The following is a 139,497-nucleotide window of genomic DNA, read 5'->3' on the forward strand; positions in this document are numbered from 1 at the left end:
GCCTGCCACGTGGCAAGACCGCGTCACTCCGAAAGGAGCCACGTTGGCGATCCGCGTGGGTGCGATCCGACGGCCCAGATCAATCGCGCGATCGGACGGCCCAGATTCAATCGCACGGACGGCCCAGATTCAATCAAAAACGAACGGTCCAGATTAAAACGAAATGAACGGCTGTGATCAAAAGGCAAGGGGTTATAAATAGAACTTCCACACCAGACCAAAAACCCTAGCCGCCAGCCGCTCGCCGGAGAAGACGAACCAGAGGCCGACCGCCGCCACCCGCCGCCACTCGCCGCCGCACCGGGGAAATTTCCGACCGCCGATCGAGGTAAATTTCATACCCCCGACTCGTTTTTCCCCACTGATTCCTCCTATGGCCAAATCGAAGCCGAAATCCCGGCCAAACGGCCGGAATACGCGGCCGAAGCCCAGCGGCGCCGCCGCGCCCCCTCTCGGTTTTTGCCTCCGACGAGGCCCTTCCCGGCCTCCGTTCGATGCAATTTTTATATCACCGTGATCACCATTCTTTTCTCTACAGGTTGACCGAAGCCAAATCACCAAAACACGAACCTCACCGGAGGGTCGCCGTACCCGAGAGCGCCGCCGCCGGTAAGCTCCGCTTTTCCGTGATTTTTTGGCCCCCCGAGGGCCCTAGGGTTGTTTTCTGACAAGGACCAATGCGAGTGTGGCTGAATTCGGCCGAAAACGGCCGAAAACAGCCAACCCGAGGCGACTCGCCGCCGCCAGCGGCGGCGCCGTCGCCGGAGCACGGCGGAGCCGCCGTGCCGGAGTTGCGATTTGGTCCGAAAGGGGCCCTGGGCCTAATTTGGATTTTTTTTGGAACACGTGCAGGTACTGTTAGTGTGTTTCAGTTCCCCGGGAAAAATTCAGGGAAAATTAGGGACGGCCTGCAGGCGCACTGTGAATCGTATTCGGATCCCGAAAACAAGTAAGGACCCCTCACCCTATTTCCTATCACGGTATTAAAGTTCAAAATGATAAAACGGTATTTCTTGAATTAACGCATGTGTGAAATTGCTTAAGGTTGCTAATGGAGCCCGAGTCTAGTGTGATTAATGATTTACTGTTGTTTGGCATGTTTTACACTGTTTTACAGCTTTAAATGCATTATGGGGGTTGATGTGTTCATTTTATAATTTCGAATGCATATATTACTGTTTTATTAATTATGGGTTGAATGACTGAAGAACTGATACTGTATGTTGTCTGTTCGGCATGAATTACGATTTGCTTGTTTAAATGTGAATTGATGATGCTTATTGAGGAAAAAGGGAAATGAAACATTGTATAGACTGATAATTGTATGATGGGGTCAGCCTGACTAGATATCCTGGGAGATGGTGGACGGACCGGGTCCGTAGGGAACCCTACCGGGATTGTGGTCTCACATGCCGGACGGGGCATGGAGATCTTATGGTTTTGGCGCCCATACCGGACGGGGTATGGGGACGGCCCGTTTCACCCTCATACCGGACGGGTTATGGGGACGGCCCTGGAAACTGATTATGAATGTTAAAGGTTAACGGGTAGCGGGACCCCTAGGGACCCCCATGGATACTAGTAGGCTGGTAAATGAGAAAATGATATGTTGTATAATGATTGAATTATAAAAGGCGTGATAAGTGCTATGTTTTACAGCTTATATTATTCCATGATTGTGATAATGTTATTATTTTTCTTATATTGTTTTCATAAATTCCACCGAGGTAAGTGGATGGTAAAGGTTTTCATGTTAATAAACGAGTTTATTGTAAATTATGCTCCATTGGTCTTTTTGTGGTTTTCTACCCACCTTTATCTCCGTGACGGTGAGATATCGTGATGTTCTTACTGGGCTAGTGTAGCTCACTCCTTAATTAACCATTTCAGATCAGGAAGACATGGTTCCCGAGCCCGTTCCGCAGGAGGACGACGAAGGGGATGCCTAGAGACTCTGTAGTCATACGCATAGTTTATTTTCGAGTTTTCTTTCTTAGTTAGTTTAACCTTTTATATTTTAAGTACGTTTTTTTTTGGGTTTTTTCGTGTAAGGGATGTTAACTGAAATTTTGATCTTGCTTCCGCATTCGATATATTTAAATACTCATTTCTTTTTTAATATTTTCCGGGGCCGTTACACTTTCACATGCAGATTTTCATCAACAAATAACTAACAAACACATACTAATATCTCATAGTACATTCACAGATCAATTAAACTACATTCATGTTAACAATATATAACCAAAATAATCAGATAAGTCAATAAGACCATTGAAACAATAAATTAAAAACATGTAACGCCCAAACAATTTGGGCATTTTTGTTATTATTTTATTAATTTTATTTATTTAGTTTAATTTAAAAAAAATAGAGCGCCACGTCAGCAGCCACGTCAGTGACCCAGTCAGCAGCCCTGGCCAACCAGGACCTGCCGCGTGGCAAGACCACGTCGACCAAGGAACGGGCCACGTGGGCGATCCGCGTGCGTGCAATCGGACGGCCCATATGCGTCCCCGCGCGCACGGACGGCCCAGATCAAGCGTGCGCACGGACGGCCCAGATGCAATCGCACGGACGGCCCAGATGCACGCGCACGGACAGCCCAGATTCAATAAAAAACGGACGGTCCAGATTTAATCAAAATGGACGGCTGAGATCAAAAGGTAAAAGGGTATAAATAGAACCCCACACCTGACCACAAAAACCCTAGCCACCTGCCCTCGCCGGAGAAGACGAACCAGACGCTGGAGGAGCCGGCCGTCGCCACCCGCTGCCGCACCGGGGAGTTTTTCGACCGCCGATCGAGGTAAATTTCATACTCCTGGCTTGTTTTTCCACGCTGAGTTCCCCTATGGCCAAATCGGGGCCAAAATCTCGGCCAAACGGTCGGAAAACACGGCCGAAACCCAGCGGCGCCGCCGTGCCCCTCCTCGATTTTTGCCTCCGATGAGGCCCTTCCCGGCCTCCGTTTGATGCAATTTTTATATAACCGTGATCACCATTCTTTTCTCTACAGGTTGATCAGAGCCAAATCACCAAAACACGAACCTCGCCGGAGAGCCGCCGCACCCGAGAGCACCGCCGCCGGTAAGCTTTGATTTTTCGTAATTTTTTGGCCCCTCGAGGGCCCTAGGGTTGTTTTATCACAGGGACCGATGTAAGTGTGTCCAAATTCGGCCGGAAACGGCCGAAAACGGCCAACCCGAAGCAAATCGACGCCGCAAGCGGCGGCGTTGTCGCCGGAGCACAGCGAAGCCGCTATGCCGGAATTGCGATATTGGCCGAAAGGGACCCTGAGTCTAATTTGGGATTTTTTGGAACATGTGCAGGTACCAGTAGTGCATTTCAGTTCCCCAGGAAAAATTCAGGGAAAATTAGGGATAGCCTGTAGGCGCACTGTGAAGCCGTGTTCGGACCCCGAAACAAATAAGGACCCCTCACCCTATTTCCTATCACGGTATTAAAGTTCAATAATGATAAAACGGTATTTCTTAAATCAACGAATGTGTGAAATTGCTTAAGGTCGCTAATGGAGCCCGAGTCTAGTGTGTTTGTCGGTTAACTGTTATTTGGCCTATTTTACAGTTTTAAATGCAGTATGAGGTTTGATGTTTTCATTTCATAGTTTCATGTGCATATTTTACTGTTTTATTGATTATAGGTTGAATGACTGAAAACCCGATGTTATGTGTTGTCTTGTTAGCGTGAACTATCGGTTTGCATGTTTGTATGTGATTGAGAACCCGATGTTGTATGTTGTCTTGTTTGGCGTGAATTACTGGTTTGCTTGTCTGTGTGTGAATTGATGATGCTGACTGAGGAAAAGGGGAATGAAAGGTTATGTAAATTGATAATTGTATAATGTGGTCAGCCTGACTAGATATCCTGGGAGATGGTAGACGGACCGGGTCGGTAGGGAACCCTACCGGGATTGTGGTCTCTCATACCGGACGGGGTATGGAGACCTTATGTGTTTTGGCACCCATACTGGACGGGGTATGGGGACGGCCCGTTTCACCCTCATACCGGACGGGGTATTGAGGTTTATAGTTTTGGCGCCCATACCGGACGGGGTATGGGGACGGCCCTGAAATCTGATTACAAGTATTAAGGGTTAACGAGTAGCGGGACCCTTATGGATCCCCATGGATACTAGTAGGCTGGTAAATAAGGAAAACTATGTTGTGTAATGATTGAATTGCAAAAGGCGTGATAAGTACTATGTTATACAGTTCATATGATTTCATGATGATGATAATGTTATTGCTTTCGTATATTGTTTTATGAATTTCACCGAGGTAAGTGGATGGTAAAGGTTTTATTATTGATAAAAGGATTTGTTGTAAATTATGCTCCATTGGTCTTTTTGTGTTTTTCTACCCACCTTTACCTCCGTGACGGTGAGATATCGTGATGTCTTTACTGGGCTAGTGTAGTTCATTCCTTATTTAATCATTTCAGCTCAGTCTCTTGTATTTCTCAATATAGCTTGGGTCTATCATGTGTGGAACTGGGTCCCATGGAAGAGGGACTGGATTATGCTGGGGAGGGGTTGGGCGGCCCTGTGGCGACACCTGGTTGTATGGTGGGGACACCAGGTTGTATTGTGGCGGTGTCGGATGATATGGGAGAGGAGCATGGTTGTATCGGGGTGGCACCGGATCTTCTTGTTGCAGGGGTGGCTCAAACTGTGGCAGGGATGGAGGGTCAAACAGCTCTCTCATTTCTTCTGGATCTGTTGGGCGGAGATAAGTCTTTCTAGCATCTCAAAGAGTCGATCAACATCCTCTCGAAATGACTCATCGCAGGCTGCTCAATTTAGTAGGGGTCTTCCTCTCCTCATATCTTTGTACCTGCATTTTATAAGAGAGGGTTTATTGTCGGGTTGTATTCTAGTATTTTTACATCTTTGTGTAAGGAATGGTTTCGAGAAGTGCGACTCTGATACCAATTGTAAAAACTCAAAACTTAAAGGGAACGAATTTATATTTATAATAGGGAAGCAAATAATAAAGTTAGGTTTACATTCCTTACAAATTGAATTAAAATGCCTAATAGGGATATGAGAATATCCTTTCTACAGAGATTCATAAAAAAAAGTAAATATATTATTGAAAATAAATAAATAAATATTCTAAGGGGTTAACCTCCACTAGTAGTTGAAGGGAGTCCAGAAGGTAAACTACTCACAACTTTTTTTATGATCGGAATTTGGAACTTAGTTTTCTTGATCTGAAATAGTTAATAGATGGGTGAGCTACACTAGCCCAATAAGAATATCACACTAATAACTGATACGAAAAATCAAAGATTGATAAAAATGACAAAACAACTAATAGAGCTCTTAATTTAAATAAATTCATTTAATATTAAAATATTTATTCCATACTTACCATTACGATTTTTCCAAAATCAACCTATGGAGACAAATCCCTATATAACATTTCAGTTTCATGTACAAATGAACAAGATCAACAATTCTCTTTTTAACCTGCTTACTGGAATCCCTGAGAGTCCATATGGATATTCCTCTATTTATGAATCCAATATCTAGATTTGTCAATTAACCCGGTCGTCCCCATAACCTATCCGGTAATGGATGCCAAACACACCATTACCTCGATACCCTGTCCGATACGAGAATGAACCATATCTCTCAAATTCTTCTAGTATGGGACTTTTTAGCTCCATCCAGCTAAGGTAATGTCCACAATAGGGTTTCGTATATACCAGGTTTGTCCATCCATTTCTAAGGTACCCAATAAGCCTTTCATACATATATCTATATCATCAATTAATCATCAATTTCATAATAACATTTCATATTCATACTAACTGGGCTTTACTTGCAGTTTCTGGCTCACCCGTCGTCCCTTTTGCTCTGATATGGCCACAGGGAGACTCAGAATTGAATTCCGAGCATGAAGAAAAAAATTTACCTTTTTCAGTGATGGCTTCGGTGCGGCTGTGGCAGTGTCCCTCCGGCTGCTAGTCTTCCCTCCGACTGGCTCCTTCTTATTCTCCTCCAGCTGGGTGTCGGCTAGGATTTAGGGCCGATTAAAGAGAGGTTTAAATACCTCTATTCCCTCTGATCGTGGCCGTCTATCTGCGTCGATGTGGAGCAAGGAGAGTCGTTTGATGATTTCCTATTTAAGCTGATTACGTGGATGAATATGGACCATCCACTGCGATTAATCTCATCCATCTGATCACGTCTAAAGAGGGAATGCAGCTGGACCGTTCACGCACGCAAGATGAGATCTGAACCGTTGGATCGCCAGGCACGCGAATCGCTTACGTGGGCTCCTGCGTGGCACAGATGTCAGTGTGGTTGCCACGCGGCGTGCTCTGGTTCGCCGTGGATACTGACCGGGCCGTCCCATGTGGCTAAACTTTTTTTTTTTGCATTTTTTTTTTCAAAAAAATCAACTTAATTCAAAATTTCACATATTTTTCTCAAAATTGTTTTAAATTTTGTCTCTAATTCTTTTTTTTTTCAAAAAATTAATAAAATTTTTTAATTACTTATATTTTTATAAATGAAAATTTTTTATCCTCAGTCAATTTCTGAGCCTGGGTATTACACAAAGCCTCTTTTGTTTAGATGCTTGGATATGTATGTTAAGTCAAAAGCTCCAAGAAAAAACTCGTAAGCCCAGCTTTGAATTCATTCACTTGGAAATCAATGCTTTCACAAGCATGTAAAAGTTTACATAATAACTTTATTCTATGTGTATTAATTCTATCTATGATATATTTATACAAAGTATATGACCCATTATGTCTATATATTTTTTTAAATTCATACATGCATCAATTACATGCAGGAGCATACTTTGACTCGATTAGAAATAGTTTGTGCGAAAATAACATTATTATATTGTCAACTGTTTGCCTGTAGCTCCTAAAATCCTTAATATTATTGGTTAATCTCATTTATATAGTAATTAGCTAGGTCAGAAATAAATGAACAATTGTCTTTAGCAATTATCTCACATGGGTAAAGTATTGTACTCAAGATTTTTATAGAATATAATTTATAATTACACTTACTAAGTGAATTAATTATTATAATTACTTATTATTTTTTAACTGAATATTATATAATTTTTTTATAAAAATTATGAATTGCTGATTATGTATATTAGTTATATATTTATTTTTATTTAAAATATTGTGGGTAATCAAATGCGTTTCTCCTATTCAATTAATGGGCCTCCCTCCATGATGGCCCTTACGAACATGGACATACACATAGCCCAGACAAACTATATATTAATTTAGAAAATAAAGTATTAATAAATATATTTTTTCTTAATTATTCTATGATAACTCTAATCATTTTAATTTAAAATATACAATACAATTAAATAAAATAAATTTTTTCCAATAAAATTAGAAAAAGAAATTATTAATTAAAATATTAAAACGATATAATATTCAATCATTATTCATCATGAAAATAAAGGAAAATAATAAAATAATATAACAAATTATTTTTTATTTAATAGTAAATCTATTCACTAATTATTATTTTACTTGATTGTTAACTTAAGGAAATCCCGATCTTCTTCTGTCACCACTCTGCCACTTTTCTTTTCCAATGGCGGAAATCTGTACCCGCTCTTCCTCCAAATCAATCCCTACCACCTGTCAATCTATCTCTCCCCAGTGTCTTCACTAGCTTCCAAAACCCCTCTTCACATGTCTCTGTCTTTAGCGAATAGATTAACCATTTTCGACCTCGCTGGTTACAGTGAGTCATGGCACCAAACTACTCACGGGTTCATATTTGCTTCGTCTTTATCTCTTTATACACTTTCAACCTTTATAATATATATATATATATACATGTAGTCTATTAAGGTTTTACAGAAGCTTCTCTGTACTTCTCCCATGTCTGCTTCTTCCATGGGGTCAATCAGCATTCTCGCCTTCCTCCTCCTTGCAGCTCTCGCTGAGCACAAGATGGCTCAGTCTGAAAAGCGGCCGGAATCCTCCCGGATCACGGTGGTCGGCGTTGTCTATTGCGATACTTGCTCCAGCAACAGCTTTTCCAGACACAGTTACTTCTTGCCAGGTATTAATTACAAATTCTACACCATTGTAAAGCTTTTTTAATTCGTAAGAAAAGTCAGGGTCCATAGATATATGTATATATGTATCTCTGCATTTCTTGAACTGGAATTACGTCTCGGTTGTTGCTTTTCACTTTGTTGTCGGGATTGAGATTCAGATTGAAAATACATTATAAGTTTTATAAATTTCCCATTAGAGAGTCAGATTTATCCATCTTGTGTAGTAAATTCTATATTTCACTTTCCTACATCTATCGCCTTGCTTAATTTTTCATAAGCACAATATGTTCCCATACATGATATATGGAATCATTGAATTTACAGTTTTACTTCAAAATATTATAATAACCAAACTTAAATTGATAAAGGGAGGACCCTTATTGTCAATTGAATTAGGCCTGAATTACAGAGTCGATTTTGTTTCTTTGTTTCTCTTTCTTTTAAGTTGAAAGCCATTTGTTTGCCTATGGATTTTACTGATCAGGCGCAGAAGTTAACATTCGATGCAAATTCAAAGCTCATTCCCCAAAAACGGCGGAGGAGATAAACTTCTCGGTGAATAGAACAACTGGTAAGAATGGAGTATACAAGATGGAGATACCAAATGTTGATGGGGTTAATTGTTTGGATGGTTTGGCAATTGCATCATCGTGCCAGGCAAGCCTAATCGGGAGTTCAAATTCTGAATGCAATGTCTTTGGTTTGCATACCACGACTGAAGAAATATCAATCAAGTCGAAGCAAGACAATTTATGCATTTACAACATGAATGCACTCAATTTCAGACCATCTAAGCGGAATGCTACTTTGTGTGGCAACAAAAAGCGCCAGGAAATGTTGGAGCCTGCAATATCATCCTTAAACTCTTCTAAATGCTTTTGGCCTCTTTTCCCCCCATATGGATTTCCTTTCCCACCTCTTTCTTCCTTCAATTTTCCTCCATTGCCGCCTTTCCCTCGGTTTCCATTCCCTTCATTTCCATTTCCGAATTCACCCTCTCCGCCTTTCCCTTCTTTGCCCTTCCCTTTCCCTCCCCTCCCTCCTTTTCCTTCTGCCCCACCTCTGTTTCCTCCTCCTCCTCCACCCGCATTTAACCTAGGAGACCCGAGGACTTGGATTCCGAATTTTCCCTCATTTTCTCCCCCTCCTCCTCCGGCTTTTAATCTTGGTGACCCGAAAACATGGATACCACATCTTCCTCCTTCCCCTCCTAACATCCTTCACAACAAGAAACCATAGTATTTTGTTTAATATGTTGTATTATATAGATATACATACATTATTTACAGATTTCTATATACATACATTATTTACAGATTTCTTTCTATGTGTGGTGTAAGTCATAGAATTCATGTACTGGTGTACAAAGTGGGCACTTGGCATAAGTAATATTCAGTTGTTATTGAAGCTGTTACGGAGTTCAAATAAGTCTGGTTACTCAAAAGTAAGATGCTGATAGTTGTTCTATATATGTTTCATGTGTCAGGTGTTGATAGTTTTAGATCACTTTTACAGTGAATCATTCAAAGTAAAAGGCTTATCAAGATACACAAGTACAAGAGTTTTTTCAAGAATTTCTCTTCTCTGTTTCTTCTCTGTTCTGTTTTCTTCTGTTCCTGTTGAATCAACTTACTAAATTATGCAAGTTCTCCCCCATAAGCTATAAAACTATCAACCATTAACATTCTGAAATCCGAAATCTCCTTTTAGTGGAGACTATTTTTTTTTCAATTTTTATTTTGTTTATTCATACATGTTTATAAATAAAATAATCATCCAAGCACGTCACTTTTACCACTTACCTCTTCCTCTTATTGTTTGCTAGAGAGATCCCGGATCTGTAATCTCTTGTAACAGTTCAGGCAAAGGATTCTCATCAAACCACATTACTAATCATTAATCACATATCAAGGAACCAGCAGATTCAGCATTCTTCGATACTTCTGTGTCCACGTATAAAAAAACCAAGCAATCCAAAAAATCGAGGAAAGAAATTAGAGAATATAAAACTTATGTCGTTTGATCCAATTTGTGTTACTGGTAAAGATAAAAACACAGTAGCATGAGAATTGCAAAATGAGAATATTGGCAGAAATTAAGAAAATTTATGTCATTTGATCCAATTTGTATTACTGGTAAACTTCCATATTTAGAGTCTACTCTCTCTGCTCTAATTCTTCGCTCTCATCTCTGCAATTATGCTAAATCTCTACTCTTACAAACTATTCCAAGTAAATACATGAGCAGATTATCCTGACAAGAGTGTTAAAAGTCAAACAGGGTTTTCTCTGTTTTTGCAAATTCAGGAAACTAGAACTGTTTCCGAAGTTTCAGCCAGTTGACACTCATCTTGAACTGTTTATACCTTACAGAAGCTTCTACCTTTTCTGTAATACTCTGTTTTTGAGTGATCTCTATAGGCTGTTCTGTTTTGCTACCGAGTTTTGTATTTTTGGTTTTTGCCCAAACAATAAATTTATTCCCAGGAAATTATCAATTTTTGATCAATTATCCAAAAAATTTATATTGACGGGAAATGAACAAATATAGTATTTTCCAATATACTTGGTCATTTATTTAATGTGTTGCTAGGCTAGTTGATTGGTCACTAGCATATAATAATTGATTCTCTCTCGGATATTGGCTATATTAAACACCTGAAATTACAGAACAAATCAATTGAAACACAATGAACCAAAGTACGTGGAAAATGGATATAAGTCTATACAAAAGCTTACTATATAAGCCTATATGCTTCTGTCTTGGAAAAAAGAAAAATTATAAAGAGAACAATGTTAAGCACCTGCTGATGGAGCTTTTCTCCTCCCTTGGTTCTCTCTGTATCCTCTGCTCTTAACAAGTTTCTTCCTGATGGATTGCAGCTGAACTTCAACATCACAAATGCTCGGTCGTTCATTTGGAAATTCTGCAGAACACACAACTCCAACTTGGAATACAGAAACCAAGCATTGTTTTATTTCATCATTGATCCACATCTTGCTTTCACCAGCTACTTCCTGCAGCAGCATTGGATCGATAATCTCTGATAAATTTTCAGCCAAAGCAGGTGTAACAAAATTGTGAAGATTGAAACCATCTTTAAAGATTTCATTGGTAGGCCTTTTCCCAGTAAAGATTTCCAATATGAGGATGCCAAAACTATACACATCTCCAGATGTTGATGGTTTGATTCCCATAGCATACTCTTCAAGAAAAATATCAAATTAATAGTATATTTGAATTCAAATATTTTTTTGTTTCTAGTACATGTATATATAATTTCAGTGCAGAAAAATAAAATTTCAAATCATCAATCTAAATATCATATATGGTACCTGGAGCAGTGTAGCCCGTGGTTCCTAGTATTCCTGTGTAGCTTGCAGAATTAGAAGAAATGTTTTGTGATGTTTCTTGCGGAAGAAATCTTGCTAACCCGAAATCACCTACATGTCCAATCATTTCGTCATCTAATAGAACATTGCTTGGCTTAATATCAGAATGAACAATTGGAGGCTGGCAATGGAAATGGAGGTAGGCGAGTGCAGATGCAACATCAATGGCAATGTTTAGTCTTTGAAGAATGTGCAAATGTCGCGGTGCTTCGCTTGCTTCATTGACGGGGTGTAGCCACTCGTCGAGATTCCCATTAACCATTAAGTCATAAACAAGAGCCTTGAAGTCATTGCCTTGAAAATCAATACTAACACAAGCACTTATGATCTTAACAAGATTTCGATGTCTGATATTTCTCAAGGCTTCACATTCTGCTAAGAAACTCCGAGTTGCTCCTTGATGTTGAAGGTTAAATACCTTCACGGCGACAACCGTCTGTTGCTCATAATCAAGAATTCCTTTATACACAGAACCATATCTACCCTTTCCAATTAGATTGTCTGAGGAAAATCCACTAGTGGCCTTGAGTAGATTATCGTAGGAAACTTGTAACATTGAAACCAACAATGGTGGTGTAGAAGAGGCCTTGAGTTTTCTCTTCCATAAGTAATAAACAATTATCAAAGACAGCACCACGATGAGTAAAAGTACTGAAAGTATTACGGAGACTAATATTAGCTTCAAGGAGGAACCGCCATTTTTCTTGTCGCCTTTGGCTGAACAAGGAGGTAAGTGTAATTCAAAAATGCCACCACAGAGGTTAGTATTTCCAACAAGCGAAACAGCACTTGCATTCTTGAATATTCCTTCAGTTGGTACCTCACCTTCGAAATTGTTAAATGATAGATTCAGACTTTGTAGCTTAATGGTTCTCAAAAATTCTGGAATTTTTCCTGATAAATTGTTGAGGGAAAAACCTAATTTTCTTATTCCTTTCAAAGAATCCAAAGCCTTAGGGATATTCCCTTGCAAAAAGTTATCATCCAGATATAAACTTTCCAAGCTTGTGCAACTACCAAGAGTTGCAGGAATTTCACCAGTTAACTTGTTATGTGAAAGATCAAGAATCCCAAGATGGACGAGTTCTCCAACTTCTGCAGGAACTGAACCAACTAACTGATTATTTGATAAGTCCAAAGCCCATGACAGAGAGGAAATACCCATTACTTCTATTGGGATTTTGCCACTTAATTTATTGTTGCTAAACTGTATGAGAAACAGTCTTTGGCATTTTTCGAGAGTTGATGGGATGATTCCCAGCAAATTATTGAATGACAAGTCAAGTATTTGTAAAGTAGTAATGTTCCCTATAGATGATGGGATACTTCCTGAGAATTCATTCCCATAGATATCCAAAAATCCGAGACTTTGTAGCTTACCTATTGAACTTGGTATAGAACCAGACAGTCGGTTTTGTTTCATTGATAATCGAGTTAGTCCAATGAGATTTTCAATTTCACTTGGAATGCTTCCACGTATTTGGTTATCTCCCAAACCAAGTTCTGAGAGCTTATTAGAGAAATTTCCTATAATACGAGGCAATATACCTCCCAAATTGTTGCTTTCAAAACTAAGACCTCTTAAACTGCTACAATTAACTATAGAGTAGAGAAATTGCAAATCATCATCTTCGCCATTTCCTAGGTTGTTGGCTTCCCAATTGAGGTATTGCAAATCATTGAAGCCTGTGAAATTTGGCGCTCGCCCAGAAAACTGATTAACTGCTGCTTCAAGAAAAATAAGTTTTGAAGCATTAGAGAGAGAATCTGGAATTGTCCCATTGAATTGGTTATCACTAATTCCAAACAATTCAAGATTTGGGAGTGTGAAACCCAAGTCAGAAGGAAGAGTTCCATGAAGTTGGTTTTCCGCTACTTCAAAATATGTGAGCAAAGACAAATTGTACATGGAAGGTGGAATTCTTCCTGTTAGGCTATTATCACCAAACATGAAAATAGTTAACATCTTCAAATCCCCAAAGCTCTCCGGAATACTTCCACGGAAATTATTTTCTGCTCCAGCTATTTTTGTAAGCAATGAAAGATTTCCAAATGAGGGTGGGATTAAACCTTCTAAATTGTTCCTTGCGCAAAAAAAGTTTTGTAGCTTGGACAATAAGCTAAGCTGTGGAGGGAGTTCCCCACTTAAGTTATTAAAAGCTAAACCAAGAAGAAAAAGATTAGAGCAACGTGATATGTTGATTGGTATTTCACCGCTAAAGCTATTGTTATCAAGGCGAAGTATCTCTAGCCGGCGCAATAGACCCATCTCACGTGGAATAACATGGTTAAAAGTATTGTTTCCAAGGTCAAGTGACCTTAAAAAGCTCAAGTTCCCAATATAAGGACTTAGCTCACCTACCAATTTGGATGATCTTAGATTCAGTGCTGTCACTCTTTGATGCTTATGGCCACAAGAAACGCCATACCATTCGCAGAATTGTATAGACTCATTCCACGAACTCAATACACCGAGAGGATCATGAACTTTAGCCTTAAAGTGCAATAAGGAAAGTTTATCCGTATTATTTCCTTGATGTATTGAAGAACCGAGCGAGACTTGGAATACTTGCATATAAATCAACCAAAACATCCACAAACTCATGCTTTCAACTTTTAATTTTGACCTGCACGTTTTCTGAGTTAAAAATATGCATGTTAGCTTCTGCTCTGCTCTATGGTCTATGTATTCAATATTACAAGAAAATTTCTTCCAAAAATTACAGTAGTTTCATAATTAACCAACATTATCAAAATATTCTGCATAAATAAGGAGAAGAGAAACTCCACACCTGGGAGAGATTCAAGGCAAAGACTCAATTGCTTAATTGGAATAGAATAACAAATGGTAACAGGTTTAATTTATTGAGACTTAAAATTGACTTCTGACAATCATCTACTGGACTATTCAGACCACAATGTTGCAAATGAAAAAAAGACAATCTTGGATGGGAAAAGACACCCTCCAACTGTATACAGCCTAGATTTTTATATTAAAAAGTTTTAGATGCTACCAGTGGAAATTGCCAAATTTCAGGAGACCAAGTAAATGTTGACTGCTAAGTTGTTGAATTTAACTTTTCTGAGGTTATCTGCAACAATTTTTCTCCAATGTTACAAGAAAATTTCTTCTCAAATTTACAGTGATTTCATAATTAAACCAACACTATCCAAATTACTCTGCATAAATCGGGAGAAGAGGAACTCCATAACTGGGAGAGATTCAAGGCAGAGTTGTATTTGCTTAATTGGACAAGATTAACAAATTGGTAAGAAGTTAAATTTAATTAAACTTAAAGTTGAGTTCTGTCAATCATCTACTGGACTATTCCTACCACATTATTGAAAAAAGACAAGCCTGGATGAGAGAAGACAAACTCTCTAACTGTGTACAGCCTAGATTTTTTTACATTACAAAGAACATAGATGGAGATGTGAAATGCTACTAGTTGAAATTGCCAAACTTCAAGAGACCAAGTAAATGTTGACTTGTAAGTTGTTCAATTTAACTTTTCTGAGGTCACCTGCAAGGAAATTTCTCCAAAATTTCCTAATCAAAGTGTAGATAAACCACTGATAATGAGATGAGAAAAGTAATTTTAGTATATTAATGTAAAAGTCCGAAACTTTAAAAAAAAAATAAAATCATAAATTAAATGCAAAAGCGAATTAATAAAATTTAAGGTTTACATTTTTTACATAATAATTTAAAATATTTAATAGAGATACGAGAATGTTCATTCTAAAAGAACAAAAGAAAATTAAAAAAATAAACAAAAGACAATATACTGAGCATTTTACAACGACCTTCACTAATTTTTGAAAGAAATGTGGGTAGTAAACTATGCACAATTCTCTTATTGATCGGGATTTGGGTCATGATCCTCTTGATTTGAAATAATTAATGAAATAGTAAACTACACTAACCCAATAAGAATATCACACTACTCACGGATATAGAAACTGAAGGTTGATAGAAATCATAAAAACAATCAATGGAGCTCTTAATTTAAGTAAATTCATTTATTATAAGGAAAACCATTTATTACATATATTTACTGTTGCGAGATTTTTTAAATTGACTTATAAAGACAATAACTCAAATAACATTCTAATATCATATTCAAGTGAGTAAAAATAATAACTTTCCCTTTTTATTTGCCTACTAGTATCCCTGGGGATCCATAGGGATATCTTATTACGCGTGAACCAATATCCAACTTTGTTAACTAATCGGTCGTCCCCATATCCCGTCCGTATGAGCACAAAAAATATTATCTTTCAATACTCCGTCCGATATAAGGGTGAATCGGGCTGTCCCATACCCCGTCCGGTATGAGTGCTAAAAATATCATTTCTCGATACCCCGTCCGGTATGAGATAATATTCACGGTAAGGTTCCCTATATATCCGGTCCGTTCACCATCTCCCAATATATTCAGTAAGACTATCATTCATTAATTTACATGACCAAATAATTTTTCGTTTGCATATTAATTTTCAATTTCATAAATTAACCGTAAATCATGTAAGACAATCAATATACATCAAGGAAGCACAACTGAATTATTTAACCATTCTAGTATATTCTCATGTATTTGAAGCTGTAAAAGGAAACAATTAGTTACACAGAACAAACAAATAAATAACTAACCAGTTCCGCCTTTATTAGTAACCTGTAATTATTCTCAAAGTTTTCTAAATTATACAAATACCATATTATCGATTATTAAGCTTCAATTCCATAACAGATAATAAGATGATGAATTTTTACCTGAATCGGTGTCCGAAATACCAAACTTTCTACTGCGCGTACTAATGGTCCCCAGATTTTTTGAATTTTTCTGTAAAGATTAAAACACACTTTACGTCCCTAAAAATACCCTACAAATCAAAAATCGATGAAAAAAAAACTCTTTCTGGCTAATTTTGGGGTTCCGGCACGGCAGCACCACCATGCTCCGACGACGACACTGCTGCCTGCGGCGGTGGTTTGCCTCGACCTGACCGTTTTCGCCCTATTCTAGCCGGGTTCGGCCGATTTTATACATATCCCTGCAAAAAACACGTTAGAGGGACTCGGTTGGCCGAAAAAAATAAAAAAACGAAAACTTATCGGTGGTGGAATTTTACGATGCGGCGGCTCCGCTAGCTCACTTTCGCAGTTGAGTGTTTTTCTTCAGTCAACCTGTAGAAAACAGAATGATGAACATAACGGTGAAAAAATTGCACGAAACAGGAAATGGGAAGGGGCTTATTGGATGCGGTTGCGGGTTTTGCCCACGGCGGCGCCGTTGGACTTTACCCGCGATTTTCAGCTCACCCGCCGTTTCTTTGCTCCGATTTGGTTATAGGGGTGCTTAGAATCAAATTCGGAGCGGATAGGAGAATTTTTACCATTTTTGACGATCGGAGATGGCTCCAGCGCGGCAGCGGTTGACGGTCGGCTCCCTTCTCTGGCGATTGGTTCTTCTTTTCCGACGGGAGGCTGGCGGCTAGGGTTTGGATTCAGTATGATGCGAAATATTTATACCTGTCTCGTGTTAATTTGGTCCATTCATCGTATTTGATCTCGACCGTCCGATCGCATTTATCACGACCGTCCGATCGCGCCTGAGGAGGGAACGGATTCCGACTGTCCACGCGCGCGAGAATGTTTCTCGGTCGTCCGATTGGGGGGTACACGGATCACCAGCATGGCCTCCCGCGTGGCACCGAGTCAGCGTGCCTTGCTACGCAGCGTGTTCCGGTTCATCAAGACTGCTGACTAGGCGGTCATACGTGGCAAAATTTTTCTTAATTGTATTTTGATCCATAGTTTCTGATTTTTTTTTCAAAAACACCTTACGAATCCAAATTTTCATCCATTTTTCCTAAAATTGTTTTCAATCTCAATGTCAACCTATTTTTTCCATAATTTTACATTAAATTAAAATTTATTAATTTCAATAAATTTTTATATATTTTTTTTAATATTAAAATTAATGCCGAACTAAATTTTGAGTTCGGATATTACAATTAAAACTGGTTCAAAAGTGCACTTATAACTAAAGAAATCCTAGATCACCTTTGGTGGAGAAATATTTTCTTTTTCAATTTTTATTTTCCACATGTTTTTGCATAAAATATTGTTATATGGATACATGTTTTAGCAAATAAAGGGGAAAGCATGAGATGACTTTTGCTACTAAAATGTTAAAAGATTACTTGCACATAATTACATATTGATTCACATACCCTCCCAAGTTTCTATCTCTCAAACTTCATCATTTCTTAGAAATTTGTCTGTAATCAAATGTAGCCGAGCTTGAGCTTCGCGAATTCTTATTCATTTTCTTGGAAAATTTTCAGAACAAGCAGTTCCAACTTCAAACAGAGAAACCAAGAGCTGGTAAGTTCCATCCCTGCACATGTTGCTTCTGCCACTGATCTCTTCCTCTTATATTTTCTGTAGAAATGCCGGATCTGTAAAATCTTGTAACAATTCAGGGAAAGCAATCTCAACAAATTTGAGAAGATTAAAACTTTATTGGAGAATTTCATTTGCAGGTGTGCTCTAATATGAGGACACAGAAACCATATACATCTGCAAAATGTCCACACTTTACCATACGTAGCATACTTTAGAAGATAATATCAGATTAAGCTACTAATGTAACGGCCCCGTAAATATTAAAATGAAATGAGTATTTAAATATATCAAATGCGGAAGCGAGATCAAAATTTCAGTTAACATCCCTTACACGAAAAACCAGAAACGTACTTAAAATATAAAAGATTAAACTAACTAAGAGAGAAACTCGAAAATAAAACTATGAGTATGACTACAGAGTCTCTAGGTATCCCCTTCGTCGTCCTCCTGCGGAACGGGCTCGGGAACCATGTCTTCCTGATCTGAAATGGTTAAATAAGGAGTGAGCTACACTAGCCCAGTAAGAACATCACGATATCTCACCGTCACGGAGGTAAAGGTGGGTAGAAAAACACAAAAAGACCAATGGAGCATAATTTACAATAAACTCGTTTATTAACATGAAAACCTTTACCATCCACTTACCTTGGTGAAATTTATGAAAACAATATGAGAAAAACAATAACATCATCATAATCATTGAATAATCTAAGCTGTAAAACATAACACTTATCACACCTCTTGTAATTCAATCATTGTACAACATATCCTTTTTTCTCATTTACCAGCCTACTAGTATCCGTGGGGGTCCATAGGGGTTCCGCTACCCGTTAACCTTTAACATTCATAATCAGTTTCCAGGGCCGTCCCCATACCCCGTCCGGTATGGGTGCCAAAACCATGAACCTCAATACCCCGTCCGGTATGAGGGTGAAACGGGCCGTCCCCATACCCCGTCCGGTATGGGCGCCAAAACCATAAACCTCAATACCCCGTCCGGTATGAGGGTGAAACGGGCCGTCCCCATACCCCGTCCGGTATGGGCGCCAAAACCATAAGATCTCCATACCCCGTCCGGCATGTGAGACCACAATCCCGGTAGGGTTCCCTACGGACCCGGTCCGTCCACCATCTCCCAGGATATCTAGTCAGGCTGACCCCCATAATACAATTATCAGTCTATACAATCTTTCATTTTCCTTTTCCTCAATCAACATCATCAATTCACATTTAAACAAGCAAATCGTAATTCATACCAACAGACAACATACAATATCAGTTTTTTCAGTCATTCAACCCATAATTAATAAAAACGTAGTACATGCACACAAATCTGTAAAATGAACACATCAAACCTCACTTTGCATTTAAAGCTGTAAACAGGCCAAATAACAGTACATCATCAATCACACTAGACTCAGGCTCCATTAGCAACCTTAAGCAATTTCACACATGCGTTAATTCAAGAAATACCGTTTTATCATTTTGAACTTTAATACCGTGATAGGAAATAGGGTGAGGGGTCCTTACTTGTTTTCGAGATCCGAATACGATTCACAGTGCGCCTGCAGGCCGTCCCTAATTTTCCCTGAATTTTTCCCGGGGAACTGAAACACACTAACAGTACCTGCACGTGTTCCAAAAAAAATCCAAATTAGGCCCAGGGCCCCTTTCGGACCAAATCGCAACTCCGGCACGGCGGCTCCGCCGTGCTCCGGCGACGGCGCCGCCGCTGGTGGCGGCGAGTCGCCTCGGGTTGACTGTTTTCGGCCGTTTTCGGCCGAATTCGGCCACACTCGCATTGGTCCTTGTCAGAAAACAACCCTAGGGCCCTCGGGGGGCCAAAAAATCACGGAAAAACGGAGCTTACCGGCGGCGGCGCTCTCGGGTGCAGCGGCTCTCCGGCGAGGTTCGTGTTTTGGTGATTCGGCTCCGATCAACCTGTAGAGAAAAGAATGGTGATCACGGTGATATAAAAATTGCATCGAACGGAGGCCGGGAGGGGCCTCGTCGGAGGCAAAAACCGAGAGGGGGCGCGGCGGCGCCGCTGGGCTTCGGCCGCGTATTCCGGCCGTTTGGCCGGGATTTCGGCCTCGATTTGGCCACAGGAGGAATCAGCGGGGAAAAACGAGTCGGGGGTATGAAATTTACCTCAATCGGCGGTCGGAAATTTCCCCGGTGCGGCGGCGAGTGGCGGCGGGTGGCGGCGGTCGGCCTCTGGTTCGTCTTCTCCGGCGAGCGGCTGGCGGCTAGGGTTTTTGGTCTGGTGTGGAGGTTCTATTTATAACCCCTTGCCTTTTGATCACAGCCGTTCATTTCGTTTTAATCTGGGCCGTTCGTTTTTGATTGAATCTGGGCCGTCCGATCGCGTGATTGATCTGGGCCGTCGGATCGCACCCACGCGGATCGCCAACGTGGCTCCCTTCGGAGTGACGCGATCTTGCCACGTGGCAGGCCCTGGTTGGCCGGGACTGCTGACGTGGCTGCTGACGTGGCCCCCCCCCCCCTTTTTTTTTTTTTTTTTTTTTTTTTTTTTTTTTCCTCCTCCTTTCCGGGTGCTACAACTAAAAACTTCAGGAATATTTAATTGAGAGAAAAAAATCAAAATTAAATCTTTTATATGAATTGTTCTTTATAATTTGAAAGTCAAGTAGAAAAAAGACAAGGAAGCGAAACTCAAGTCACTATTACGGTGGCGAAAATGTAAAAACGATACTTTTTAAAAGTCAAGTCAATATAAATTTTGAATTAATAGTAATACTTATTTTTTAAAACATTCAAATGTAATTTAATTATTTTAATTCTTTTTTGTTTAAAAATAAAGAGAAACTAAACATTTAAAATAAATAAAAAATATTTGAAAATTAAATTATCACAAAAAAATGTTAAAACTAAATTATAATAAATGTCAAATTTTAAAAAATAATTTGATAATTTACCTTTTCCCTTTCATGATTTATCTAGAAAGAAAAACATTTAAGCATTTAAACATTGTTTCGTTGTAAAAGCTTATATCATTCATGATTTGTGTTGAAGCTCAGCTGCAATCCATCAGAAGAAAATTGTTTAAAAGCAGACAATTCAGAGAGAACCAGAGGAGGAACCCTCAATACACAGATAGTAAATGTTCTCTTTCAGATCAAAATTTCAGGTTATCATGTAAGTTAAATAATTATTATGTACTCCAGGAGCATAAATGAGTTCGTAACGCAGAAAAAGCTGAAAGCAGAGTTATCTCACCGATGAAATCGGAAGTCGGCAAGAACTGAATATAGAAAATAAAAATTGAGAGAAAAAAAAAATTCCTCTACCAAAGGTGATTTAGGATTTCAGAATGTTAATGCTCGATAAAACTAATTTATTACACTATCTTTTATCTTTTTCCGTTTTGTCTAGCTCTAAGTGCATTTTTCAACCAGTTTTAGCATACTAAAATTAATTTGTCTTCTCACATCCAAGATTCTATTTTCATTTGGAAATGTGGTGAGAATAGCCAATAGATGACCAGAAGTCTAATTAAATTAAACCTGTTACCATTTGTTCTCTTCTCTTTAATTAAGCAGAGTAATTTAGATAATGTTGGTTAATTATGAAATCACTGTAAATACATTGATCATAGTCAGGAGGAGAGTTCCATGAAGTTGGTTATCTGCTACTTCAAAATATCCGAGCAAAGACAATTTGTACATGCATTACCCAATATAAGGACTCAACAAATTGTTTCTGATACTTGTCCCTCCCTCTCTACCTTCGTCTTCAAAAAGTGTCGGATCTGTAACAGAAACAATTTGTTGAGTGATGAAATGAAGTCATGCTTGGTTTCTGTATTTGAAGTAGGAATTTCTTGTTCTTTAGGGTTGCCAAAAGAAAGAATGAGCATTGGTGCTGTCCAAGCACAGCTGCTTTCAATCAGAAATAAACTGCTCAAGAGCAGACAAGACACAGAGAGAGGCATGGTAGGAGGAATCAGGCATTGTTGGAGAATTAAAATTTTCTGAATGCCTTAAAGGGTAGTTGTAAGCCAAATGATATGAAGCATCCAAATGGAGTTTCATGATAGATTAGGAAGTCAGAAAGTAATAAATTATTCTAACCTAATAATTCTACGAGTAGATTACAATGTCCTCTCTTCCAAATTTTAACAGTTTGCTCTTAGCTTAGTGCTTGTTGGCTGCATTTTATGTTTCTGCTGTAGCTACAAAAAGGCAGAAATTTAGCCAAATGTTTTAAAAAAAACAAATAAGTGCTTTTTTAAGTGAATATTAAAGATGCTTTTGGCTTTCTTATAAATGAAAGAAAAATGAATTTCCATAACATTAGTTTTTAAGTAGAAAACTGTATATTGTTTGGTAAATTTTTGCTATAAAGACTAATTTCAATGTAGAGTGTGATGTGGTATTTTATTACTTATGTTATAAAATTTAATAATAACTTACAAAATGATAAAAAAAATTTCGTAATAATGAAAATTAATAACTATAGATATTTAGATAATATTATTTATTCTAAAAATATTATAATGATTTAAATTATTTTAAAATATTTATTTTAGTTTAATTATTTTATTTATCTGATTCAATATAAATATTAATTTTGAAAAATTATTTAAATTTAAAATACATATTACCTAAATAATTTACAACAAATACCAAATATTTAATAGTGAATTAATATCATATTTCTTTTTTTTAAATATTTAATTACTAAATTAATAAAATATTTACTCACTCTAATAGCTTATATGCTTCTTTACAGGTCCTGCTCTCGTAATGAGATTCGTCCAAAGAATGTTTTATAAGTCCAGAGTTCATTTAGACATTTTATCAAGCAGTTAACCCGCAATAAACACCAATAGCCTTAGAACTAGAAAACATAAAATCAGAACACAAAACATTCAATGCATTCCTCAATTGCCTAATAATTCAACTTCACATCCATCCTTAATTGCAAATACAGATAATGAGTAAAAGAGACAAGAAGCAGATTTTACCTCCTTTAAACCCCTTTCACCCTCAAAGCTCCATCATCATGACCGATAGAGAATCAGAGAGAAGAAGCTGCTTCCCTGTCGGCAAAACCCGGAACCCTCCTCTTCCTACGAGTTTCCTCTCATTTTCTCTGTTTTCTTCCATTTTTACAGCTCTCTTCTCTTCCACTCAATTCCCTGGATCACACACCTCTCCGTCTCTCGCCTCCGATCACTCTGCCACCCCTCTCCCTTTTTTCTTACTTCTTGCCAGAAACAGAGAAGACCAACTCTCTCTCGCTCTTAAACGGCGCCGTTTTGAATAAGAGAAGTGAGCTTTAGTTCTGGGCTTCACTTGATTTGGTTAATTGGGTTGGGCTTTAATTTTTAAATTAAAAAAGTGCCTAATTGGGTAATGCATGGATGATTTGTGTCATAAATAATATTTGATCAAAACAAAGAAATATAATACCATATTTTATATTAAAAATTAACATGTATTAATTATTAATTAAATATATGGTATGGTTTGTGTAAACTTAGAATATACCCATTAACAGACCCTTAATTAAAAATCAAAAAACAATAAACTTACGAGCATTGCAAGTTTGATTCAAATTTCAAAACCCCAGTGAACTTAAGATCCTTAAGCACGAAGAACAGAAGATGAAAAGACATAGCAATAATTATTATTACTAAAAAGAGGAAAATTATATATATGTATAAATAAATTATTTAATTTGGGGGTCACATGAAAAAAAAGACTATTAAAAAGTGAAAAGCTGTTCATGTTTTATCTCTCTCACAGTATTCATGGGGGAAACAGCATTATTAGTATATGAGGTGGGTGATGGATGTGTTATTGGCATATCATGACCCCATGAAAATTCCACTACAAAAATGACCCACCTCCAATTTTGTATTTAAATTTAATCTACACATAAATAATTACTTAATTAGATAAAGAATTTAAGATGGATGCACAAATTTACGACCCTTTTGTTAATTAATTCCATTTTGTTTTTCAGATTTCACTATGTATATATATATATATATATATATATATATATAGAGTTGCCTTCATTTGAAGCATATATATTACCAATATTATCATAACGTGTGTGTGTGTGTGTGTATATATATTATTATTATTATTGCCTTCATTTGAAGTATATAATCCTACATCAACCATACTATTATTGATTGGTAATGAGTACCTTTATTTTAATTTATGGGCACCAACCAAAACATTATTAAAATGAGGTTTTGTCTTCTTCTTAAGTTACTAATTATTTCTCTTAATACATTTTTTAATAACATTAATTATTACCTAATTTTATTTATTTTAATATATTAAAGAAAAATCTAAACACTTTGTCCAAAATAAAAAGAATAAAATAAAGGGCATGACATAAGCCAAATAAGTATCAAGTAATATTCCATCTAGATATTACAATTCAATTAGTCAATATAATATTTAAAAATTATATTGAGTAATATTAAAAAATGAAAATATAATAATTTGGAAATTTCGGAAAATACACCCATTTTTTAATTAAAAAATTTGAAGGCATTTTAATACTTGAAAATAGAGAATTCTCAACTAATCAACATTAAGACTATGAAGTTTGTTGCCTTTGAAAAAATTGTGATAAAACCCAAATGTAGAAACTTGATTAATTTATATAATTAAGACACGAAAATATGACTTAGAAAAGAAAAGAGAAATCTATATATACACACACACACACATCTATATATATATATATATATTTATATATTATTTGAAGATAAAGAAAGTAAAGAAAAGAAAGGTAGATATTGAATTGAAATGGTCCCTTAAACGAATACTTGACTTTTGAACCAAAAAAAAAAAAAAAGGACAAACTTTTTTTAAAAAAAAAATAAAAAATAAAAAACAAGAAAAGGACCCAAAAATTACTCAAGCAATCAAAACTCTCCACGTGTACAGTCATGATGGACCCACGTTTATCTGTCCCCACCCGACCCAAAACCCACCCTAAACCCAGATCTCACTTTTTTGAAGTTGGTAAGAAGAAGCACCACACCAGACCATACCCGTTAGCTTCAAATTTACAGTAGACAGGAAAAACAGAGGACAGAAGGAAGAGCATGCAAACCTTACCTGTTTTCCACTTTTTTACTTTTCAATTCTACGCAATTCGCATGGTCAAACTCTCTCCTCCGCACTTTCTCGCTCTTCTTCTTCTTCTTCTTATTCTTCTGCTCTCCCCGAGTTTGAATTATTTTTCTCATGGCGGTAACGGATGTTGAAGCTGTGCTGGAACTCTTGAGGATCAACGGGCTGAAAGAGGCCGAGTCTGCTCTTAGAGAGGACATCAGCGAGAGGAGCCGACTGGGTTCGTTCGATTATGAGATGTTCTTCTTCCCCATGCCGCCTCCGGTGAGGATTCCGGCGAGTATCCGGCGGCTGGAAGTCGATAATGGTGGTAATCGTGGAGAATCTGGATCGAGTGGCGATGGGTCGTGTTCAGATGATGAGTTTGTTAGCTTGGTTTCCTCTACTAGTGGTGCTTGTTCTTCGGGTAGAGTCCTTTTTCTTGGTCTTTTTGCTGATTTTTTTATAGGTCTTGATTATTATTTTATATAATTGAGTACAGTTTCCTGTTCTCCCCTTTGTTGCTGCTATATCTCCAATAGTTAAACAATTGATTTTTTTTCTTATAAGAGCTCTATTATGTTTAAATGGGTGTATGTGCGTGAATATATATATATATATGTATGTATTGTCAGTGATGTTCATATTGATTACTGGACTGATTGTCATATGATTCCAAAAGTTCAAATATTGATTTTTGTTGTTGAACAAGCTGCGTTACTGCCTTGTATTTTCGCAACCACTGGGTGAAAACCAGTAAGGTTACTCTATGTTGTTAATGGCTGGACTGGAGGGACTTCTTTTTTTTTCTTTGTTTCAGGTTATGAAGATAGGTTTTTGTACCTTCATCACAGCCCAGTAACTGGAAATTTAGCATCCCTTGACCTTTAAGATTGCTTGGCTGATATTACAAAGACAGTGCAGTACATAGATATTCACAAATTACCAATGAACTCTTTCTAATTATTTGTTGGAGTTTTTTTTTCCCTGCTTTCTGTCATCATCCTTCTTTATTGCTTTCAGTTTGTAGGTGAAATTTCTTTTTCGTATGCAGAGTTCACGAATCCATATGGTCATCATTCTACAGCTCAGGCAGATTCTGATGGGTCATCATCCGATAGATTATCTCAATTTGGTACAGCTCGTGATTATCCCGAGATAAATGGTTCTTACTGGTACGATGAAAAAGATGAAGACTACTTTATGACTCCTGTCTTCACGGGTCCTGATTTCTTTGGCTGTCCGAGTGAAGATAAGTTCATCATGACTTCAGACTCAGAGAAGCAATTTGAAAATATACCAGTTTTATATGATAAATATGAAGGATATCAAACAGAAGCTGGCAGCGATTACCTGGACAAGCCATGTCTTTTCAATATGCTCCCTATGGATAATGATAATGCTGAAGACTGTTATCATTTTGATAAGCCTAACAAAGTTGAAGGAATCATGGAGGGGAAACTGAGTTGTTACAGTTGTTCAGCCCCACTTTGTAAATGCCATGCTGGATCAGGAGGGTTTTATGCCGGGGATTTTGTGGATTATGGAAGCTCAAAAGAAACCAAGTATAGTCATTTTTACATGAAGGATGTGGATGATATTGGAAGCAAATATATTGGAGTGTCTAAAGGTGCTTCTGACATGTCTTTTAAGGTTTCCGAGGACAAAGTTGATCCAAATAGAACTGATGCATATGACGATGGAGATGGTGAAGTACTTGAAGAATTAAATGAGCCTAAGGCTGCTGCAAATGAAGATGGTAACAATGATGATGATCTTCTATATGACACTAATGAGGATGAATATGAAGTATTCAATCTACGAATCATCCACAGAAAAAACAGGTTTGTCTGCGTACATAATCTTCCTGCTAAACACTGTTCTGTTATGGTTCCAATTTTGGCAGGTAAAAAATTTTGAGTAAGCTGGTTTAAATTTTGTGGGGGTCAATATGATTTGATCAAATTGATGCATGTCTTGAAATGTTTAGCAGCAGTGAGTTGTTCTCCCTTGTTAGCTTATGTAACTTTTCTACTATTACTTAATTGTTAACGGCTAAGTTACATTTTTTGAAATTTATCTCCTTTAAAGGATCTAGACTTCGTTGTTTTGTCATTGAATTACTTGTTTCTGCACTCTTTTGCTGGAGATAGTAAGTTGGTGAATTGTGTTTTGCAATTAGTGTTTATATGATGTGCTATCTGCAGGACAGGGTTTGAAGAGAACAAGGATCTACCTATTGTCCTGAACACAGTGATTGGAGGCAGATATTATGTCACTGAATACCTTGGTTCTGCTGCTTTTAGTAAGGTTGTTCAGGCACATGATCTTCACATGGGAATAGATGTTTGCCTGAAGATCATTAAAAACGATAAAGATTTCTTTGACCAGAGTCTGGATGAAATTAAACTTTTGAAGCTTGTGAACAAGCATGACCCTGGTGACGAACGCCATATTTTGCGACTGTATGACTACTTCTACCATCAGGTAGCTTTCTACAAATTAATATAGTGAGCTTCTTTCAATCTTCTATTATGTATATAACATACTTCTTAGATTGAATTGCTTAGAACATATTCAAACTTTATATGGAAGATTTGCTTCTTGAATTGATTTCATTATTCTTATTTGACTCAATTATTTTGAGAAAAGAGGGAGAAGTGAGGGAGAAGAAACCAGCCTTTTCTTCCTTGGTTATTTGCTGTTTTTACAAGATTCAAAATTCTTTTGTAGTTTAAGATTTTTCTTAAGGATAGAGAAGAAAATTGCATAGGGATCGACCCGCTGGCATTCTGATACTTTTTATTAGCTCCCTTCTCTCCTGCATCATACGTTCTTCATGTTGGTATCTGTGCTTAACTTTCTGTTATTTGCCACATGCATCTACAACTTTTCCTTTCCCTTCTAAGTTCATGTTACTGGAGAGATGCTGTAAGAAGCTTCAATGTCTGCATTTTCATCACCCTATGTCCTTAAACTCTTGCATTTTTCTTCTTAGAAGTTAGAATTATTCAGTGGCATAATAAGCATCCCTTACGATATTCAAAATTTTCATCTCACTTTCTGATAATTGTTACTCAGTATACTTGACTAAATTGATAATACAAAATGCTTTTAAGATTAGAATTCAGAATGGTCTAATTTTCCTATTAACGTTGAAAAACGTGAATAATGATTGTATAAGATGTTAGTCTCTCGATATGACAATGGAAAATGACTGAATGGAGTGCTTTAAAAACCTTACAGGAACACCTCTTCATTGTTTGTGAACTCCTTCGCGCAAACTTGTACGAATTTCAGAAATTCAATCAGGAATCTGGTGGGGAACCATATTTTAACCCGAGCAGATTGCAGGTTTGTCCAATTTTGCTTCTAGCTTGATTGTGCTCTTCTGTCCAATTATTTCTTTCAGTAACAAGGACAGTAGTTTTGCCACCTATTGTCTTGCAACCTTGTGATTTTTAACTGTGGCTTGGTTATTTTGTTTCTTATGGGGATAACATCCTGATTTTCCTACTTTATTTTTTCATTTAAATTGTAAAACCATCAAATGAAAATTTCTCATATTATCTATTTTCCTTGTAAAAGGACCAAAGTAAGAAAACCAACATAAGACAAAATAATGTGTCTTTCTACTGGTTTTTCGAGCAGGTGATAGCGCGTCAGTGTTTAGAAGCATTGGAGTATTTGCACCACATGGGAATTATCCACTGTGATCTTAAGCCTGAGAATGTTCTGATTAAGAGTTACCGGAGGTGTGAGATAAAGATCATTGATCTTGGTAGCAGTTGTTTCCGTAATGACAACTTGTGCTTATATGTACAATCTCGTTCCTATAGAGCCCCTGAAGTAATTCTAGGCCTCCCATATGATGAGAAGATTGACTTGTGGTCTCTCGGGTGTATTTTGGCTGAGCTGTGCTCTGGAGAAGTATGTCTTAGTTTGCATCGTTTCACTCATTCACTTGAACTAGTGTGATGATCTTTTATCATTTATGGTTGATTTCGTGAAATAATTAATTATTGTCAATTATTCAAAATCCTAAACTTATAAGAAAATATGCAATCTATTATTTATACTTTTGAATGTCCCCACACACAAAAGTTCATTGGCTAAAGACAAAATCAAGCACATACTCTTCATATCTTGTGCTGAAATTTCACCAACAAAAAATGGGATAGTCCGAATCTGATAAAGTGCAAAATAATTGTTAATTATCTAAATGTTTGAGTTTATGGGAAATAACTGAATCTATTTTTTATGCCTTAGCAGATTTCGATCAAAGTCTGAATCTGTTTGTAGCCTTTACTGCAAAATGTGTTTGTTTCGCATGCTGTATTTGAAGAATCCTTCATTATGAGGTAACTTCCATTTGCAACTTATTCCGAGCTCTTTGTCTTCATCAGGTATTGTTTCCTAATGATGCTGTAGTAATGATCCTTGCTCGAATGATTGGAATGCTGCGTCCTATTGATATGGAAATGTTGGTAATGGGGCAGGAAACACACAAGTACTTCACAAAAGAATACGATCTCTACCATATAAATGAGGTTTGTTTCGGTTGTATCTTATAAAGATTAAGTTCAAAAACAGAAATTAGAGTGTTCTACGCAGCTTCTATTTTCCAGTTTGTTCTAAATAGAATACTGGAATAAGAAAGTTCCAATCATAAATTTTACTTGTTTAACTTCAGAATTGAATATGAAATCCATGTTCAAAAGTTTGTTTGCCTTGTGATAAATTGACCTCTTTTTTTTTTTTTTTTTTCCAGGAGACTGATCAACTAGAGTACATAATTCCCGAGAAGTCCTCGTTGGAGCATCACCTGCAAGTTTCTGATGCCGGGTTCATTGACTTTGTCAAAAATCTGCTTGAGATCAATCCCCAGAGACGCCCAACAGCAAGGGAGGCGCTGGAGGACCCATGGCTCACCTCTTCCTACTAATAAAATCTTGTTCTACCAATGAGCAGCCAGAGGAGTCACCATTCTGGTGCAGTTGTGCAAACGAGTACGTACTCTCCTCCTCTCTAATCCACGACTGAATTGAATTTTTGATTTCAATCTTGTTCTGACATATATGCAACTACACCAGCTTTTTCCCACAGCAAAAGACGTACACATTTATTCTGTACATATATATATAATACATATATGGGTGATATTTTTTTCCCGCATCCCTTTTGCTGGATGTTGTAAAGAGTGATTGTTGATTGAACATACCAGAAAGATGCAATAAGAATTGATGGATTCATTGATTTGGTTATTGGAGCCAGTTATGTGAAAAGCTAGTTTTTGTACAGTGCAGATTTTCTTTTGCATTGATCAGTTAATTACATTCTCAAATGCATTCTACTGCTGATCATACCGTAACAATTAGAAGCTGCAATTAGTCTTAGAAAATTAATTAATAATTTTGAAAAAATAATTAGTCTTTGGTTTAATAATTAATACATCTTTGTGTTTATAAAAAAATTCTAAGTTGTGCGTTACTGTACTTTATATTTATTGCAAAAGATTATATTATAATATATATATATATATGTATATGTATGTATATATATAGATTGTTAATAATTATTTTAAAGAAAAAATGAAAAATTTATTGGGTTTGACTGTCTTTTCAAATATCAGTCTCCGGTCTTGAGAGTTGGTGAGTATTCACAAGAAAAGTCTTAATTGAACCGCCACGGCACCTAATTAGGGTAAAACCATGGTCGTATGATTTTGACATTAATTTGATTTTTCTTTACTTCATATTGATGACCCAATTAAATTCTACATTTAATACATTGTTGCTATATATTCAAACAATAATTTACAACCCATTCTCTCCAATATTATTATATACCTATTTATTTTATTTTTATATAAAAATATAAATTTAAGTTAAATTATGGATTATAATTAAAAATAACAACAAACGCATAAAGATTACGATATTAATTAGATATACGAATGTTCATTTTGTTTATAAATATTATTTATAAATTCGTTAAAATTTAATTAAAATTAATTATTACAATTGAATTACTATATTAATAAATTAAATTTTTTGTTTAATTAAATTAAATATTAAAATTAATTAATATATATTTATAAAATAATAATTTTATATTATTAAAAAATATAATAAATTTATTTAAAATTAATCTAATTTATTTATTATAATATTATTAATATATTAACGAATTAAATAATCAATTCAACTTAACAAATTATCCGAGAATGATCCATAAGAAGATGATGATAATAATAATAATTCTTAAATTGAGGACCTTGTTCCATTTTGTTGTTCTTCATGTAGCGGTTCAATCAAATTTAAGTGCGAGTACTCCAAGAAAAATTGAGGGATAGACATCGACTTAGTAGCTGGTTGCCTTGTCAGCAACTCAAGTCCAATTACTCCACTCTACACTTGGTCCCACTCTGACGTGGCAAGAAAATGAACCCTTAATCACCGTACACCTGAGTTACACCATATACTTTCTCCAATCTTTCACGTATCCATGTCAATAATTACCATCCAGGACACGAGAACCCCAAACTGTCTCTTTTCATTGGCTGATTACTCAAACACCTCCTTCCACTCTCCTATCCAACGCGTGCAACCAATTGCCCAACTCGGTTCGCGAACTCGGATTAACACGAGTGAGCCCTACCTCATCATCTCTCACACAGCCTCCCACGCGTAAACGAGCGCGTGCGATTGGCTCACCTCCTCCCTCACTTTCACTTTCGCTCTACACTTCGTCGAATCACCAACTAGTGATCGGAAGAAAATAAGAATAAATAAATAAATAATAATAATAAAACGTGTAGACATCGAAGGAGACGGAGGAGAGAATGCATTTTCGATTTTGATTGGTTCGTCGAGGGTTTAATAACGAACTGGTTCCTGGGTGGATACGTTAAGTATCGTTCGCACCAGTTTGGGAAGGAGCATTTTATCGCTGAGTTTGGGGGTGGTGAGCGATGGCTGAGTTGACTCAGGCCGAGGTGGTGTACTCGCCGCGGTCCGTGCAAGTGTGGAGAACGTTGTTGAACTGGTTAGCTTTTTTCTTCCAGATCTTCGTGCAGATCCTGAGAGCCGTGGGTCACCATCCTCTGCTCTCTTCTTCTTCGTCGTCGTCTCCTTCTTCTTCTGATGGGTTCAAGCCCTTGCCCATGGTGGAGTTGTCGGAGGCGGAGTCTCCGGCTACCCTTGATATCACCGATGGAAGATGCTCTGACGTCGGCGACGAAGACCGCATCGAGAAACTCACGGTACTCATATCCTTCTCTCTGCTTCCTTTTCAAATAAACGAAAAACCAAAAACGAAAAGGATATCTCTCGGATTATGGATTGGTGTTTGATGATTTGATCGAGTTTTAGTGAAGCAGAACAGTTAGGGATTTCGGATTCGGTACCTGGGTTTTTCTTGTTCTGTGAATTATTCCATTAAATTGGTTCCTTTCATGTACTTGATTGGATTAGAGAAGTGAATTTTGTAGGTTTTCTAGAGGTGAGTTAAGATTTAGGTTAAAACGGTTTAAGATTTGAAGACACATATTTACAACTGTTTAATCAAGTTTTCTGATAGGAGTAGTTGTACTTCTACAGTTCTACTACTTGTGAATCAGTTGGGAAATGTGCTGAGTTGTGAGAGGTGGTTTGAGAAGATGAAATTTAGAGGTGGAAATGAAAGAGGATTTTCGGGAAGCAGTAGTAAAGATAGTCCCAGAATTCAAAATTGCTAATTAGTCTTCTTTGTTTGGCAACCCTAAAGAGTTTTGCCTTTTGCCTTAGCTTTTTGCTGCTTTGGTTTAGGGTTTTCTCTTGAAATAATCTTCCTCTTTTTGTTTCTAGTACAATTGCTTGTGAATATACTGAGTTTGAGTCACACACTTGCAGGTAGTTCTTGATTTGGATGAAACCCTAGTATGTGCTTATGAGACATCTAGTCTGCCTGCTACTCTCCGAAATCAAGCTACCGAAGCTGGACTTAAGTGGTTCGAGTTAGAATGTGTATCCTCAGACAAGGTTTCTTGTTAACATGGCTGATTTTCTATTTGCTTGGTTTTCCAACATTTATGTGCGAGGTAGTAACTTGATTTTTCACATGTTGGCGTTCAAAGGAATTTGAGGGAAAACCTAAGATCAATTATGTTACGGTGTTTGAGCGCCCAGGACTCCAAGAATTTTTACAACAGCTTAGTGAATTTGCAGATCTTGTACTGTTTACAGCTGGTCTTGAAGGTTTGCTGATTTGCCATTTTGTTATTTCTTCTTATATTGATTATTTTTCTTCGATTCATTGAAAGGTTCTTTGTATTTCGCAGGGTATGCTAGACCTCTTGTTGACAGAATAGATGCTGAGAACCGGTTTATTCTTCGACTTTACCGGCCTTCAACGATAAGCACGTATGTTTTTGTCTTTATTAGTTCTTCCTCTGTGGCCTTGTTAAACAAGAAAATTATTTTTCTTGCAATTGTTTCAGCATTTAGTTAGAAATGGAAGCAAATGCATTCTTCTTGAGAATAAAACAACAAAGAAAGAAAGCTGGCAACTTAAATTGAAACTGGCGATCGTTTGAGTTTCACTTTAAATTTTTTGAGTGTCTCATGTATCAGTTGCATGGCTTCTTCTTGAGCATTTTGGTATTAATTTGGTTATATATGTTTGGTAAGCATGCAAAAGTCCTATTTGGTTTAAAATTTCTAATTTATTATTCAGTTCCTATTTAGTCTTGACTTGTCACACAAATATAACTTTTCTTTAATTGTAGTTTCAACTTTAGGAATTTGTTCGCTTTGGCTCAATTGTTATGTCAATAGATAACAAATGTATGGTCTAAAAAAATTGAGCTTGTATGAAGTTTTATGTGGAATTGAAACAATAAAATTTAAAATTCTATCAGAATTTTGAGATTTTGAATACATTACTTTAGTTTCAACGGAATTCTATATTAAATTTTTTTTTTATCATCTCTTAATAGAATTTACATTTTTCCTAATGTATTGCATACAATTTGTCGATTTTTTCTAAACATAGCCTTAGAATTTTTGTAGGATTCATGTGTAAATTCATACTTATTTCAATTAGAAGATGATGAAAGTCAGTCGAAAGTGATAAAAGATAATCGTGGAATTTCATATGAAAGTAGAACAATGGTTCCGCATTCTATCAATTTTGATGAATTTCTGCTACATTATTTTAATTTGTACGAAATTTTATATGAGGGTAATTATTTTATCATCCTAGTAGAATTAACATCAGTTTCTAGTTGAACTAAGAGTGGATTTGGATTTGCAAATAAAGTATATAGATTTCTTGATCTATTCCAAACATAGTCTTACTCTCCCTACTATTTCTTTTAGCCTTAGAGAATTTGGTCTCTAAATTTTTTACTCTTGCGGATTGAATACTAGTTTGGAAATTTTGATTCATTTCTTTGTAATTTTCATTTTAGGAAATTATTTATCATCTCTATAAAGGTGAACAATGTAAAAGCATTATGATGATTGTTCATTCTTGTTAGTGTTTCATTCTCTACATGTATTAAATTCAAAACTTCCATTTCATTCTTGTTGGTGTTTCATTCTCTACGTGTATTAAATTCCGAACTTCCATTTTAGCTATCCCTTTCCTTAAAAGTGTTAATTTTGTTATATACGTTTGGTAAGCATGTTGATGTTTGTGTACTGAAACCTCTCATTGTTTCATGGAAACAGGGAGTATCGTGAGCATGTGAAGGATATTTCCTGCTTGTCGAAGAATCTGGGTCGAACAGTTATTGTTGATAACAATCCCTTCAGTTTCTTACTGCAGCCATTAAATGGAATTCCGTGCGTTCCATTTTCTGCTGGGCAGCCACATGACACCCAGGTACCGGCCTTTACTTCCTCAAGGTTTAAAGGGTATTTGGCTCACTTTATAAGCTCTTTAATATGGCAGAAGTATATACAATTTCTTCTAAAAGAGCTGTTAGGATGTTTGGAAATTGTAAGCTGATTAAGTTATAAATTCTTTTGTTTCTCAAACCCATAAAGAAAAATTCAGAACATTGTTAGAGAGCTTAGGCCAAAATCATAGCTAAATCAACAGTGGCTTATTGGTGATCAAATACCTATTCATCGGTTTGATTTTGATTGTTTACTTACCACTGCTTTATCTTCTTCCTACGTCTTGATAAGCTTCTGGACGTCCTGCTTCCGCTCCTTAAGCATCTTTCTCAGCAGAACGACGTGAGACCTGTGTTGTATGAAAGATTCCGCATGCCCGAATGGTTTCAGAAGCAGGGAATACCTGCTTCTAGCTGGACATCATAGGATGATGAAGATCATTCTGTCAAGGTTGGTGTTTTCTGTACAATCCCCAACAATTCTTTTCTTATTCGAAGGCAGCATTGTGTTGTGGTGGAACTGGCAGCTCTTGGTACAGCATCTGATTATGTGCTGATGGCGGCAACGGAAGCCATTTGAGAGCTGAAAGTTTTTACAGGGAAGAAGCATCTAGCTCTCGAAGCTGTCAGCGAAATAGATATACCGCTAGTTTATGTAGATTTTGTTTGAAGCTAGTGATTCTTGTGAAACTCTGTTCATATGGATGCAAGCCTTGTCAGATTTTACTCTCTTATTTGTTATCAGAATTTTGTAAAATTTGTTAATGATCAATAATTATTTGTAGTTCAGACATCCTTTGTCTTGTTGCCTCTTTTAAATATAAAGATTAGGGTTTTAATGTTTTAGGGTTTTCATGAAAAGTTAGCAAGGCTAATTACTTGCCATCTGAATTAAGCTCTGTGGACGGAGCAGCCATGGAATATACCCCAAATCTCTCCTTGTTTCATAGCATACTTTTATCATAGGTCAGACAGGTTGTAAATAAATAATTTTTTATTTAGTAGAATTTAAAATTTTAATTTATTAACGATTTTATTATATTTTTTAATAAAAAAAATATTTTATAATAATTAAAATTTTTTTAAAATTAAAATGATTATAATACACTAAAAGTATACCCTTATATATATATATATATATATATATATACACTAAAAATAAAAATAAAAAATCATTTCCCCTTTAGCGTTGGGTAAAGTGGAGTTGTGAAAATTAATGGAGTATCACGTTTGCATTAAAAGACGATGTAAATTATAGGCTTTAATACTATATTGAAATGCTTAATTGTAATTAATTACTCCAAATACTTTAATTAATAAAAAAAATATCACCTTATTATATATATATATATATGGATTAATTTAGTCTTGTATGAAATTAAAATTTGAACCACAATTGACTTTGGAATAAATAAATAACAATTGGAACATTATAAAAAAACTTAATAAGTAATTAATATTTCCCTACTTAAACTTATAATCCTCCAAATCCATTCAATCCCTGACAATAAAGATTTGGTACAATCTCACATGGTTGAACAAATCAAATAAAGAAATATGCAACTTAATTAGCTTACAAAGTTGTGTATATGTATATGTGTGGGTGTGTGTATACGTACGAGATTTGTTTAATTTTTGTGTCAAACCCCTGATTATATGAAGTTGAAACAAGCTGACCAAGTATTTAATTTCCTAAAAGAATATTAAATAATTAAATTTTATTACCAATGTTGTAATTTGCACAAATACTAATTATGATTGTGTTAGAATAATCCCATTAATAAAGAAAAAAAGTATTATTATTTTTCAAATAAATTAGTAAATTAATTATAAAATTTGATATTTATAATATTATTTATTTATTTTAAAACACTAACTTTTATTTTATTTTATTTTATTTTATTTTTTATAGAAAAAAAATTGTATTTAAATAAAACATTACAAAAGAGTAATTTATATCAATATATTAAGACTTAGTTTTTGTTACGTGTATTTATACTTTTAAAAATATATTCATTAGTTAAAAAATCTTACAGACATTTAACTTTTTTTTAAAAAAAAAAATTCAGAAATGATAAAATATTAATTGTTAAACTAATATTATATATTATGAAACTTGCAAGCATATATCTCAGTACTCTTTATCCATTAATACTAAACAAATATGTCGTGCCTCGAAATCATACATATACACATATACATATATATATATATATTATATATATTATATTATATGTAACAAAAAATATAGTTAGTTATTAGTTTGTCTTACCATTTTCTTAGCAAAATTTACGTGTTTCTTTCCACCTTTACATTGCTTTTGAGCTGTTGATGACCTTCCGGCTATCTACTTGTTAAATTAATAATATAAAATCATCTTTTAATTACCTTAACATGCCTGTCTCTACTTTCTAAGCATATTCTTTCCACAATTACTTTATTATAATATATATATAATATTAAAACACATTTAATTCATTAAACTAATCTCTGTCTTCCAACTAATTTTGGGTTAAATTTCTTATAATATTTTATCATTAACCTTTTTTATTAATTAATTAATTAATAAAACTGTGTTGGCCTCACCCTTTTTCACTTGTCTTTTTTCTTCTTCTTAATTTGATGTTTTACATACATACATACATATACACACACACACACACACACACACACACACTTGTATAATGATTTGAAAAATGGCCTTTTTAGTTTGGTTGGAAGGATGAATTAATCCAAATCAAACAAAATGTTTCTGTTTTACAAGGAAATTAAATTATTCGACCTACACAACCCTACCTAGCTAATTTAATATTTGAAGGCTAAATGTTATATATTAATTTTATTTTTATTTATTAATTATCTTACAAACGTACGTTATATTGCTCCATATATTATTATGTTATGTATGTTAATTATAATTAATCCTCTTAATTAATCATGATGAGGTTGTTAATTAATTTTTGTTTTTTTTTTAATAAAAAAAAAAAAGATTCTTGAATTGATTCTGTGGTTAATTGATTCTGAAAATCTTTGCCATCTATTTTCTGTGGGTGAAAATCGTTTTGAACCAGTCTTCGCCTTTTCATCTGGTCAAAAGTTTACCGGATAGATGACGTCACCAGCTTTGAACCCACATGTACATATATATGTATATTTATAGGTCTTATTTGGGAAAACAAAAATCAGTCTTTTAAAACGAGTTGACTGGGAAAATCCACCTGGAAATATCGACAATGATTGGAGCGTGCATGCTCCGACACCTGCTGATACAAACCCATAACTTCGGAGTTCTTTGTTTATATATATATATGTATGTATGTATGTATGTTACAACATTAATAATCTAAAGTAATTTATAAATTAGACGAAAACAAAACCATTAAGTTCATATATATATATATATATATATATACACTAAAATTTAGATTTATAATATGAAAAAAAATAGAATTATGAATATGCTCAAACTCTAATCATTGTATAAGTCACCCAACGATGCATATAAAAATGTTAGAGCTTATAGAAGGAAACTCTCGCAAACATATCACCTCCTCAACCCTTATAACCATTCTATTAAATTTGTTTTCATTCCGTCACCTCCATATACGCACTATTGTTTTATTCTTTTATATATAATATATTTCGAGAAATGGGTTATGTAACGGCCCCGAAAATTTAAAATGAAATATGTGTATTAAAAATGTCAAATGCGAAAGCCAAGTCAAAATTTCGATTAACATTCCTTACACTAAAACCAAAAACGTGCTCAAAATATAAAATATCAAACTAACTAAAAGAGAAACTCGAAAGTAAAAGCTATGAATATGACTATGGAGTCTTTAGGCGTCCCCTTCGTCGTCTTCCTGCGGAACGGGATCGGGAACAATGTCTTCCTGATCTGAAATGATTAAATAAGGAATGAGCTACACTAGCCCAGTAAAGACATCACGATATCTCACCGTCACGGAGGTAAAAGTGGGTAGAAAACACAAAAAAACTAATGGAGCATAATTTACAACAAATCCTTTTATCAATAATAAAACCTTTACCATCCACTTACCTCGGTGAAATTCATAAAACAATATGCGAAAACAATAACATTATCATCATCATGAAATCATATAAACTGTATAACATAATACTTATCACGCATTTTGTAATTCAATCATTACACAACATATTTTTCCTCTTCTACTAGCCTACTAGTATCCGCGGGGATCCATAGGGGTCCTGCTACCCGTGAACCTTTAACATTTACAATCTGATTCCAGGGTCGTCCCCATACCCCGTCCGGTATGGGCGCCAAAACTATAAACCTCAATACTCCGTCCGGTATAAGGGTGAAACGGGCCGTCCCCATACCCCGTCCGGTATGGGCGCTAAAACACATAAGGTCTCCATACCCCGTCCGGTATGAGAGACCACAATCTCGGTAGGGTTCCCTACGGACCGGTCCGTCCACCATCTCCCAGGATATCTAGTCAGGCTGATCACATTATACAATTATCAATTTACATAACCTTTCATTCCCCTTTTCCTCAGTCAACATCATCAATTCACACACAAACAAGCAAAACAGTAATTTATGCCAAACAAGACAACATACAGCATCGGTTACTCAGTCATTCAACCCATAATCAATAAAACAGTAAAATATGCACATGAAACTATGAAAGGAAAACATCAGACCTCATACTGCATTTAAAACTGTAAAATATGCCAAATAACAGTTAACCGATAAACACACTAGACTCGGGCTCCATTAGCGACCTTAAGCAATTTCACACATTCGTTGATTCAAGAAATACCGTTTTATCATTATTGAACTTTAATACCGTGATAGGAAATAGGGTGAGGGGTCCTTACTCGTTTCGGGGTCCGAACACGGCTTCATAGTGCGCCTACAGGCTGTCCCTAATTTTTCCTGAATTTTTTCCGGGGAACTGAAACGCACTACTGGTACCGGCGGCGGTGCTCTCGAGTGCGGCGGCTCTCCGGCGAGGTTCGTGTTTTGGTGATTCGGCTTCGATCAACCTCGATCGGCGGTCGGAAAACTCCCCGGTGCGGCGGCGGGTGGCGGCGGCCGGCTCCTCCGGCGTCTGAAGCGTCTTCTCCGGGGAGGGCAGGCGGCTAGGGTTTTTGTGGTCAGGTGTGGGGGTTCTATTTATACCCTTTTGCCTTTTGATCTCGGCCGTCCATTTTGATTAAATCTGGGCCGTCCGTACGCGTGGGGAAGCATCTGGGCCGTCCAATCCGCGCGCACGCGGATCGCCCACGTGGCCCGTTCCCTCGACGTGGTCTTGCCACGCGGCAGGACCTGGTTGGCCAGGGCTGCTGATTGGACCGCTGACGTGGCTGCTGACATGACGCTCTTTTTTTTTTATAAATTAAACTAAATAAAATTAATACTAACAAAAAAATGCCCAAATTATTTGGGCGTTACAGGTTACCTATTAATAAAATAAAAAATAGATTTCTTCGTATATATGTATGGAAATTTATGCGTGGAGAATTATCGGAAAAAAAAATGAATATACTCTCAAAATAATTCTCTCTTTATCTTTCTAATTTCCCCTTTTCTGCTTTCTCCTAAATTTTTGATATGATATCAAAGTAATAATAGTTCAATAATTTTTTTCGATCACATCTATCTAAGCAGTTCCTGCTATATCGGAGTAAATAAGAATTCAAAGAGCTTTTTTTTTTCGTGATTCAATTGTTTAATTTCAGTAATTATCATACGTGAACAAAATTGATAAAACAAACATATTATGTGGTAAAAACAAACTGAGATTCATCGGTTATAAGATCATTAAACCCAGATATCAAAGTTATCTATTGATGAAACACTAACTTCAATGTAATGATATTGCCATTATGCGGTTGTAAAATGTACTTTTTATAGACACTAACTGCATTATGCTTTTTGCAGACATTGATTGTCCGCAATGCATGGAGCTAGAACATTATTATGTACAACAAAATGTTCCTATAATCTATAAGAAAACATAGGAGATAACTAATTTAATGTAAAATCAAGATTTTGTAAGCATTTATTTCTTTAAGTTGAAAGTTTTATTTGATGATTTTTTGAATTACGAGTATGTTCTTTATTGTACTTGTGACAATTTAAAAATCGTAGTTAAATATCAATAAAAGAATTGAATGATAAAATTCTTGCGAGCCTCAACGATACATAGAAGAGATTTAAAGACATAAATTTTAATTATAAAACTGTTCCGTAGAATTAATAAGGTTTATTCCATTATACAGTATGAGGAAAAATGTAACGGACCTGAAAAATCATAATCTATTTTATTTCGCTTCCGCATTTAGAATAAATATATATATATATATATTTCCTTTTAATTTCCGGGACCGTTACAAAAAACATAGGGAAATATCCTTTAATACTCTTATCAATGAAGCTTTTGCATTATTAATAAAAGAATCAAACAAGTAGTCAAATCACAGTTGGATCAAATTTAAACTATAATAAGTATTCTTGTTAGTCTTGTAAAATCTCTTGACATTCTTTTGAACAATGTTTTAAGACTGACCCAAATTGTAACGGCCCCGAAAATTTAAATGAAATGTATGTATTAAAAATCTCAAATGCGGAAGCGTAATAAAAATTTTGATTAACATCCCTTACACAATAACCAAAACGTACTAAAAACATGAAGGAACAAACTAACTAAAAGAGATACTCGAAATAAGAACTATAAATATAACTATGAAGTCTTTAGGCGTCCCCTTTGCCGTCTTCTTGCGGAATGGGCTTGGGAACAACGTCTTCCTGATCTGAAATGGTTAAATAAGGAATGAGCTACACCAGCCCAGTAAAGACATCAGACTATCTCACTACCACGGAAGTAAAGGTGGGTAGAAAACAAAAATGACCAATGGAGCATAATTTATAACAAACTCGTTCATTAACATAAAAACCTTTACTGTCCACTTACCTCGGTGAAATCCATGAAAACAACATATGAAAGCGATAACATTATCATCATCATGAAATCATATAGACTTTATAACATAACACTTACCACGCCTTTGCATTTCAATCATTAAACAACATATTTTCTTCTTTTACCAGCCTACTAGTATCCATGGGGATCCATAGGGGGTCCCCGCTACCCGTGAACCATTAACATTAATAACCTGATTCCATACCCCGTCCGGTATGGGCGCCAAAATCATAAACCTCCATACCCCGTCCGGTATGAGGGTGAAACGGGTCATCCCCATACTCAGTCCGGTATGGGTACCAAAACACATAAGGTCTCCATACCCCGTCCGGTATGAGAGACACGTTCCCGGTAGGGTTCCTTACGGACCCTTCATTTTGGTGCTTCCTAAATGCATGACAAACTTCGAGCTATGGGACTCCGTCATGATGTCTCTTTTTAACTCACTGTCATCTGGGACACACACCCTGTCTTGGAAACGAAGTAATCCATCGGCAGAGATTCGGAATTCTGAGCTCACTCCCTATTCTGCATCCTTCTTGTGGGTTACCAGGGCGGGGTCGACTGACTGGGCTTCCCTTATTCTCTGGATCAACTCGGGCTGGACTGTTAGGCGGGCCAAACATGTGACTCTCTTCAGATCCTGTAGTCGAACCTGTTGCGTGGCCCCAATTGGTCTACATTCTGAAACCATCAAATAGGCTAAGATACCTGCACTTTTCATGCTGAGAGCATTTACTACCACGTTGCCCTTACCCGGATGGTATAAGATATCACAATCATAGTTCTTAAGGAGTTCCATCCACCTTCTCTGACGCATGTTAAGATCCTTCTGAGTGAATATGTGTTTCAAACTCTTATGATCGGTATAGATCTGAAAGGTCTCTCTGTACAAATAATGGCGCCAAGTTTCTAAGGTGTGTATGATTGCGGCAAGCTCTAAGTCATGGGTGGGATAGTTTTTCTCATGATTCTTTAACTGTCTGGACCCATATGCTATAACCTTTCAATGCTGCATCAGAACACAACTCAGGCCTAGATAGGAGGCATCACTATAAACTGTATATCCTCCCGATCCACTCGGTAAAGCCAGCACGGGTGCAGTAGTCAGTCGCTTCTTCAATTCTAAAAAACTTCTTTCGCAGTCTTCATTCCACTCAAACTTGGCATTCTTCTTTGTGAGTCGGGTTAGAGGAGCTGCTAGACTGGAAAATCCTTCAACGAACCTGCGGTAATAACTTGTCATTCCCAGGAAGCTACAGATTTCCTTAACTGATGTCAGCTTCTCCCAGCCAAGTACTGCTTCAACCTTTTCGGGATTCACTGATATCCTTTCTTTCGATATGATGTGTCCTAGGAAGGCAGTCTGCTCAAGCCAGAACCCACACTTACTCAACTTGGCATATAACTTCTTGTTTCTGAGGACCAGCAAAACTTGGACAAGATGGTGAGCATGTTCTTCTCTGCTTTTCGAGTAGACTAAGATGTCATCAATGAATATGATAACGAATTGATCCAAGAATTCTCTAAAGACCCTGTTCATCATATCCATAAAGATTGTCGGGGTATTGGTTAGCCCAAATGGCATGACCAGAAACTCATAGTGTCCGTACCTGGTTCGGAAGGCCGTCTTGGGGATGTCTTATGTTCTTATCTTCACATGATGGTAACCTGATCGCAGGTCTATTTTAGAAAAGACCTGTGCACCCTGCAACTGGTCGAAGAGGTTATCAATCCGGAGAAGGAGATACTTGTTCTTGATCGTAACGTTGTTCAATCCTCTATAATCAATGCACAGTCTCAACGTTCCATCTCCCTTCCTTGCAAAAGTGACTCCAGCACCCCAAGGGGACACACTGTGTCTAATAAACCCACTGTTTTGCAATTCAGTGATTTATTTCCTCAACTCTTTCATCTCAATGCGGCTCATGAGGTAAGGAGCAACCGAAATGGGCTGGGTACCTGGCTGTAGGTCTATAGTGAACTCGACTTCTCTGTCCACTAGCAGACGGACAGTTCATCTGAAAACACATCTAGGAAGTCTCGGACTACCGAAATCTCTTGAATATAAATTTCCTTCTTGGGCTTGCCTAGTTAGAGAAAACAGCAAGATTAAGGCACTAGAAGTTAAGAAAACTTGCCATCAAGGAATAAGTACTGAATAATTTTATTAATTTGTAAATGGCTCCTCGTTAGGAGGATTAAATACAACTTTCTTGTTAAAGCAATCTATGGTGGCGTGATACGCCGCTAGCCAATCTATTCCTAAGATTACATCAAAATCCCCCGTGTCTAACCCTATCAGGTCTACACTCAGTTTTCTATTTGTTATCTCCACGGCACAAGCCCTGTAGATAACTTCCTCTAGTAGTGTTTCACCCCCGGCAGTGGACACAAACAATAATGAATCAAGTTTATCAGGTGATACATTAATTTTGGAAGCAAAAGCATGTGAAACAAAAGAGTGCGATGCATAAGTGTCAAATAAAACATGAGCAGTATGGTCACAGATAGTATACATACCCTGTACCACATCCGGGTCGGTGTCGGCATCCTGCTGGGTAAAGTTGTAAGCTCTGCCCTGGATAGGAGGCCTTCTTTGATTCTGGTTCCTCGGACATTCTCTTGCATAATGCTGGGCACTGCCACATATGCGACAAGTGTTGTTGAGGCGGTAGCAGGGTCGGTCCCCGTGATCTCTACTGCAGTGCTGACAGATCTTCCCACGTGCTGCCCCTGGAGCCTGAGGAGGGGCCTGGATGGCTGGTCTGGGCCTTTTATTTGGTTGGGCAGGCGCAGTAGGTGCTGGCCTGCGGAATGGAGCTGAGGGTCGAGAACTCCCTCCTGGCTGAGGATGGGTGTTGAAGCTCCTTTCTACAATCTGTGCCTTTGCTAGGACTGCTGAATATGTCTTGAGCTCCAATACTAACAAGTGTTGCCTGATCTCCGGGCGGAGACCCCACTGGAATCTCCTGGTCTTTCGGCCCTCATCCATCAGTGTCTCCGGGGAGTATCGGCCCAGCTCTAGGAACTTACGAGCATATTGCGATACTGTCATGTTTCACTGCACCAATTGAACAAACTCCATTTCCTTTAGGTGTCGGATGTGTTCAGGGAGATACTCCGCATGGAAGGCCGCTAAGAACTGCTCCCAAGCGACTGGTGTAGGCAGAGTGGTTTGCTTGAGCTCCCACCAACGTCCTGCTTCCCCTACCAACATGTAGGAAGCAAGGGCAGCTCTCTGCTCAGGAACTACTCCCAAGGTCCTGAAAGCTCTCTCAGTCTCCGCCAGCCAGTACTGGGCCTCTTCAAAATAGGATCCCCCTGCAAAGGTGGAGGGGTTCAGTCTCCTGTACCTCTCTATATAGCCCGGGTCGATTAAGGAATGAGCGGGGTCCCGTGGAAGAGAGACTAGACCTGGCTAGGGATAGACTGGGGGGTCCTGTGATGGCACCTGCTGATACGGTGGGGGCACTAGGCTGTACTGTGGCGGTGCCGGGTAGTACCGTGGCTGGGGCACCAGGTTGTACTGTGGCAGTGGTGCCGGGTGGTACTGTGGAGGAGCAAGCTCGTGCCGGGGTGGCTCGGGATCAGCCTGCTGTAGCAGAAGCTCAACCTGCGGTAGTGGAGGAGGGTCAGGTAACTCCCTTCTCTCCTCTCGCCCTTGCTGGGCAGCTATAAACCCTTCCATCATCTCAAATAATCTGTCTACATCCTCCCGAAGCGGATTATCCCAGGCCGTTCGGTTTAGTGGGGGTCTTCCTCTCCTCATTTCTTTGCACCTACATTTCATAAGGAATGGTTGAGTAACGACTTATCGGTGTGTATTTCTCTAAGCATTATTGTATAAGGGATGGGTCCGAGGAACGCGGCTCTGATACCAACTGTAACAGCCCCGGAAATTTAAATGAAATGTATGTATTAAAAATCTCAAATGCAGAAGCGTAATACAAACTTTGATTAACATCCCTTACACAATAACCAAAATGTACTCAAAACATGAAGGAACAAACTAACTAAAAGAGATACTCGAAATAAAAACTATAAATATAACTATGAAGTCTTTAGGCGTCTCATTCGCCGTCTTCCTGCGGAACGGGCTCGGGAACAACGTCTTCCTGATCTGAAATGGTTAAATAAAGAATGAGCTACACCAGCCCAGTAAAGACATCATACTATCTCACCGTTATGGACGTAAAGGTGGGTAGAAAACAAAAATGACCAATGGAGCATAATTTATAACAAACTCGTTTATTAACGTAAAAACTTTTACTGTCCATTTACCTCGGTGAGATCCATGAAAACAATATATGAAAGCAATAACATTATCATCATCATGAAATTTTATAGACTTTATAACATAACACTTACCACGCCTTTGCATTTTAATCATTAAACAACATATTTTCTTCTTTTACCAACCTACTAGTATCCATGGGGATCCATAGGGGGTCCTCGCTACCCGTGAACTATTAACATTAATAACTTAATTCCAGGGCCGTCCCCATACCCCGTCCGGTATGGGCGCCAAAACCATAAACCTCCATACCCAGTTCGGTATGGGCACCAAAACACATAAGGTCTCCATACCCCGTCCGGTATGAGAGACACGTTCCCGGTAGAGTTCCCTACGGACCCGGTCCATCCACCATCTCCCAAGATATCTAGTCAGACTGTCCACATTTTTCACTTATCAATTCACATAACCTTTTTGCCTTTTTCCTTAATCTCAATCATCCAATCATACACAACATGTAAACCAGTAATTGACACCAAATAAGATAACACAGTATCGGGTTCACCATAATACAAACTATAATAAAAGAAATCATGATTCATGCATACGAGACCATAACATAATTACATCAAACATCATACTGCATTTAATACTGAAAATTAGATCAAATAACAACAGACCAACACTGTATCAGACTCGGGCTCCATTGGCAATCTCAATCAATTATACATCTACAAAGTCTCAAAATACTGTTTAATTATTTATTAAGCTTTAATACCGTGATAGGAAATAGGGTGAGGGGTCCTTACTTGTTTCGGGGTCTGAAATCGACTCTATAGTGCGCCTACGAGCTGTCCCTAATTTCTTTGAATTTTTTTCGGAAAACTGAAACGCACTACCGGTACCTGCACGTGTCCTAAAAAAAAATTCCAAATCAGACCTAGGGCCCCTTTCGGCCAATATCAGAATTTCGGCACAGCGGCTCCGCTATGCTCCGGCGACGGTGCCACCGCCTGCGGCGGCGATCTACCTTGGGTTGGCCATTTTCGGCTGAATTCGGCCAAACTTGCATCGGTCCCTGCGATAAAACAACCCTAGGGCCCTCGGTGGGCAAAAAAATCAAGAAAAATCGAGACTTACCGGTGGCGGTGCTCTCGGGTGCGGCAGCTCCTCCAGTGTGAGTCGCGTTTTGATGTTTAGCTCCGATCAACCTGTAGAGAAAAGAACAGTGATCACAGTGGTATAAAATTTGCATCGAACGGAGGCCGGGAAGGGTCTCATCGGAGGCAAAAACATAGGGGAGTTGCGACGGCGGTGCCGGACTTCGGCGGAGTTTTTCAGCCGTTTGACCGGTAGTTTGGCTCCGGTTTGGCTATAGGCAGATTCAGCATCGAAAAATGAGCCAGAGAGAGAAAATTTACCTTGATTGGCGGTCGAAAACTTCTCCGGTGCGGCGGCAGGTGGCGACAGTCGGCTCCTTCGGCGTCTGGTTCTTCTTCTCCAGCGAGGCACTGGCGGCTAGGGTTTTGTGATCAGGTGTGGGTTGGGTTATTTATACCCTTTGCCTTTTAGTCTCAACCGTCCATCAAGATTAAATCTTGACTGCCCGATTGTGATTTAATTAGGATTAAATCTAGACCGTCCATCGCGATGCGATTTGGGCCGTCCGTGCGCACATTTGATCTGGGCTGTCCGATCGCACGCATGCGGATTACCCACGTGGCCCGTCCCGTGTCAGCGTTTTCTTGCCACACGGCGTGTCCTTGTTGGTCGGGGCTGCTGACGTGGCACAACTTTTCTAAATTGTGTTTTGACTTCCGGTTTTCGATTTTCTTTTCAAAAACAACTCCATAATCCAAATTTTCACCTTTTTTTTTCAAAATCACTTTCAATTAAATTCAAATAATATTTTTACCCAATTTTATCATTATTATTATTTTTATTTTTATTAAATTAAATTAAATTAAATTAAATTCTAAAAAATTCAAATACAAAAAAGAAAAATAAATAAAAATAAAAATAATATATTCAAAAAATATATATATATTTGGGTGTTACACAAATAAATCAGTTTGCTTTTAGTGTCACAGTGTTGAAACTTGCTATAAATTGTATTGATACCCAAAATGATATAAATTATATGCTAAGTGGATCAACAGTGTAAATAAGATATAAAAAAAAAAAAAAAAGTAGTTATGCAACTTTCTTCATATACATATGTAAAACACTACTACGTATGAAGAATTATCGAGAAAACATAAGTACACTCGAAAAATTTTCTCCATCTTTTTGAGTTCCCATTTTTTGCTTTCTTCAATTATCTTTATTTATTTTTTGATATATTATGAATAGAATAACATAATATAATACTTAATTATGCAAAAAATATAAAATAATTTTATTACATATTAAAAATTATTAGTTTAGTTTTAGAATCCAAAAAATTAAACCAATATTAAAATACTAAATTCGATTCCAAATAAAATTGAAGTGGGGACTAAATGATTAATTTGAATGATTTTTTTTTTAGTTTCCACCAAATAATAACATACACTAATTCTAACAATAATTACGTAAACAACATAATTTCATCTTTGTAAGTGTCCAAATAATTCAACATGCATGCCAAATCTTTTTGAATCTTGGATACATACCCAAATATTGGAAAAAGAAAAAGTCAAATTAAAACTGTTAAATATACATATATATATATATATATAACATGGGCTATGATCATCAACTTAATTTTCCTTTAAGATAACATCATTTTGTATTGTCAAGTAAATTTTTAAGTTGGCTTCATCAATATATATATATATATATATATACAGTAGCCAAACTTAAAATTTACTTCGTATATGTCACATAGAAACCGGCAAGACATGGTTTTTGGAAATTTTGCAGCCAATTTTGGTGAAGGTCTTTTCTAACTCAAACGTGTTTGACCCAAATTGAAACCAACCAAAAATGAAGTTAAGCCCCCACTAGACATCACTTTCTCGCATTTTCTCTTTCTTTCTGTCTTTGTTTCTCCCCAACCAAACAGTCCCACAAGAAACAATTCATTTTTCTCTGACCCAGTTCTGCACTAACTTATTACATCTAATTATAAAATACATATGTATATATATATCGTTACACTTCAATATTCAAATTTTGATGCAAATGACGAAGCATACTCATAGCGTATGAGTTATACTTTTATAAATTTGAATATATATAAATACTATACGAAGAAAACATATGTATAATGAGGAGTCTTTTTGGTCAACAATGGCCACCTGTATCATAAGTACTGTAGGTGTCGACGTGTTCCTCTTCTCTGACTTTGCACGTGCTTTCATTCTCTAGGCGCGAAATTCATTACTTTCCTTTTTTATATTCTACACGTGGCGGTCCATTCGGGCGAGTAGACTACTTCTGTAATCACCTGATTTCTTTCCCACAAAAATTCTCCAGTCTCCGGTCTCTCCTCAACAAACCTCAATAACTTGTTTGGTTATCCAAATTAAAATAATAATTAATAATTTTTGTGATAATATGAAATTTAATAATTTAAATTTGAATTTGAATTTTATTTCTCATCTTATCTAAAAAAATAAAAATATATAAAATATTAAATCAACCTAGTTAACATTTGTTTTAATTAAGTAAATAATTAATGTCCTTGTCTTAAGCTTAATTTAAGTATGAGCATGGTAAAATGATCCATTACTAGGAATTTAATTATTATAATTATTTAATAATCAATAAAATGTTAGCAAATTATATTTCGTTATATATATCTATGTATGTCATAAGATTATTTTAATTTATAAATTAATTAATTTTTTTTAAAAAATAGAATATATAACATTTAGAGTACATTATATTATTTATTTACAAGACATACAAACAAAAACTATAAAATTTTGCACTATTTAGAAACATTGACATGCAAGTTCCTATATAGAAAAGATATACAAACTTAAAGAAGTAATTGTGATTTTTTCAAAAAGAATAAAGGGTATTTCAATCTTTGTATTAGTTATTTATCTCATAACATATATTGTCATAACAATAATCTTAACGTATATAATATTAATGACTAAACACCATGACCTTTGCAATTTAGGTATATTAGTGTTAATGATGATCAACATGATTTGATTATTAATATCTTTAATAAGAACATAATGATCTTAGTATTAGTACCTTACATCTATTTTGATTATAGTTACTTGTTAACGTCACATTTACTATGTCGTTCCATGTAAAAATTTTACGTGCGTAACACTTTACTCATGTCTTACTATATATAGTTTCTTTTTTGGATGTACTATTTATAATATATTACGTAAATAAAATTATTTATAATATTCTAAAAACGTTGAAACTTTAATTTTATTATAACGTGCGTAACTTTTATTTTTTAATGCATTCATGTATGTGTTTCGTGGTCTTTTAAATTAATAAAAAAAAATTTATTAAAAATAATGAAAATTAAAAATGAATACAAATCATATACTCATCATATAATAAACTAGTTGTAAATTATATTTTCACTTGTATAAAAAGAATAAGTCCCGTACTATTGAAATAAAATAAACCACTTAATGATGGACTATTAAACATTTATATAAAAATATAAATATTGTTTTGAAATATCATGCACATTACCTACCAAAATAATTTATTATTTTTTAAAAGTGTCTTACTTTATTATACATTAATTTATATATGGCCTTACTTTTTTTTAATTAGTGAACAATTTTTCTAAAATAGTAAAGCAAGATTCAAAATAAACAGGACATCAAATATTGGTTTATTAGTTACTATGCATATATATATATATATATTATATTGTAAATTATTATAGGATAAAACATCAATTCTAGGCACTAATTACAAATTGATTCATAATAATTTTTAAGGGCTAACTTGGTAATTTATCTCTATTACATTCTGAAAATGCAACAAAAACTCTAATATTTTCCTAATAAATTGTTTTGTTGGTTATTGTGCATTTACAAGAAAATATATTCTTATATTGTTATCGTACCAAATATTTTGAAAATTTATATTTTGTTATACATTGATACATATATATATATATATATGTTACATGGTGTTTTAACTAATGAACACATTTTTAAAAAGAAATAATAAAATTTAAAATGGTACGCAACATCAAACAAAGTAATTTGTAGTGTTATGTATTAACGTATACGTATATCATGGTGTTTTTTAATTACCGAAAAAAGTTTTCTGAAAATATTAAGAATGAGCAGCAAATATTTTTGAAAGACAATTAATTATTTTGTCGGCTACTATACACTTACATACATAATTAAATATCTATGCTATATTTTTAATTTTATAATATGTTTAAAATTTTAAAGTTATTGTCAATTTTTAGTTAGTTGTTTTAAAAAATTATCTTCTTTCATTTATTATTTGAAAAATTATTTTATCAAAAAGATATTTAAAATGTGCGGCAATTGGTATATCCCAAAACGGAGAATTAAATAAATTAAAATTTATCATTAAACTTAAAAATTAAATTAATGTTCTCTTCCATTTTTGTTAACTTTTTATGCCAAACGCGGCCTAATAATTTTGAACGTTCCTTAAATTGAATTCTAAACACCTCTCTCTCTCTCTCTCTCTCTCTGTTGAAAGCTTGAAACTTTCGCCAATGAAGCAAACCAACCAAGAAACCATTACGACCGCCGTCGAGCTCCGCTTTTTTTGATGACGAAACCGCCAATATTCTCCGTCTCCATCGCAGTTTCCGTCTTATTCGCGGTTATCTTTAAGTTCATTTCAGTATTGCCGGCCCATGCTTTGGGTTCCGGCTCTACCGTCGCCGTCAGCTATGGCTCCGGCACCGTCTGCGCCATCGTGGCCGAAGAATCCACCCAGCGCATCGCCTGCCAGGACTTACGTGGTACGATCAGATTCGTTGAACCCAACGTCTCCTTTTCCTCCATCGCCGCCGGTAATAACGTCCTCTGCGGTCTCCGCTCTGGAGGTTTTAGTCTGCTTTGTTGGGATGACATCCGAAATTCCAATTTTACCCCCAAGAGATTATACAACAACGAAACCGTTTTGCTAGAGAACCTCTCCGTCGGCGATGACCAGATTTGCGCCACCGTGATCGGCACCGGCGATGTCAGGTGCTGGAGAGGTGATAACGTCACCCATCAGCCACCGGTCGCGACATTCTCGTCGATATCATCTGGTTTCGGTTTTTCCTGTGGGATTTTATTGGGAGGTAACCGAATTCAGTGCTGGGGTAGTAACCCGGTGGCGGGTCGGATCCAATCCGAATTTGGTAACATGACGATGGCGACAATTGTTGCTGGTGGGTCACATGTTTGTGGGCTGAATTCAACTGGGTATCTTGTTTGTAAAGGGAATAATGAATCTGGGCAACTGAACATTCCGTCGAGCTCGGCTATGGAGTTTGATGGATTGGCTCTAAGTGCTAATGCTACCTGCGCGATACGTAGATGGAACCAGTCAGTGATTTGTTGGGGAGCGGATACAATCCTTGTCGGCCGTGAAAGAACAGAGGAGGTTCATTTTGAATCAATCGTTTCTGGTTCGAATTTCACTTGTGGGTTGACGACAGCAAATCTGTCGATAATTTGTTGGGGTTCATGGACGACAAATGGGTCAATTTCAGGGACAGGGCTTCTTCTTCCTAAGATTCTACCAGGCCCATGTGTACAATCTTCCTGTAATTGTGGTGTATATCCTGATTCTGAAACCCTTTGTTCCGGTTCTGGTACTATCTGTAAACCTTGTTTGAATCAATCATGGATATCACCATCACCACCATCAGCAGACCCAGTAGCTCCATCTCCCTCAATTTCATCTCCTCCTCCTCCTTCCAATGAACTAACAAGAGGGTTACTAGCATTCGCCATTATCGGATCAGTCGGAGCTTTTGCAGGTCTCTGCACCGTAGGATACTGTTTATGGACCGGGGTCTGTTTCGGGAAGAAGAAAGTGCACAACTCAGTTCAACCCACAATCGGCAGAGCAGGTTCCAATGGCGGCAATCCATCATCAAGTAATAGCCCACCATCCCGTTCCTCCACAATACGGCGGCAAGGCTCACGAGTCCTGACAATGAGACGACAAAGGAGTGGAACCTCATCGACAAAACACGCAGATAAAGCAGAGGAGTTTTCCCTCGCCGAGCTCGCCGCTGCCACAAACAATTTCTCCAAAGAAAACAAGATCGGCGCCGGCAGCTTCGGGATTGTCTATAAAGGAAAACTACCAGACGGGCGTGAAGTAGCAATCAAGAGAGGCGAAACCGGATCAAAAACCAAGAAATTTCAAGAAAAAGAAACCGCGTTTGATTCAGAACTCGCTTTCTTATCCAGACTCCATCACAAACACCTGGTGCGCCTTGTTGGGTACTGCGAAGAACACGAAGAGCGGCTCCTGGTTTACGAGTACATGAAAAATGGCGCTTTATACGACCATTTACATGATAGAAACAATGTAGAGAAATCCAACAGCGTGTTGAATTCATGGAAAATAAGAATCAAAATTGCCTTAGACGCGGCCAGAGGCATTGAGTATCTCCACAATTATGCAGTTCCTCCGATAATCCACAGAGACATTAAGTCCTCCAACATTCTCCTCGATGTTACATGGACGGCAAGAGTCTCGGATTTCGGGTTATCGCTGATGGGTCCGGAGTTTGATCGCGAATGCAGGCCAATGAAGGCGGCCGGGACAGTTGGGTACATTGATCCGGAGTACTACGGTCTTAATGTGTTGACAGCAAAGAGTGATGTGTATGGGCTTGGCGTGGTGTTGCTGGAGCTTTTGACGGGGAAGAGAGCTATTTTTAAGGGTAGCGACGAGAGTGGAACTCCAGTGAGTGTGGTAGATTTTGCAGTGCCGCCGATCATGGCCGGGGATTTGGAAAAGATTTTGGATACGAGAGTTGGGACGCCAGGGATCAGTGAAGCAGAAGCAGTGGAGCTGGTGGCTTATACTGCTATGCATTGCGTAAATTTGGAAGGGAAAGATAGGCCTACTATTTCAGACATTGTTGCCAATTTGGAAAGAGCATTGGCACTTTGTGATGACAGCCATGGCAGCATCTCTAGTGGCACAATCTCCGTGATCTCAGAGTGAAATTGCACCCCGATAAATATCTATCCGGCGCCCGGTTTCGAGTCCAATCCAATCCAATTCGTAAACATGTCATGATAATTTTTTTTGCTGTTAGATTCGTTAGAAATATGTTTCGAGATAACGAATCTAATGATTGGGGAAATTACAGTTTCGAAATCTTGTTTTAACGGATTGAACTTTCGAATCTCGAAAGTAAAGAGGGAATTACATAATTTCGGGTTGAATTTTATTTTTATTTTTTTGGGGGAGAAGAGAATGATTTAGATGGGAATGTAAAGAATTTAGGTGTTTTAATGATTTAACATTGAGCTGTCAAGTGTAGGATTTTGTGAACACTAACAGCAAGGATAATTGTTATATGATTTATTTTTATAATGTGGAACAAAAAAAAAAAAAGAATAAATTTATGCTTCCATTTTTTTTTATAGATTTTATATTCTTCTAAAGTTAGTGAATTATATGATTATAGCATAAAATTAAGTGCCGTCCATTATTATTACATATATAAGTATAACCATTCATTACTTCCATATCATGCTCACAAAAAAAAGTATCATATATTATTATTATTATTATTTTATATTTCAAAAATTATATCAAAGTAGACTATTTCAATTAAAATTAAAACTAACCCTGATCTTAAAGACACAAATGAACATTTATTTACCAAGTATACTTAGAAATTACTTACATAATATAAAATTTATTTATTTTTCAATAAAAAATTGTGTAGGCTATATATATATATGCTTTTTGTGGGATGCATATGAGGAGGTCGGCAGACAATGGACATGACTCATTGATTGATGGGTTTCATATCATTGAACCAAAAAGAGAAAGCACCATGTAACTTGCCACTTTGATAAAATCAATGTAGACAAGGGACATCAACTCAAAGACGAACAGATAAACAAACATATACCTACACACACACACATATATATATATATATATGCATTTACATATACATTTACATATATATATATATATATAAGATAAAAGAAGAGAATATTATGTGTAGTTTATGTTCTTTTTGTTTGTTCAAATTTGAAATTTTCTCTTTATCAACAAAGAATCTCTTTTAGAAATACCAAAAAGAGAGGATTATCAGCTTATATTTTTCTTATTTTTCATTTTTTAAATTTAATTTTATTATTTAATCGTTAAAATAATATTAAATCAAATTTTATATAATCAAAAGAAAATTTACAATTAAATTTATTTTTTATAAAAAAAAACAAATCAAAATATTTTCAGTCACATTCTTATTTATCTACTAAAATTTAAAAGTATTTTATCAAAAATACTTTCAAATAAATAAAATATAAAAGTTAGGATAAGTAATTTAGAAATTTAAAATGTTAAAACTTCTAATTTGCAATTTAAATATCCACGAACTAATTGTAATTTTTTTTAAAAAAAGAAAAGATAAAATAAAAACATGGGGCCCAATTTTTGTACGTATATTATTTAAGGCTCACACTTTTATGCGCGGTCAGATGAGAAAGGTTGACCTGGGCGAAGCAATCAAAGGGGAGCAGTAAAAGCACGTCAATGGATATCCTGGACACGTGTAAGCCCAAGATTTGATGGTTACTTTCTAATTGGTTCATATATAATAAATTATAATCATATTTAATTCGCCGGTGCCTCCGAATTAATTGTTATTCCATGATATAAAATGGTGAAAAAATTATTTGATTTTATGAATGTGGGTATAATTAGGTGGTGATTTGGTTCACATTTATTATTATTTAATCGTAATACATTTTCATAAAATAATAAATGGCAATAATATTAAATTATACATTATAATACATACACATTTTGATTAAATTTGTATATTTATTAATTAAATATTATATATATATATATGTATACTACATGAGAGCGTCATTTTGATTTCGAATTTATGATTTCTTTAATTTTTTCTGTTCTGACTTAATTTAAAATATGCTTTGGTTAGTTAATATATATATTAGGTAAATCTCAGTCTAATTAATTATTCTATCATCACTTACATATAATAAATTATAATTATAATTATATATATATATATATGTACATGTACACACATTAAAAAGAAATCGCGAGATTTGACCGACATTTCAAAGCGACGTCGTAACGATGTGCGATGTAAGCGTTTCAACAAAGAGGTCAAATGCATTTTGGTTAAACCGTGTCTTCCGCGTCTCTTAAATTTCTTTGCATTTCGGTTTTTCCTCCCAACAACAATGACGTTGAAAGAATGTCTCCATCCTCTCATTAAATCATACTGACTTCGCACTACATCGACCTCTAAATTTGGTTTAATCGTAATTAGATTTAATAATAATAATAATAATTTAATTCATGTACAAACAAACATATGTCAAATCCCATTTAATTTCTTAATAAATATTAACAAAGGTTAAAGTTTAGTTTCTCTTCCAGCAGCCTCTAGCGATTTATTTAATAAAAATCTATGTTTCTTGTGCACGATAAAGCTTACAATAATAGAAATTCTTTAAAACTTACTGTGTAATAATAGCATCCAAAATTTTTCCCCATATTCTAACTTCTCCAACCCATTTAGGGAGTTGAATCATATTATTTCCTGAAAAAAAGAAAGAAAGAATTCCTAATGTATAAATATTTGTCTATATCTGGATGTTATTGAAGTATGAAACCTTCACGCTAATGGCTATCTTCTTCTTTGCCTCCGTCCATCAACTTCATTCATCCAATCAGAAAGCCAAAGGAGGCCATTGTAACCATAATACATCGCTGCAATCACAACTGCCACGAGAGTCAGCCACAGAAGCAGCCGCTTCACGGTGCCAACGAGTTTCTGTCACCAAATAAACGAGGATGTTATGTAAAGAGAAAGGCGAAAGTGCTCATTTTCTATCTCGAGAAGAACAGAGTTACCTCCAATTTTGAGGCTTGTTTAGCTTCTTGGGTACGGTCACGCCGCCTCCGACGCTTTGGTGCATTTTTCTCGATAGCTGTCTCCACCTTCTTCAACAGACACATGATATAGCAAACATTAGATTAGATCTCAGATTAATAAAACTTACTTCACCAGAAAGCTATGATATCGTGATCAATGCAACAATCACACTGCTTAATGGAAAGGACCGCAACTCAAAACTTAAAAATAGCAACCGGGTTGAAGAGGTGAACAATTTTGAGTTCGAAACAGTAAGCATCGATCCGGAAATAGAGCATATGGCAACTAAATACAGTGAAGAACCTTTGGCTTAGTTCTTGCGCGGAAATCATAGTTATCATGCAAAAGTAAGATGCAGCCTTCTTTTGTGGCTTGCATTAAGGTTTCAATGTCAAGGAGTTACGAAAGAGACTTGCTTTTCCACTCTCCATTTATTCTTACACCAAATAAAGAACGAGTTTGCAGGCTTCTAGATCAAATAAAGAACGAGATTTCTGGGGTATGAAGGCCTAACCTCAATCTCTTTAGATTTACGCAGCTGCAACACTGATTCAACAGCCTGTATTTTACTCTTACAATCAGAATTGCAAGGCAGAAGGCCAAGTCCAAATTGATTTTTAGATATGTCTTTAGGGTCATAACCAGCATTTCGATAGGCTGCTTGAACATCTTGACAGACCCATTCTTTCTTCAAGGTTTGACATTTACAACGAACAGTAACCTTGATAAATTAAATATGTAAAGAAGTTAATTAGAAAGATGATTTTAATATTCAATTAAACTAAAATAAGCTATCTACTAATCACCGGTCATGGTGAACTGTGTCAAATAAAATACCTTTTTGCAACACTTATCAGGCACCGGACATTGACCAGGATGACATGTCTCAGGGCATAAATGAGTACAGTTCGGTAATTTTCTGGACCAGCAAAATCATATCAGTAATAACAATTTTGCTAAAAGTGCACATGATGATAACACAACTCTACTACTAGTTTTCTGATGGAGGTAAATCCTGAATGTAAGGCTGAGAAAAACAATATGAAAGAAAATACCAAGGAATTACCTGTGGCAAGGCCCTCCACATGAACGAATTGTCATTTGCTCTTTCTCGGACAAGGTGTTATAATATATGCATTCGAAAGCATGTACCAGTGAGCCACAGTGACACGATCGCTTTATAAGAACTTTGCATGAGGGACACTCCCCAGAATGACAAGGGAGAGGACAAGGATGCTGACAAGCAGGTTGTCTCTCCTGATCAATTATTTGAAGGATGAGCACATTTAAGAATCCTCAAAACAACTTAACAATAACGAGTTCTAAAGGATGAGATGAGTGATTATTGATGGCATGCTTCCAATTTCAACCAATAATATAATGAGGACAGTAGACGTGGGCAAGGAGCACATAAATGACTTGAAAAAAGTAAAAACTTGAATACCTTTTGGCAAGGAAGATGACACTCTTCACAGGACTCGCTTATTTTGCTTCGATCAGAAGATGATGATTGGTTATTTAAGGCATGGCAAGTCTTTGTGCAATAGTGATTTCCACAAAGAAGAAGATTTCCGCACAAGTTATCACAGGAAAACATTGATCTATCTGAGCAAACCATCTGGTGTTAACAGAGAAAGAAAATGAGGGACAAAAGGTTGAGAAGGCGATAGAAGTAACGAACTCGAGTTATGATATTGTTGAATTGTTTGGATACTACTATACTAACTAAGATTAAATGGAAAGCAACCAACCATCCTCTCTGCCCCGAGATGCTGACCAACACATGACCTCCAACCAAGTTCTGGACAAGGAGGACACGAAGAACCAGGAGTACATTCGTTCTGATGATTGAATTTCTTTTTCTTTGGTTTCAAAGTGAATTCTGGATTAGGTGGAGGTCTAGGGCCATGACATCTGAATGCACCAGACAAACAAAACCCAGAAATGTCACAAAATAATAACAATTTTCAGGAAGAAAAAACTAAAGGGATGTAATGACCTTAATTGACACTTGTGGCCACAAGGGTATTCTTCATCACAAGGCAACTTGCAAGTTGGGCAAGCTCCATAATGGCATTTATGTGGCTGGACGAAAACACATTAGCCTTGAAAAATTCTCTCGAGGAAAACAAACCATAAATAATATAAGTTATGAAACAAATCTGTGCAGTATTAATCACCTTAATGAGTGATACGTACATGATAAATATACAACTTCTAGACAAATCAAAATATGCAAAATTGATTATAAAGTCTATGAAGAAGAAACACACAAGTACAAAGAATAATAGTCACTGAATTCACGTTCATACCAAGAAGAAAACTAGCAAGCCAAAAACATTGGTCAGAGGTAACACAGAATTCGAGGAAGAAATAAGGTAAGGCGGTAAATAGTACCTTGATACTTGATCCATGCCTGCACAGAGGAGCTATAGGGCATAATTTGCGACATCTAGGAGGCTTTTGATCCATCTCTGTGCCGCAGGGAACCTAAAGAAAGGCACAAAGGAAAATACTTTAGATAAGTGAAAAATCAAACAGATTGTCTGTAATTTACACGTCCACACTTGAAATCGATACTTTTGAGGCCCAGTTTCATGCAGATGAATGACTAAAAGAAGGAAAAGAGAATGTAAATCCAGCCAACCTCTCACCTCGAAATGTGTCTCGCCACATGCACACGAAATTGTCACCATCAGTGGACAGGGAGCACAAGAACCTCTACAAAAACAAACTAACAATCATCACAAAGGGCATTATATAACTAATAAGGACTTTGCAAAATAAGTATCCCCACCAATTCATGAGCAGTCTCTAGCTAGCTAATTATCAAGTATTTGAAATTAAACCATACTCTTTGAATATGATGGATTGCAAATGTCAGTAGGCAGGGAGCTGACTTTAACATGTTCCACATCTAAGTTGTCCAAGTTCTCTCTAACCTCAACTCGAGGTATTTCGTTTAAATGGAATTATGACCGAATGCATACAACTGATTAAAATGTAATGATGTATTTTTTTTCATATGCTTACATGTAGATACACATTCTGGAATTAGTTCATATGTTTCATATCTTTACCAAATGAATTAAGTCAATGCAGGAAGCAAAGAAAAGTGAAGTATAGGATAGGGTAACATACTGGTGGCAAGGGGCAGGGCATTTATGGTTCTTGCACCGAAGCCTCCTCCCACAAACCTTGAAATTCAAACGTTTTATCACATGGGGAAGTAGAAAAAATTGATAAAACTTGAAAATATAATACAATGAAATGCACCTCGGCACAAGGCGGACAGTCCCCATCACAGCATTTTCTCTTACAGGCATGGCGTCCGCAATCTCTCATTCGCTGACACTTCCTGTCACACGTCAAATCTTGATAGCAAGGAACCTACTTTAAGGTAAGTTAAGAGCTCCCAATTCCAAAAAGTAGGTAAAAGGGAAGCAAAAATATTGAGAATTTTTCACCTGTTTCTTCAATCCTCCACACCTGCAAGACTTCATAACGACAGTCCTGCAGGTCTCAATGCAGGGTCCTCTATGGCACCTCTCTGGACACTTGTGGAAGCCACAGCCCAGCATCTTATCACAGGTGGCGCCGCATAGTGGCACGGCAACATCGCATGAAATTCCCTCATGGAGTCTCTTCCCACATGGGCATGTCCTCTTTCCTTGAAGAGGACAATCTCCACAGTCGCCCGAGTGACAGCCTCTCTCACAGACATGCTTGCCACAACCAAGCAAATTTTCACATGGGTTCTCACACCTAAAAACCCTATTCCAACAATCCCTCTCCTCCTTCACCTTACCGCATTGGCAACTATACACCCCACGTGCCTTGCACGGCGGGCACGAGCCGTCGTGACAGATTTCTGTGCACTTGTGGATTTTACAGTCTAGAATTCTGCGACAATGATTGTTGCAGGAGAAATCCTTGAATCCACATCGTCGAACATCCTCGACAAACCCACAAAAGCAGCGGGCTTTCACCAGTTTTGGGCACGACGGACAAGGACCCGGGTGGCAGAGTAGCAAGCAGAAATGTCCACAGTTGTTGCTCAAGGGACGCTCGCAGACTTCGCCGCAGGAATGGGGCAGGATCCAGGGGTTGTCGCTGGGTGGGTCTTCGAGTTTTCCGCAGAAACAAAGATATTTCCTCGGGATTTGCGATCTAGTATATGGGGATCTGCATTTGGGACAGTTCCAGATGGCAGACTCGGTGGCTTTCTCCGCGGAAATAGGGAGCCGAATGGCGGCCCGTGCGGCGTGGAGATCGCACGACTGGCGAGACCAGGACTGGATGCAGACAAGGTGGAAGACCGCGAAGCAGAGTGAAGAACAAGACCAGGTGGGTTCCGGACGCTTGATGCGCTCGAGGCATATCAGGCAGGATAGAGCGCCGGACGAAGACGATGCGAGGAAAGACTGGATTTTGGAGAGGCCTACGGAAGTTGATGAGGATGAGGATTGGTGGCAGTCAAGGTAGGATTTGAAGATGGAATTCGAGAGATCTGCATGGCGATTGTGGGGGTCGGATCCAGTGTCGGAATCTGAGTCAGTATCGGATCCGGAGACAGGCACCGGTGCTGGTGGTGGTGGCGCAAGACGGCGGTTGATGGCGGAGGACATTTTGGTGATTTTCTGGAAATTTAAGGTGGGATTTGTTGGAAGTTGAAGTCTCTTATTAGTTTGAAGACTTCCAACAGAAGACTGGAGAACTTTAGGTCACGTGGCATGCACGTGATTTGCATGAAAATAGGGATTTCATAATTAATAAATAACAAAATGAATATAGATAAAAAGTTAAAAATCCGAAATAGATATGAGAACAATTTGATGGTATAGCTATCACATCTATTATATATATAATATTACATTTTACATATATATATATATATGTATATAATTGTTAAATAATTTACATTATTAATTTTTATTTTCTATCACTAGTTTATATATTATATCTTTATAATGTTATTAAACTCAATAAAAAAAATAAAAAAATAAAAAATCTTGTGAAAATTCTTAGGATTATACAGAAAATCATGAATTAAAAAAATTATAAATTTAAGAACTAAACTGTAATAAAAAAAAAATTAGAATCTAATTTAACATGAGGGAGGTGAATCCAAGTATAAACTGGAGCCGGTTTTTTATTACAAGGATAATATTCTCTATATCATTACATAAATTACATGACAAATACATAACACTTGTACATAACTGCAACAGAGCAGATGTTATTTATATATGCATCATACAAATAGAACATGGGAGAAGATGAAAATCACACAGCAAACCAGCAGTTCACCATAACATCAAGCTCAAAGCAGCACAACAAATTTGAACATCTTCCATCCAGGAGTACTATTTGGTTCAACTCTTGAAAGAATCAAACAAAATCAAATCGCATCAGAAGCCTCACATGTTTGAACTTCTCTCCTTTCCGGTTATAGAGGGGAATTGCTCGAATTCCTTTTCGGAGTTCCCAAACAGGTAGGCATGTTTGGCCTCCAAAATCATCCTTTTCTGACATGTCATACTCGTGGACCTCGACTCGAAGCAGAGCCAGTTCTGGGACTGTTAGTGGAAACTCGAATGTCTCATTCCAAGCAGGCACCCAATTATCCTCTAGAGTTTTTGTTTTGGTCATCATAGTGTCTGCTGGAACTCCAGCAATGCCGACCTGAACATTGATGAATCAAATTCCAAGTGAGTTTCTTTTGAATATACTGTATAGAATCTCAGTTTCTTACTGTTAGGTTAATCATTTGCTGTAAAATGCAGGAGGTTGGCCATGAAAAAAACTTACCCTTGTGTAAAAATCTGGAGGAGAATATTGATCAAAGTAAGTGTGGGGGAATTCCTGATACCATCCTTCACCCATATATACAGTTACCTTTTTCAATAAAACCCAAATAGTAAATCTTAATTACTGTCTAAACAAATTAAGGAAATATTCTGTATTCAGAACAGAGAAATTAACTTTGGAGATTATTAAGGTAAATGGCTATTTAACACTTACCTTTAGAGTTTTTTTCACTGGTAACCGAACTTTTGGGTCAAAGATCTCATTATTTGGACCTGTCTTCAATAGAAAATCGGGTTTTTCCACGTACCCACAACCTCCGTTTGCTCTAAACATTCCTTGCATTATCCAAAGTGATCTTCCATGACCCTGTCATACCGAAAAAAACCATCTTTAACATCTAATGAACTTCGAGAAACTACCCTTTGGTTCAAAATGTTAATTCCCTTGAATATGAAAAAGTTTGACTTACTTCATGACAGGAATTAATCTGGATTTACTACGAAAACGGTTAGAGATTAGTGTTTAATGAAACAGCAATCACGAAAATTGTTTCTTTTTTCCAAATTTTCTGTCTTCTTTTCAGATTGGTAAAGTTTGTTAATACTTTATGCCCATTCACAACTCAAGGAATTTAAAAGAAAAGGCCACATCCCAAAGCTTCAGGTTCCTACCTTTTTATGAAAAGAGAGAAAAATGAGTTAAAGAAAAGAATCAACCTGCATGTTAAATGCAACCATTTGAGCTCCATGCATCCAGCCAATTAACGGGTTGTAGTTTGATGAGTCAACGCGTATACCCTTTGGATAAACTCTTAGTATATTCCGCTGAGTAAACCTGTAGAGGCCAATCATCATAACGTGAAAACATGAGCTATTTAAAACAAAGACACATTAGCTCCTGGACCTGTATAAGGTCATCAGAGGAGAGTACTTGAGGTTGCTAAAAAAGGCGTAATGGCAGGGTTGAGAAATCTACCATTCCCACTCCAAAGAGTGAATTCACTGAAATTTATAGTAAATACCTCACAATTTCTTTTCCATGAGTTTTGGCAGCCTTCTCAAGCTGTTCCTCGCTTAAGCTAAGACGTCTAACTTTATCAGGATCCACCTTAAGAGCTTCAGATATTCCACCTTTAGGCTTTCCAGCATGAATAGCAATTAAATGTTTATATTGTGGTGCCACAAGTTGCTGTGACTTTAGATCTCCATCACTGTCATCTTCTTCATCACTCTGATCTTCGTCATCACCATTCTGCCCAATCATGGTTTGTCAGCAATCATAATATTTAAAACTCAGAGTACCAAATCACATGCTGCAATCTCCACACACCTTATTATCACCTCTGATACTGCCTTCAAGGTCTGGAACTTCTTTACCCCAAGCTTCTTCATCACCTAAAGGCTTACTTCTGTCTGAACCATTCTCTTTTTCCTTAATTTCTTTGGCCTCAAGGTACTCCTTTGGTGGTTTTGTTGATATAATAACCCGTTTTTTCATAGATTGTGGTGAGGGGAACTCCTTCAAGCATTCTGAACCAGGAGTAAACAGGATCTCCCGAAATGTTTGATTGACCATCTAAAAATTAATGAGAAAAATCACTACTTTATAAGACTACCAAAGATTCAAACTCCTGAAGGAATGAAAAAGACTCACCTCGGCAACTTTAGCCTGAAGGTCCGGTGTAAGGTGGTCTTCTAGAGTTATGACAACAGGATAGTCAGAAGCCACAAAGGCATGATTATTAATAGACTTCAAACACTTTATAAGCTCTACAGGAGAAGTAAATGTCCTGCATAAAAGAAACTGGTCTCTTAAATGAAGGAGAAAATAAGCAATATAACATTAATTCTATATCAGCATTCACTAAATTACCCAAGACTTTTAAGACTTAGGATTCCGTATTCCCTTTCAGTAACAACAAGCATTTTTTCCTCCAGTTTGGTTTGTAATGCAAAATATACGAGAAAGTTAAATACTTTAGGAACCAACAACACGATAATAGGAAACACTTTGCATCGAGGATGGAACTTTGATGACTCGTTAACTTACATTTGTAATTATCATGTTAGTATATAACAAAATTCAGCGCAAGGACACTATAAATCATTGTGACTTAACACCATACAAAGTCATCATAGGTTCTCTCCTTCACTAGCTCAGCAATTGCAGATCTACCAAATAAAGTCACATGTCGTTATTGTTATCTAATTAAAGTTTCCAGCATTTGCACATTAAAACTGTACCCTCCATGAAGGACATCGACATTTTCTTTCGAAGAATTTGGCCAGATATCCAATTCAATTACTCGTACACCTTTGTGAAGTGCTTGTATGATTGGGGCATCACTGCAATCACTGCTTAGTTGATTCCCAGTTAGATAAGAATTATGACCGGTGTATATGAAATAATGAGACAATGGAGCAGACATATCCCTGTGCACCTGAAAAACCAAATTAAACAATAGTCATGAACAAACTAAGCAAATATGCATTTAGCTACAACATGATCTTAACTAGGATCTGTCTGATTGGCGAAAAGTTCTGTATTTTAGCAAAAAAAGAGACTAATTACTGTAAAAGAAAGTGCTAAAGGGGCGAAATTTCAAAAGAAAATATAGGCATTACTTCCTAGTTGTTTCTCAGTTATTCAAGCTTTTCCTAGCAAGCAAACAGGAAAAATCAAAAGAAAACTCCATTCCACAACCAAAATCCAAGAAGAATTAGACCCATTTAAACACAGGAGCAACTTTTTTTGGAGAAAAAAAAGGTAAAAACTTTATTTAGTTCTCCAACATTTTCTCGGCAACCAAACAGGAAAACCTCAAAAAACAGATAAAAAGATAAAAGATTTTACCCCAACGGGAGAGAGAGGAAGATTGGCATCACTGAGGAGGTACTTGAAGAAAGCATCGAGGTGGAGCCCTCTTCTGTGGAGAATAGAAGAGCTGTTAATGATTCCCTGTGCATCTTCCTTGGTAACTTTATCATCTCCCTGTACCTCCGTCAAGAACCTGTGGAGATGATCAACGGTCATGATCCCATTCTCCGAGTACTGCTCGAATAGGATCTTGATCTCCGGTGGTGGCTCCGACTGGGCTAGCCTGAACCTCCGGCGAAAGCAGAAACACACTTTGTAGGTCTGTTTGGACATGGGTTTTGTCTGAAACTAGACAAAGATTGTTCAGACAAAAGAGAGAGAGATGATCGGGGAAGAAGACAATGATAAAAGAAAATGGCAGTTGTGGCTTCATGTTTTGTTGGTTGAGATTTCCAGAAATATTGGCAGAGACGATGAGTGGGACCCATAGTGGGGTAGTTAGTGGGACCAATCTGCCAGCTGGCAGCTACGTTTATGTTTTTTTATTTTGGCAATTTTGGCTAAATTGTTGACTTTTTTGTTTATGGTTGTATCGCCATTGGAATTAATTTTAAGACAGAAAAATACAAATAAATAAATAAATCGGAGGATTCAATAATTGATGTGGAGCTACATATATATGTACGTATATCGTTCTCAAAAAACATATATATACACACCTTGGATAAAACGAAATAATAATTTATACTATATAGTGTAAAAAGTCAAATTTAATTTCTTTTATATTAATGTTTTATATATGAGAAATTTTGTTTTAATTTGACAATAAACTCATAATTTTTTTTTTAAAAATCTGACTACACCATGGAACATAGTTCATAAATGAAAATAACAATAATAATTTATTTTCTTTAAAATAAATAATTAATAAAATAATGTTTTAATAAATTACATAGAGATCTCAATTATTTAAATATAAATATAATTAATTTATTTTTTTTAATATTATAATTTTTTTAAAAAAAAATAAAAACTTAACTTTCGTCATAATCTATAATACAAGAAAAGGATAAAGTCTTGTTTGTTTATACTATAATTAAAAAATTAGTTTCTTAATAACATTTTTAATTTTATAATACTATGATTCTTTCTTTTATAAAGGAGACAGATAAAAAATTTATTCTAAAAATATAATTTCTATTATATATATATATATATATTTATATATATGAGAGAAGAATCTTGATTGTTTCTAATGCCATATACTTTGGCTTTGGTATTTTCTCCTTTTTGTTTTTCATTATTGATTGCGAGTTATTTACTTTACTTTGGGAATATACTATAACTATAGCTATATTCATAATAAGGACAATAGTAATATAATATATAACAGTTATTTTTGCAAATGGCAAAAAGGGGGCTTGTATATAATTATGTATATTATTAATCGTATAGGAAATTTTAATAACATAGATATAATTATATAATAGTACAATGGGTAATAATAATAATGTAATATAATTATAAGGTTATTAAATTTCTTTAATAAATTAATAAATTATTAATTGATTTTTTTTTTTTTTTTTTTATAATTGTAAAAAAATTTATGAACAAAAGGGACCACATGTTCTGCACGTTCATAAAAAACAATAAAGATTGTCGGTATAAATCCAGATCTGGTCATGGTACGTAATGGACATGGCCCATATAGACGTGTACGTTCTTCCCCGTCCATGGTGTTCATCTTATTTTAAATCGTAACACTTCTTATACAAACCATAAATTATCTTGCTATACTATAAAAATGGCTTATATTTATATATGTATAGGAGATTGTAAATTCGAATTGAATTATGTATTTTTATATATTTTCATTAAAATTTTGATATCATGTTAATTTGTATGGTAATAATTTATAATCAAAATATTAATAACATAGAGATAATTAATAATTGTAATTAATAAAAGATTTAGGAAGCATTAGTATCTTAAAATACTTATTAAAAATAAAATAAAATGGGTCATTTAAAAATTAGCAACTTATTTAAGAATGTTTTGTCTGATTTGAATACATGAATTATGTTACACTAAATCAACGTGCAATGATAAAATCTACAATATTCATGATATATGTATTATAAACAAAGCTTGTAAATGAAGCAAAAGTGCAAAAAAAAAAAAAAAAAAAAAAAACTCATTCATCCTTTCTTTAAACTAAGTATAAAATTAGTACCCTGCATATACCTAACTGACTTGGTGTCAATGGGGAATTGAACCCATTAAAGCATGAATCTTCCTTAGACAATACACTACACTTTAAAATCTCAAAGGAAGCCTTGCAGATTTGAGTTTCTCTTCCTTTTCACTATCCTCATCAATGATCATCATTACCATCATCGATCATCATTGTTGTCGTAATCATCATATATCATATATGTACTTTTCTAAAATGATAATATTCTATACAGTTTATTGCACAAACTCAAACCGCATTAGAAGCCTTACAGATTTGAGTTTCTCACCCTTTTTATCATGAAGAGGCACTGCTCGGATCCCAGGTCTGAGCTCCGAGACAGGCAAGCATGTCTGTCCGCCGAAATCATCCTTCTCGGACATATCATACTCTTGTACTTCGATCCGAAGCAGAGCTAGTTCCGGAACTGTCAAAGGAAATGTGAACTCTTCATCCCAAACTGGATACCAGTTATCCTCAATTATCTTTGTTTTCTTGTTTGCAGCATCAGCAGGCACCCCAACAATGCAAAGCTATCATATACACACATAAACATATATATATTTATCAGTATTCAATCCCATTGCATACTTCTAAAATACACAAAATTCAATTTGGTTTTTCTATTTGTTCCCATTTTTAGCAGATAATCTGTGGTTAATAATAAAAAATTAGGAGGCAGTCATGAAGTCAGCTATGAGCAAGTATGACCTTTGTGTAGAAGTCTGGTGGTGAATAAGCGTCAAAGTGTGTGTGGCTGAAATCCAAGCGCCATCCATCACCCATATATACTTTCACCTGTATATTAACCAGGATTTCTCTCATTGGTATTCGTTAAAAGTTAATCCAATTCATCTAATTAAACTTAAGTTTTATGATAGTTTTTTCTTACCTTTAGGGTACTCTTTACTGGTAACTTCCTTTTTGGGTCAAAAACCTCATTTTGAGGACCTTTCTCCATTAGAAAATCAGGTTTCTTGACATACCCACATCCTCCATTTGCTCTAAACATTCCTTGCATTAACCACAGTGATTTTCCATACCCCTATTTACCTCAAATATCAGTTGTTATTATAACTTCACGGTTATAATAAAGTAAATTGATTTTTTTAAAAGGTTACACTGATAGAAAATAATTCAATCTATTTTTTATACTCTGATATGTCCAATGGGTTATGTTCATTTATATATGAATCTACATTTAAGAAAATAAGGATATGTTTGAATTGTGAACCAACCTGCATGTTGAATGCAATCATCTGAGCACCATGCATCCACCCAATAAGCGGCTTGTAATTCGAGGAGTTAACTCGAGTTCCTTTAGGGTATATCCTAAGGAGATTCTTCTGTGTAAACCTAGCAGATATAGAAGCATGAAAACAAATTCGGTGACTCAAAACTAAAGAATATAAAAATTTTATGATTATCTAAAAATAAAATCAAACTGTATAACTTGTACTCTTTTTATTGTTCCCTAAAGAATCTCAAGATGTAACAAGTTACCGAACTTAATTTAAACCAAGCCATGTCGAATCACACAATTGAAGATTGTATATGGTAAAAGAATCAAGCATGTCATAGACATAATAATACATAGAAGAATGAGAAATTCTATGTTCATTCAATCTAAAGTGTCAATTTGAACTTGCACTGTCTTTATTTAGCTAGCATAATCATCTCTTAATACCATTACATAGCGTATACATAAACAGACAGACACATACATGAAACATTATAAAACCGAAATAGAATTGACAATGATATCATGTTAGGTTCTATCTTAAAATTATACGATGATAATTAGATTGTTCTTTCAAATATATAAGTTGTTACAGATATTTATAATAATTATTATATTTATTAACCATACATCTTTGAAATTTATTTTAAACTTAAAAAATATGGATGAAAGATTTCAAAGGACCCAAAAATATAGAAAGATTTCAAAAGAATCAAGTACATTATGCAAATTTATCTAAAGGGCTGGTTAGATATTGATGTACCTCACAACATCAGTTCCATGAGACGCAGCAGCCTTTTCAAGCAACTGTTCACTCAAACTAAGGCGTCTAACTTTATCGGCTGCAACTTCCAGAGAATCCTTCAATAGTCCCTTCGGTTTACCGGCATGGATTGTGATCAAATGTTTGTATGTTGGAGCTCCTGGTTTTCGATCACTTTCACTAACAGGATCTTCATCATCTTGATCACTGTCAGTAAGCTATACATAAAAACAATTACAAAACCAAACAAAACCAAGAAAAAAAGGGAAAATTAAAAGAAAAATAATAATAATTTCACTGCTTACTTTGTCATCAGCCTCCCCTATCTCAGGCATATTATCTGATGTCTCCATCCCTGAAGTTCCTTCTTCATCAGACGAGTCACGTCCATCCGGTGATGAATTATCTCTTCTCTTGATAATGTGCCTGGATTCAAGGTACTCTTTTGGTGGTTTTGTGGAGATGATTATTTGATGTTTGAGTGATTCTGGTGAAGGAAACTGCCTTAAGGAATCTGATTCAGGGTAGTAAAGCATTTTACCAAACGTTTGGCTGGCCATCTATATATTAGAAAACCAATTTGAGTCAAATATACATTGATTGAATCCTCAATTTGATATACCAAGAAGAAAAAGAATGAAGAATCCATGACTGACCTCTGCAACTTTGGCCTGAAGATCTGGTGTTAAGTGATCCTCTAGAGTTATAATGACTGGATATGGAGAAGTAACAAAGGCATAGTCTCTTATGGACTTGAAGCATTTGATAAGAGGCACAGGACTAGTTAGTGTCCTGAAATTATTATTCAAAGATACTTCCATGATTAAACTTGGTTTTGAGTTTTAGACACAATAAAATCACAAAGTCGAACAATGACATAAAATCATTGAAATAAAATCAAATACAAAATTATCTAAATCCACTTAATTCAAATGGTAGAAACTTCTCAACTTTACAAGAGTATTTAAATAGGACAAAGTACAGTTTCATTCAATATGATTTAGTTTTGTTGCTCGATCATATTAGTTTAAACATGAATATATAAACAAACACGATTGTTGACCCAAACTGTCATCCCTTTATATTTTGACATTGTTTTCAAAGAATTTCATCATTTGCTGAATGAAATTCAAAGAATTGAACAGATTATATACTGTAGGAAAAATAATTCTGTGTGTACATATGTATGTACATACCTTCCATGGAGAACGTGAACATCATCTTTGGTGGAATTGGGCCATAGATCAAGCTCAATGACTCTAACACCTCTTTGCAAGGCTTTTATAATAGGGACTTCACTGCAATCACTGCTGAGTTGATTGCCAGTTAAGTAGGAATTGTGCCCTGTATATATGAAATAATGTGACAATGGAGCACTCATATCATGGTGTACCTGACATGACGAAGTAATATAATAATTGTCAAAGACATACATGATCGTATATATTCAACACATACATATATCATATACATATGATATATGTATGTGATATATCATATGTCTATGTCAATATATATATAGAGAGAGAGACATGCATACATGGCTTAATAAATAACAACATAGGTGCATTTTCCAAAACCAAACAAAGGCACAAAATTAAATACCAGCAAAGAAATAGAACCCTAATTAGCCAAATTTAATTAAGTTTCGTTTTCTTTTTTCCCTCTTGTTTTCTCATTAGACGAACAAAAACAGAACTCAGTATAATTTTATTCTTTACAAATATAAATAATTACTGTAATTAAACTCCATTAATCAGTAAAATCAAAATGCTGCACATGATCGCCAGTAACGTACGTGTGTATGTATATATGCATATACATAGACGCGCGCGCGCGCGTACAAGTGCATGGGTGGATGTATAGATGTGAATGTGCAATATACCTGAGAAGAGATGGGGCCATTGAGGTCTTCCGAGAATAGGAAGTAGAAAAAATCGAGGAGGTCGAGGGAGTGGCGCGTGTAGCGCGTGATGTGGTGTCGACGGTGGATAACGAGTTCGAGGAGATGTTGGGAATCAGCTATGGTGCGGTCCATTTCCTGCTGGTGCACCGCCAGGAACCGACGGAACTGATCTGCCGTCATGTGGGTCTCGCCTTCCGCGAACCGCTGGAACGCCTCCTTGACTTCCGCCGTAGGCTCCAACTCGTTGATCTTGAACTTCCTGTTGAAGCACTTGAACATTTTGTAGTTGTAACTCCCTGCGTCGTCGTTTTGCTCGTTATTCCCCGCCATGACCTTCTTCTCTTTCCCCATCTTTACCAATCTTTCTTTTGTCTTTCTTTCTAATGTTGGGGATTCAAAGAAAGAAAATGAAGGAAAAACCAGAGAAAAAGAAAAAATGTTAAAAGACAAAGGAAGGAGGAGAAGAGAGCCTATAAAACAGGAGTGTTTGAAGCGGGATCGTTGTCTCTATTTTTATTTATTTTAATTTTTAATTAATTTTACGTTTTTAATCTTCAATTATTATTACTAATATACATTATTAATGACTTTTTAATGTATAATTCACTATTTTTATTTCAAATTATACCTTGCTTAATAAATGAGACTCGCTAATTATGAGTCATATCCAAATAGTTAAAATTAACATTTTCAAATTGGGATTTGGGATCCATCTAAGCTAATAATTATGATTTATATCCAAATAAAATTGGGATTTGGGATCCATCTAAGCTATAATAGATATTGACTCATATGGGATTATAGTATATCTTTATAATGGTAATTTTTTTAGCTAATTTTGTAGGGTGAGATATTTTTCATAATAGTCTTGAAAAAATAAATTTATCAACTCATTCAAAATTTTAGTTGCACAATCTTAAATAAACTTATGTTAAACCAAAGTTAAACCTCAATTTAAGTTTTTTTTTTAAATAAAATTCTGATGTACATTAAATAATTTACTTGAACAGTATAAATTTAAGAATAAAAATATTGAATTTAAAATTTTGTACACATGCATATTTATTTTTAAATTAAATCTATTTATACTTTATACTTTTTTAAATTAATATATTCTATTTAATTATTTAGATCGACTCTATTAATATTTATTTGTAAAAATATTATGTTTTATAATTTATTTATAATTTTTTTTATTGATATAATTGAAAATAATAAATTAAAATATTGGAAACATACATAAAAAAAATTAAGATTTACACAATTTAATAAAATGAAATTGAATTTAGAAGTCACAAAATTTGTACTCCAAATAATTTTCTTTTATTCCCTCAAAGTGCATGCCATTATTACCACGGTATGGTAAAATGATAAAGGTAATACCTGCCCAAGTCCAATCTTCTCATTAACGCGCGAAAAGGTTCCACTTTCCGGCCGTCAACTTAACGGCTTGACAGTTACTATATCGTGGCTTTATACGACGTCGTTTCTTATCGGCCCAATACTAACACCACCAAAAATTCTCCGAGTGTTTTTGGATCCCGATTCGTTCCTGAGTCAACTCAAAAGTCAAGGTCCCGCCGGCCTTGGAAGCCCAGTACCGGAGTAGCGAGCAGAGATGGCAACCACTACAACCACGGGAAGATTGGTTTCGCTTATTATCTTGTGGTTTCTTTTTCTTTTTGGAGTACTGGTTCTCATCCAGGTAATTTTGATTTCATCTCTGTTTGTTTCCCTGGGTAATCGAAAAGAAAACGAAAATTGTCGAGAAACAGAGGCAATTTTTTTGCTTGTTTATTATATATATATATGTATATTATTATATCCTTCTTTTTCATTGTCTCTGACTATTTGGAAGATTGTGTTATCTATTAATGCTCCAATTCACTTTCTTTTTTCCTTATTTAAGAATCGACTGAGCGATGCTGGAATCTCAACAGAGCAGAAAATTGGAGATAATAACCTTAATCAGGTGAGAAATTCACCAATTTTGTTATTACACTTTCCCGAATCTTGTTTTTATACAAACAAATTGATCCTATTTGTGTATCCCAATACATTTCTGGTATGTAGATAGATAGATACATGTATATGTATGTACCTACGCAATTAGGGTTTGTTTTTCCTAATAATTTCTAATATTTACAGGTAGAAAAGGATATGGAAGGAGTAACACACAAAGTTTTCTTTGATATCGAGATTGATGGAAAACCAGTGGGTATGGTTTATTTGTTCTGGACAAAGAAAAACACTTCCATTTCCTTTTAAGATTGAGCTTGGTTTAAATTTTGATTCCATAAAATAGAAAATGATAATACAATATAAATGAGACGAAATTTGAGTGGAAAAAGCACTATATTTCCAAATTAATTTCACATCCAATTTACATAAAGAGTTTTTTTATTACACCCTTGATAAGGAGGAATACAAATCCACCACTATAGATTTTGAAAATGTGGAATCGGTTTAGTTATATGAAAGTTATAAATTATGATTCTTGTCTAAATATTAAATAACTATCTTTCACATGTCAAATAAATAAGACGTAAGTATTGAATAAAAATATAATTGAACTGAACCATATTCGAGGTAAATTCTTTTGCAGTCTACTTCAGTTGCTTAATGAAGATGTCAAAAAATTTATATGAAGTACAATGAATGTTCGTTTTTGGAGTGTAATAAGTATTATAGCTTATTGCACTTCTTATCGTGCTAAATTCATGTTCATGTTTTTGTATCTCAGGGGTATGAACAAAAATAAGTGGTTGAACGGCAAAGAACAATGTTTTAACATTTTGCCTCTTAATGTATTTAGGTTATTGCCTTAGAATGAATGTCTTCTTTATAGGCGGTCATATGAGGGTGTTTGATGGGCATATTTTCTCGGTCAAAGGTTCTTTAAGCAGGTTTTGGTGGGTGTAAAAAAAGCTCTAAGCTTTTAGAGTTAGAGGTTTTAAAGTCACAGGTTCAAATATCAAAGGCCTATCTCTCCTCATTATTTTCTCACCACTGTTCTGCCCACTATTGGCTTGAAGCGGTGCAAACTCAGTCAACCTCCTTTTGAATTTGATCTCTTTCCTCTCTTTCTCGTCTACGTGCTAAAGGTTAAAAATATTGTTTGCCTGAGAAGAGGTGCATTAAGAAGAGAATATGACTAGATTGGGCTCTTTGTTTAGCTAAAGTTTTTGAACAAATTGATTCTTCTGTTATTTCACATTTGTTGTGAACTCATTTGATGAATGTGTCAAATGAATTGTTTTGCAGACAAAAAAATTTTCAGGATTGCTACTGATGATCGTAATCTGCAATGTGATTTCTTATTCCAGGTCGTGTAGTCATGGGCCTCTTCGGGAAAATAGTTCCTAAAACTGCAGGTATACCATCCAAATTTATGGAAGCCACTGCCTTATCCTTCCATTGGGTTTATTTGTTTCAAAAGCATGGAATCACTGTGTATGATGTTCTTTTTGCAGAAAACTTTCGAGCACTTTGCACGGGTATCCAAGTAACTTCTCCCTCCTTGTATTTATTCCTCTCCATGGGGCTTGCATCTTTCAAAAGAAGTGTATAAATCTGGAGCTCCAATTAACTGAGGGGCATAAAATTGTGGAAGTTGTGTGAGCAAGAGAAATGTTTATGCTATTCAAGAACCCCTATGTTTGCTTGTGGAATACAATTCAAGATCTTATATTTTCACTAGATTTAAACCGAGTTTTAACAAATGTGTGTGAGATTATCTTGTTGAAATTAGCATTGTTGCATCTGATTCAGGGCAACTAAATTAATTATGTATTCATAGAGGTAATTACTCCTTTGGATGTCCAATTGATTAGTTAGGTATGAATTTGTGTTATTATTAACGCTACTTGGAGAACAATCTCATTGTAGGGGAAAAAGGAGTTGGAAAGAGCGGAAAGCCTCTCCATTACAAAGGGAGCACCTTCCATAGAATTATCCCTAGCTTCATGATTCAGGGTGGTGATTTTACTCGTGGTGATGGACGAGGTGGGGAGTCAATTTATGGTGAGAAATTTGTTGATGAGAACTTCCAGCTCAAGCACACTGGACCTGGTAAGCTGCATTTCTCATCAGCCTTAGTCCCTCTCCTCATAAACTAGTTTCATAGAAACCATCTAAGTTTATTGTCATCTGTGAAGCTATACATCTGTGTACTAATGGTTCAGATTTACAGTTGTCTTTCTCTTTTACTTTCCTTTTGACCCTTTAGTATTCTTCAAGCAGGAGTCTTGTCCATGGCAAATTCCGGGCCAGACACCAATGGATCACAATTCTTCATTACAACGATAACAACAAGCTGGTACAGTATTGGTTCTGTCTTCTGCTGCTGAGCTGGTTTTTATGTTTTAATGTTAGGGAGATTTTCTATCTTATAGTTGGAAATCTTCAATTTTCAGTTTCCTAGAAAAATTGGGGAACCTGGCATTGTGAACCCACTTGTAGACTAGATTGGTAGTATAAACATGATAACAGTCGTGAATTAGGTCATCTTCTTTGAGATGAGTATTTCAGTGGATCGGAACTGTATTTATCACATGGATTGATAAGATTGGATATTCGAAATATTATTGGAACTATTAAACTCACATGGTTGCACTTGTTTTCTTTCCAAGGTTGGATGGCCATCACGTGGTGTTTGGTAAGGTGCTTTCTGGGATGGATGTGGTGTACAAAATTGAAGCAGGAGGAAGAAAGAGCGGGACCCCAAAAAGAAAAGTTGTCATTTTAGACAGCGGTGAAATGCCACTGTAATAATCTCCGGCTATATTTTTTGTTTGTCATACATGAATACTGTATGTCAAGGTTCAATAACAGTGGTCTTTCCAAATGTATAATACAATTGCATAAGAAATATAAGCTTTTATATTTCTCTCCTTTGAATGTCTAGAGTACCAATCTGGTTTATTACCACTAGCTCTTTCAATGGAGCCAAAATTAATTTCAACTTACCATATTTTTCTAATGCTTTGGTACATTTTCAGTTATTTTATCTTATTGATTGATAGTTTGATTGAAGTTATTATAATTTCATTAATTATCTTTAAAAAAATTATTTTCAAATTATTAGTGAAATAGTATATTGCATCAGCAAAGGATGATTTTAGAGAAGATTTAAAAGAATTTTCTTCATAAATTTTCGGTAGCACCACAGATGGCCTGCTTTTGATCGAACTTAGAGGAATTTTATATGCAAAAGCTGAACTAAAGATATTCTATCAGTTAAATTAAAAATAATAATAAATTACAGTCATAATCTGCATTATTATATTTAGCTATTTTTTTCCCTTCAAGCTTCATAGAAAAAGCCATAGAAGCTTTTCCCATCAAAACTTTGTTAAGGAACCATGCTCATTAGACCACTTTAGCCAAATATTGTAAGGCAAATACAGACTCATCAACCAAAGGATGTTTCGATAAAAGCATCCTAGCGACGCAGCGTGTCTTCTCCGGTACAGCAGCTAGTTATGAGGATATCAATTAAGGAGCAAAGAACATAAGCACTAGAAATGAGTAAATAGAACATGAGGCTTACTCAGCTAGTTAGGAGGTTGAACAGGTACGTTTAAGCGGCATGGCCATTCTTCTTGTAGAAAAAGAAACAGATTATTACAGAGTTTTCGAAGGAAACACTAATCAAGAGAAGTTGAATCTATTTAACTAAAAGAATGTTAACCAAAGGGACTCATCAAGGAATGAATTACATAGTTAACCTTTTAAGACTCAGATGATATCGTGAGCTTAGAGTCAATCAAAGACTTAGTTCATGATCGGTACGCACTAAGAGTTCAATTCAAGCACACATATATTCAGTCAAAACTCAAGAATAACGAACTGAGATGGATAGATTTACATGATATAACTCGTTTATGGTTATCGAGTCTGAGCACAATGACAAGAAATTCAAAAACCAAACAAACTCTAACTGTATTCAGCTCCCGAGTAAGAAACAGTAAAAATATTATCCTGATATCACTCGTTTATGGTTATCGACTCTGAGCACAACGACAAGAAATTCAAAAACCAAACTAACTCTAACAGGTATTCATCAACATCCTGAGTGAGAGACAGCCTGACTGGTGGATAGTTTGTCCAGTTTTGGTAGTATGACCTATAAGTTCTCAGTACAAGGCCATCTCATTACTTGAGCTTAAGAGGAAACTACCAGCGTCCAACCAAATCAGCAATACTTACACTGCATACCTTTACATGACATTATAAGCACAAACTCAATCCCCTGTTTCTAAACTAGGTATCTTTATAACTGGATGCAAACTACTTCCATTCAAATTTTTTTTTTTTGGGTAAAGACGGAAACTTTACTTCTAACTTCGACTACATCAACGGATGCTTTATGCAAAGAAATTCACCCTCATCCAACATAAAAACCCCAAGCATAATAATTTTGCCGTTTAATCTACCCATTAAAAATGTCCATCTCCAATGGCAGCTCATGTACATCTACTCCAAGAAAACAGTTCCTCATACATCACCAATAATCATAAACCCGGAAATAAACATTCAAAGTGAAAAAGAAAAAGCATGTATAGAGAAAACAGCACAACACAACCAAGTAAAAAGAAAGAAATGATGAACAAGTACTTCATTACATTATCAAGATCAAAGAGGACATCAAACTGCTGGCTGCTTCAACAGGTCATATACACTTCTTATTATATGACTCAATACCAAAGAAGAAACCAGAGACAGCAATTAGAACCAGGGACCCAAGACTTCTTAACTAATAACTACCAAGTAACAAGAATTATTCATAGTAGATACCAGATCGCTAGAGAAACTCATTTAGTCGCACTTAAATCACCACCCACCAAGTGGGATTATTCAATTTTTATTCTAAAGTAAGAATAATTAGATTGAACTTTGAATTATCGTAGGTTACGGATCAAAAAGAACTCTAGAGATAAGAGTATAAAGAGAGAGAGAGAGAGAGAGAGAGACGAGACAGGGAACTCCAGTTTCGCCCCTTTGATGCTTATGCTCTCCTGTGATCATCACTTACCATTGGCAGTCCCGTTCTTGGAATGCTGGTGAAACGCAGTGGAGAAATTCGCGTTAAGATCAGAGTAAAGAGACACGACCTTCGATATATTCCCGTTAAGCTCCTGAATCAACGCCACGTTCTTGACCATGTTATCGGGTGTTTTCGACTGGTGGTTCTCGTTGACTTGTTGGATCAGCACTCGGTTCCGGTCGAGCACGGACTGCACGTGACGAAAATTCCGGTCGAGAGTCTCCCAGACCTGAGAATCTCCTTCCTCTTCGCAATCGGAAACGGTATCGATTAGGTGGGGTCTCTGGCGCTTGAGCTTGGAGCTTCTGTTGTTCTTATAAGCGGTGGCGGTGTCCATGGTCGATTCAAGGGATGATGAATCGAGGGAATTCATATGAAGGGTTTATATAGGAGAGGGTTTTTCTTCCTCACGGTGAATCTCTCGAGTGGTGCCTATCCGACAGCATTTTCTATGTTGCTGCTCTGTTGGCGGGACGCTGTGTTCTTGTGGGATATTTTCAGAGAGAGGGACACATCTCGAAAATGGATTGGATGAATCACAATGAAGGCGGCAGTGACTTCACGCGCCTTTAGTAGGGTGTGAACAGGACTCTCTTTTTTTTTTTTTTTTAAAAAAAGGTCAATTCTCTTTTTTTTTTTAACCAAAAAAAGTAAAAAATGTGTTTATTTTTCTCATTAGTACTTTTTTTGAGAAAATAATTTAATACCTTGAATATAACCCAATTTTCAATTATGTATGTAATTGCATGATTTGGTATTAACTTTTACTTAAGGATTAAATTAGTTTACTTTTCTCATTCAGCAAAATAAAATATTTAAAATAAAAAAGCTAACAACTAATTCAATTTCGGTAGAGAATGAAAAAAATATTTGTACCTGCAAATTCAAATAATTTCCTATTAAATGTTAAATAGTTTTGAATGAAAAACAATTCTTCCTACTATATTAGCATAAATGAAGACAATACATAAGAGAATAAAGTCTAATTACTAAAAACATGTTGCTAATTTGGTACTATCATTTAAACATCTCTATATTATAAATAAGAGTAAAATATTTACATGTGTCGTTTCATTTTTTTAAAAAAAAATTATTTAACCAATCTTAAGATTTTAACTTAAGTACTCACTAGAAAAAAATTAATCAAAAATTTCAAGTTCATATAATTTTATATTAAATCAAATATGCTAGTAAATAATTTAGATTTAATTCTAAATTGAACTTTAAGCTAAAGTTACACTAGCTACACAATTTATACTAGTTAATAAAAAATATACTCCACTTTGATTAGATTTTGTTAAACAATGATTCAGGAATTAACATTGAATAAATATACTTTTAAAATTGTCAGAAAAATTTTATTTCAATTAATAACAGATACCCAAAAAAATCCTAAAAGACAACAAGATATTCTATTTTATATATATATATATATATATGCATGCATGAATACAAACACACTGTAACTTTCTATTGGTATTCACCCATATATGTACTTCTAAATGAATCTTATTGAAAACTTGATTAAACCTCAAGTCTATCACTTATTTCTTGATTAAATTTAATTCCAAACGAAACTAAAAAACCCCAAGTCAAGATTCAAGGTAAATTGAAACTTTAAAGTAAATGTTAGATATTCAACTCAACTAAAATCACCTATACTCAATAAAACAAATATTTATGTTGTACAAAAATTTAAGACCAAATCTGCTTTTATTATATATTTAAAACTGTATTAAAAAAAATAGTGAAGATATATTATGATAAACTATATAATCTAATCACAAAATCAGGTTCGTGTAAACTGAATGAGGGAAAATCAACGGGTGAGACGGTGAAGGACACGCGTTAGTGGTGGGAGTGGAGAAAAGAGGTAAAGAGAAATATCTAATGGTGGAGTCGGATTGGGAGAGAATAAAGAGAAAAAAGTAAGTCAATACATTAATAGTTCTTTTTGCACCGTCAAAGCAGAAATATCTTCCAATCAAAAATATCTTAAAAGAATACCAATAAATGCCTACTTGCCTTAGTGCTCACATGGGATCTGGATTCCTTCTCTTTCACTCTTTTCCTCTCTTCTTTTTCCCTAAGCGCATAAACAAACAAAAAATATAATAGAAGATTCCTCTACATGCAAACTATTAAAATTTAACAAAAGAATGAATAAGTGAGAATTATGGAGCAGTTAGGAGTTCTTATCGGCTGGAATGTTCTTTTCTACAAAAAAGGAAAAAAAAGAAATGGATCTTTTCTTTAAATAGATGATACATATACAAAATATAATTCAACAAAAACTTACAATAAAAGAAATATTCAGTACAAATCAATTAACATCATCACCTTTTCCATACACTTCTATGCTATGTTTGAAATAAATAAATAAATATTTATATATTTTTTTAAAAAAATTATTCGGGATGAAAAAATTGTTGATCAAATGGTAATAATTAAATTTCAAGACAACTTTAGATAGAATTAAGATGACATATCTTAAATTCTATCAGAATTTATAGTTAAAATTGTTAGGAACTCAAATTTTTATTGTCTTGTAAGTAATTTCCACAAATAGATATAATTATTTTATATAAATTCTACAAATAAAACTTGTTTTTACAAAATATCTTTAATCATTGTTCAAGAATTAACATATACTAATAAAGCATGTTAGACAACAAGATAAGTGCGGAGCACACATTGGAGAAGGATTAGATATTCTAATCTCTTACAGTTACCAAAAAAATTATCCCTCTTAATCCCAAAAAAAAGTTTAAAAAAGCTAATGATCCCGAATGCAAACATAGAGAAATGAAAAATGAAAAAAATATCTTATTTCCATCGCAAGATTTTTTCTCCTAGAGAATCAAGCACTTTATTTTCTATATCCACTTATTCGACATTTGGTTACATCAACCTCTCTGGCTTCCAAACTTTGCAAAGTCTCTAGAACACTCATCTTTTTACTCTTTTGGCTCTTTAAGAAAAATAAGTTGACAGGCAGAAAAATGCCAAGTCTTTTTCTCAACCCAGCAGCCCTTGTATGGTACATTATTTCACATACATCTATACAAGCAAGTCCATCAGTCATACGCACACCTAAAACTTTGTTGAAGAGAGGAATAGCTACTAGAACAACTACCAGATTAGGAGAGTTTATCATCATGTTTAAAGTACCATCTAATCAGTCGGTTTTCTCTTCCTTCCAAGAATTGAAGCTCTCTGAAATCTGGGGCCACCCTTCCTCCACTTCTTGAAAGCTACCATAGAGGATTGAGCTGCCTCATACACTGAAAAAAGGCATAATAAGAACATAGGCGGCCATGTAGATAAACATGGTAAAAATCTAGAAGATCTATTCTTTGAAAAAGTAAAAAGAATCTCACAGTTTTTTTCTTCTCTTGTTAAAAGTGACATGAATTTGGAAGCTGTTGCATAAGCCATGGTGTACGCCTTGGTCAGTATTTCCTTATATCTGATCTTAAAGGAAGTTGAGAGCAAAATTGCTATGGTTCTATCACCAACTCTATCCAAAACAAAATTAACAGAAAAAGCTTAGTGGGAATTTGGTTTCTTTTCCACACAAAAGCTAGAAGCTCAATTGAGCATAAATTGATTATGTTTGCTATGTGCATTGCATCAGATATGATGACAGGAAATGTACTCTACCAAGTGCACATGTAGCAAAAATAATTGCTCCAGAGCACCAAAAGCACCTCTCTGACAATCCAAGTTTATTTATGGTCTCCGACATGCTAACCATATTTTGTAGATCATTATGCCAAAAGACTAGGGTATAGCTTTTTTTGTCTTTTTATGCAAGATCGGGGTGATAGACATCAGCTTGTGTCTAATATTGGTCATAAAAGTTCTAAACATGTTTGCCGTATTTCAATGAACCAAGATATGTTAAATGCAAGAAGAAGCTGCCAACAATTGAATAATTGAAATAGAAACAGAAACACTGTGAGAAAACTTGTTCGCTTCACATTTTCGGAAAATTGATTCTTCCCCAGGTCTGAAAGTTATTGTTAGGTACTGCCTCTATAATCTTGAGAAAATAAGTTCTAAATGCTCCTCTATCCAAAACCTAGAGCCCAGTTAGTCCAGTTGGATGCATTTTCCAGAAATAAGTGGTCCTCGAATCCATATCCCGCACATGGAAATAGAAAACAAGGGAGACTCATTCACATCCAAATGGCAAAACATTAAGTTTGAAACAAGTAAAACTGATAGTGAATGATTAATCAATAAAAAAATGCAACAGGACAATTGTGAAAGACTGTCTTGAAACAAAGTTTCTAGACATCATATTAGGTGAAACACTCATATGGTTCAGGGCATCATGCACACTGGATAACTTACATGTCCTTAGTTCTGTAGTCACTCCCTAAAATTAAGACCAAAAAAAAAGAAGCAAGAGACCTCTTTTAAATGTGAAATTAGAAAATGAATACCAAGAAAAAGATTAAACAACTAGAAATGCACAAACAAGAAAAGCTGGCTTGCAACAATTACTTACAATGGTTCTATCTTGCATCCAAATTCATAAAAGTAAGGACATCGGGAGTTAAGATCCACACATGCAGCATCAGCCTGGATTTCCAGCTTTGTTCTGAAATTAAGTACCACCCACAAATAGGTAAAAGGAAAGAACATATCAAATAAATCCCCATGTTTTTCAGCTAGATTTTTTAGTGCAACAAGAATAAGTGATTTGTATGCCTATAAAGCAAAATGAACATTCTATGTCAATGTTAAATAAGGACAGTATTTGCTAATATTTTGTGGCTTGACTTCAAGATCTAAATTTTACTAAAGCAATTCTGGATTCGGTCGTTTATTATCCATACTTCAAAAACTATGAAAAAGATTCTTCTTCAATAGACTCACTCCTTAATAATTTCCCTAGGATTACTATCTCAAGTGGGAAATGTAAATGCCACAAGGAGCTATTAGGATTCTCACTTTTGGTTGAAACAGGCGGGGACATTTATTGATAGCGCTTGCCTCAAGTGTAACTCCTGAGCAAGCCAGAAAGGAAGTTCCACCTTTGCACCCTGCTCAACCTGAGAATCACAATACGAACATTTTAAAACAAGCCGTTGCTCATCACTCCATCACACTTCAAGTCCTTAAACTTACACTGTTTGTTTCTGAACTGGGATCAATAGTCACTCCATTAACAGCCTTATGGAATACAACCGGAACAAACTGCAAGCAAGAACAAAAACCACCACAATACTAGAATTGAGAACCCGAGAGTGGGAAGGAAGACTATCCAAGATGCTGAGCCAAAGCATTAACCTCTTCCTCCATAAGAATGTCATCAATATTATAGTAATTGGCCATCCTCAAATCCCCAGTTCCTTATCCGTTAGTTTCTCAAGCTCTTCAAAACAGCACTAACTGAGTTGCAGTAGGACCAAAACTAACGTATTGCCAGCTCCTGAATTTAAACTCGCTCCCCGAGCTGCAAACCGAAAGCTTACTATAGTACACATACTTCAATTTCCAAAAACAAGGAAAACAAAAAATAAAAAGATGCAATCTCGTTCTTGAAAGAAAACAGCTATCAAACAGACTACGTGAAAGAAAATTTGATCTTATGCGAAGCAAGATTCGAGATTCAAACACGATCTATAAATAAAGAAGCACGCAATTGAAAACTTTCTATCATATACAGATCCCAATTTCACGGGACACACAAGTCCAATTCCAGCCCTAAATTCACAAATCCGATGCCGAACAAGTCTATAGAACTACTTACATACATGTGAACGTGATACATAGTGATATATCCACAGTCTCACATATGCTTAGCTGAAATTAGTTTAAAATCAGAGGAAATCAGGAAATCGTATACCTTTATCACACTTAAAAATGACAAAATCAAGCTATTGATGATGAAATTTGAATTTAAACGCTTAACTAAGAGAAATTTCATGATTCTCAATTGAATTAGGAATCAAATTAAGCGAAAATGCGAAGAGGAGAAAGAGAGAGGGAGAGAGAGACTTGCCTGAATTGTTCAAGCTCTTCTCTTTTGGCTTGGGGTGGCGGGAGGAACAAGAAGTAAAATGGAGGGAAACTCAAAAAACACAAAACTAGCGAAGATGCTTGTATGTATCGCGGTTGTTTGAAGTATTGCCCTTAATGAATATGAACCGTTCGATTAGGAGATGAAGATCAATCGGGTGCCATATCATTGAAACGCTGCGTTTGGGCTGGAGAACGTCTTGTTTAAATTAAAATAGAATTTAGGAATTAAGCCTGGCCTGGCCCAGTAGAGAATCAGTTTTCAATTATTAATGATTAGTAGAGAAGTTAATGAAGTTTTCAGAAATTAGTACAGGATTGAATTGTCATTCACATTTTAAATATTATCACTCCCTTAATCTTTCAAAATCAAATTTTTTATTTCCATTTCCAAAAGATTCAGTATTGGATAACCAATCTCCCTCTATCTCTAGTACATATATATATATATATATAACATTTTAGTTAGTGGGATTCAAGAATGGAAAATAAAATTGAGAAAACATACCCTACATGTAAATTTTTTCTCTCTCTAAATTTAACCTGTATCTCAACTTCTACTTCACCAGATTATACAACTTCAAGCATAAACTTTTTCCCATAAGCATAACTGTAATGTGAAACCATTCAGGGTTTAGATATGAATTTCAACACTTCTTTGTCTGTCCACCTCTATCGTCTTAGTTTCAATTTCTTTTCTTTTCCCTTTTTTTTTTTATGAAGCATGGCCATGCATAAAGCATTTCATTCTTCAATTTCCTGAATGGAGCTCCTCCAGGTTGCAGGTATTTCAGCAGCCTTAGTCCCATTGGATCTCACGGTGAATTGTCCACTCAGAAGGGTTCAACGTGGTTTTCCCATCAGCAGCGACAAGATCGTAAGGTGAGTCCTCTGAGAATTCAGTCTGCATAGACTTCCAATGAAGAGATGGCTTCCACTCTGCGGATTTTATCACTTTTAGTATCTCCTCCACGACTATTTTGCTCCCCTCGGCAGATAAATGAATTCCATCTCTGCAAGGTAGCATCTGGTAGTGTCAAGAACATAACATCGAACAAATATACAGAGCAGCATGAAGAAAGATAGGAAAAAAGATCAAACAAATATTGTCCTCTCCTTCATTTGGTGCACAAAATATATGGCTAAGCATGTTTTTTGTCCAGGTTATAAAAATTTGTCCAAAATTTAACCAGTTTCAACTTTTTCCTGATTATGGCACGCGTTTAAGTTTAATAACAAGTTTTTAAATTACCAAATGTAATAGTGAATGTTATTATAATTCCAGAAGCAAACACTAAAAAGAAACAATTCTCTTTCACAGGAAGAATAGAGCGGTGACACAGCATAAGAAAAAGGATTGCAAGAAACCTACGTAAAGCAAGTCTTCCAATCATCTCCTTTTTGAAGTGCAGTGAAAAGATCAACCACTTTTACATCCAGTTCCTCGCAGAGCTTTATACAAGCTTCTGAATACATTCCACATAGCTCATTTGTCCTAACCAGCTCACTTAGAAATTTACTGGTTCAGAAAATGACATAAGCATTAGAAAAATTTTCAAAGAAAGCAAGGTAAGGAAGGGATGCCAAATATGAAGTAGCTCACCTTCTGGTCTCACGAATTCTGTCCTCATCCACAGGAGGACAAGTAAGAGCAATAATCCGTATTGAATCCGAGAGACTCTAATATAAAAATTTTGATGTGTAAGAGTATAGACAATAGTTCATAATTAGAAAATGACCTTCCTCTTTCCATTTTCAGGTGGTCCAAAAACAACAAACGAGCAGAAAACACATAAGATTGGACTTATACTTGCATTTAAGGTTTCCTTCTCTGTTTCACTTCTTTCACATGGAAACTATTAAAAATGTATTGAATAGCTAGTGAGTCCAACACAGAGAAATTTTCTGCCTATTTACACTTAGCATTCCAGAAGCCAGTTGCTTTTTCCCTAAAAATTAATTTTTTTGTACATGTAAATTTTTCGATTTCATGTCATTCTCAGAAACTATATCATCCTCTCTTTTCCTTTTTCCGCCCTTTCAGAAAGAAAGAAAATACCAGCACATTCGGTGAGATTCTGTTTATCACCATCATGTATTTCCATCATCCTATAGAGATCAATCCCAAGCTATCTCATTTCTTTTGTGATAAAATGAAACAAAAGTGAATTATTCCATATACATTTAACTTCTAAATATCCAAATATGATATTATGCCAAAAAAGAATAGAGAGAATTCTTCCATGCTCTCTCTTCACAAAATGACTACTCCTTTGACATGTCAACCAGGGGCAAAATAGTTATGCAGTACCACATGAACATTAAGAGATTACCTTCAGATGAACTATAATCTTTCGCATATTCTCAATATATTCTGGAAGTGGTACATGGGGGCCGAGGCCAGATGGGTGAGCACCCATTGAATCATTACCACCAAAATAGACAATCACCAAAGAAGGCTGTATGGCTGCATCCTAGGGGAGGGAAATGAAATTTGATGTCAGTTCCAGAGTACCAATATGGAAGGAAACAAAAACCTGAGGCAATCTAATATTATGTATAAAAAATTCCAACTGCTATATAATTTCCTGAAATGGAACATAGCACACTACCAAGTCCAAAAACATGAAGAGCATCTAGTAAGAAGACCCCCCTTTCTAATGTCGACAAATTTAATAGGGAACTCAATAGTCCTTAAGAAATTTCAAGGAACTTGTATCTGATTATTTCCCCATTATCACTTAATATCCCAGTTAAGGCACCAAGAAGTTCAACCTGAGTACAAAAAAGTGCATAATACAGCAGCCTTTATGACATACAATGGCCGCAACAATTAAGATACTTAAATGTGTTTATGCACCTGCAGCATGCATTTTAGCAAATATATCAAACTGCAAGCCCTTCTTTTATCAAAGGGAAAAACCTTGTAGCATCTCAATTTTTCATATGCTCCCAAACTGTATTCCAATAAAGCTCTACTTAATTAATGCATTAATCTTTGTTAAAAAGTTCCTCAAGGAATACCTTCGGGAAAACTTCATTGAGGAACTGTACAGCGCGTGTCGAGTTCCAGCCATAGTATCCTCGCAAGATTACATCTGCCTACAGTAGACCAAGTAAATGATAAGGTCACACTAGGACTAATAGAAATGCATAATAGATACTCTTCCATTACTAATCATCATCAACTTGTCTCATTCGCAAGGCTATTACTGTATAATTTCTGGAAACATTAAGTTCATTCACTCCATGGGGTTAAAGGGTTTGAAATGGAAAGTAACTCAATTATAAGAATTATCTTTTGCTGTTTCCAAAGGTCAGGCAAGGTTGAGTTTTTTTGGTTCTACTACAATCCTCTCACAACTTTTAGTAATATATAGACCAACTCCATGATTTTTCATTTACCAAATCAGAGAATTAAGGTTCAAAATGTCCTAGTATTATGATGTTAAAATTCAGTTCACCGATGAGTTTAGACTAGTGTTGAATTCTTCATAATCATAGAACTCAAATTTGGGTCGTCTTCCCACATGATTTCTTTTACAAAAATCCCGATCCATATCAAACTAATAATTGAATTTGAAGGGAAAGAATCTCATTCATTCTCATCCCGTAGCTGAATTTGATTGCCCGGTTCTTACAATATTCTAAACACTATAACGTATGCTCACTACATGAGGCAATCTTAAAACTAAGCGCCGTAATGAAATCCTTTTTTTAGTCACGAAATCTAAACATAACATGCATTTTTCTAGGATTTGCCTCCAATAATAAAACAGAGGAAATTCACAGCATAAAAAACAAATTCTTCCATAGCTACACAGCACAAACAGGTACACATCCTGACAAAACCTAGTGATCTTCCCCGACTTTCCTCGAATTAAAACCAAAGCAAACACACAAAATAAAAGCCTAATCCTCCATAATCACTCACACGCACACATTTACATACAAATACATATATGTCTATCCGCATACAATAGGTATATCAACTTAGCCGTGTGCCCAAACATGTGTAAAACCAAACAACGGAAATGAAGAGGAGAGCGTAGAGAGAAGTATGCATACTTTGCGAGCGTAAATATCGGATAGAATAGCGCCCCAACCACCATTGCTGAAGCTGAGCTGGACGATGGAGGAGCCGAAGAGAACGAATTGAGGTCTTACCGGTCCCACCATCTCTCTTTCTTGATGAAGACGCAGAAGCAAGAGACAGGAATCACCGAGCTCAATTCACACTCCGGTTGGTGAGGAAAGGGAAAGAGGGCGCTCGCGTGCATTTCACGGTGTGAGTGGGGTTTAAATGAAGAGAGAGTAAAAGCAGAGCAGAGCAGAGCAGAAAGGAGACCATCAATACGGCTGCGTTTTTGAAGACAACTACACTCGCTTCCATAAATTGCCAGGCATTGGCCGTTTCAACTACCTGTCTTTTCAACTCGATTTAAAAATAAAGTGATTTTAAATAATTAAAATTAATTTTTTTATACCATTTTATTTATTATAACGTCTTTAGAAATATGTTTATTTGATTTTTTTTATTTTATTTTTTCGGCGTATAAGTAAGTGAAATTTATATACCGGTAGAGCTTACAAGTTCTTATAGATTTTCCTTTGAAAGAAATCTTTTTCATCTCCTTGAAGTTTAGAGATCAAAACTTTAATTAAACTAATTAGAATATAAAACTTTATACGATCAAAACTTTAATTAAATACATATATATAAATATATGTCTATTTCAAAGATAAAGCAATAATTCAAGTGGTAATTGAGAGCAACAGGAAAAGCATGTGGTGTTAAGGGTTGGTAAATGATCCACCAAACAGCCCAACTGTATGTTGCAGCACATTGATGAGCCCTGACTTTACAACAATTTAAATGAGAAAAATCAAAATCAACCTCACCATAATAAATTGTTTTGAAAAACGACTCATCTTTGTACTCCATTTCTATCTGAAATTCATGATTTATTCGTGCCAAAAATAAAATTGCTCCAAAATTTAAGGGTATTTTTGAAAGTATTATGTTTATATATATATATATATATGTATAACATTATTTTTAAGGGTATATTTAAAATAAGCTTAAAATACACACTTATTTTAATTATATCATTATGAGAATAGTACTTGGATGATAAAAAATTAAATTCATATGAAATTATGCATAGAACTCAAACTTAATATTTTAAGATTTATTAATTTTAACAAAAATTTTAAAATATTTTATTTTAATTCCACATTAAATTTTACACATGTTCGTTTTTTTGTTTTTTCTTTCTGAGAGGAGTACTAGTTTGAAGTAGAGATTTAATAAAATAGAGGAATTAAATTGGTTTTTTTTTTTTTCACTTTCTTTTTAAGAAGTTTCATCATAGTTTAGAAAGTACAAATTTATGGGTTCCATCTCCATTTATTTTCATAAATAAATAATTTTAAAAATAAATAATAATTTTTTTAATTATATGAACCAATCTGGAGAATTAAGAACAACTAACAAACTTTAAGTTATATAACATTGGAGTAAGGTGAACTCAAATACTTACACAATTACTTCCCTCACCCAACCACCCATATTGCTACTAACATAAACATATGTGAAGATAAGATACGTAACTAATAGACTCATAGGATTAATTTCAAGTAACAAGAAATATTGAATACAAATATAATATTTTCGTAAACTAAGTTCACAATTTTACTTGTGATTATTAATATTCTGATAGTTAATTATAATTTCCAACAATTATTTCTTTTCAAATATCAAATATTATAGACTCAAGCTTACTACAACATCCCTGAATTACAATCATTCCATTCTAGTTTCAACGCAAGCAAATCAATGAGTTATAGACAGAGTCGTCTCTAAAGGTTTTCATTTATTACCAAATTAATGTTTTACACAATTCATTATTTTACCCCACGCAAAGAATTTTACACCTTTTGAGTAAAACTCTATAGAAAAAATGTAAGAACCTTTGTATGCAAACAAGAGTGGAAAATACAATTTCATATTTGTCTATTGAAGAAATACCTTGCGCTGATGGTCCGTTTCCTCAACCATCCTGCAAGCAGAAGAAAGTTCTGAACCACGGAGACAAAGATTATGAGAGTCTCATGTGGGGTTCGAAAAAAATGAGGAGCAATAACGAAAAAGGAACTCTCTGTATATATGAAAAGTTTTTGTCTTTGTTTCTCATTTTCGCCATCTCAAAGCTTTCCTAAGTTGTAAGAGCCATAAAAGCATCCGCATTATAAAAAGTCTAGCTTCCAATACCATCTCTCCTGCCCAGATGTTTAGCCAACATAATAAAGATTTATTCTGTAACATTTTTGCCTCCACAACTGCCTCGGACGAAACTTTTCCAATGATCAAGAATGTTTCGAGAGAAGAACCCTGCAACTGTTCACAAATCATTTCAGCAAAAAGAGTCCAAATCTTTTTCCCAATGGAGAAAATGAAAACCAAGCTTCATCCAGAGAATACCCAAGAATGCTCCCAATTAAAGCACTAATAAGCCATCTGCACCTAATTTTTTCACTCTAGTATTTGAGTCAAATACATCTGCGTTGGGCTTCATTCATATTTATTATATTCCATTCAATTTCTAAAATATACTTAATCATAGTTTATACATTAAATAAATAATTAAGTAATTTTCACTTTTTCAATTTCCCAATAAAAACTGCTTATGCCTACTAGTCCATTAATGAATCACAAAAATACATAATTTGAATTAGAATAAAATTAATTTAGAATTTTTTTTATTCAAATGCCTATCATCCTTGTATTATATCCTCATTCATATTCCATAAAATTAAAATTTAGACCAGTCTCATTTTGTGCTGTTAAACAGCCAGGACATGTTTCCATGTGGAATCTCAAAGGTCAAGAAAGGCAGAACAGAAATCAATGGCAAAAAAAGAGGTGAAGCAATAGAAAAGTACCAGTGCATTGTTAACGGACCGCAGACAGTCATTTGTCTTCAACATTAACAGAATTACACGGGGCAATCTTCTAAGAAGCTCTGTAATTTGAGGGAAATACTGAGATGCATACATCTGCCAAAGAGAGAAAGTCATCGTGTCAAAAGACTGAAAACCTTCTAGCAATCATCCATCACATCCAAATAACAATAAATTAAAGACAGTCTTTACTTCATATAATTTCCATGGCTGGATACCAATGATAGTAAAAGCAACAGGTGAAGGAAATCATTAGTAAGAGCATAAAGTCTTTCTCTGGCATAAATATTAAAATAACCAAAGCTTACAAGCACCATCTATTCAATGGATTTTCACCTGTAATTCAGAACAATCACTATCAGTGCCTTGTATGACTAAATGATCAACAGCAGGGTCAACAACCCTATTCCAGGGCCTCATGGTAAGAATCCCAGCAAATAGCGCATATAGATCCTCCCCAGCACCCAATTTCACACTATTTTCCTTTATCGCATTAGCATCAGCAAATATCAAACCCTGTAACATTTTAAACGACAAATAAAAGTAGAGTTGCTGATGACAAGAAAACATAAGCACATCATGAACTAAGAGAAACTTTTACAGGAAGCAATTAAATACCTTCCATAGTGCAGCATAGTTAAATCTTGTGGTGAAATCTAGTTCCTTGTATAGACCATGATCTAGAAGTATCAACTGAGGCTTTCTCATGCCTGAAAAAAGAGAGAATATTCAAAATATTAAAATGGTGAAAGAATGCATAACTAGTCCTAAGTGGCCTTTCTAAATCCCAATTGGACACCGTTCGCATAAAAACATGATGAAACTATACAGTATAACTGCATTGCCGTTACAACTTACAAAACTCAAGTTAAAGGCAGCTGAAATGTAGAAATGTCAATGAGAGAGCTTCTAGCTGCCATGAACAGCTTAGATGGACGCATTTTCTCATAGATGGTTGGTCTAAACTAACAAAAGAAAAGGATTCAACACCATCTTTGCTCTGATTCAAATTGTAATATCTGAGTTCGGAAAATTGACTCGGGAAAAATTTTGTTATATTTTGAAAAAAATAAATTAAAGATGAGACTGAAAACAATTTTGGAAAAAAATTGTGAAAATTTTGGGTTCGAATGATGTTTTTGAAAGAAAAATCAGAAACTGAGAGTCAAAATGCAAATAAGAAAAATTTGGTCACACACAACTGTCCAGTCAGCAGCCTCGACGAATCGGAGCACGCTGTATGGCAAAGCACGCTAACTCGCGCCACGTAGGAGGCCACACTAGCTATCTGCGTGCCCCGCGATCGGACGACCCAGAAGCAATCCCGCACACGTAGACGGTTCGGATATGTTTCCCCTTTAGGCGAGATCGGACGGTCGAGATTAAACGCGATGAGCGGCCCAAATTAACGCGATATGGGTATAAATATTTTGCATCACACTGAACCCGAACCTTATCCGCCAGCCTCCTGCCGGATAAGAAGAATCAGTCGCCGTATAAGGGAGCCAACCGCCGACCGCCGTTGCACCGGAGCCACCTCTGATAGCTAAAAAAAGTAAAAATTCTCCTACCCGCTCGGAATTCAATTACGAGCACCCCTGTGGCCATATCGGAACAAAACAGTGGGTGAGCTGGAAACCGCGGGCAAAGCCCGGTGGAGCCGCCGCGGGAAAACCTGCAACCTCCTCCGATGAGCCACTTCCCGTTTCCCATTTCGTGCGATTTTTCCACCGTTATGTTCATATTCTGTTTTTTACAAGTTGATCGAAGAAAAAAATCTTAGCCGCAAAGGTGAGCCGGCGAAGCCGCCTCACCCAGAAAACTCCACCACTGGTAGGTTTCCGTTTTATGATTTCTTTAGCCAACCGAGACTCCTTAACGTATTTTTTCGCAGGAATATGTATAAAGTCGGCCGAAACCGACCAAAACCGGCAAAAACCGGTCAAACTGAGACAAATTACCGCCACAAGCGGAGGTGCTATCGCCGGAGCAAGGCGGTGCCGTCATGCTGGAATCCCAAAATTGGCCCAAAAGAATTTTTAATACTAATTTTGGATTTTTTGGATATTTTTATATACGTGAAGCATGTTTTAATCTCCACAGAAAAATTCAAGAAACTTGGGAACCACCAGTAGGCGCAGTAGAATGTTCGGTGTTTCGAACACTAATTCGGGTAAGAATCTTTCACCCTATTTTTAGGTACGTGAAGCATGTTTTAATTTCCACAGGAAAATTCAAAAAACTCGGGAACCACTAATAGGTGCAGTAGAAAGTTCGGTGTTTCGAATACCAATTCGGGTAAGAATCCTTCACCCTATTCTCTGTTATGGAATTGAAACTTAATAATCAATAATATAGCATTTTGTGAAATTTAAAAAAAAAATTGAGAATAATTACAAGTCACTAATTGAGCAGGAACTGATTAGTTATTTATTTTTCCTATTTAATTGATTATTTGAATTTACAGCTTTAAAACATGATAATATATTGGAATTGTTAAATGATTTAGTTGTGCTTTCTTGATGCATATATCACTTTCCTTGCGTAATTTATGGTTGATTTGTGAAATTTGAAAATAATATGCAAATGGAAATTGTTTGGTTATATGAATTAATGAATGGTTGTTTTACTGGATATCCTGAAAGATGGTGGACAGACCGAATACATAGGGAACCCTACCGTGAAAGTTACCTCATACCGGACGGGATATCAAGAGATGGTATTTTTGGTGCTCATACCGGACGGGTTATGGGAACGACCCGATTCATCCTCATACCGGACGGGATATGAGGACGGCCCGATTCACCCTCATTCCGAACGGGGTATCAAGAGATAGTATTTTTTGCGCTCATACCGGACAGGGTATGAGAACAGTCGGTTAGTTGACAAATTTAGATATTAGGTTCGCGCGTAGTGGGACACCCCTATGAACTCCTAGGGATACCAATAAGCAAAATAAAAAGGGAAAATTGTTGTTTTTACTCACTTGAATATGAGATCATAATGTTATTCGAGTTATTGTCTCTATACATCGGTTTTGAAAATTTTGCAACGATAAGCATGCAATAAATAGTTTTTCTTATACTAAATGAATTTACTTAAATTAAGAGGTTCATTGGTTGTTTTTATAATTTTTACCAACATTTGGTTTCTGTATCGATGAATAGTGTGATATTCTTATTGGGTTAGTGTAACTCACCTCCTCCCCTATTAACCATTTCAGATCAAAAAAACTAAAATTCAAATCCTGATCAGCAGGAGAACTGTGAGTAGGTGTCCCTCTGGATCCTATCAAGAATTAGTGGAGGTTAACATCTCTACAATATTTATTTACTATTTTCATATATTATTACGTTTTTTATTTTATGAACCACTGAGAAATAAATATTTCTGTAACCCTATTGAACATGCTAATTTATGTGTAAGGAATGTAAACTCTAACGTTATTATACGTTTCCGCATTTAATTTATAACCTTATTTTCATTTAAATTCTAGATTTTTACACAAATAGTTTTAAAATAAAGTAACTTTAAAATGTGTCAAAGAGATGATGAAAATGCCAAAACAAAGGAAAACCCTTACCTAGTATGCTCCTTTTACTAGAAGGCAATGGGCGAACAAGCAAGTTGGCAGCATGTGGGTCACAATGCACAAATCCATGTTTAAACATCATTTCAGCAAAGGCTTGACTAACCTGGAAGAGGGAAATGGAAATCAAAATCAATCTTTTTATTATTCTGAAAGGTTAGTATTTGATAATAAAGTCTATATCCTTTCTTTTTTGAGATAAAATATCAAACTTAAAATTGAACTATAACATTTTTCCCAACTTCAAATTCTGTCTTGATTACATAATCAACATTGTCAAATAAAACAATAGGCAGACTATCATATGCCACCTTGAATCGTATACCTTTGAAGTCAAAATATCATTCCTCATTTCATGGTCCAAAAAAAGAAAGTGACCAATATTCTACGGCCAAAATATGTTAGGTATAGTAATATTGAAAAACCTGGCCACCTTTCAAATTAATATATCTCTGGAAAGGAAAAAGTAAGTGACCCTAAATTTTACAAGCCAAGTCATGATAAAAGTATTGCAAGGAAGCTCACTATGCAAATATCAATTTCATGGACTTACTAGCTTTGCGACTTCATTAGGTCGGATTCCAAGTCTTTGAATTGTCTTCACATCATTCACTTGAGCACCATCTATGAACTCCATGGTTAACAACTTGGAGGTACTTAAATTCCAGTATACAGATGGTGCATAAACATAGTCTGCAAGATGAGGAGACAGCTTCCGAAAATTATCCATACATTTCTGACTGTTTTTGGCCTCAACAAAAAAATCTAGTTCCTGATTGTGACAATTATGATTGATCAATTTTATTGAAAATTACTGCAAATAAAATTGTATTAATGTGATATAAAGGAGAATAGGTAGCCTAGCAAAATTATAAACTTCTAAGAACCAAAATCAGTTGTCAAAGGATATTATGCTGAAAATAATTGGAGAAATAGTGATCCTCAGCATTTGATTTAAAAGAAGATGAATATCTGAAATTACTTTAAAAGAAAGAGAGATGGTCAATCTTTAATGAAAAAGAGGAAAAACATCAAATTGTTTTGAGTTGGAATACAGTGCATACATGCATGTGTGTGTAGATTAGATGAAAAGCCCAGGGAAAGAGATGAACTGACAAATAAGAATGTGGAAAGCTACTTGCCTTAGGTAAGCTTTCACGAATTTCATCAATCAACCATCTGCACATACAAATCAAGGAAATTCAAAATTAAAATAGCAGTTCAGAACAAGCTTAAGACAACATAAACATAGACATATACAGATTTAAAAAAAGGAACCAGCAAACTTAATGTTAGCAATTTTATGACCATAAGCATTTTATAACTTTTGGCAATCTAGGTACAATAAGTAGCAAATGAAACCAGTTATAATTGTACCTATAATCAAATGAAGGGAAAAACCAATGTAGAGTATTTACGATGAATTCCACAGTGGCTTGATCTGCAGCTGCTGTATCTGTCATGTGAGCATGTTGAACCTGAATATTGAGAAATATTTGGACATGAAAGGTCTCATGAGAAATTGGAGATTTAAGTAAGCATATTTGTGATAAATGTGGTTCCACCTAGAAAATATAAACCAATTTGGTGTAAATAAGGCAATATTGAGACCTTCACAGCAACTTTTTGGCCGTCATTTGTATGAGCAACATGGACTTGTGCAAGGGAAGCACTTGCTATAGGAGCAGGGTCAAATTCTTTAAAAACCTATACATCGAAAGGCTTGTATCAGGCAGCAAGTATAAAAATTCAATTCAAAGAATTTTTTTCTCATGAAATATGTGAACAACAGAAGTCAGCTAGCTTTCAAATCAGAAGGATAGATGCAACTTAATTATAGTTATTCCATGATATGCTGCAAAAATAAAAACAAAAATAAAAATAATACATACTTTATCCGGTGTCTCCCCAAGCTCTTTCTTGAATACTTCACACACTTGATCATATGATGAAACAGGACACTTATTCAGCATGCTCTCCCTCATTACCTGGACATACTCTTGAGGTACCAAGTATTCCTACATACCGAAAAACAGAAGTCCATTGCTTCATGCTAAGTTGCCAACAACTGAATAAAGGCAATTACATAAAACTCCTTTCAAACTTAACACAATAGAAACCCATTTCCCTGCTTTAGATAATTAAGGAAGCAGAACAAATGCATACCAGCTGTCCTAGATGTTGACCAAGCTTTATATATATTCCTCCATTTTTGAAACAAAGTTCTTGAAGTTTCCGTGCTGACCTCAGGTGAACTTCATGTTTGACTTTTAACCTCTCGCCACTTCCTTCCGGCAAACCCCATAAAGAGTATTGATAATCTAATAATGCGCATTCAAACAGCATGATCACAACACTCGGCTCCAATAACCCGCTACATATTCACACTTATATGAAAAGAACGCATATAACGACAGACAAAAACATATTCTTCACAATGCACCAAAAAAAGCCTCTTCCAGTAGTTGTAAACTAAAAAATGATGGGCAATCCATCAACTACATGTTCCTTAAAGTATCTTATTGTCAATACGATTCATATTCTATGAACACAGAGCATCCTTAATTTCTTGTTTAGAACAAAAGCAAGAGTTCCGATAAATTCTTCACCTATTACAGAACCATCACTATGAAGCAAACATAATCTGACAAATTAACTCCAGAAAGGGAAAAACAAAAGCTATAATTGACCAGAAGCTCATAGCATTCAAATTTAAAGCGCAAAAATTATCTTGTGCAGCGTTGTTATATACCAAAAACAATAGAAGCGGCGGTCAAGGCGTCCCGATAAAGGCGGACGGGAACGGCAGTGCAGAGCTTCAGAGTGGTAGCTGGATCCTCGGAGGAAGCAACGGCGGCTGCTCCAGCTCCGGCACAAATCGCTGTGGTGGCCGCGGCCAGCCTGGCTCGGGCGCGCCACAGGGATCGTGTGCTCATCTCTGCTGCTAGGAAGAACAGAGAGGAGGAAGACGCAAAAACACGAAAGCAGTTCAACGCACGAACAGAAAAGCGTAATTCTCGGCCCAAAAAACAAGGTAGATCAAGGAGGGAACTAAATCCTATATTTTTGGAATCTGAGAGTCCGAGAACGTGAATTGGGTTTTATTGTGAAATTAAAATAATTAGTTTGTCTAATTCTCAATTGTTAATGTTAAAATAAATAAATATTAAATTTAATATTCTTTTTTAATTTTTATTTGTTATATTTTTTCACTATTTTTATTTTTCAAATTTTAGAAATTAAACCATTAGATTTAATTTAATTTTTTCAAACTATTCTCACTAATTTTTAGATTTAAAAATTGATAGTCATTTTCAGATACGATGTCTTTTCTCGTAACTAATTAATACATGTCCGAAGGGGGAAACAAAATGAATATGGTAAAATTTTGAATAAAAAATAATATTTTAATTTCAATTTAATTCGATCTCCAACTCAAATTAGAAATTTTTATAATTCATTCATTAACTATAAAGAATACAAATAATATTACAAAATTTTAATATAAATAAAGTTTATTTTAATTATGTATCAAGTAATAAATTATAATTCAATTACATATGAGACATAAAAATTATAACTAATTTTTAATTACTAAATAACTAATTTTTAAAAATTTAATGAAATAAGATATCTTTTTCTATGTCATACCGCCAAATTTCAAAAAAAAAAAAAAAATTATCAAGTAGAGATCTTATCAAGAAAATGAAACGTATCTGCTTAAAGTTCTATCTGCAAGCAAGAATGAAATAAACCATGAAATCACTACCGGTGAGAGCTTGGACCTGTTTCAGAATCACTCCCTAAACTTCCACCCTCCTATACTGTACATGGAAACATCCAAAGGAAACTGGAAACCAAAGCTAGAAGTCAGTATGAGAATGGTTACCAGCGGGCACCGGCCATTTTTGTTGCTGATCAGATATTGGAAACACCAAATCCTATTGCAGCTAAGTGTTGAAACTATTTCTCACAGTCAGCTAGTTTACATGCCTGAGTTCGACAAGCTAAACTCGTCATAATATTAATTGCAGCATGTTAAAAATCAAGAGTTCCACCCTTGGATGATCCAGAGCAAGTGCTGGATGTCCCATATGATGTCCCACTTGAGCCATCAACTGGAGCCTGATTCAGACATTCTAAACCCAAATACCTGCGCTTGTGTAACTTGAATGAAAAAGTTGTTGCTTCGAGAATTACAGGCACCTGTTGACAAATTCAAGCAAACCAATGAACATAACAAGTAAAACAGTTGTACCTTCCGCAAATTTTGAGTTTCAAAAGTTCCTTTTTCTTAATTTTTTACTCTGCATAAAGAAATATGGTAATACATTCAAAGTACTAAGAGGATACAAACTCGAATATAAAAGTATTTACAGAAGGTATTGATCTTTTTCTTTTTCTTAATCTCATCTTTGTTTTGAAAAACTTTAGGTAAAACTACATTTTTAACTCTTCTGATTTGACCTCATTATAATTCATTTATATGTAATTTTTTCTGATAATTCAATATCTTGACAGTTGATATTTTATCTTTTTGCATAAAACTGTTAGTCTTTAGATGACACTTACATTTGTTTGAATTTCTAAACAAGTATTCATTGAAGTTCAAAGCTAACTAAATCACAATTGAAGCAAATAAAATTACAAGATAATAGTAAGTATTTTGTGTATAATGACGAAAAAACAAACCACAAGATACTGAACTGTTATAAAAAAAAACACAGAGATAGGACTACAATTAGGTCAAACCATAGAAATGAAATTGCAATTTGCCCAAAATGTACAACAACTGGTGTTCTTTCTGGAATATGTACCGTAAACAAAAAATTGAAGCAAAGATTGGTTTTCTTGGTACCTGTGTGTTGATCCGTGCTACTTTATGTACGTTGAGGAAGCCAACCATATCTTGGTAACCAGTTAGGAGTTTCGCCAACTCTTTGTCTTCATCTGAGGAGAAGCATCCATTAAGAACTATAGTTACATGCAATCGAGACCAAAAATGAAAACAGATGGACGAGCTGCAATTTGACAGTAAACCTGGAATTGCTTTGACAGAAAGTAAGGTGTCTGCCATGTGCTGCAATCGTTTAGACAAGGATGCTGAAAGAAGGGAAGGCGGAAAGGTTACAATGGCAACACAATTTGAAGATGATAACATGCTTTTCAGAAATCTAATGAACGAAAGAATATCCCATTCCTGCAAAAGTTAATAAATTTATGGTCAGAAGTCAATATTGGAGCTAGCACAGCAAAACAAATCTACATAGAGCAGAACTATTATCAAAATGGGTTCTAAATGAGAAGAAAATGCAACAGGAATGTCGATTGTGTGGAAAGTGAAAACAGATTTCAAGAATGTTTCTCAAACGGAAAAGAGCAATAATTTATGACAATTCAAGATAAATATGGAAGATAAGAAACTTTAAAACAGAGGCTCAAGCTATTAAGAATTCAAGAGCAAAATGCAATCATAACTGACCTTGTTGGTGTATTCACATTGTGATGCACAAAATGACTGAATGGCAATTCGACCAACTCCTGAGATGCTCTCATCATTTCTGCAGCATGTTTCCAGAAGAAGGCAAGAAAAAAGGGCATAAAAGTGAGTAAATTATGAACTGGAAAAAAATCTCACTATATGGACCAATTTAATAATAAGCATTACAGCAGCAATACTACAAAGAGCATCTAACAAAGTCAGTTAACAGCGACATAGAACATATAAAATCTAATGAGAAACTTGAGGGAGAAAAGAGGAAAAGAAAAAGGGAAAGGAAACAAAACAACCATGGCTGAGGGAAGAAAGCGGGGGCAGGGGAAAGCAAGCAAGGCATACTGAAGACGAGCAACATAGCTTTCAATTCAAAGCATGAATAAATATCTTAAGGAAGCATATGATCATACCTTGGAAATTGAGCCAAAAAAGAGGAAATACGTTCCCGAAGAGAAACAAGATTTGGTGAATCTTGGATGCTAACACAATCTATACGCTGCCCACTAAGAAAGTGCCTCTCTAGGGGCTTTCGCAAGTCAAAGTCATTGCAATATTCGTGCTTGGCGTCTGTATGACAAGGTTTCATGAGACTTGTAGCTCAAGAGCCATGTAACATAATACCATTTAGAAACAGTTTTATCTTTTGAGCTTGATATAAACCAAAAAGTAACATACATAATTTGTACAATTTACGAGTATACAATAGTTAAGAGATTTCTAGACAAGCTTACCTCTTTGAACATCGAAGTTCTGCTGATTTTCACCAAAATACTTTCTGTACTGCCAGGCAATTCTCAACCCCTTCTCCTACAATGTTTTGCAGAAATACTACTGAATTCTTAACATTCACCCATGTTGGCAAATCAAATAACTTGCAAATGACAGGCACGAGGAACTGAAGATGAAATGCACCTGATCCAAATCACGCTCACGCGACTTATCTTCTTTCGATAAGGCAGGGCTTGGCAAAGTACCCAAAAACCCTCTTGGGTCTTTGGACGGACTAGCGTAAAGAAGAGGCTGCCCATGAACAAGTCCTTGAGACATGAAATTCCGTAACAAAAGCATGTGATGAGGTGCTTCTGGATCTTCCATCACCATGACAAGGCTTCCCAGAGGAAACCCTCCACCTAGTATCTCTACATATAAAAGACAATAAGTTTCAGCTCTAAGGGAATGTTTGGCTAGCTTTATCTTTTTCAAAAGGTGACAATGTAAACTCTCTGATGGCACGTTAAAAAATTATATCACACATTTAGTAAATAACAAATAGTTTATAAGATAGTACAACATCTTTAAAGAACTGTTGGGTATAGCTTTTACTTCAGATGGTTTATAATCTCTCCAAAAACACCCTGCAAGAACACAAAAATCTAAACTGCAAACTTCACATAAAGTTGTAAAAGCAATCTTACTCATCAATACTCAATTCAACTTTAAGAAGAAACAATTAAATTGAAAATGCAGAAAATTACTATCAAGGTCAGGAATCCCAGATGAGACAAAGGTCGTCCCATTAGGACCATACTTGAGCCCTGGCGTCTGGCAGGCGGGTGCAGCCGACACATTACGAGAAAAGCTGCTTCCCCGAATCCTCGTAGCAGCCATGGCAGATTCCTTTTTCTTCTCGGAATATCACTCTCTAGAATTCAAAAAACTGCAACAATTAGCTTTTTAACTTACAAATAAGGCTTGATCACGATTTAAACAACATGGTTTCTTATGGGTTATCGAAAGTTCTCTGCTACGAGTTGTGAATACTAACAGGCATTTCATCGAGCATTTATCGTGCAATGTAAATTATAATCGTCATAACACAAACCAACAATGTCACGAGACTGATTTTACCCGGCCAAGGTATGATAATATTCTCTGCTTCCTCTTTTTCGGGAACCAAACATCACATTCAAATCTTAGTTAGGTTCAGAGCCTTGAATCTTACCTTGTCTTCTCTCCTACGATCAAAAGCTAGTTCAGTAGTTCTGCGGAGAGAACAGAATTTCGGAGACAGGCCAGCTTCGCCTCAACGTAAAACGCACCGTATATAGTTCGGCAACCATACGGTGCGTTTTAATTGTTAGGATCCTGTATTCGGGCCCATATTAAATCACATCGCGGTTCTGACCTCTTTAGGAGTATTTGAATTCCCATTTATAGTGTATTATCGCTTATGAATTCTGTAACAGCATCTCTTTATGGCCCATTTCACTACAACCAACTAAATAAAAAAAATTAAAAACATCCTAAACCCTCGTATAGATATACATATAAGTGCGTGTGTGTGTGTGTGCATATATATATATATATATATATCTTGTAATGCAAGATAACACCCTATAACTATTGTCATGATTTGCGTGGATCTACAAGAAAAATGAGCAGCAAATACAAGAAAATATGCAAGAGAGATCAAACAGACAACTACTCCAAGAAAACCCTAATATGGTTTGTGTATTTATACCTCTTATAGTGTACCTACACATTATACATCAATATTTCTATATTTAATTTAATACATATATATTTATACCTGTACACACGATTATCACACTTGTCAGGATCACACATCTTATTTTTTTAATCACATGTAATTCTCAAAATAAATTTTTTTTTTTTTTAGTTCTTAAATAAAATTAGTGATCGATTATATAAATAATTTAATTTATGATAAATAAAATAAATAAATATCTAATTTCTTATGATGTCATCATAGAATTAATAATAATAATAAGATGGGTGATCAATATCCAAAAGATGATGTATTGAATCTGATGATCAAAGCATATATACACTAAAAAAATGTAAAGAAACATGAGATATTTAGACTTCAAAAAAAAAAAAAGGTTTACTCCTAAATGGCAATTGATGGTAATACACAACACACCACTTCGCATGCCTAAAATCTTATAATATAAAATTTAATGGGCCCGAATTGGATAAGTAAAATCTTATAATATAAATTTATGTACAAATTATTATAATGGAAAGAAAAAAAAAATTAGTATCAATATTTGAAAAACAATATTAATATTAAAAATATCTTACAAGATAAGTCCTTCCATTACAAATTAAAAATTTTATAAAAAAAAAAAGGTATTGTCATGTCTTACTTTTCTAGAAAGAGTACAACGCAAAATCAAAAACCCTTTCTTAATTATTTAATTATTCACCTAATTATAATTATATAGACTTAATCCTTATTCCGTTTAGACACTTGATTAAGGAACCCATTTTTTTTGTTTTTTTTTATAATTTTCTTTTGTCTATTAATATTACATAAATTAATTATTATTATTTATGGAATAACAAGTTAATTATGATTTAATATTTGCCATAATTTATATAATAAAATACGTGGTGGATAAATGTTGGTACTTATTTTGTTGTTTTTGGGTAATTTGGAGTGGAAGCTTCAATATGGTTTCTTATTTGAAAACGTTAATTTTGTTTGTACTTTATAATTCCATCTCAATATTATAGTTAGCCAAATTTTGAAAAAAAAAAAGAAAAAAGAAAAAAGAAAAACGTGTACCTTATAGATTACGTATCATGTTTTTTTAAAAAAATAATAATTAATTAACAATAGGAAATTTACCAAAAAATATATTTTGACTATAGTTAGTAATTCCTTTATGACTTCTTAATTATCTAGTTTATATATATATATATATATATATATAGAGAGAGAGAGAGAGAGAGAGATTTAATATTATATTACAAATTTAATGTGTGATTGAATTGAATTCACAGGAGTCTTCAATTATATAGTTATTAATTTATATTTTTTATTTATTGTTGAATGAAAAAAATACGTTATTTAAATAAAGATTTGATTAATTTCAAATTAAAATATTATTATTATTTAAAATATTGGTAATGTCACAGTTTTATTATACAACTCACGAAATTGAAATAAAAAAAAATCTAAATAATTATAGAATTACAAAAAATGGTTCAAGATACGGAGATTAATCTTTTTATTTTAATATTTATAAAATTAAATTCATATGATAAAAAGTACAAAATATATATTCATACTAATGAATATAATATTTAATAATATATTTATACAATGTACTTAGACATATATATTTATATTTATATTTATATATCTTCATTTAAAATGTAACTGAAATCGAAATATTGTTATATAATATATATGTGTGTGTGTATGTACGTAAATAATATGTGTATCACAACATGCTCCACCCATTATAATATGCATGGCTCACACATGGTGCAATTCTAGAAATTAGAGAGGGAGTGGCTTGCAATGTGCGATCTTGGACTCTTCATAGCCCGTCCAAAGGCGGCTCTATTCCATGCTGACACATGATCTTGTTTGCTTGACCGCTTGATCAAGAAGAATTCAAAATATATACATACAAATATATATATATATATATATATTACATGTCTATATACTTAAATTAATTAAAATAATTAAGAATATGAATTCAAGCCCACCTGAGTTTTGACCAACAATTTATTAAAATTAGGCTGCTATTCTCAATAGTCAATCCCTCAATAAAATTCAAGCAACAAAAAAAAAAAAAAAGATAACCCAACATATATTTTAAGTAATTTATAGAATCTTTATAAGAAAATTGTATTGTTATTTATAATTACGTGATATGATTTTTTGGGTTCATTGTACCAATCAAGTTTATAATTAAAATTTCATGTGATAAATGTTGCCACAAAAATTTACTTTTAGTTACTGTGGTAAAAATCTTAGTGTAATCATAAAATAATTTTAATATCTAATAAATTACTTTTTAAAAAAAAAAAAAAAATCTATAAAGCTTTTGTAGATAGAACCTGAATTGGGTTAAGTTAATTACTGGTTAACTTTAATTGAATTATTAAGATTCAATTCACTAATTACATGGAATGCAAGTGGGTAAAATGTTTTAACAAATAATTATTTAAAATCATTCAATATAATTGTTAAAAGCAAGCTGAATGATGTAACAGTATGTATCAACATTATAGCTATGATAACTTCACAAAAGAGTAACCGTAATCGTATGCTTTCTGGTTTTCTCTAAACTTATTATATCATCATTCAATTATTGGATATCGATCATTCAATACGTAAATATTACTTATAATTTTGTATATTTGATGTATAAATAATTGATTTTATGCATACTTTAATTAACAATATTATAAATTTGTATTTTACTTTATCAATTGATGAATTACAAGTACCTATAATTTTAATTATATTAAAGTTTATATCTCATTTTTATTATATTTTTAATTTATAACGAACGAGTTAAAATTTAATCAAAATTCAACACAATGTAATATTTATAAAAAATAATAAATTATGCTAATAACATGTTACTCTCAGCGAGCAAAAATTTATAAGTACAATATTTTTTTTATACCAATCAAAATAATAATAATAATAATATACCGTTAATAAATAATTATTATAATAATAAAAGATGTATTTACCCACAACTTCAAATTTGATATTTATAAAATTTACCATAATTAAATAACATAAAATACCAACACCAAATATATTGTATATGTCATATATTGCTCTTTGTCATTATGTGTTACAGTTTTGTATCTTCTCTAGCTACCATAATTATTCACAAAAGCAACTTACATGGAGAGTACTTCTCGCACAACCATCTTCCATTATTAATTTCCGCGGCATACACCCAATAAAGAACTATAGAATATGCTAATCTTCTACAAGGTATTTTGTAATACAACCAATAAACGTTTATTAAATTTTATTTCTTCCGAGTTAAACATTGTAATGGGCTATGAATGTGTTATTTACTAATTTGTTCACTTGTGAAATAGAATTTTATTGTACGAAAAATTAATTGATCAACAAATATAAAGATTCAGAACTTTAAAGGAAATTACAGTTGGAAATTCCTCGTAGATAATAAATTTTACAGTTGGTATCAGAGTCTCGTTTTTCAGAACCATTTTTTATACGAAAACTTAAAAATACAAAATTCAAACTATCGCTCAACCATTCACTGTGAAATGCAGGTAAAAGGATATGAGTAGAGGAAGACTCCCACTAAATTGAACAATCCGGGATGGTTCGCTACAAGAGAATGTTGATAAACTATTTGAGATGCTGGAGAGACTCATCTCTGCCCAGCAGGTCTGAGAGAATAGGATGGGAGCTGTTTCACCCTCCCCTGCTGCCATAATTTGAGCCACGCTTACAGTTGGAAGATCCAGAGCCACCCCGGTACAATCCTGCTCCTCTACCGTATCACCCGGCACCACCACAGTACAATATGATACTCCCACCATATCATTTGGCACCGCCACAAAGCCACTCAGTCCCTCCACAGCACAATCCAGTCCCTCTTCTACGGACTCAGTTCCACTTATGATAGACCCAGACTATATTAAAAGGTACAAATGACTAAACCTATCTACCTTTATAAGGGCATCCTCTTTCAAAGAGGCCGAGTATTAGTTAGTTAAGACAGAGAAGACCTTCGCGACTCTTGGGGTCGTTCCTAAACAGAAGCTTGTACTTATCATCTACATGTTTGTGGGAGAGGCAGGTCGCTGATGGCAGCTCAAACAGGCCACCTTATCCGTTTCAGTCAATTGGGAATAATTCTTAATGGCCTTCAATACAGAATACTTCCCAAAGCACCTTCGACATTTGAAGAAAATGAAGTTTACACATATAATACCCATACCCAAAAATTGATCCGGGATAATTTTTACGGATTATGAATATATATAATAATTAAAATTTTTATTTTATTTTAATTTAATTGAATTTTTTAGAAAAAAAACGAATTGATGACAAAATTAAAAATAATTTTGGGAAGAATTGATGAAAATTTGAGTTTAAATGGTGTTTTTGAAAGAAAAATTAAAAACAAAGAATCAAAGTGCAATTAGAGAAATTTTTGGCCACGTGGGACTGCCCACTCAGCAACCTCGATGAACCAAAGCACGCCGCGTGGCCAGACGCGTTGACATTAGCGCCCCGCGGGAGGCCATGCTGACGATCTGCGTGCCCCACGATCGGATGGCCCAGGATCGATCCCGCGCACATGGATGGTCCGGATCCGCTTCCCCCTTAGGCGCGATCGAACGGTCGAGATCAAACGCGATGAAAAGTTCAAATTCGTTTTTTCCTTATGCGTGATCGAATGATCGAGATCAAATGCGATGAATGGTCCATATTCGTTTCCTTCTTAGGCGCGATTGGACGGACGAGATCGATCGCGATGGACAGTACATATTAACGTGGGATGAATATAAATATTTTGCATTACACAAAATCTGAACCCTAACCGCCAACCCCCCCCTCTCCCCCACTGGAGAAGAAGGACGAGACACTGGAGAAAGAAGCCGATCGCCGACCGCTGCCGCATCGGAGCCATCTCCGACCGTCAAAAAAGGTAAAAATTCTCCTATCAGCTCAAAATTCAATTCCGAGCACCCTTGTGGCCATATCCGAGCAAAACAAACGGCGGGTGAGCTGAAAATCGCAAGTACAGCCTAACGGGGCCGTCGCGGCCCAAAACCTGCAACCTCTTCCGATGAGCCATTTTTCGGTTCTTGTTTCATGTAATTTTTCTATCGCTGTGTTCATTGTTCTATTTTCTGCAGGTTGACCGAATGAGGAATCCCAGCTACAAATGAGAGTCGGCGGAGCCATCGTACCCAGAAATTCCACCACCAGTAGGTTTCAGTTTTCTGATTTTTTCGACCAACCGAGGCTCTCTAACGTGTTTTTTCACAGAAATATGCGTAAAATCTACCGAAACTGGCCTAAACCGATCGAAAATAGCTAGGTTGAGGCAAACCACCACCGCGAGTGGCGATACTCTTCGGCAGCGCTGCCGTGTTGAAATCCTGAAATTAGTCGAAAAGAATTTTTAACACCAATTTTAGATTTTTGAGGTATTTTTAGGTATGTAGGGCGTGTTTAATCTTTGCATGAAAATTTAAGAAATTCAAAGACTGCTAGGAGATGCGGTAGAAAGTACGGTATTTCAGACACTAATTCGGGTAAGAATCTCTCACTTTATTTTCTGTTATAGAATTGAAGCTTAAAAATCAATAATATAGTATTCTATGGAATTTAGAAAATTTTGGGAATAATTACAGGTCACTGATGGAGGCAGAACCGGTTAATTATTTATTTGTCATGTTTAACTGATTATTTATTTGTATAACTTTAAATACATGATAATATATTGAAATAATTAAATAATTTAGTTGTGTTTCTTTGATACATATATAACTTGTTTTGCGTGATTTACGGTTGATTGTGAAACGTGAAATTAATATACAAATAGGAAATTGATTGCTGATGTCAATAATAAATGGTTGTCTTGCTGGATATCCTAAGAGATGGGCATAAGGTTACAGAAATGTCTATTTTATAGCGGTTCATAAAAAAACGAAATAAACATATGAAAATAGTAAATAAATATTGTAGGGAGGTAAACCTCCATTAGCTCTTGATGGGATTCGGATGACACTTATTTACAGCCCTCCTGCTGATCAGGATGTGGGTCTTGATCTTCTTGATCTGAAATGGTTAATAGGGGTGAGCTACACTAACCCAATAAGAATATCATACTACTCACCGATACAGAAATTGAAGGTTGGTAACAAAACATAAAACGACTAATTGAGCTCTTAATTTAAGTAAGTTTATTTGTCACAAGAAAAATTATTTATTACAAACTTACCGTTATGAGATTTTCAAAATCAACTTATAAAGACAATAACTCAAATAACATTATGATTTCTTATACAAGTGAGTAAAAATAACAACTTTCCATTTTTTATTTACTTATTGGTACCTCTGGGGGTCTATAAGGATGTTCCCTTACGTGTGAATTTAATATCTAAACTTGTCAATTATATGGCCATCCCCATACTCTGTCCGGTATGAACGCCAAAAATATCATCCATCGATATCTCGTCCGGTATGAGGGTGAACGAGATCGTCCTCATACCTCATACCTTGTCCGATAATTTATGTGTAACGAATGTAAACTCTAACGTTATTATACACTTCCGCATTAAATTTATGAATTTATTTCCCTTCTAGTTCTTAGATGTTTCAGTTGGTACCAGAGCCGTGTTCATCGGAACCATTCCTTACATAAAGACTTAAAAACACAAAATACAAAATTATCATTCAATATTTTCTTGTGAAATGCAAGTACAAGAAATGAGGAGAGAAAGATCTCTACTAAACCGAGCAGCCCGGGATGACTCACTTTGAGAGGATTTTGACCAACTCTTCGAGATGCTGGAGAGATTCATCTCTACCCTGCAGGGCGGGGAGGAAATGAGGAAGCTGTCTAACTCTCCCCGGCTACCATAATTTGAGCTACCCTTACAGCGAGAAGATCTGGAGCCACCCCGGTACGACCCTACTCCTCCATCGAACTATCCAGTACCACCACAGTACAATTTGGTGCCTCCACTGCATTATCCAGTATCGCAACAGTACAATCTAATGCCTTCACCATATCATCCGGTACTGCCACAGGGCCACCCGGTTCCTCTCCAGCACCATCTAGTTCCTTTTATATGAGATCCAGTTCCATTCATGATGGAATCAAGCCACATTGAGAGGTACAAGAGACTAAACTCACCTACATTTGCAGGGGCATTCTATTTTGAAGAGGTCAGTTCGTCTTCTCAATACTCCGTTCGGTATGAGGGTGAACCATATCTCCTAAAATTCATCTGGTATGAGACTTCTCAGTTTCGTCCAACTAAAGTAATGCCCATAGTAGGGTTCCTATGTACCGGGTCCGTCTATCATTTCTCAGGATGCCCAGTAAGATTTCATTTATTTAGATTCTCATCATCCAAATAACCACTAAAGCATACCAACATTTCATTTCATATTCACTAATCAATTTTAACGACATTTAAGTAAACGATATAGTTTATCATAACCAATAACCGAGTAACCAGATAACCAAATGAACAATGCATGAAGAACCAAATAAACCAGATAATCAAGAAGACCATAGAAACTATCAATTTAAACATGCACAATATAATAATAAGTAAGTTATGCAATATATGAAAATAAACAGGGAATCAGGACAAATGTGAACTAAACAGTTCTAGCTCCACTAGTGACTTGTAATATTTTTATAGTTTTTCTAATTTTTTTACAAAACACACAATTATCGATTATTAGTCATCAATTTACCATAACCAAGAATAGGGTGATGGATCTTTACTCAGATTGGTATTTCAGAACACCGTACTATCTTCTACGCCTCTTAACGGATTTCGAATTTCCTATATTTTTCTTGCAAAAATTCAAAATACTCGTCACGTACCTAAAAATACTCTAAAAATTAAAATTGATGTTGAAAACTTTTACAGCCAACTTTAGAGTTTCGGCACAGCGTCGCCGCCGTGTTTCAGCATAGGTTCCGTCGTTTCACAATGGAGGTTAACCTCGGCCTGATCAGTTTTGACTAATTTTTGTCAGTTTTGGCATATTTTACACGTATCCCTACGAAAAAATACGTTAGGAGGTCTCAGTTGGCTAGAAAATCACAAGAAATTAAACCTACCAGTGAGGGGACTCCAGGTGCGGCGGCTCCACCAGTTCTCCTTCACGATTGAGGTTTTTTCTTTGGCTAACCTATGCAAAAAAGGATGGTGAACACAATGGTCAGAAAATTGTGTGAAACGGAAAACGAAAAGTGGCTCATCGGAGAGATTTTAGGGTTTCAACTGTAGTAGATCTGTCAAATTTTGCCCATAGTTTTTGGCTCACCCGCCGTCCTTTTTACTCCGATATGACCACACAAAGACTCGAAATTGAACTTCGAGTATGAAGAAATTTTTTTACCTTTTTGGACGGTCGTTAGTGGCTCTGATGTGGTGGTGGCTCCGGTGCTGCGGCGACCAAGGGTCGATCTTCTTCTCCAGTGGCTGGTCTTTCTTCGCCGTCGAGGACAAGTACGGCTAGGTTTATGGTTGTTCTATGATGCGATGTTTAAATACTTATCTCACGTTAATCTGGATCGTCCATTCACGCCGATGTGAAGCGAATAAAGCCATTGTTGCCTGGTTAGGCCGATTGTATGGGCGAATCTGGATCGTTTATTGCGATTGGTATTGTCTGTTCGATCACACCTAAAGAGAGAATGCATCTGAACTGTTCATATACGTGAGATTAAATCTAGGTCGTCAGATCGCTGAGGACACGAATCGCCTACGTAGCGTCGATGTCAGCGTGTTTTGCTACGCGCTGTGCTCTAGTTCGCCGTGGCTACTGACTGAGTCATCCCACGTGGTCAAATTTTTTATTTTTGTATTTTAACCTCCTGTTTCTAATTTTTCATTTGAAAATACCATACGAATTTAAAATTTTACCCATTTTCCTCAAAATTGCTTTCAATTTCATCAATAACTTATTCTCTCAAAAAATTTAATAAAACTAAATTAAAATAATATTTATAATTATTTATATATACTTTACAAATAAGAAAGTTTATCCTAGGCCCTACAACTCTTCTTTCTTAAGAAAAAAATTAGTTCTTCAAATTTGTCACTCTCTCACATAGTCAAACAGTTGGGGTAGTGGGTTCTGAAGTCCGATTCTATCTCCTATGTGGCCTATTTATGTGTGTGATTCTGTTATAGGATCTTGACGAAGAAAATTTCTCTGTTGCGAAGTACTCTATTCTTTCGGTCTATAATGCTTACTGGTACCTCCTCATATGATAAATCATCGTAAAATGAAATGGGCTTGTGGGATAGGATGTCTGAAAGGTACAACAAATACAATGAAAAATAATGAATTTACTTTAACATCGATTATACTTAAAAAATATTATTTTCATAGATAATTTGGTTTAGATATATTTTTAGTACTAATTTTTTTGAAAAGAACATGTTAATTGTATTATAGTTTAAAGTTTAGTATTTTTTAAAGACATCTCATTCACGTTAAAATAAAAAATTTCAATATACACATATATCTATGTACATAACTCATAAAAAAAATAAAATTAGAAGAGATTATACAACTCGACACAATCAGAAATTAATAAGTCATTGAGTTTAATTATTGAGTCTTTAATCATGAATTTAATTATGTGGGAAAAATAGTTTCATCATTTAATTAAACATATACATATGTAGTTTTTATATAGTAAGTAAATATTTAAAAAATACTGTCTTTTTTTTTGTCATAATAAACAATTTATTGTGATTAAATTTTTTTATATATAATAATTATAACGGATTAAAATTTTATTTAATTTGTTATCAATAACTACTTAAAATAAAAACATTGAGGTTGGTACAAATATGATTTATATGATCAAATTAGAAGTATAAATTGCTAACTCACAAAAGCTCAATTTTTTTTTTTTTTAGTATAATAGTATTACATGATTAGCCTCTTAATAACTTTTATTTAGAACAAAACATTACATTAATAAATCTATTATATACCAGAACAATTTATTGTGTGTGACCACATTGGAGAAATCCAACCACCATACCTTATAATTATAAAAACAAAACATAAAATAAACATTTATATATTTGTATATATATATATATATATATAATTACAATTCAGAACCTTTAAAAAAAAAAAATCATCTCAAGATTCGTAAAGACAAATTGTTTGCATGTGCTCACATGATATCAATCGGTCGGTTCCTCCATACCCGGCTTCATGGTCGTAAATATATTTTAGCAACGGACACCACAAATCATCTAATTAAAAATTAAGTTAGTTAATTAAGTTTTAATTATCGTTTAATTAAGTTTTAATTATCGTTTAATTAAGTTTTAATCAGAAAGTACATCGATAAACTAAAAAAATATATTGCCAACACTCAATTCTGAAATTAGTTTAATTTTTTTTTTTTTTTTTATAATAAGAACAGAAGTAGCATTGGAACTGAAATGGTCAACTATTTTATGATAATGTTATATTACATGCGTTGGATACTTTTGATGGTAATGATAAATTTATATATATATTTTAATTTTTGATTATTTGATAAATTGATTTATATTATTAAATTAAAAGTTACACATTAACAAAAAAAAAGTAAATTCTTGTTACAATAAAAAAGTTTATTAAAAATTAAACTACAAAAATTATTAATTAAAATTATAAATGTCAATAAACGTAACGAAAATAAACAAAATTAATAAATATTAAAAAATGGAATTTATTTTATTCATAAAGGTATTGAAAAAATATCATATTTGAAATATTTGTTATTAGTTTATTGCATTTTATTACAATTCAAATATTATTTATCATCATAATTTGGTTATTATTTATTGATATTAATTTTCAGCATGCACCATGCACTCTACTTTTTATAATTATAGAAAATAATAACAAATAATAATACATATAGTATAATCAAATTATAATAACTTATAAATATATAAACCATATACAATTTATTAGCACCTCCAACAATTACATATATAGTAACAAAACCTAAATTTGGATACACATACAATATTTTTTTTAAAAAAATAATTTTCTTATCCTATTCGAAATATAATAAAAATATATATATATATATATAAATCCACTATATATTAATTAATTCACTAGATCAGTACTTTTACTTTCCTAATTAAAAATTTAATCATACTTAAAAAAATGTCGTTAGTTGTTCTTGTAAAAACACCTTTTAGGTATAACCGTTATTATGTTAAAATGGAGAAAGAGCTAGAGATAGAAAGAGAGAGAGAAGCGCTTTCTTAAATTGACCCGGTAACTTCCCCGTGTACTCCATAAGTCATCGCCTTCTCTGATCTCCAAGCAAAAAGTCCAGTCAAGCCATTGCATCTTCCCCTTCCCCACCATTTTTTTTTTCTCTTCATTTCCTTAATTTCAAATCCCCACTGTAAGTTTTTTTAACTTTTCTCTCTCTCTCTCCTCTTCTTTAAAGTCATACGCTTTTGGCCTCTCAGCTCGGGTTGTCCTCGTTTTCCATTTCGGGTCGTAAGGTGTTTGTGGAAATTCCTCGGAGAACAAAAAGTTGGGGGCGAGAAATGGGGTTTTCGAAGGAAGAGAAGTCGAGGAAGGTGTTGAGAGGTGTTAAGACTGTGTTTTTCTTGATCACCATGTTGGTTTCTTTGCTGGTGTTGTCTGCTCCCGTGTTGCTTGTTATCGCCGATACGCTTCTTCCGTCGGCTTTGCTATCTGCTTCGTTGTGGCCGTCGTCTTTGTCCATGGCTACCGTGTCGGCTCATCTTAGTGATTATGATTTTCGATATTCTCTCATCGATATTCCTCTCATATCTATTATACGATCCGCTGTTATAATCTGTGAGTAAACCCAACTGAGTTGACACTCTTAATGTTCAAGGTTTGAAAGAAATGACTTTTTTGGTCTGGTTTTTTTTCATGATTGGATTGTGAGTTATGTTAAATCTTTCAATACTTTCCCAATAAAGAGAACACAAGACATTCCTACTTTGGAATTTTGCAGAATCATAATCTGTTTTCTGGAGTACCAAACGAAGGAAAAACACCCAGTGATCATCTTCTGATACGGATGACTAAACATCCTTTATATTGCTTTTCTTGTTGTTTTTTCATGATTGGGTTCTGGTTTCTTATTGTTTTTAATACCCTTTTTATATTAAATCATACCACAAGGTATTTTCAAGCATATACATGTTACTTAGTTCTATGCCATTTTTGGGATTTTTTTGATGATTTTGATGATGATGATGATGTGGGTTGTTGCAGGTGTTTACAGCTTATGTGATGGACCGAGACTATCCAGAGGGCCTTATTTGGGAATTACAATGATTTGCTCTGTCTCATCTCTGATTTTTGTTTCATTAAAAGCATCGTTTGTGTTTGGTGCTTCTTCAAGCCTGCAACGAGAAGGGTACAATAGAGTCATGGAGATAGCTTTGTTTATTTGCTCCTTGGCTTTGGCTATTGGGCATATATTTGTGGCATATAAGACAAGTTGCAGAGAGAGAAGGAAGCTCCTTGTTTACAAGATTGACATTGAAGCTGTAAGTCCTTCCCTCCTTCCCCTTCTCTCTCTCTCTCTCTCTCTCTCTCTCTCATAGTAATTAAATAATTTAATTAATAATTAGTCATCAACTTAAATTCTTGATTAGTACGTAGTGTTAATGACTAGGTAGAGTCTGTACTACCATTACATAACTATTCCCTGGGAAGAAGATCAAGTCTTAACAGTTACAGGGCTAGGAAACTTCCTGAGTCCAGCATCAGCACCTAACTATTCGATGGTTTGAGTTTTTTTTTTTCCCCGCCCCCCCCCCTTTTTAGTTCTCTAGAAGGTCAAAACAGCTACTCTGTTAATTATTGACTAATAACCTAAAGAATTTTCTTAGTTTTGCTTTGATTTTAAGATTATTTTACCTCACAATTTTTATGAATTTTTGATAGTGACCTCAGACCTGATCCATATCTGTAAGAGCTCAAAATCTTCCCAGTCTATTTTGAAGGCTCCAACCCAGATTTTGTATTTGTAGTCAGTGATACTCAGTTATCAATTTAATATAATTTTTCATCAAAACTCACCACTTCCCAATATAAACAATATAAAAGAGAATCAGATATACCCATGTGATCTTTACATTCATTCTTATTCACTTTCCTTATTTCCTTGTTTTCTTCTCACTTGATTCTTCTGTTCTTAAGTCAAAACAATAAAATTAACAAATAAAAACTGGTCCTTTATCAGAGAATCTATTATGGGGAACTGCTCTTGGTGAATAGGAGACTATTTTATACTTTTGACTATTTGGCATGTTCCCATTTCATTTTGGTACTGTTTCCCCCACACTTTGTCACATCAGAATAAATACAACTTTTTACATCTGTCTCATGTTCGTAATTTTAGTTTATTTATTCTCAAAGCATCCTATTTTCCGAGTAGAAACCGTGTCATATAGATAAGTAAGGCAGTCCCTATTTGTTCACATATATACGCCATCAATGGAGCTTTCATGGGCCAACTGCCAACCCATCTTTTATTCTTCTCCAAGGTTCTAGAGAATGAAATTTGTAATCAAAATCGCAAAATGCCAATTCAATTCCCACATATGCTCTTAGGTGGCTACCTATAATTGGTATTTCTCTAAATGTTATACTCATATCTCAGTATCTATTAGGTGAACCTAATATAAGTAATTATAGTACGATAATCTCAAGTGATCCCGTATTTATATATAAATTACACCGACTTGCTTTTAACCAAACTTTCATGGGTTTGTCTTGAAATCAAGTATTGAACTTTTACAAGATGAGGAAACTTGATATTAAAGTCAAGTGAAGTTCGCTCTTAGATATCTTACATGCTTAAGAATAAGATATGCATTGTGTTTATTTTAACAACTAAGAAGCTTAATCCATTTCTAAAAGTTAATTAGGACCCTTAATTAAGGGCAAAGAAGAAACACACATGACACAAATGTAATAGGACGAAGAAAGATTTCTTAATTTTATGTGATTATTATTCTTTATAAGAAAGATATATACATAAATATATATACACATACATTATATTTATATTATATTTTGGGTGCCATGTGCAGATTTCAGCTTGCAAGAATGGGTTTCCTAGGTATCATAAGATTCTCCACGAAGAAAGAGTGAAGTGAACATGCATCAAAACTAATCAAATCAAATGCTAACATGACTTTTCTTACAACTTGTTTTATTGGCCCATCACATCCCCGAGTTTCAGGTTTCAGGTAAAGTCAACTCAAATCAATCTTTACCTCTCTGCATAAATTGCAGCACAGACACATACATACACTTGTATATATATATATATATATGTATATGTTTATGTTGTAAATATGCACTAAATCAAACTCTCTCTTGCTTCTGTTGCAGATCCATTCCACAAGGAGGAAAATGAATTACCTGGAGATAGGATATATGGGTAGAGATTAGTAAGAAAAATAACCTTTAAGATACTATTATACACCAATACAGATACGGATTAATTGTACAGAAAGTGTCAGATCCTGTATTATTACAATCAGATGTATAAATGATTATAGAGGATAATGAATATGATTTCTTGATTCTTCAATAAATCATTTGTTCATGGTTCCATCTGTATAGTTTGTTTGTATATCAAGGAAGTGCAAGAAATCATCATGTTCAAGAAATTAGAAGGCACGTTGCCAAGTGTTTTAATCTTATTGTAATTCTAAATTTATAGTGGAAATTTTTTAGTAAAACTTCTTTGCCCTCTCATCTTAAAAGAATCCAAGTACGAATCTAAGCTTACTGCTGGATTGATTTGAAAATTTAAATATTTTTAGGAATATTTTATTTTGTGAAAATTTCAACATGAATCAGACTCATGCTGGGCCGGATTGGGCTCAGCCATATTTTTGTATGGAATCTACTGGGACAAAGCCGAGCCTCTCAAGAAAAACGTCGTCGTTCCTCACCCATTTACGATCTCTAAAAGCGACGTCGTTTGACTCGTCTTCCCTTTCGCCTCGCATTTTGTTCTTCGAACAAGACCATCTCGTCCCGCTCTCTCTTTCAGACTGCAGTGAGAGAGAAGGGAGTGAAATTGAAAAAGAATGAGACTTAATTTCGAGTTACCGGTGTCGAAGTCGGAGGAGAGCCGATCCCTGACGCCGAAAGAGGAAGTCCAGTGGGTCGCGCTCAAGGACCACCCAGTCTTCTGCCCCGATGCCTCATCTTCCTTTCCTCCTGTGGCCGCCAACAAAAATGGCATCCTCTCGCGCTTCCCCAGGAACCTAATTGCGTGGGACGGAGCGTCTAGACTCTACTTCTGGGACTCTGCTAGGAAGTGCCTCCACCGCATATCTCTTCGATTAGGTGAACCCGAGCCTACTTCGGTCCTCGCCGCCTTCCCTTCTAAGGTCCTCTCTTTCTCTCTCTCTCTCAATGTCTTCTCTTTGGTTCCGAGAAAGTGTAGGAAAAGGGAAGGAAATGGAAATAGGAAAAGATACTAAAATATTCAGTACAAGTTTGTTGATTTGCAGGAGATATATGTTCAGCTCTCAATACTCTTTAACAATAAAACACACCCACATATACTACAAACGCACACATATGTATAGATATGCTTTATGCCATGCCTATATTGTCATCGTATATGTATGCAGAGTTGTGTATATGCACCTATATATGCACTACCATGCTTATATAGTACACTGTTTGCTTTATGTTTATAGAGCTTGAAAGGAATAATTGCGATGGAAATTAATTTATAGGTAATGCAAGCAGATGTGGAGCTGGATTTCGCGGTGGAGAAAATCTCCATTAATAGAGATGGATCCGCCTTACTCCTTGCTGGTTCAAGTGGTTTATCTGTCATGTATCTCTATGGACGCACTTCCAGGAAGGACAACAACATTATTTGCAGGTAGTGATGGATATGGCAAAAATTTTATCTGGTCGTCTTAGTTTGTCTTGAGGTTGATTGCTTAGGGTGTGGAGCTCATTTTTCTTTGAAATAATAGTCTTGCTGCTGCCAAGTTCGGCTTGAAAATAGAGTTTCTTGTAGCTAATTTCATCGGTCTCTTATGAAGTTTTTGTCCAAAAGTTTAAGAAGATTGATCCCGTTTGAGAATGATTGATCCTGTTTTTCTTAGTTGATTAAATATTTACCTGCAGAAATGGTATGTTGATCGGTTAACGATATATGCTAACATAGCAGCATTTGTGGCATTCCTGCTTTCTTGGAAATTATTTTACAGTGGATATGCATTTTGCATTTAAAATTTACTATTCCAACATTTATTTGTTTACAGGACTGTTAAAGTTGGTGCACAATTCTATTTCGACAGCAGCAATATGATACGCATGCTACAAGTTTCATGGCATCCTTACAGCAATACCCATCTAGGAATTATTTCTTCTGATTCTGTTTTCAGGTAGGGGCATTTTTTTATGGAACTGTTTCAATTAGGTAGGTTATGGGAGCTGGTTAGCAATTTATATGGAAAGGAAAAAAAAGTTTGTCAAAGTAAGCACTGGAAGGTTAAGATCAGAACCTTTTGAGAAAATATATAAGATTTATTTTAAAAAGTATTTGCTGTCACCAGCTTCATCTGAAGCATCACGATCTTCATTGTTATAACTGGATTTGATAGAGGTACTCCTGTTGTATAAATATATGTTCTCTTTTGCTTCTCGATGCATATTCTGTATTAACTTGTTATGTCTATCCTTTTGGTAGACTTTTTGATCTATCTTCAGATCTTGTGCAACCAGAGCAAGAATATTTTCTTCAGCCTCTTGAACCGGGAAGATCTAGAAGTGCTGCATCAATCTGCCCTGTTGATTTTTGTTTTGGGGGATACCACTTGTGGGACAGGTTCAGTGTAAGTCCAGTTTATTTCGGGTTTATTACCTTTCTGTAGGCTGCCTTTTCCATTATAAAGACAAGGATGCTAATTAGATACTTGATGAAATCTTTATCAAATTTGGAACATCTACAGCTTTATATTTCTTCATCTGCAGTCTCATTGCTGTTCTGGTCTGTGCATTTATGAGAATTATGGTTCTGTATTCTTGCAAAATATATTTTACCAATGCCTAAAGCTCCAAAACTTCCTTGTTCTTAATTGCAATTGGTAGTTTCAGAACTTAAAATTACTTTATTATCATTTGGTGCTATTGTTCTCCATGGAACGTATAGATCGTTAGAGTCGGTAGTCCAACTTTAATTTCCTGTTGGATTGCCAATTTAAGTATTTTAGTGCTCTTTTGCTTTTACATTGATGGGGTTATTCATTATTGTGGTATTACTTTGGTAGTTCTCTTCTTTATTGTGATTCTAAATTCATTATCTTTGGGCATTAGGATTTTGTCCAGTCTTTTAGCAACCTTGTCATTTCTTGAGTATCCAGCTTTATGCTGTTTGCAGGTCTTTATATTATTCAGTGACGGTTCAATTTACATAATTTGCCCAGTGGTTCCATTTGGAAGGTATTCTCTTCATAATTCTTTTGGCTTCTTTCTTTTTTGGGATATTATGCTTTAACTTATAGAAAGTCAGATGATTGAAATTGGGACCATGAGGATGATTAGATTTGCTGATTCGTAATAATGCTGTAAAGTGGATCTTAAAGATTTTTACGTCATTCTTTTGATCCATTTGGGATTCAGTTAATTGTTAGATTGTAGTTCCTCAAAAAAAAAAAAAAAAGATTGTTACATTAGTGGCCATCCTGTATATCTTAGTGCCATACACAAATTCAAGAGGCTGCCACCTTATGCTTCTTGCTGTCTCTGTTCCCAGTCATTTAAATATGACATTAACGGCTATAATTGATTGATAACTAAAGAGACATATTAGTTATCAGTTTGCTTTTTTGGATGCTGGCAATTGTTAGTATGATTCCGTATTAGATTAAAAAAATGTTCTGTAACAGTGCTTACAAATGGGAATCAATTCTGGAGATTTATAATGATGCTCAAGTGTTCGGGGTGAAATCAGCCAATTCAACAGCTGTTCGTAATTCTAATATTGCAATCTCTTGGTTGGAAGCGACATTTCCGGAGTTAGCTCAACGAGAAATGGATGATGGGAATCTACCTATGCTAAAAGCTCATCCTCATACCTTATTTGATGCATCACTGGCTCTGCAGGTGTTTATCTATACTTTTACTTAACCATACACTTGTTACAATTGTCTATATTGCATTCATGCTGTACTATATTTGAAATACCTGTGTCAAATTGAAGAGATTATAGATAGGAGTGAAGGATATATGTTGGATATGCCTCTTGTCAGGTAAATTATCTATAAACATGTTCACCAAAAGAAAACGATAAGTTTGTTGTCAGCTTGCTAAATGTTTCCTGAAACTTCTAGAAACTCGTAAATTGTTGTGAATGTGATCAGAATGGTCGAACTTCATATGGTGAGGTGCTACTGCATGAGATTTTTAACTATTTCTAGTTGTATTCTTTCAGAAATAGTGTCTGAAAGGACCTGACAGTTCGGTTAGCTTGATGTGATTAAATTTCTTAAATGCTAGTGCACATAGATGCAACCAAACTGTTTTATCGTGATTGAGGACAATGCGATCTTATCAAGAATCCCTTTACAGTTTTAAGGTTCAGAAAAAGAATGTAGGTTGTTTCCTTGTTACTTCATTTGCACCAAGTTTTCTGTAAGTAGGTTTTATTAGGTAAAACAATAACCACTCTTGTGTTTGTAAATTGAAATTATTTCTCCAACTTATTGCTACTTTTAATTCTGGATTTGAATTTTTTCTAGTGCTTTATTTTGGCAATCTGGTGTTGTGGACTGGTCCTTCAAAGCATGAAGAAACTAATTCACATCTTTGTTGCACTGCCTCTCTAGGGTCCTCTACGTAAAGTATGTATTAGCAAAGAGGATGAGGCTTTAGCAGTTCAGGGAGCAGAGTGTGAAGGTCATGCAGTCAGTCTTCTTTATAATTTGGTCAGCAAGGATTCAATTTTGGTGACTGCCTGGAGTGGTGGGCAATTGCAAATAGATGCCCTAGCTGATGAAATCCAGCCAGTATGGATATTCGGAAGTCCACCTCGTCTTCGTGTGGATGCGCATGGCCATATTCTTGGTCTTGCCATGATTTGTGAATCAATTTCGGGTGAACTTTCTGTTGTGAAACTTGATCAACCACTTGACCATACAGTCTGGTTGGGGCATCCACCACCATTGTTGAGACTGGCTATAGTGGATTTAGCCTTTCCTAAACAAACTGAAGGTGGTTCCACAATTACAATGTTTGTTGATTCGCTGATGCCAGAAAGAATTTATTTCCTTCATGATGGTGGAATTGATTCCATAGTATTGCATTTTCTCCCTTTTTCAAGCCAGACCAGTGGAAAGGATGAGAGTATCAAAGTTCCCACTGTGCATCCTGTTGTAAGTACATGCCAAGGAGAAGCCTCCTCATCACCTCTAGTCGGCTTCATTTCCTTGTCCGACTCATTTGGTTTCTCATGGATTGTGGGAGTCACCTGTACCAGAGAATTCATTGTGTTAGAGATGAAAATGTGGGATCTATTGGTTTCTGTTCATGTCGATTCAGAGAAGAAAGCTAACAGGGAGGAGCAGAAAGAGATTGATACCCCAGATATCATAAGCAAAGAACTCCTTAGTGGTCCAAAGGTGGTCCTTGTTCCTCAGGCTTCACCAAATCTACGTTCCGTTTCTGCTGATTCTATTGAAGGTCGATCAACTCTTCATCAGTACTTCAAGCTTTTCCATGAAAATTATGTTGAATATGCACATAAGGTGAGAATAGGTGCATACAGTTATGATTTACTTTCTGTGGGTTTGTTTGCACCACTATTTGTCTTTTTTCAGTTGTATCTCTTGTCCAGTAAGGGGACTATGTTTCTGATTGGTGTTTGTGGAACTGCCTGAATCTCAATTGGTTTTAAGTCTATGCGTTGCGTGATGTGACAATAAACAAAGGATTATTTGAAGCCAAAACATGTGGACTGTCGGGGAATTTTAAGAGCCCATCTAAGTCAGAGCAAAAAGTAATGTTCTCGTTAGTTGAGATAAGTACTGATCTATGTCATGGACACATGGCTTGTGATTTCTTAACTATTTGTATGACAACCTTGCTGTTCATATTTTCCAAATGTTTGCCAATAGTCTCATTTAAGTAAGATTATGTCCTGTAATCATTTTACTGGTGCTGAGCTCTTTAATTGAGCAATTTTCACTCTTTAATTGAGCAATGATTTATTTTAAAAAAAAAAAATTGAGCAATGGTTGTATGAGGTTCCTTCTTTTGTAGGTGTATTTTGAGCTCAAACATCATGGCCCTCATATAAAGAGAGTCATTGATGACCAACATGCCCGTTTGGCTGAGGCACAACAGAAGATGTTGAAAGTGGAGGAAAAGCAATCACTAATAAAGGAGAGAATTGACCACGCATTCCAGCAACACAATGTTTTGGAACAGCGCTTGCAACATCTTAGGAGCTTACCTGGGGCACATAAGAAACCATTGTCTAAAGCAGAGAAAGAATTGAAGTCTGGGCTTGGTAATCAACTTTTTCCCATTAATTCATTGTGAATATTTTTTTATTTGGATATTTTTCTGATTATGCAACTTTTTAAGCATGCACTGCTCTGTATGTAGCTTGACTTCATGATTTAGCATTATCCTTTGGTATGAGAAATTTCAAAACATTCCTAGTGCATTATCCTTTCTCCCTTATTCTAGCTGCCTCTAGTTAAATATTGAATAATGAATATTCATGAGATTGTGCTAAAATTCTGAACCATTTTGCCACTTTCTTTACTCTGTAATCTTGGTCCAGCTTACAGATTCCGGAACAATTTAGGTTTTGCACTATTCTTATTTACTATTAAGTGGTAGTTATCTTTGGCTTTGACAGATAGTAACTCAAACTATGAAATGATTTATTTGGTTGACCTGCAGATCGATTTACAGGAGTTGAGTTGGATGCAATGCGTTATTCTATTGAAGCTTTAAGAGCGAGACTGAGAAGACACACTCAATCTCCAAAAGGCACTGTAGGGAACCAGCAAAGGCAAATACCAAAGCAGAGTTACATCCAAGACAGTCGAATCACCCAGCTGAAGTCATCACTTGCTAAACTTTCTATTGTCAATAGTGAGAATTCAAAGAAGGTTAAGCTTCTGGAATCTGTCCTGAAAAACTGTGAAAGCAGCAAAATCTGAATGGATTTGTTTTCTTCTGTAACTTTGACTCATCGGACCGAGGTTCAGTAATAGAGTCAAGTTGAGAGATTCTTAGATTACTCTTATTTTTCTGATTTTGCACGTTAGATTAGCTGGTGATGGTCCAAGAAGGCCTTCCTTATTTGTAGATGGTTGACAAGGATGCACAAAGTGATGCATCCAGTGGCATATGGTTCAAATTCCTTGCGCCAATAACCTGCTGTTATGTTTGCGGGCAACTGATGTCTCAAATAGGTACTAGTGTTTGGATGAACGTGATAGGAAATGTATTCTTGCTGATATAAAGACTATATGAAAAATTACCTTGTATGTATAGGACTCCTAACATTGGCACAGAGAGATTGTTGTTCTATTGCTAGGCAAATGGCTTTTATATCACTTTTGTTTATGATAGATGAAGCCTGTAGGTTTTATATGGTAGCTGACTAAGACCATGTGATGGCGGTTTGGAAAGAAGTCAGAAACTAAGGTTTAAGTCTTTGGATCTTAATGTGCGACCCGTGCAATCCAAAAAGTCCACATTTTGGTTTTGTTACAGACTTGTCCTCAAGATTCAAGTCCTGAAAACTAAAGAACTCCCCAGTTTAGTATGCGGACCTGTTATGCACTTTTTAGAATCCTGAGTTTAATGATTATTCGGATTGTTGGAAGTTTAACATGCAGATGGAAAGCTGCATTCACATAAGTTCACTTGGTTTTTGCCTGTGACTGTCTTGGTATGAAATTTTAATAATTATGGGGTCTCTCCAATTAAATTGAGGTACCATGCTATCTTATTATTTCAGGTATTGAATCTCCAGTTTGTATATAGGATTGTTATATTACATTTCTTGTAAAATAGTTTATACTACCAGTGGATATTAATGATTATCCGGATTGTTCGTAGCAATTTGTACAAGATCAAGTTACTGCTATTTTTATTAATATTTTTGTTTTATGATTAGCAGTTTAGAGTATAGTGAGTCCTTTCTCACCAAATCTATATTTCTGGTGGGTCAGAATGATATTACTAGGTGATAGTAAATAAGTTTGTTCTTCCATAAGATGGAGAAAACTGGAATGTTGATTACCTTGCTCATACATATATAAACATGTGTGTGGAAGAATTTTGCCTTGGGATGAAATTGAACCAGAAGCTTCTACCAAACCTTTCCCATATCAAAGAAGAAAAGGAAAAAGAACAAGCACCATCATGAACTTGAGATTGAAGAAAACTGATTGGCTCACTACTTCGGCCCTAATCATTTGATACGGTATTGCTCAAAACATATGAAATAGGGTTAATTTACATCATGCTTCTGCTGATTAAAACTTATTTGAATTTCTCTCCTTTTTCTTAGATCTTACTCTTTACATTTTCTTAATACCTCAACACACGTCTCTCCGCCGAACAATGATCGGATACCGTTTCTGGGTTCTTGTCGTTGGGAAGAAAACCAACTTGTCTTCTTCTGCCGGAACCCAACTGTCAAATTTCACAACATAATAACATTTAGTCTAGTGGTTAAAGGAGTTATAGACGATCCCGTAGTAGAAGTATATACTTTTATAAAATTCACCTGAAGCATGTGACAAGATGGTGAAGGAAAACCGAGAGTTCTACCCTAGCTAGCTCGTACCCGGGACATAGCCGTGGCCCGCCTCCAAATGGAGTAAATACATTCCCGGGACTTGTTGTTCCGGAATTGTTCTGTTCGATTTTATTGCAGTAATGATCAAATAATTTGTAGGAGAAGGAACAAAATCTGATTGTTGAAATCAAGAGAAAGTTTTAAAGTGTTTTACCTGCCATCTCCATGGATTGAAAGTGCGAGCATCCTTGAAGTGATCGTGGTCTAAATGTACAGCTCTAAATGATGCAAAAACTTTCCATCCTTTGGGAATTGTGTATCCTAAATGGATTCAATATTATTGTACAAGTAAATATTTATTGACACTGATGGAATACCCAAAAAACGAAATTTCACTACTTTCATCCATCATACAAAAGAATTGAAAATGTAATTTTTACAAAATTATTATACAGAAAATGAGCAGACAAAACTTATATACCTTTTATATGAACGTCTGTCATTGCTCGTCTGAAAATACCACTGATTATGTTTGCCACACGCAAGGTCTCATTAACAACCTGAGAAATTAATTAGTAAAATTTTTTTAAAACAAAATATTCATCAGAAAACGTTAAAGCATGTATATATATATATATACTTACACATTGAGTGAATGGCATTGACTTGTAATCACTCCATTCAAGAGTCTCTGACTTACTCTTCCTTTCTCTTATCCCATCATGTTCCTCCTGCCACAACGTGTTTCATTATGAGAGCACGAAAAAACCCTAAATAATCTCCTAAGATTAAAAACCAAACCACCATTTACATAATTACATAAACTCGCTGATTTTAATTACTTTTTTTTTTTTTTTTTTTTTTTTTGAAAATATGAAAAATTTCGGAAGACAGACTCGTTTTTCTTTCTAACATAAAAATTAGGAAAATAATATAATTCGAGAGGCCCTCGAAATCAGCAAGACACGATTGCCAAAGCAGAGTCTGAAAGGAAACCAATGGGTTATGGGTGTGTTATTTGGACGACTCGTGTAGGAAAAAAGCTGACCGAAAAGACGAATATGCCCATTTTGATTCCTTCTTGTCGGATGAGGGTATTTCAGTCATTTCAATATTTGGTCAAACGCTAAGTGTCATCCGACTCTGTCACCTTGTCAGTACAGGGCGTGCGATAATTAAAAATAAAAAATAATAATAAAATAATTGAATTGTAAAAGAATAAATAATAAAAATAAAATTGAGAAGAGAAGGACTGTGCAGACTGGAGAAAGGTATAATGAAATGCTTGTCGTCTGGTTGGACGAATGTTTTTTCAAACTTTGACTTTTTTTACTCCTCCTCTCTCAAATAATAAATTTATTTCTTTTTTTTTTTTACAGACTGTTTTTCTACTTTTTGACTCAAAACTCACCCTTGTACACACCCTAAAATTTACTAAATTAAAAATCCATAAACTACAATTAAGTAAAACTGAAAGAGAATTTACCAATTGGGTGGCCTTTAAATTCTTTTTTTTTTTTTTTAATAAAAAAATTAGACAATTAGATCGAAAAAATTACTGAAATTGTGCAGAGGAAAGTGTTTAGAAATTATGAAAAAGAAAAACAAGAAAAAGGGCATGTGATGATGTTGTTTATATGTTTTCATTTTATGTATGTATGTATGTATGTATGTATGTATGCATGTCATTATCACATGTGTGGATGGATGGTTGAGAATCCAGATAATGAAAATGAGGTTTGTAAAGAACCCAACATGATATCATTATGGGAGTTTGGGTCCACCTCCATTTTCTAATTTATTTTTAATTCTAAATTTAAAATAATATTTCTAAAAAAAATACCTTTATAAAAAAAAAAAAAAAAAAAAAACTTATGTTAACATGAGAATTTTATAAGACGGCGAAACAAAATTTAATTACTAAATCGTAACTTGTCAAAAATTAATTAAATGGGTTTTACTTTTAGTTTTTTTAAAAAATTCATATTTACGTAAATATTTCAAAAATGTAATAATTAAAGTGGAAATTGTGAATATATATATATATATATAATATACATGTAGATTTATGTATGATAATACAGAACCTTGAGTTGAGCCAGAGCGAGAGGAGTCTCAGTCAAGAACTTGACGGCGAGAGTCATGATAGTGGAGGTTGTTTCATAACCGGCGACGAGAAGAGCGACGAGAAAGTCAACGATTTGTTCGTCGGAAAAGTTGTCGTCGCCGGCCAAAAGAGCTCCCAACATGTCATCTTTTTTCTTCCCACCCTCTTCCACTTCCTTCCTCCGCTCCCTCACTATCAAGCTTAGTGCCTCCGCCACTTTCGTCCTTGCCTTCACAACATATATATATATATATAATAACTAAAATATCCAATTATAACTTTAAAAAATTCAAAAAAAAAGAAAAATAAAAGAGGTGTGTGTGTGTATATATATATATATATATATAGAGAAAGAGAGAGAGAACATACTTTAATGGCTTTTCTGTAAGTGGTGGAGAAGAGAGGGAAAGGAAGAGTAAAGAAGCCTTCAATTACAAGCACGTACTCTTTCCTCAAGCTCTCACTCCATTCCCCTGGATCAAAACTCATCAGCTGCTTCACTGTTAACTCGAACGTAATCTGCACCGTCCATCCATATCTCACCTCATCATTACACCACCCCACATACATACATACATATATAATTCTTAACTTAAAAAACCCAACATCAATCATCATGACCCAAATTAAAACTGGGTTTTCATCTGATCTTTTTTTTCAAAAAGATATTATCACTTGTGTAATCTGACTCACTCGCCAAACCCTCCACCATTAAAACAAAAAAAAAAAGGACGACGACGACAACTCTGAGTCTGTTATAACTCGAACGATCCCACCGATTTGACTCAGTGAAAAACTACTTTGGTTTTTCATCTTTTTTTCATCATAAACCTATATCATACTAGTAGGTGATTCTACTTGATACAGATATACCGATCATCTACCACAACAACAAAAAAAAAAGTCTAAATAAATATTCCCATGTTATCAAACAGTGGATTCTCTCTTTCTCTCTCTCTCTCTCTCTATACGTGTGAGTGTGTGTGTGTATATATTACCTTCTTGGCCTCCTCCATGAGGAGGACCCGGCCGGTCCAGGAGTCCAAGTTGAGCCGGACGAGCCGGTCGATGTCGAGCAACAGGTGGTCTTTAATAATGGACGAGTTGGCGAAACTCATGGTGAGTGAATGCATTCGTTTATGGAGGCTTCCTTTCATCAGCAGCAGTGAGTGTTTGCCCAGCAGGTTCGATATCGAACCGGGGTAGCTGCACTCGAAAAGCTTCCCTTCGTTCTGCAGAATGAACCGGTTCGTTTCCGGCTCGGCAGAAAAAACCGTCGGCTCTCCGAATACGTGGGTGGTGAAGATCGGCCCGAACCGCCTTACTCTTTCGTCGATAAACGGCTCCGGGTTCTCCGTCTTGTACGCTGATATCAGCTGCAACGTCTCGCCGATGAAGGGAAGACCCAGGCTCCCCGGCGGCAAAATATGCCGGCGACGGCGGGAGATGTTTCGGAGGACGAAGAATATGACGGTGGAAAGAGCGAGGAGAAGATAGAGGTAGACGGTGAAGGCCGCCATGAAAATGATGAATATTAATCAGTATCGATATGGGGTCAGTGATTGAGTACTAGTTTGTGCGAGTATATATACACATATGTGTAAATAATGGTGTATACGTATGTGGGTATTGTGTGCATAGGTGTATGTATAGGTCTGTGAATGGAGGATTTGAGAGAAGTGGAGGAGTTAAATGGAGGGGGGAACAGACGCACGGGCGGGTATCTGAAGTAATCTAGCCTGATGGAGGAGGAAATAAATGCTGGATTATTATAGTATCCTCAGTTTTTTAAAAAGTAAAAAAACAAAATCCTAATTTTAATTTCTTTTTATTTAGTGGATTATTTTCCTAATTTTTAAAAAACTTTAAATAAATTATTAGACAGAAATCCTACCACTCATTTGTTAACTTATCCATTTATTATTATTTTTTTATTACCTCATCAATAATTTTTAAATATTCAAATATACTCTTGTACTGTCTTTGAAAATTCTTCATGGAAAAAACAAAATTATTTGTTAATTTATTTTAATCCCACGTGATATAAATGTTCGTGAATTAAAAAATAATAATCATCTGTTATTTTTCTATTGAAATTAATTTTTTTTCCTCAAATTAATTAAATATATATATATAAGTGTTAGAGGAGATGTTAAAATAAATAATTTTAGTGATGTGTTTTACATTGTAAATGCAAAAAGAATGTCGAACCATGTTAGTATTAAATGATTTGTATTTGCAATGATAATTATTAAATATTTTATTGAATTAATCATTCTGTAATAAATAAACAAATTTATAAAATAGTTATTTATTCATAGTAAAGTAGGACCAATTTCCTAGCTATACATTTTTTTAGTGTCATTGTACATTAACACTGTGACTAAGCCAGCTTAGAGATTATTAATGGAGTGAATTAAAGAGTTTGTTGGTGTATTTAATTAATCATTTAATTTGGGGTAATTAATAGAAATTGAAAAATGGGTCCAATTTCTAAAATTGGAGCATTGAGAAATGTGTGAAATTAATTTTGATGTTGACTAGCTTGAATATATTGACCATCCCACATGGGACATTAATTAATTTTTATACTTAATTTTTTTTTTTCCCTCTAGCCCCATCAAAAGTACATGCAACCTTCCACTAAAAGGTAAAGATACATACAAAGAAAAGCATATATTAATATGTGTGTGTAAATATATATATATATATATAAATATAATCATAGTATAAACTTGCTTTTGATTTTCTTTTTTCCTTTTCCTTTCTTTAAGTTTTCTCATATATATAATCATCATACACACCTTTCTTTTTAATTTTTTAAGCTTTGTCACAAAGTATCTCGAGAATAAATTATTAAGCTTCCATTGAATAAAGAATAAATCATTTCCTAGGGGCTAAAAAAATTCACAAATGATCCAAATAAAAAAGTAATTTGGATTTTTTATTTTGTTTAATTAAACAAAAAATAAATTAATTATTTTCATCAAACCCTTTTTGAAATTAGGGTGAATAGATAAAATCTAAATAAATAATTGATTTTAAAAATAAATATAAACAGTCAAAACTATACATATAACCTATATATTAAAAGATAATTACAAGTAAAATCTTAAGATAATCAAAACGAAAAGGCTAAGAATATAATTACAAGTAACATGGAGAATTGCCCATTAAAAATCACATATATATTAACTGTAAATTATGATCATTATAGAAAATAATTGGTACTTTTAGGTCTTAAACCCATTAGGATGGGTAAAACTAATTACATACATATATATATATATATATAATAGTTATAAACGTTAAGAAAAATTAAGTTTCCACGTGTCAAAATATAAGCTTGGATAACATGAAAAAATTAGGGGTATTCATTTTATTTTATTTTATTTTATATGTATATATATATATGTATGTGGGTGTGATATAGATGTTGATGATGATATATGCCATGTTCGGCTCACATGGTCCCCATTAGGGACATTAAGCTCTCCACCCACTAGACAACCCATAGAATAATGATCCCCTAACAAGTAAACACCTCCCTTTTTTACATGTTAGCACAAGAAGCCTTTGATTAGAGAGGAATCCCATCATTTGTTTTCTTCACTATAATTTTTATTTCCAATTTTAATAGCATAAGCATGATATATGAACCCTAAATTTTCATCTTTAATTCTATCAATAATTAGCTTAATTAGTAAATTTACAAAGTATATAACTACAACATCAATGTAATTGCGTCTGCCAGTGTCAAAATTTACAAATTATTGTATTGAATTTATAATATCTATAACGTTTTGGATATAGATAATATAATCAGTAATCACTTTTCAAATCCATTAAATTTTTTGGACTCTAAACATTGTAAGTTGTAGGTTAATCAATAGTGATTCGTAATATATACTTGGAATAAGATATATAATTATTTAATTTCAATATTTTAATGTTCTTGTGAGGCTATATTAAATTTTACAAGGCATGTGATACGAGGTAGAGACATTGCGGCGATAGATGGTGCACATTAACAAAACTAAAATATTCCCTTACTAAGTCGTTACAAGGCCATTCATTTAGTAGCTATTACTAAACTATGTCATTAGTCTACAAGATACCGAGAGCAACAATTATCATGCAATATTAAGAGCCACTTACTTCGTATAAATAAATTTGTTTAGGTAAAGATGATTATTTCATAATCACAATGATTATTTTGATAAAATTCAAAATCATCAACTTGTTTATCCGTGCATAGTCATATAATAGTTTATAATTTTATTAGCTGTCTAATTAACTTTGTGATTGAAATTGATTTCATCATATCACAGTTAATGTAAAGATCGTATTAACATAGTAATATTATGCTAACATGTATCTTATAGTATAATTTACATATTATAAATGTTCAAGTTTAACAAATTATATGAATAAAAAATAATGAAATTATAGTAAAATATTAAAATTAAAAAGAAAATATTTTAAGACGAATCTCTAAATATATTCTTAATTTATTTGTGAGATTTTAAAATCATCGTTTATTAATGTTTTTGCATATTTTATTAATCATTTTTAATGATTTATTGTCTTAATCTCGTACAAAGTTCACATTATCATCATAATATTATTTTTATATTTAAATTACTAATTTATCAAAATTTAAACACAAATTATTGGTGATAATTAATACTTTTTAACAAATTTGATGGGATCACTCAAGAATTTTGAAAAAGTGATTCACTTGAATTTCACCTCATTTAAAAATACATAATTTTTTTTTCTTTCTAAAGAAGATATCGTATCCTTAAAAAGACATACATACATATATATATATGCATCAAGACATTCTATTGTCTCTCTTATCACAGCACACGTATTGAAATAATGTTTCTATTAATACAAGAATCTTGTCATCATCCAATCAGAAAAGGGTTTTAATCGGAGCACATAATTAATTAATTAATTAACAAACTAATTGATTAATTAATTTATTAATTAGATGGTAACTATAGGATGTCTCCCTGGCTATGTAGGTTAGCTGTTTTGAGACAAATTAGAATCCATGATTTTGACAGAATTCCACTTCGTATCATCAATTAAGGTTATGCATGCGAGATTATTAAACTTGTTCTTGAATGTTTATGAGAATCAAATCCCCATTTTCAAGGTTATTACATCCCTTCTAATCATATATTATATATTATATATATATAACAAAATGCTAACTAATCATAATATACATATTGGGGCCTTGGTTTATTGAAACTCGCATCGATGTGACATAACTAAATCTACATATATTCTATACATAATAATCAATACGTTAATCATATCTCCAAGCAAATCTAGGAGATCAACAATATATATATATATATATATATACATACATACATACATACACATATACACGTTTAAACTTTTTCTTCTCTCTTAAATTATTTTTCATGGATGTGATTTTTACTCTGTATAAATATATATATATATATAGATCTGAAAAATATATGATGACCCAAATGAAGATGTCAACAACCATGTGAATGATTTGTCTTCCTCCATTACCCATACTTATTCTACATTATTATTGAAAATTAAATTGGTCATTTCACTAGTAACCAAAATTTTGTACAATATAAATAATTGGATACATGCATTTGGTCTAATTTCAAAATCAATTTGTCCCAAATCTTATAACACCCTGCCCTTCAATATATTACTGGACCCTCGCCCCTAACCACCAATATGTTATATATATATACATATACGTACGTGTGTATGTATTGCCAATAATTGGTGCAATAAAATTGATCATGAAAATATTTATGAAAGTGGAGAGGATTAATTTTTTTTTTTTTTTACCTAACTCTCAAGAACAAGAAGAATATTGCTCTAGTGTCTACGTGGGACATTAGCAATTTTGTACCATACACGTACAAATATATGTTACATATATAAACAGCTTGTCATGCCTGCCGACACATTTTTTTTAATTAAAAAAATTGTTAACAAAAGTAAAACTATTTTTTTTTTTAAACTATGAATAGGTATAAGTAAATTATAAAATAAATAAAACAAAAGCTTAAGTTATTTATTTGTAAGAAATTAATTTGCTAATAGAAATTTAGTGGTGTATGCCTATAAGAAAGAATATAGATGTAGTGGTAAACACCACGATATTAAAAATATTAAGGTTATTTCTATAGTCTTAAGAATATATATGTATGTTTGTAATTACTTTGGATATTGCATATAGGAATTTGTCGTCATTGAGTTTAGCTTTGCATCCACTTGTGTATGAATGAGCTTACTTTTGAAAACTATACTTTTAGCAGTGTGCTTCGGTGATATAGTTCAGATAAAAACTAAGATCTATGGATCAATCTATATACTTATTTGATCTATAACTAATAGAAAGAAAAAGTTTAACGTGCGTTACTAAAACTCTTTCGAATTATGGAATTTGAGGGTAAAAAATTGTAGGATGTAGATATTTAGATTGAAATACTTGAACTTACAATATATTTGCGTGAATTAAGAATTGTCGTGTTGACTTAGTTACTAAAATAATATTCATTTCACGTGTTAGTTTTAAACTTAATTATTTATACATCTTTTGAATGCTAAGTTCACTCCAACTAAAAAGTGTGAAACTATGCATGTTTTAGGTTGTACTAGAGTCCCATAGTGAGGCAATCAATGAAAAACTAACTAGAGCTAGAAAAAAACTATATCGTCAAAAAATAAATAGGCATGTTATTAAGTAATTGAATTTGTAAAAATAGTAATCCGACATAAGATAACGTGGCATTCTGCGAATGTGCCAACTTATTTTACATTTTAAAACATTAAGTTGCATTCTTCTCGATTCAAGTTGAATTCTCAGTGGCTTTTTTAGTTGGACAATCAAATTTTGACTAACGTATATAATAAATTTTTACTTGGTCAACTCTTCGCCGAATAATTGATAATATGTACAGACGTAGTGTTTGGTAGTCTTTATTTCTAATCCTATAGTGTTGCCAAGTATAAAAAGATTATCGACAAATAGAAGATTTATGATTGTCAGACTCTTACAAGTTAAAAGTTTCTACATGGTTTCAATACACAAATTAACACATTGACGAATTTCACAAGTTAAGAAAATAAAAAACAACAAGCACATATCAAATTGATATTTATATATATATATATATATATATATATTTCATAATCGTAATGTATGTACATTTACTTTAGATAAACAGATGAAGATTAAGAAATAAACATAAATGTAAAATTCTGCTAATAATGTTATAATAAAGTTCATTTATAGTCCTAATTAATTACAATAACGTTATAATTTGTATTCTTTAAAAAAGAAAACTGGAAAATTCATCAATTAAATTGGACCACAGTATTAAAATCAGTAGGGACATAATGGCATGAGATGGTGAATATTAATTTTCGTGAGTGCATATATAAATATATGTATGTATATATGTATATATTAATACCGCAAATTTCTCAAATCACAAAAATGGACCACGAGATCTCATCAAATCGTACCACCTCAATACATTCTTCTGTAAAGGGGACGAAAATTATTTAATTCCATTTAATTAAAAATATTGCAGTTCTAATCTTTGTCTTCTTCTTCTTTTATCTATTTTTTTCTCATTTAAATGAAAATTATAATTATTAAATATTTTTTTATCTTCCATATATACAGAAATTTGGAATACAAAAACGAAAATGAAGTGAATAATTAAGGGGTGAGTATAATTTTGTCTAACTGTTATTATCAAATGTATACTTATTGTTTATGCTTATTTTATTATATTCTAAAATTTTATTATTTAATATATAAAATTAAGTTATTCGTTGTAACGGTCCAAAACTTAAAATAAAATAAATTATAAATTGAATGCGGAAGCGAAATAATAGAGTTAAGGTTTACATTCTTTATACAATAATTTAAAATACCAAATAGAGATATCGAGAAATGTTATTTTTGGCATTCATACCGGACGAGGTATGAGGATGATCCAATTCACCCTCATACCAAACGTGGTATTGAGAGATGAAAAAGATTTTTAACACCGATTTTAAATTTTTTGAGGTATTTTTAGGTACGTGAAGCGTGTTTTAATCTCCACATGAAAATTCAAAAAATTCGGGAGGCCGCCAGTAGGTTTAGTAAAAAGTTCAGTATTTCAAATACCGATTTGAATAAGAATCTCTCACCTTATTCTCTGTTATGGAATTAAAGCTTAATAATCGGTAACATGGTATTTTGTGTAATTTAAAAAATTTGAGAATAATTATATGTTACCAATAGAGTCAGAAACTGGTTAGTCATTTATTTGTTATTCTTTTTAACTGATTATTGAATTTATAACTTTAAATATATGATGATAGATTGGAATGGTTAAATGATTCAATTGTGCTTCATTAATATATATAATGTTTGTATTGCATAATTTACGGTTGATTTGTGAAATTAGAAATTAATATGCAAACGGTAAATTGATTGGTCACTCAAATTAATAAATGGTAGCCTTACTGGATATCCTGGGAGATGGTAAACGGATCAGGTACATAGAAAAGCTTACCGTGAACGTTAGCTCATACCGGATGGGGTATCGAAGATTGATATTTTTGGCGCTCATGTCAAATGGGGTATGGGGACAACTCGATTCATCCTCATACCGGACGGGGTATTGAGGAATGATATTTTTGGTACTCATACCAGACGGGAAATGGAGACGGCTGGTTAATTGACAATGTTGAATATTAGTTCACATGTAGTGGGACATCCCTATAGGTCCCCAGGAATACCAGTAGACAAATAAAAATGGAAAGTTATTGCTATTGCTCACTGAAAAATAAGATTGTAATGTTATTTGAATTATTATATCTCTATATATCGATTTTGAAAATCTCACAATAATAAATATATACAATAAACGATTTTTTCTTATGATAAATGAATTTACTTAAATCAAGAGCTCCATTAGTTGTTTTTATTGTAAAGACATCAGAAATCCAAAAGGAAATATATAATAATTTAAGTGCGAAAGCGAAATAAAAAGTTAAGGTTTACATCCCTTACACAATAACTTAAAAGTACTAAACAAACATCACAGAATGAATTTTCTGAAAGAAACACAAGAAATGAGAAAAGTAAAGAAAAATATAAAGTATCTAGTATCTACTCGCAGTCTTCTTGCAGATCGGGCTCGAAAATCAAGTTCTCTTGATCTGAAATAGTTAAATAAGGAATGAGTTACACTAGCCCAGTAAGGACATCACACTATATTACTGTCACATAAGCAAAGGTTAGTGAAAAATCAAACAACCAATGGAACATTAAATTTAAACCAATACATTTATTTAAAATAAAACCATTTACCCTTTTACTTACCATTAGGGAATTCATGAAAATAAATTGTAGAAGCAATAATATAATACAGATAATAATTTCATGCATAATCAACCATCACGGTACATATTATAAATTTATATCCATTAACAATAGACGAACTCGTAGCCATTTCTCGTTTCACCAGCCTACTAGTATCCATGGAAATCCATAGGGGTGTCTTCGCTACACGTGAACCATTTCTCTTAACAATCTTAATTACAGAGCCGTCCCCATACCCAGTCCGGTATGGGCACCAATACATTAAATCTCAATACCTCGTCCGGTATGAGAGTGAATCGGGTAGTCCCAATACCCCGTCGGGTATGAGCGCCAAATGATCAAGTCTCCATACCCTATTCGGTATGAGACAACGTTCAGGGGAGAGTTCCTTATGAACCCGGTCCGTCCACCATCTCTCAGGATATCTAGTGAGACTATCATCTTATTCATTTATTAAATCACACATCTTTCCTATTTTTTCCTTAGTCTTCGTTACCAAATCAAACATAAATACATAAACAAGTAAACATGCATCCAACAATGCAATCATATCTTAGATTCCCAAAATCAAACAGTGGTCAAGTAAGACAGTAATACATGCATTTAAACCATACTATATATAAACCATATACCATCATGCTTTTAGACTATAAAATAAATCAACATAAAAAAATATCCGATTTTGGCTCCATTAACAATCCATAATTAATCAAGCACGTCCATTTAATTTGTATAAAATACCGTATTATTATTTATTTGAACTTCAATTCCATAATAGGAAATAGGGTGAGGGATCCTTACTTAATTTGACACCGAAAGTTAAGTGGTTACTGCGCTTACAGGCGGTCCCTAGATTCTATGGATTTTTCTTTGGAAACTGAAACGCGCTTATGGTATCTACAAATATCCCAAATAAACCCAAAAATCAATCCTAGGGCCTACTCGACCAATTTTAAAAATTCGGCACGTCGGCTCCGCCGTGCTCTGACGACGGCGTCGTCGCCCACGGCGGTGATCCGCCTTGTGTTGGCTGTTTTCGACCGTTTTTTATCAAAATTGCATAAGTTCTTGCGAGAAAACACACTTAGGGCCCTCGGTGGGCCGAAAAAAAACGTAGAAAATCGATCTTCGGTGCGACGGCTTCTCCGGCTCACGTTACGATTGGGTGTTTTGCTCAGGTCAACCTGTAGAGAATAAAACGGTGATCACAGCAGTGAAAAAATTACATCGAACAGAAATCGGGAAGGGCCTCATCGGAGGCATTTTCTGAAACACCCTGCGGAGGCGGGCGTTTTCCGGCCAATTGGCCGGTTCTTTCACTCCGATTTGGCCATGGGTGGGTTTAAAATTGAATTTCGTGCAAGAAGATAAATTTTTTACCTCGTTTGGCGGTCGAAAATTGCTCCGATGCAGCGGCGGGTGGCGGCGGTCGGCTCCTCAGCGGCTGGGCTGTCTTTTCCGGCGAGGGGCTTTGGCGGCTAGGGTGGGTTTGGGTGCGGATGGAGTTATTTATACCCATCTGCTTTTGATTTGAGTCGTTCATCGCTTATGATCTATACTGTCCGGTCACAATTCAATCTGGACCGTCCGTGCACGTTTTCAATTTGGGTCGTCCATGCGCGCGGAAACG

The 139,497-nt window shown here is 34.9% G+C and overlaps 17 protein-coding genes across 39 annotated transcripts; 7 read left to right on the forward strand and 10 right to left on the reverse strand.

Annotated features, from left to right (window-relative positions):
• The first annotated feature begins 7,616 nt into the window (after positions 1–7,616).
• Positions 7,617–9,488, forward strand: LOC110819240 (Pollen Ole e 1 allergen and extensin family protein). Its single transcript, XM_022048363.2, has 2 exons — positions 7,617–8,083; positions 8,566–9,488. Exons 1-2 carry the CDS (start codon positions 7,900–7,902, stop codon positions 9,318–9,320), a joined length of 939 nt encoding a protein of 312 aa, XP_021904055.2. The 5' UTR covers positions 7,617–7,899; the 3' UTR covers positions 9,321–9,488.
• A 134-nt stretch (positions 9,489–9,622) lies between these two features.
• Positions 9,623–23,155, reverse strand: LOC110819191 (putative receptor-like protein kinase At3g47110). Of its 9 annotated transcripts, XM_088212807.1 has the most exons (6): positions 20,037–20,789; positions 19,756–19,826; positions 19,416–19,512; positions 11,417–14,111; positions 10,885–11,286; positions 9,623–10,024 (listed from the first exon to the last, which is right to left on the reverse strand). In XM_088212807.1, the coding sequence occupies exons 4-6, from the start codon at positions 14,076–14,078 to the stop codon at positions 9,978–9,980; spliced, it is 3,111 nt and encodes a 1,036-aa protein (XP_088068933.1). In that variant the 5' UTR covers positions 14,079–14,111; positions 19,416–19,512; positions 19,756–19,826; positions 20,037–20,789; the 3' UTR covers positions 9,623–9,977. The 9 variants fall into 9 exon arrangements, with proteins under 9 accessions (XP_088068933.1, XP_088068936.1, XP_088068937.1 ...); XM_088212810.1 differs by lacking the exons at positions 19,416–19,512; positions 19,756–19,826; positions 20,037–20,789 and adding exons at positions 14,266–14,997; positions 22,876–23,154; XM_088212811.1 differs by lacking the exons at positions 19,416–19,512; positions 19,756–19,826; positions 20,037–20,789 and adding exons at positions 14,266–15,023; positions 22,876–23,154.
• A 1,744-nt stretch (positions 23,156–24,899) lies between these two features.
• Positions 24,900–30,255, forward strand: LOC110819212 (Protein kinase superfamily protein). 4 transcript variants are annotated; one of them, XR_002540638.2, is made up of 8 exons: positions 24,902–25,418; positions 26,046–26,835; positions 27,199–27,478; positions 28,238–28,345; positions 28,643–28,921; positions 29,398–29,541; positions 29,763–30,000; positions 30,085–30,255. XR_002540638.2 is itself a non-coding variant. In XM_022048330.2 (7 exons), the coding sequence occupies exons 1-7, from the start codon at positions 25,127–25,129 to the stop codon at positions 29,934–29,936; spliced, it is 2,067 nt and encodes a 688-aa protein (XP_021904022.1). In that variant the 5' UTR covers positions 24,902–25,126; the 3' UTR covers positions 29,937–30,255. The 4 variants fall into 4 exon arrangements, 3 of the variants coding, with proteins under 3 accessions (XP_088068941.1, XP_021904022.1, XP_021904023.1); XM_022048330.2 differs by having other exon boundaries at positions 29,763–30,255; XM_022048331.2 differs by having other exon boundaries at positions 25,169–25,418; positions 26,015–26,835; positions 29,763–30,255.
• Positions 30,256–31,824: 1,569 nt separating this feature from the next.
• LOC110819367 (Haloacid dehalogenase-like hydrolase (HAD) superfamily protein) lies at positions 31,825–35,667 on the forward strand. Its single transcript, XM_022048530.2, has 6 exons — positions 31,825–32,255; positions 32,884–33,012; positions 33,108–33,228; positions 33,312–33,393; positions 34,705–34,858; positions 35,167–35,667. Exons 1-6 carry the CDS (start codon positions 31,965–31,967, stop codon positions 35,299–35,301), a joined length of 912 nt encoding a protein of 303 aa, XP_021904222.1. The 5' UTR covers positions 31,825–31,964; the 3' UTR covers positions 35,302–35,667.
• Positions 35,668–51,684: 16,017 nt separating this feature from the next.
• On the forward strand, positions 51,685–54,653 carry CCR3 (CRINKLY4 related 3). The gene has a single exon (XM_022048518.2). It carries the CDS (start codon positions 51,819–51,821, stop codon positions 54,228–54,230), a length of 2,412 nt encoding a protein of 803 aa, XP_021904210.1. The 5' UTR covers positions 51,685–51,818; the 3' UTR covers positions 54,231–54,653.
• A 1,944-nt stretch (positions 54,654–56,597) lies between these two features.
• On the reverse strand, positions 56,598–61,869 carry NFXL2 (NF-X1-type zinc finger protein NFXL2). Of its 2 annotated transcripts, none has more exons than XM_022048452.2 (13): positions 60,630–61,869; positions 60,439–60,552; positions 60,304–60,359; positions 59,817–59,883; positions 59,560–59,652; positions 59,162–59,247; positions 58,914–59,076; positions 58,607–58,780; positions 58,229–58,419; positions 58,000–58,081; positions 57,677–57,883; positions 57,141–57,227; positions 56,598–57,060 (listed from the first exon to the last, which is right to left on the reverse strand). In XM_022048452.2, exons 1-13 carry the CDS (start codon positions 61,788–61,790, stop codon positions 56,914–56,916), a joined length of 2,628 nt encoding a protein of 875 aa, XP_021904144.1. In that variant the 5' UTR covers positions 61,791–61,869; the 3' UTR covers positions 56,598–56,913. The 2 variants fall into 2 exon arrangements, with proteins under 2 accessions (XP_021904144.1, XP_021904143.1); XM_022048451.2 differs by having other exon boundaries at positions 57,141–57,230; positions 60,630–61,867.
• Positions 61,870–62,284: 415 nt separating this feature from the next.
• On the reverse strand, positions 62,285–66,229 carry LOC110819241 (phosphoinositide phospholipase C 2-like). Its single transcript, XM_022048364.2, has 9 exons — positions 65,827–66,229; positions 65,217–65,413; positions 64,627–64,762; positions 64,303–64,548; positions 63,995–64,224; positions 63,690–63,807; positions 63,187–63,339; positions 62,974–63,060; positions 62,285–62,847 (listed from the first exon to the last, which is right to left on the reverse strand). The coding sequence occupies exons 1-9, from the start codon at positions 66,121–66,123 to the stop codon at positions 62,554–62,556; spliced, it is 1,758 nt and encodes a 585-aa protein (XP_021904056.2). The 5' UTR covers positions 66,124–66,229; the 3' UTR covers positions 62,285–62,553.
• A 1,743-nt stretch (positions 66,230–67,972) lies between these two features.
• LOC110819173 (Phosphoinositide-specific phospholipase C family protein) lies at positions 67,973–72,421 on the reverse strand. Its single transcript, XM_088212817.1, has 9 exons — positions 71,912–72,421; positions 71,223–71,419; positions 70,683–70,818; positions 70,332–70,586; positions 70,027–70,244; positions 69,262–69,379; positions 68,916–69,068; positions 68,735–68,821; positions 67,973–68,556 (listed from the first exon to the last, which is right to left on the reverse strand). The coding sequence occupies exons 1-9, from the start codon at positions 72,281–72,283 to the stop codon at positions 68,260–68,262; spliced, it is 1,833 nt and encodes a 610-aa protein (XP_088068943.1). The 5' UTR covers positions 72,284–72,421; the 3' UTR covers positions 67,973–68,259.
• Positions 72,422–73,407: 986 nt separating this feature from the next.
• Positions 73,408–76,825, forward strand: LOC110819170 (peptidyl-prolyl cis-trans isomerase CYP19-4-like). Its single transcript, XM_022048264.2, has 8 exons — positions 73,408–73,637; positions 73,842–73,904; positions 74,081–74,150; positions 75,259–75,306; positions 75,406–75,429; positions 75,821–76,003; positions 76,175–76,250; positions 76,564–76,825. Exons 1-8 carry the CDS (start codon positions 73,551–73,553, stop codon positions 76,700–76,702), a joined length of 690 nt encoding a protein of 229 aa, XP_021903956.1. The 5' UTR covers positions 73,408–73,550; the 3' UTR covers positions 76,703–76,825.
• Positions 76,826–77,148: 323 nt separating this feature from the next.
• ELF4 (EARLY FLOWERING-like protein (DUF1313)) lies at positions 77,149–79,493 on the reverse strand. 3 transcript variants are annotated; one of them, XM_088212819.1, is made up of 3 exons: positions 78,969–79,490; positions 77,484–77,531; positions 77,149–77,409 (listed from the first exon to the last, which is right to left on the reverse strand). In XM_088212819.1, exons 1-2 carry the CDS (start codon positions 79,351–79,353, stop codon positions 77,488–77,490), a joined length of 429 nt encoding a protein of 142 aa, XP_088068945.1. In that variant the 5' UTR covers positions 79,354–79,490; the 3' UTR covers positions 77,149–77,409; positions 77,484–77,487. The 3 variants fall into 3 exon arrangements, with proteins under 3 accessions (XP_088068945.1, XP_088068944.1, XP_021903957.2); XM_088212818.1 differs by having other exon boundaries at positions 77,484–77,534; XM_022048265.2 differs by lacking the exon at positions 77,484–77,531 and having other exon boundaries at positions 78,969–79,493.
• Positions 79,494–81,786: 2,293 nt separating this feature from the next.
• LOC110819324 (DNA replication complex GINS protein PSF3-like) lies at positions 81,787–85,133 on the reverse strand. 5 transcript variants are annotated; one of them, XM_088212820.1, is made up of 8 exons: positions 84,997–85,095; positions 84,745–84,797; positions 84,282–84,447; positions 84,120–84,188; positions 83,943–84,043; positions 83,497–83,589; positions 82,361–82,500; positions 81,787–82,264 (listed from the first exon to the last, which is right to left on the reverse strand). In XM_088212820.1, the coding sequence occupies exons 3-8, from the start codon at positions 84,324–84,326 to the stop codon at positions 82,155–82,157; spliced, it is 558 nt and encodes a 185-aa protein (XP_088068946.1). In that variant the 5' UTR covers positions 84,327–84,447; positions 84,745–84,797; positions 84,997–85,095; the 3' UTR covers positions 81,787–82,154. The 5 variants fall into 5 exon arrangements, with proteins under 5 accessions (XP_088068946.1, XP_021904171.1, XP_021904169.1 ...); XM_022048479.2 differs by having other exon boundaries at positions 84,749–84,797; positions 84,997–85,079; XM_022048477.2 differs by lacking the exon at positions 84,745–84,797 and having other exon boundaries at positions 84,997–85,133.
• A 354-nt stretch (positions 85,134–85,487) lies between these two features.
• LOC110819132 (SGNH hydrolase-type esterase superfamily protein) lies at positions 85,488–89,372 on the reverse strand. The gene is made up of 6 exons (XM_022048212.2): positions 89,082–89,372; positions 88,038–88,115; positions 87,347–87,487; positions 86,617–86,693; positions 86,386–86,532; positions 85,488–86,026 (listed from the first exon to the last, which is right to left on the reverse strand). Exons 1-6 carry the CDS (start codon positions 89,190–89,192, stop codon positions 85,813–85,815), a joined length of 768 nt encoding a protein of 255 aa, XP_021903904.1. The 5' UTR covers positions 89,193–89,372; the 3' UTR covers positions 85,488–85,812.
• Positions 89,373–90,872: 1,500 nt separating this feature from the next.
• On the reverse strand, positions 90,873–98,644 carry ATH9 (ABC2 homolog 9). Of its 2 annotated transcripts, XM_022048569.2 has the most exons (12): positions 98,318–98,644; positions 97,732–97,886; positions 97,458–97,583; positions 97,177–97,272; positions 96,943–97,043; positions 96,708–96,744; positions 96,119–96,337; positions 95,560–95,671; positions 92,595–92,686; positions 92,313–92,492; positions 91,959–92,072; positions 90,873–91,413 (listed from the first exon to the last, which is right to left on the reverse strand). In XM_022048569.2, the coding sequence occupies exons 1-12, from the start codon at positions 98,499–98,501 to the stop codon at positions 91,207–91,209; spliced, it is 1,623 nt and encodes a 540-aa protein (XP_021904261.1). In that variant the 5' UTR covers positions 98,502–98,644; the 3' UTR covers positions 90,873–91,206. The 2 variants fall into 2 exon arrangements, with proteins under 2 accessions (XP_021904261.1, XP_088068947.1); XM_088212821.1 differs by lacking the exon at positions 98,318–98,644 and having other exon boundaries at positions 97,458–97,633; positions 97,732–97,865.
• A 615-nt stretch (positions 98,645–99,259) lies between these two features.
• ELO1 (Paxneb protein-like protein) lies at positions 99,260–103,283 on the reverse strand. 4 transcript variants are annotated; one of them, XM_088212825.1, is made up of 9 exons: positions 102,911–103,283; positions 102,591–102,704; positions 101,975–102,201; positions 101,794–101,869; positions 101,473–101,629; positions 101,048–101,126; positions 100,606–100,765; positions 100,424–100,515; positions 99,260–99,771 (listed from the first exon to the last, which is right to left on the reverse strand). In XM_088212825.1, the coding sequence occupies exons 2-9, from the start codon at positions 102,628–102,630 to the stop codon at positions 99,604–99,606; spliced, it is 999 nt and encodes a 332-aa protein (XP_088068951.1). In that variant the 5' UTR covers positions 102,631–102,704; positions 102,911–103,283; the 3' UTR covers positions 99,260–99,603. The 4 variants fall into 4 exon arrangements, with proteins under 4 accessions (XP_088068951.1, XP_088068950.1, XP_088068949.1 ...); XM_088212824.1 differs by having other exon boundaries at positions 103,005–103,282; XM_088212823.1 differs by having other exon boundaries at positions 102,538–102,704; positions 102,911–103,280.
• An 11,517-nt stretch (positions 103,284–114,800) lies between these two features.
• On the forward strand, positions 114,801–118,319 carry LOC110819284 (Alpha/beta hydrolase related protein). The gene is made up of 4 exons (XM_022048414.2): positions 114,801–115,391; positions 115,818–116,095; positions 117,647–117,805; positions 117,951–118,319. The coding sequence occupies exons 1-3, from the start codon at positions 115,115–115,117 to the stop codon at positions 117,710–117,712; spliced, it is 621 nt and encodes a 206-aa protein (XP_021904106.1). The 5' UTR covers positions 114,801–115,114; the 3' UTR covers positions 117,713–117,805; positions 117,951–118,319.
• Positions 118,320–118,558: 239 nt separating this feature from the next.
• Positions 118,559–125,202, forward strand: MOS7 (nuclear pore complex protein-like protein). Its single transcript, XM_022048411.2, has 9 exons — positions 118,559–118,963; positions 119,318–119,469; positions 119,858–119,980; positions 120,286–120,430; positions 120,976–121,037; positions 121,484–121,700; positions 122,423–123,340; positions 123,855–124,104; positions 124,506–125,202. The coding sequence occupies exons 1-9, from the start codon at positions 118,658–118,660 to the stop codon at positions 124,766–124,768; spliced, it is 2,436 nt and encodes an 811-aa protein (XP_021904103.1). The 5' UTR covers positions 118,559–118,657; the 3' UTR covers positions 124,769–125,202.
• A 791-nt stretch (positions 125,203–125,993) lies between these two features.
• CPD (Cytochrome P450 superfamily protein) lies at positions 125,994–130,217 on the reverse strand. Its single transcript, XM_022048413.2, has 8 exons — positions 129,466–130,217; positions 128,837–128,986; positions 128,448–128,696; positions 127,005–127,091; positions 126,842–126,920; positions 126,575–126,681; positions 126,349–126,479; positions 125,994–126,254 (listed from the first exon to the last, which is right to left on the reverse strand). The coding sequence occupies exons 1-8, from the start codon at positions 129,985–129,987 to the stop codon at positions 126,158–126,160; spliced, it is 1,422 nt and encodes a 473-aa protein (XP_021904105.1). The 5' UTR covers positions 129,988–130,217; the 3' UTR covers positions 125,994–126,157.
• Between the last annotated feature and the right edge of the window lie 9,280 nt (positions 130,218–139,497).

Source organism: Carica papaya, chromosome 2 (genome assembly GCF_054855325.1).
Source record: "Carica papaya isolate Zhongbai chromosome 2, ASM5485532v1, whole genome shotgun sequence".
NCBI classification, from domain to species: Eukaryota; Viridiplantae; Streptophyta; class Magnoliopsida; order Brassicales; family Caricaceae; genus Carica; species Carica papaya.

What these genes read in the sequence shown, in the direction of transcription:
- LOC110819212 (XM_022048330.2), top strand. Translation starts at nt 25,127, where the DNA reads ATGGCGGTAACGGATGTTGAAGCTGTGCTGGAACTCTTGAGGATCAAC. An exon ending in TTAACCCGAGCAGATTGCAG is followed by an intron (nt 28,346 to 28,642) that starts GTTTGTCCAATT and finishes TTTTTCGAGCAG; the next exon opens with GTGATAGCGCGTCAGTGTTT. An exon ending in ATCTCTACCATATAAATGAG is followed by an intron (nt 29,542 to 29,762) that starts GTTTGTTTCGGT and finishes TTTTTTTTCCAG; the next exon opens with GAGACTGATCAACTAGAGTA.
- LOC110819367 (XM_022048530.2), top strand. Translation starts at nt 31,965, where the DNA reads ATGGCTGAGTTGACTCAGGCCGAGGTGGTGTACTCGCCGCGGTCCGTG. An exon ending in GTTTACAGCTGGTCTTGAAG is followed by an intron (nt 33,229 to 33,311) that starts GTTTGCTGATTT and finishes TGTATTTCGCAG; the next exon opens with GGTATGCTAGACCTCTTGTT. An exon ending in GGCAGCCACATGACACCCAG is followed by an intron (nt 34,859 to 35,166) that starts GTACCGGCCTTT and finishes CGTCTTGATAAG; the next exon opens with CTTCTGGACGTCCTGCTTCC.
- LOC110819284 (XM_022048414.2), top strand. Translation starts at nt 115,115, where the DNA reads ATGGGGTTTTCGAAGGAAGAGAAGTCGAGGAAGGTGTTGAGAGGTGTT. An exon ending in ACGATCCGCTGTTATAATCT is followed by an intron (nt 115,392 to 115,817) that starts GTGAGTAAACCC and finishes GGGTTGTTGCAG; the next exon opens with GTGTTTACAGCTTATGTGAT. An exon ending in ACAAGATTGACATTGAAGCT is followed by an intron (nt 116,096 to 117,646) that starts GTAAGTCCTTCC and finishes TGCCATGTGCAG; the next exon opens with ATTTCAGCTTGCAAGAATGG.
- CPD (XM_022048413.2), bottom strand. Translation starts at nt 129,987, where the DNA reads ATGGCGGCCTTCACCGTCTACCTCTATCTTCTCCTCGCTCTTTCCACC. An exon ending in TCGCTCTGGCTCAACTCAAG is followed by an intron (nt 127,092 to 128,447) that starts GTTCTGTATTAT and finishes ACGTTGTGGCAG; the next exon opens with GAGGAACATGATGGGATAAG. An exon ending in GACAGACGTTCATATAAAAG is followed by an intron (nt 126,682 to 126,841) that starts GTATATAAGTTT and finishes GAATCCATTTAG; the next exon opens with GATACACAATTCCCAAAGGA.
- LOC110819191 (XM_088212806.1), bottom strand. Translation starts at nt 14,078, where the DNA reads ATGAGTTTGTGGATGTTTTGGTTGATTTATATGCAAGTATTCCAAGTC. An exon ending in CACGGGCTACACTGCTCCAG is followed by an intron (nt 11,287 to 11,416) that starts GTACCATATATG and finishes TTTTTCTTGAAG; the next exon opens with AGTATGCTATGGGAATCAAA. An exon ending in GAGAAAAGCTCCATCAGCAG is followed by an intron (nt 10,025 to 10,884) that starts GTGCTTAACATT and finishes ACGTGGACACAG; the next exon opens with AAGTATCGAAGAATGCTGAA.
- LOC110819173 (XM_088212817.1), bottom strand. Translation starts at nt 72,283, where the DNA reads ATGGGGAAAGAGAAGAAGGTCATGGCGGGGAATAACGAGCAAAACGAC. An exon ending in CATGGAACTGATGTTGTGAG is followed by an intron (nt 69,380 to 70,026) that starts GTACATCAATAT and finishes TATATCTGCTAG; the next exon opens with GTTTACACAGAAGAATCTCC. An exon ending in TGATTGCATTCAACATGCAG is followed by an intron (nt 69,069 to 69,261) that starts GTTGGTTCACAA and finishes TGAGGTAAATAG; the next exon opens with GGGTATGGAAAATCACTGTG.
- MOS7 (XM_022048411.2), top strand. Translation starts at nt 118,658, where the DNA reads ATGAGACTTAATTTCGAGTTACCGGTGTCGAAGTCGGAGGAGAGCCGA. An exon ending in ACTTGTGGGACAGGTTCAGT is followed by an intron (nt 120,431 to 120,975) that starts GTAAGTCCAGTT and finishes TGCTGTTTGCAG; the next exon opens with GTCTTTATATTATTCAGTGA. An exon ending in ATGTTGAATATGCACATAAG is followed by an intron (nt 123,341 to 123,854) that starts GTGAGAATAGGT and finishes CTTCTTTTGTAG; the next exon opens with GTGTATTTTGAGCTCAAACA.
- LOC110819241 (XM_022048364.2), bottom strand. Translation starts at nt 66,123, where the DNA reads ATGTCCAAACAGACCTACAAAGTGTGTTTCTGCTTTCGCCGGAGGTTC. An exon ending in TTCCTCTCTCTCCCGTTGGG is followed by an intron (nt 65,414 to 65,826) that starts GTAAAATCTTTT and finishes TTGGTTTTTCAG; the next exon opens with GTGCACAGGGATATGTCTGC. An exon ending in CATGGAAAAGAAATTGTGAG is followed by an intron (nt 63,808 to 63,994) that starts GTATTTACTATA and finishes TGGCCTCTACAG; the next exon opens with GTTTACTCAGCGGAATATAC.
- LOC110819324 (XM_022048477.2), bottom strand. Translation starts at nt 84,326, where the DNA reads ATGGCCAATTACTATAATATTGATGACATTCTTATGGAGGAAGAG. An exon ending in CCAGTTCAGAAACAAACAGT is followed by an intron (nt 84,044 to 84,119) that starts GTAAGTTTAAGG and finishes TGTGATTCTCAG; the next exon opens with GTTGAGCAGGGTGCAAAGGT. An exon ending in GGATGCAAGATAGAACCATT is followed by an intron (nt 82,501 to 83,496) that starts GTAAGTAATTGT and finishes TGTTTTGGATAG; the next exon opens with AGTTGGTGATAGAACCATAG.
- NFXL2 (XM_022048451.2), bottom strand. Translation starts at nt 61,790, where the DNA reads ATGTCCTCCGCCATCAACCGCCGTCTTGCGCCACCACCACCAGCACCG. An exon ending in TGCCCTGCCCCTTGCCACCA is followed by an intron (nt 59,884 to 60,303) that starts GTATGTTACCCT and finishes TTGTTTTTGTAG; the next exon opens with AGGTTCTTGTGCTCCCTGTC. An exon ending in GTCATCTTCCTTGCCAAAAG is followed by an intron (nt 58,420 to 58,606) that starts GTATTCAAGTTT and finishes ATAATTGATCAG; the next exon opens with GAGAGACAACCTGCTTGTCA.
- LOC110819240 (XM_022048363.2), top strand. Translation starts at nt 7,900, where the DNA reads ATGTCTGCTTCTTCCATGGGGTCAATCAGCATTCTCGCCTTCCTCCTC. An exon ending in ACACAGTTACTTCTTGCCAG is followed by an intron (nt 8,084 to 8,565) that starts GTATTAATTACA and finishes TTTACTGATCAG; the next exon opens with GCGCAGAAGTTAACATTCGA.
- ELO1 (XM_088212823.1), bottom strand. Translation starts at nt 102,670, where the DNA reads ATGGCTGCTACGAGGATTCGGGGAAGCAGCTTTTCTCGTAATGTGTCG. An exon ending in TGGGATTCCTGACCTTGATA is followed by an intron (nt 102,202 to 102,537) that starts GTAATTTTCTGC and finishes TTTTATATGTAG; the next exon opens with AGATACTAGGTGGAGGGTTT. An exon ending in TTTTTGGCTCAATTTCCAAG is followed by an intron (nt 101,127 to 101,472) that starts GTATGATCATAT and finishes AACATGCTGCAG; the next exon opens with AAATGATGAGAGCATCTCAG.
- CCR3 (XM_022048518.2), top strand. Translation starts at nt 51,819, where the DNA reads ATGACGAAACCGCCAATATTCTCCGTCTCCATCGCAGTTTCCGTCTTA.
- ELF4 (XM_022048265.2), bottom strand. Translation starts at nt 79,353, where the DNA reads ATGAATTCCCTCGATTCATCATCCCTTGAATCGACCATGGACACCGCC. An exon ending in CAAGAACGGGACTGCCAATG is followed by an intron (nt 77,410 to 78,968) that starts GTAAGTGATGAT and finishes CCTCATAACTAG; the next exon opens with CTGCTGTACCGGAGAAGACA.
- ATH9 (XM_022048569.2), bottom strand. Translation starts at nt 98,501, where the DNA reads ATGAGCACACGATCCCTGTGGCGCGCCCGAGCCAGGCTGGCCGCGGCC. An exon ending in TTCGTGAAAGCTTACCTAAG is followed by an intron (nt 96,338 to 96,707) that starts GCAAGTAGCTTT and finishes TGTCACAATCAG; the next exon opens with GAACTAGATTTTTTTGTTGA. An exon ending in CTAATGAAGTCGCAAAGCTA is followed by an intron (nt 95,672 to 96,118) that starts GTAAGTCCATGA and finishes TCCCTCTTCCAG; the next exon opens with GTTAGTCAAGCCTTTGCTGA.
- LOC110819132 (XM_022048212.2), bottom strand. Translation starts at nt 89,192, where the DNA reads ATGGTGGGACCGGTAAGACCTCAATTCGTTCTCTTCGGCTCCTCCATC. An exon ending in AGAATTCGTGAGACCAGAAG is followed by an intron (nt 86,533 to 86,616) that starts GTGAGCTACTTC and finishes TTTCTGAACCAG; the next exon opens with TAAATTTCTAAGTGAGCTGG. An exon ending in GATTGGAAGACTTGCTTTAC is followed by an intron (nt 86,027 to 86,385) that starts GTAGGTTTCTTG and finishes GCTACCTTGCAG; the next exon opens with AGATGGAATTCATTTATCTG.
- LOC110819170 (XM_022048264.2), top strand. Translation starts at nt 73,551, where the DNA reads ATGGCAACCACTACAACCACGGGAAGATTGGTTTCGCTTATTATCTTG. An exon ending in GAGTACTGGTTCTCATCCAG is followed by an intron (nt 73,638 to 73,841) that starts GTAATTTTGATT and finishes TCCTTATTTAAG; the next exon opens with AATCGACTGAGCGATGCTGG. An exon ending in ACAACGATAACAACAAGCTG is followed by an intron (nt 76,251 to 76,563) that starts GTACAGTATTGG and finishes TTTCTTTCCAAG; the next exon opens with GTTGGATGGCCATCACGTGG.